Raw genomic sequence first — 144,179 nt, 5'->3', positions numbered from 1 at the left:
TGAGCCCACAATACAGCCATTGTCTCATTATTTTGTTCAGCATTCATATTGTTAGGTGTGGTCTTTCTTGACAGGAAAATATATCTGCAAATAAATTGGACATGTTGTGATTAATGTTTATATCTGCACATATGGTTTTTGTTGATTAATGTTTTCAAATGTAATTAAAATGATCCTATAATTTCTAGAAGGCCTAGATGTTTGCAAAATATGGATTTATAGACAATATATGTTAATTATTTGCAAAATGCCTCAAAGAGATGTCACAAGGTGAAAGTTACTTAGGTGCTAACAGCAGCATGCCTTGACTAATCCTAATAGCCATGAGTAATGTGATTAATGCATCAACTAATAAAGATGACTAAAAGATCGAAACATATTAGTGCTTCTTCTTGCTTGTATTGTGTAGGTTAACCCTCAATTTTATGCATTCAGGTGGATTACTTTGCTTTTCACACAAGAGTTTAGATTCCCTGATCTTCTAAGGATTTGGGACTCACTTCTAAGCAATCCTTATGGGCCTATGGTATGTTTCTATCTTCCATCTGAAAGAGAGAATCTTCTATTAATCATTTACACAAAGTTTCAATCAGAGTTTTACAAAAGCTATAAGTTGTCAAATACCCAAAAAACTAAATAAATATAATATGTGCTCTATTAATTTTCTTGATAATGAAATAAAAGATACTAGCATATTAGAGAGCTTGAATCGATGCTTCTGAGGTTTATCACATTTTTGCATAAAATTTTAGGCTATCTGGTGACTGGGCATTGCCTACTCTGTTACTACAGGACATATTACTCTGCATATGCTGTGTTATGCTAATGTGCGTAAGAAGCCGCTTGTTGGCTGGTGATTTTACATCAAATCTGAAGTTGCTTCAACATTATCCATTGATTGACATCAACCATCTCTTGCGTGTGGTAGATGAACTAAAAACAAAATCTTAGAAGTTTTACACTACTGATATTTGATCATTCAAAATGTAGCAAAAATTACTTGTCAATTTCAAATAGGTCTGAGATTCTTTTTATAGAGAGAATAGCCTAATCCAGAACAAAAATATGATCTAATAGAAAAATCATATGATTGTTTAATGAATAAACTTGTTTTTTTTTACCAAATGGCAAAGAAATTTCTTTTCTCGAGTTTCATCACTGACAAGGATCATAGGTCATGCATTTTACTCATCAAGGTTCAATTATCTAGTTTCCATGTAGCATGATGCTTAGAAAATAAACTCATGTGATTTTATGAAGATAAATCTTGTCCAATTGCATTGATTGAATACTTGAGGCATGTAATAGTCATTATTATATACAAAATTTATCAAAAGTTAGGTCATAAAAGAAGGCAATCTATGTAAGGTATTTTAGTAAAAGTTTAACTGATCTAAGAGGCTTAGATGTATCTTCCTTCAAATTTTGGCTTCTCCTTTGACCCTTATTGGGTTGTTTTAACAATTAATATATTACACATAAAATGCCAAAATATTACCAAGACCTCTCTACAAATTTATTTCGGATTGAGACCTCACATGTTTGAAAATTCCATAAATTGAGGAATGAAGCACATCGTGAATCTTGAATTCAATCCATCCCAAGATGGAATTAGGTTTTTGGACAACCCATGTTTGCTCCGTAGGGTGTAGTTTAATGTATACGAGAATATATAGGAAATGTAATAGATAGTAATGTCAGAGAACTCACAAATGCTTCTTTATTAATTCCATCAAGTGTTTAAAACATATGACATCAAAATGCAAGACAACAATTACCACAATGCCAAGTACATGACATATATAAGTGTCAAAGGGGTGCAAGCTCTAGTTATTTTGAGATTTTGATATCCCTTGAAGGAAAATTAATTCCTCATTCATTTTACCTAGAATTCCACTAGACAAATTATATCATTCAGTACAAAGCCCTAATCATGTGGGTACATGTCATGATTCCTATAGAGATTAGAAGCCTTCATATACATAGAAACTGTATGTTGATAGTGAATCCAATAAAAACTTAAGGGGAACTAATCTAGGTTGTCTTAGTATATAGAATTAGCATTGATCTTAATCAATTCTATTACTACACCATAGATAGTATTTCAAAGACAAAAAATTGGTATGCGGATGCAAAGGCTAGTGTACCCTCTTTGGTCTGACCTGAAATCATCACCAATGCATATCAATTTGTGCTACAAGTGTTGAGATCTCATGTAGTATCAAAATTGCCAAGCCTTGGTGATCCCATTTGTGTACATGTAGACTCAGAAGAATGGTTTTTTGGCATCTATGGGTATCTGAAGAGAAAAAAATTCCCTGACAGAGTTGATGAAAATGCTTATATTAGGATAAGAAAACTCTTTGGTTGCTATTTTGTCTTGTCAATTATCTTGTATTGGAGATCCTATAATCGTCTCCTCCAATGATACTTAACCAAGGGTGAGATACCACTCATTTTTTGAGAGGCTCATTCAGGCCCCACTAGAGGACATATAGGTGGTAAGGCCATAGTTCAAAAGGTAATTCGTGTGCAATACTATTAGAAAATGATGGAGAAAGACTCATTTTCATTTATCAAGAGTACTCACAATGCCAACAACATAGAAATTTGATTTAAGCTCTTGGACAAGCTCACTCAGCTCAAAACTCTCCATGGCCCTTCTAGACATGGGGTTTAGATATAATTGGAAAAATATCTCTGCCACTATTTAAAGGCCATATTTTTATCATCACGACCTCATAGTATTTTAGTAAGTGGGTGGAAGGGGGCCCATTAAGGTCTATCATCACTGAAATTACCAATCAATTCCTACTAGACAATATCTAATTTCATTTTGGTTTATCTTCCACTATTGTCTCAAATAATGGGACATATTTTTAAAATGAGGTAAAATAGTTACAAAAATATTTTGTGTCCTAGATCACTTCTCTATACCTTATTATTTTCAATCCAACAGTTAGGTAGAAGCCTCTCACAACACCATTGAGAAAATATTGCAAACATTTGTAACTAAGAATGGGAGAGATTGGCATACCCAATTAACCTATGTTAAGGCAATGATCAACATTTCTCATCTCAAAATAAAATAGAGAGCGTAGATTCTGAAGGGAATTTTTTGTTTGGATTTATCAAATGCCATTTTAAGAAGATGTGCTTTGTGATTTCCAAATATTTGATAAGGAATATATATAATGGATGAAATTCAACTTACTAAAATTTGTTTGACCTAAGAATAAATCCTTCTCAACTTCCAGGTAAAGATGTATGTTAATTACTAAGCAATTGATTTGATACGATTCCTCTACCACTAATATTACCTGATACACAGAGACACGCTAGAATCCAAATATCTAGATCTGAAATCTGTGCTAAATAATGATGATTCTGATAACTAGTTGTATAGCCAAATTTGGCATTACCTTTATATTTTGGACTTCAATTGAAGTTTTATTTTCAAGATTGGACTTCACTATTTCCTAAAGATGTAGCAATATTGAAGTTTTGAGATAGAATACAATGTGCTTCAAAAGTTTAGGGATGTACAACTATAAAATATAGGGGTTTGAAGTCTACAGAATAGTAGATTAGATATTTAGAATGTGCTCTATAATTCTAATATACCTACAATGCAAATGCAAATTGAACAAAAAACACATAATTCTGCCCAAATAAATTAGAGAAGGATAACTTATCAACAAAATCAAAATGTTGAATAGAAAATATCTACACAAAAAATATCCAGCAGTGTATCTACAAAAATCTTATTGCTATAATCTGATACATTTAAACCTAGAATATATTGACTATGATTGCATTCAAATTAGTGAAATGTTTCAATGCATCCTTGGTCTTTTGGTGAAGTTGAAAGTTGAAATCATCCATAACGTAAAAAAGAAAATAATAAGTGATTTCCTTCTTGTGATAAGTTTGAAGTACTCACATTTATTTTAGTTATCTCTAAAATCATTTATTTTCTAGAGATCTCCCTATGTTCAAATGATTTCATATGGAATGTGGGGATGTCGGTTGGCGGCCCTAAAATTCTATGGCGTTAGATATTATAGGCTCATATGATTAGCATTAAACATTAAACGATTAAGCAATAAATGATTGAGCAAAGCCATTGGATTAAACTAAAATGTTTGTGTTTGTAACGAAGAAAAGAAACATGCACCCACATGCTTGGACTAATTATGTACCAAAAAATGCTTTGGTAACTGAGCACTACCACATGTAATACAAAGGTGACATTATTTGTGATCTACTTGGTTTGTTCAAGGGATTTCAAATAGAGATGAAATATATGCATACAATACCTAGGTTAGTTGTGGAGAAGTATACAGATATAAATTGCTTTATGGTTGAAACTAATTTGGCATGCATGGAGGTTATTGATCCTAGAGAGATATTTATTCACCCTTCTTGGTTATGAGGTTAGCCAAGAATTTCTTGAAAAACATGCTGAGGTTATGTTGGTCTCGCCTAGAGATAAGGAAGCATAAATATGGAGGACTTATAACAAGAAATTTAGACAAGGCAATAATTATACAAATGATCTAGAAAAATGAAGGTAGAGAAATTTGTGGAAAATATTGGAAAAAAGGAGGGCATTATCAGATAATAATGGGAAGTGATGAAGAAGGAAAGCAAAGTTTCAATAAAGGTTCAATTGGGAAGCACAAGCATAAAACCAATCAAGGACATAATTACAAAGAGTGTAGAGGTGGTAGACATACCTGATATTTTGGCAATAAAAGTTGAGGTTACTCCTCAACCTCACAAGGTTACAACAAGGACTCCTCCTACTGCTAAGTTAGAAAAACTAGCTAAATAGGGACCTACAAGAGCTACAAGGAAGAAGGAAAAGGCATAATGATGCAGGGGCATCCAGAGATTCCAATTATTTTCAAGATCTGGGATTCTAATGCACTTTAAATGATTATTTTAATAATGTTGTGATGAGTCTTAGTTTTATATAGTTATTTTAATGATGTAATTGGGGGTTAGAAGTTAAGAGTTTTGAATAAACTCCAAGATACTTTACTAGTATCTTTAATATATTTAGAATTATAATGAGTCGGGTGTGGCAAGTTAAAAGTCAGTTTTAAGAATTAGTTATTGGGTTACCTTCTTTTGAATATCTTTAGATATATGTAATTAAAGAAACCCGAGAGGAATATATATAATTTTTTTGAATAATAGTAGTATGAGAAGATTTGAGAATCAAGGAAAGTGGAGAAACAATGTAATCAGGAATGGAATAATGGTAGAATTTAATTTTGTTTGGATCTTTTGTTTCTTCATTGTTCTTATGCACATTTCTATGTTCTTAAATTTTTGAATCATCATAGATGGAGTAAACAAATGTTATCGAACTATATGTATTCAAAACCTACACTAATTGCTATTTGGTTTGAAGATACTAAATCTATTTATAATTTCTCTATTCTTACCTTGGTGGCTGGTCACGATAAGTATGAAATGGTTTAACCATAGTTTAAAAGAGAGTTGTGATTGAAGTGATTACCAATTATAATACAATTTCAAAGATCTCAATTTTGTTTTGCTCCAAGTCAATTCTTGGTATCGGTTATTGGTTTCAAGAAGTTAAATGTTTGAATATGAAATTGGGGTATGCTTTATGATACTGGTTTCTTTTTCAAGATTTTTTTTTAGTTCTACATCGGATTTAAACAGTCCCAATTTGGGAACAACAGCAGTCTAGTGTGATACATGATCGGGTTTCTCTTTAAAATTGTTTAAGCAATGATTAAGTCTTAAACATTCTTATGCATTGAAACCCGAAACAGTTCCAGACAAATCAATTTGTGCATATTGGATTGAGTGTAGCCAGATAATGGAAGATGGTTAAACAGTTTGTGTTGAATGTTGCCGAGAGACTTGTTGCCACAGTCACAATTAAAAAGGGAACAAATATCATTTGTAATTTGTATGGATATTAGACTATATTGAATGGATTTTTAGATTGGTCACAATATGTAAATTGAATGTGTGTTTGTAATGGTAGTGACGCCATTTAGAGGGACCCGAGAGCAATCCATTTTGTAGAGGTATGTCATTGAAGAAGCCATGCCATTGAAAATCTTAATGGTTATACTATACTGATAGAATTACAGGACATAATGAATTTGAAATGGACTTTGCTGAAAGAGTTTATTGTTTGATGGGAAACAATTATAGAAAGATGTTCTAAGTAGTCAGTTTCATTACAATTTGTTTACTATCATTCAGTCCATTTAAAATTAGACTACTCGAAGTTCGAAATATTTTAAGTCTCAGTTCAACATTTGGAAAAGGAGTGAGACAATTAAGCTATTGTATTGTATTGGAAACATTATTTTCATCAGCAAATTAAAAGTTCTTGTGAATCTCTACTTGATTTTTGCAAGGAAGAATAATAAAACATGCAAATTTGAATCACTGAGTATATTCTCTGCATCACTTAAGGCCCAAGACCCAAGAAAGCTAAGGTCATAGAACAGAAGAAGATAGATAAAGGTAGGAAATTTTTACGTTAAAATATGAAAACGAGGAAGAAGAAGAAAAAACATCAAAACTCACACAAACTAACATTGAAGAGAAAAAAAAGAAATGGAAACTGGATTTGAAAAAGATCATTGCAAGGATTAAGAATGAACGAAAACTGGATCAAACCCCAAGATGTAACTAATGATGTTAATTAGTTCTATAACACTATTAGAAAACAAAACTTCTTTGTGATAGGAATTCCAATCACACTTGACACTACTCCTGAGGATAAAGAGCACAATCGAGACAACTTCATGGCCAATCAGGCTAGTAATTTAGAAATTTAAGATATTATGACAAAGGCAACCCATGAGGCTGAATAGATTGAAGATGATGTGTTGAACAACGAAAAGAAGGAGAAAGAAAAAGACAAAGTTATCACAGAGATATAACCTTACTATATCGGTGGAGGGTGCACTGAAGCTATCAAACGCTATTGGCACTGAAGCAGTAAAACACTGTTAGCACGTAATCTTCAAACCCTTCCTTTGCACGTAATCCTGGTGCCACAAAATGCAGTATACAAAAAACATTAACCGCACAACCTTTCTTCTGGTCGTGCAAGATTGAAATTAGGGCGGAACAAAGAGCTTCTTTTTTATTTTGACATAGTGTAAGTTCGTGTTGGTCAAAATTTTGACCAACACAGGCTTCTAGTTTAAAAAATTATATACGTTGCCTTCCATAAAACGACCAATTTGACCCCATTTTATCAGATGGTTGAAAATTTTGGTCTAAAAATGGGGTCAAATGTACTAGTGGTTAGGTAACCTTCTTAGATGCCTAACCAAGGAATATGGATAAACATGGGAGTTAATCATCCCACATATTGAATATGCCTACAATGATAGTGTGAATAGGACCATAGGAAAGAGTCCTTTAGAGATAGTCTATGGGATGCACCCAAGAGGAGTGTCTGAATTCAAAGATCTAGGAACCATGGAGTATAGAAGTGGACTTGCGAAAGATTTCTCATAAATAATGAAAGAGATACAAGAGCAAGTGAAGAAGAATATAATAGAGGCTAACCACAAGCTAAAGACTAAAGTGGATATGTTAAGGAGAGATACATAGTTTGAAGTGGGAGATGATGTTATGGTCCACCAAAAAAAGTCTAGATTGCATAAGGGAATGCCAACTAAGTTGCAGATGAAGAGAGTAGGACCATGCAAGGTATTAACCAAATATGGATAGAATGCATATAAGGTGGAACTCCCAGCAGAGATAAGTATTTCAACAGTGTTTAATGTGGTTGACTTAGTCAAATACAAATGACCATTGATAAATGTGAATCAAAATAGCCTTGAGATATCGGGGGATGTAAGTGCTAAAGTTTTCCCTCCCAAGGTTCAGCTACAAGCAAAGAAAATCTTGGAATCAAGGGTGAAGAAATCAACTAGACATAGGGTATATATGGAGCACCTAATATAGTGGAAGGAGCAACTAGAATCTAAAGCCACATGGATAGAGGAAGCTAACTTCAAGAAGCTAGGCATTGATTTGTCTCTGATTTTGCCTCATGTACCTTGAAAGTTGTGCAGAGGGGGAGAATGGTGCAAGAGCACCCAAGGATTGCTTGGTCAATCCAAGTTTTTGTTTTGTGTGTGTGTTCCTTTAGGGAATTGTGGAATTTTTTTGTATAAGGTCATGTGGACCATGGTAGGAGTACAATAGGGTTTTAATTGAAGAGTCTTAGGACACTTGTAAGTGCAATTAGGGATCAATAAGATGTAAAAGCCCCTAATTTGCACACAGTTGATGGTGATGTTAGCATGAGGTCAGTAGGGTCTAGGATGGGTTAGGATAATTTTTTTACCATGGTTGAGTTCTTTGGTCAAGTTTGGGAAGTATTGGAGTTCATTTGGCTAAGTTGGGAAAAACTTGCCAAAAAAAGATGTAAAAGTTGCATTGTGCAACTTTGCAATTTTGAAAAGTTGCTTGGACAACATTGTCAAAATATTGCAACTCGATGACAAAGAGTTCTAAGGGTAAAATAGATACCCAACCACCCTACATAATGCATGCCTTGACCAAGATGCAGAGTTGGACTACCATTGTACAAATGTAAGTTCTGAACATTAGAGTTTTGAAGTGCTTTCTGAGCATATTTGGTACATTTTTCATGACATTGGGTAGTTAGTGGATTGAAGTTGATATTTCAATACCTAGCGTGATTAGCTTAGATTTTTCTTAATTTTGTATGGTATTTGATATACATTTTGTGCACATTTATTTTCCTTTTGTAAATATTCTTGTTTGCACTATTACTGATCCTGTCTAGGCAGTTGGCATTTCAATACAGTGGGTAGTTAGTGGATTGAAGTTGATATTTCAATACCTAGTGTGATTAGCTTAGATTTTTCTTAATTTTGTATGGTATTTGATATACATTTTGTGCACATTTATTTTCCTTTTGTAAATATCCTTGTTTGCACTATTGTTGATCCTGTCTAGGCAGTTGGCAAAGATGGGGTTCTAACTCACTTTTCCATTATCTATTATGAATAGCTTCTTGGGAATAGTGAGTAGACTCTATTTATATTCAATGTATAGAAGCTTGGTCCCTCAAGTGTAGGGAAGACATTTTTAAAGTCTTTCCCTAGGCAAGCTTGTGGTGAGCTTGGCTAGGGAAGACCAAGGTACAAATAGTATAACTTGCAGAGGTGGATAGTTAGAGCCATAATTATACTTGGAGATTATAGATAGGAGTATTATCAAGGTATGGTGAAGAATATGTGGTCATACCAATCCATTTTATAGCCTTACACTTTCCAACTTGTAGAGCAACCAGTTAGAGCCCTAAAACCCCTAAATCCACTCAAATTAAGTTAGGGCACTGTACGAAAGGTGGTGACCCCAAGACCCAAAGATCCTTGAGAGGTTGCCACATGATCCAAGAATCCTAAGGAAATTTATAGGGTTTCCTTGGAAGGATTGGGAGAAAATCCCTATTTTCTTGCAATAGGAGACCTAATTGGGGCTAGTAACCTTTTAGACCTACTCTTGAAGAATTGATGAAATCAAGTGAGAAGTTGAAACAAGTGAGACTCCTAACACCCATAGTTGTTTGATTTGAAGTTTGTGGGAATACTTGCACAACTTTTCAAGGTTAAGCACAAGATTTGGAGATTAAGAGCCCTTATGAAGGTTTAAGGGCTATGGTGATTGAAGCAAGAATGCATCAAGTTGTAGCTTCATTGATGAATATTTCTTCGTAGTTAGGTTGGCTAGAGAGACCAATCAATCCTTAGACAACAAAGGTCCTATAGGTGACAAGTGGTGTGGTGAAGACACCCTAGAAGTCTTCCAAGAAGACTAAGAGCATGAACCTGTGATTGGTTCATCCAACCTCCCTATCAGTAGTTTGATCTCCTTTATTGAACTACTGACAATTAATGAGGGCTTGATCTTTGTATTTATCTTTGGATCTATCTTTAGACTACTAACACTCTAGGGGGTTCGATACTTTCTTTTGATCCCTCTTTAGATTATTGCCAAACTGTGTGGCATGATCATTCTTTGATCCTTCTTTAGACTATTGAAAACTTAGGAAGCCTGATCTTGTTTTTTATCCCTTAAGGAAACACACATTTTTATGCTTGGCTCATTTTTTAATTCTTCTTTTTGGTACATGGAGTTCCCTTGAATATGGATCTTTTGGATGGATTAACTAGCATGCCACACACACTACTAGACCATTCAATTCAACTTCGATAGGTTGACTACCATGCCACACACACTTGCTAGACCATTTCAATGCCATATCTTGTTTGTTGGTAAATAGATTGCCCTTTCAATTTAAGTCATAAATTTCCAAATTTGTGAACAACATCTGGTTACAACAGTTGGAAAATTGTTATGAAATGAATAACTTCCCTCGAAATTCTTAGGTATAGCTCCCTATTGCATAGTAATTTGCAATGAATTATTTTTGCTTCTAAATCTAAAATGGGGTGTGTTCTTAACCCGAGAACGGGAAAGGTAAACCAAGCTAGGCCTAAATAGGAACTAACTTAGGTAAGAGTTGGTGTTTTAAGATTAATTAAGTTTATAGATTCACACATCTTATAAACCTGTAAAGCTTAACGATTCAACAATGCATGTGAACTAAAACTAAACTGATACTAGCATGAACTAAATACAAATATTGAAAGACTAACTTGAAAGAAAACACAAAAGGGATTTCTCTTGAACCTATGATAACAATACTATTATCTTCAGTTTGTTGTTTTGGAACAGGGCAATAAAACTTCTTTCATTCCTTGATTAAATTCAGACAAAAGAGAAAACATAAAACTTAACATAAAGCAAAATGGAACAAAAAATAATTGACACAAAATACCATTCAATTGTCTCTGCAACATCAAGTATTTCACACCAAAAATTAGTTGACCTCTGATTGATCTTTCAATTTGGTACATATAGGATTCTAAGATGACCGTTAGAAAAAGGAACTTAAATTGGTTCATCTTCTCATAATTGACAAATGTCAAGGAGCCAATTTGTCCATTGCAATCATTACATCAAAATATGAAAGGGCTAGGATATGAATTGCTTCTCCTTCTTTCCCTTTTCTAGTTTTGCCTTATAGGCCTTGGCAGCAACAATGATTGGAATCAATTCTTCATGTCTATAAACATGTACATTAGTGTATCTCAAAAACCACTTGGAATACTCTCTGGCTAAATCTTTGATGACATTTAACTACTCTTGTATCTCCTCCATCACCACATGCACAGACCCACCAAGTTTTTGGAGCTCAGAAACTCTATTCTAGTGATCGGAAGATATCCTCATCAAACCATCTATATAACTAGAGAAGTTCTTTTGCATGGCATCTACTCCAATGATCCCTTTCCTTGTCCACTAGTCTAGGAATCTATATGTAGACCTCTTAAGAGTTCATAGTCTCTATCTTGATCCTTTTTCAGTTTGGCTTCTATTTCTTTAAGTCCTTCCTTTGCCGCCAAGATCATCTTAGACTTGAATTGCATGCTCTAAAGCCACTCAAATAAAGGCTCATCTCCCTTAGGCATAATCTTTGCTTCCATAACCTCCTTGACCTTCATATGGATAATCGTCTTTAGTAAAGAAACACAATCTTCACTTTGACTTTCTCTGCCACCAGGGTAGCTCTACTTGTTGAAATGTTGTCCTTCTCTATTTTGAACCTCAGTATTGCATTGCCGATCTATTCTATAATGGCGAGTCCTTCCAACTTGAGTTTCCCACTCCACTCTCTATTGATTTTCCTGAAATGTTTATCTTCTCAGAGCTGACAGATGAGTGCTAGGAAATCAATAGTAGTAGGATCACTAGTGATTGACATCCCAGAGATGCTTGCCAACAGGGTGACTAACTGCCTGATAAAGCCATTAAGTTCATGGATTTTCACTTTCATTCTCACTTTTGATAATTTAAGGTTTTCAAGTTGCCCCTCTATTACATCATGTGTTGACTTCCATAAGCCAACTTTAGTGTCATGTTTGGCTTCCCCGAGATCCACAGAATGAAGGGAAAAGTCATATGCACACATATCTTTGATTCTTCCTTCTTTAGTAGGTTTGGCAATTTCCATCATCAGATGCCTTGTGTCAGGATCTTGTCCAAGAATGGACAAGGTCTTCTACTTTTTGACTTTGCTCAGTGCTAATCTAGAGCAGATAGCCAGAGATAAAGTCTCTTTATTAGGAGCTCCTTCCTCTCTCCTCTTTTTTTTTCTATCCAAGGTGTCCTCCGACCATGAATTTGTGCCAATCACCTTGGATGTAGTCCCAAGTGTATCTATACTAAACATCTTTCTCTTGAAGAAGGTGAGTGTTTTCGTGGCCAAAGAGAAAGGATTTTTCACATCTTGTGAGATGAGCTTTGAAGATTTTGGGCCTTTCTCTACCTTTTTAGTCTTCTTTGTTGTCTCATCGGACTCAATAGTCTCACTCTCAAATCAACTACTTGCACTTGGGGTCTACTAGGAAGGAGTACTGAAACACTTACTGATCTGATGAACGGATCTAGACTAATTGCAATATTGAATGCTTAAATAAAATCAAATTAAATAAATCACAACTTAGCGGAAGTCTTAATTCATTTACTATCAATGAAATCAAAACTTAAGATGAGAAACAGAATTGAGAGAGAAGATAAGAAGATGCAAACAGAGTTTGATTTCGGAGTTCGCCACAAACGTGACTACGTCTCCGAGTCGGCTCCAATAGAGTACGACCGATCCGATTAATCTCCAAAATAAATTACAAATGCACCAAGATTATTCCCTTAAACAAATCAGCATAGCATGCCCTCGACGTGCAGAATAGTCTTCAAAAATCTCTTAAACATTCTCCTGTTCTCACCACCTGAATGCCTTTTCAAAAGGCCTAATACCCCCTTTTTTATACATAAAAATTAGCCTAAATAGGGCTATAACAAAATTTACAAAAATAAACCCTTTAATTAATTCCCCTCTCGGAATAACCTATTAGCCATTTTTAACAGATTTGGCTAATGTCAATTTTGGGACCAAAAAAATAACAAATAACCTTAATTTGCTAAGGTTGGCGGGTTTGTTCAAAGGATAAATATAAATAGGCGCAAAATAATTTCCAAGCGCACAAATAGCGCAACGGCCAAACCCATTTTACAGTGAGCCGCCGGTCGGCGGTTCCAACCCCGCCGGCAGGCTTCCTTTATTCAAGATTGGCGCTACTTACTGTTTGAATATCAACTCTTGCTTATATATTTTGAATGCATAGTTTGGTCTAGTGGTTAAATTAATAACTCTAAAGGAGATAAGTTGTGGGTTCGAATCCCACTCAAAAATTTTGCCACCTGCTGTCATGTCAGCTTGATGATGTCATGCTGACATCATCGCACTAATTTTTTTATCTGAATTTCAAATTGCAATATCTTTCACATACGGAGTCTTTTTTTGATGAAACAAACACTGTCGAAAAGCTCTCGATGAGCTCTTCATTTTGAAATCCATTGTTGACCACTTTTGAGATGGTCTGATTTTGCCTCCTATCTAGCCCTCTGGTTTGCTTGTTGACCAAAACTTTGACCGAGCATAACTTCTCCATTCAGACTCCGTTTTTGTCCGTTCAAGTTGCGTTGGAATCAAGACGCTGAGATCTTTCTCATGGTGTAGATTTTGGAGAGAAATGAGACACTTCAATTTTCACTAAAAATATCCATTGGATCACTTACAGATGGGATCAGACTGTTATGGGGTGAGAGAGCAAGAGTAACCACACCATCCTTTAATTCCTCTGCCTTCTTCTTCTTGGCCTCCGTAGGATTTTTGATCACTGATAGAGAGTCATCCTGACAAGTTCTAGCTAGGGAAATGCTTTTGTTGAGAGGTTGATCACCTCTATCTGATGGTTGTGTTGGTCCTTGGGTAATGGCCAAGGTTGCACCTGATGTGCCACCCTAGGAGGAAGAAGCCACCACAACCTTTGGGGAAGCTTGAGTGGATGTGCCTTTGCTCTAACTCCTTCTAGTTGTGGTCCATTTGACCCATTTTCCAGTCCTTTTGTAGATTTGAGCCATCATTATATCTAGCTCTTCCTCAGAATCTTCATAAGGTTATGAGCTTATTGGAGTGCCTCTTAGCTTGGTTAGATAAGTATTGCTATACATGTTCTATCCATCATCCTCTACTCCTACATCAATATTGACTTTGTACATTTTCACCTGATTGATTGTTAGTCTAGCGAAGGCTCGATCTTGGCTCTCGAATTCATTCTTGGAATCGGCCCAGTAATCTTCAATGGTGGTAATGTGCTTGATTATGCTTCCAATTTGCAAAACATCCTTCGCATACCCATTTGGGTCGAACATAGGCCTCAGGACTTTGTACATGTCCAATTTATACTTCATCTCAAACACCTTCAACATGTTATTCGCATTAGAGTGGGTGTCACAACTAAAGGCCTCCAAGTTCATGGGGAATTTATACCCTTTCTTCTTCAAGCTCTTGTTCAACACGTTCACTTGAATGGCCTATTGCATTATCTCAATCAACATGATCATGTCATTGGGATATCTTGGTTGCTTCAAGGGAAAACCATTGAAAGCTACAAGACGCAAATAAGAAAAGGATAAGAATTGGATGAAATAACTCCCAAATTGGCTTATGGTTACCATGGCTTCGGGACTAAATCTCCTTTCTGGACATCCCTATGTATGTATAAAATGTAGGCACACTTCTATGAGTCACTATATCCAAGATTGCTCAAGAATGAGGTCTCAAATGGTGGCTCGTAGCTCTCTATTCATGGAGTGCAAGAGTTTGTAATGGAGGCCCTCAATTTGACCTAGTTTGTGCCCATGCAAGAACACCATGAAATGAGAGATCCAAAGATCAAAATCTGCATGCAAATGGAGATGAAAACTAATCTATATGATAATAATGCAAAACAATGCAAGATTTAATCTATGAAAGCAAGATCTAATCTATCAATGCAAGATCTAAGCTAATATGAAAATGAAAGGATGGATCATGATGATGGAAGCCATGGATGCATGAGAGAAGAAGACAAGAAGATAGAAGTTCTCTACAAAAAGCTTTAGTATTCAAACTCCTTCAAAAATCGCTCTCCAAAACTGCAGCATAACAATAGCATAATAATGGATCTCAAAAATGAGGAGAGGGCTCTCCTTTATAAAGAAAAATGTAGAAGTGGGAAGCTTCTCACAACCAATATGGGATAATAGAGTTTGATCCATTTGAGACAAAATTTCACCAATGAGAAAAGAGGAGAAGAATTAAATGAGGGAAGGAAAAAGGAATTTATTTAATTTTTATTTCTTTCATTTCCTTTTTCACGTGGGATTTATTTAATTAAAAGGGAGAAAGTTCTTTTAATTAAATTAAAAGAGGGGTTTTTCTCTTAATTAATTAAATGTGGATGAATTTAATTAAGAGAGACGTTTTCTTTTAATTAAATGGGGACTTATTTGATTTAATTAAAAGAGAGATTTTCTTTTAATTAAACAAAACTTAAGATAAAATGATCAACCTTAGAAAAATAAATAATCAAATTTGATCAAAGAAATTGATTTAAATTGATTTAATAAAATAGTGCAAACCATTAATTTAGGAAATTGATAAATTGAATAATGGGGACCCATAGTCTAGGTGACCATTTTAGGGTGCATACACCCTGTAGCTCCTGTAGAACCAGAATCAGTATGCAAAGAACATTAACAAATGAAGTAAACATTCACAAACCAAAAACTAAATTCACATATATGCTTAGACTAAGAAAGAAAATAAGAAGTGCAAACCTCACAAGAGAAAACACTCCATGCTTTCTTGATTCTATAGATGTGTCCTTTTGCTGTGGATGTATGCTCAAGATGCTCAAAAGTTGCTTCAATGGAGATGGGTAATGGCAAATTGGTAGCTTTGTGAGCTCTCAATTTGGCATTATAAGGGTATGGTTGATGGCTTTGGTTCTCAAAATAGCATGGTAACTTTAGCTCAAAGATTGTTGATGAAATGGCTTGGGATGGGATTCAATTTATAGGCTAAGGGGTAGAGGGATGGAGGGCTTAGATGCAAGGATGGATGAAGGCTTAAGGAGGGCTAAGATGCACTCAAAGGGGAGCACATGGATTGTGCTTGTTTAGCACCAATGGGAAGGTGACACTTGTCACAAGGAGGATGAGTGTGAGAGGGTAGGGTTAAGGGTTGGTTAAGGGCATGATGAGTGGGGTTGAGTATGTAAGAGGGATGTAAGAGGAATGAGTGTGGAAGAGGGAAGAGTGTGGAAGATGGGTGTAAGAGTCATGAGTGGGCTTGTAAGAGTCTTTATGTTTTGTAAGAGCACTCATGACTTAGTGGTTGGTTTTTTTGAGGGGAGACTTTGTTTTGGATTAGGAAAGTCTTAAACTTGTTTAAGGAATGTGACAACATTAGGGGGTGGATTAGGCTTGGGTTTAGGATTAGATTAGAGATGTTAGAGATGTGCAAGTGGATGGCATTAATGAGGGTGGGTGAGTTAGTGGCTAAGCTTGGTTAGTATGGGTGGATGGGGTGGATTAGGCTAAATGGAGGATTAGAGATAGGTTAGGGGTTTTTGAATTTGAGGATTTCATTTATCAAATAGATTTATTTAATAAATGGGGATTTTTGGAATTAGATAGAAGAATAGGATTTAATTGATAAATAATAGATTATTTGATTTATCAATTAGGACTATAGATGATTAATTAAATTAATCAACTAGGGGATGACAAAGGATTAATTAAATAGAAATTTAATTAATAATGCCTTTTTAGATAACTAAATAGGATTACTAAAGCGATGTAATCAAATTTAGGTGTCTACATTTTGCCCCTCTTTGACATAGTGTTGAGACAACACTATTTCAAAGAAGTTCGAATGAAGACGACACGAGGAAGATGTTTTAGCAACGAGGTTGCCCCAATCTCAGATAAGAAGAGGAGAGACTAGACTTAGATGATGCCCCCTCAAGAAGGCGGCGGGGAGAGAAATGAGGCTCGACGACTTCTTGAAAAGTACAAGAAATTGAGATGAGCTGAGACGCTGGTTGGCGAAGAGAAGGGGCTGAATTAGCTCAAACTCTCACTACGGGAGAATGATAAAGGGAAATCAGAGGCACAATAGTAAAGCAAGCTTAAGACTTTCCAAGATTGGGGGGGGGGGAGATGGAGGAGCGGAGCGCTATAAAAGGAATCCATTGAAGCTTTTTGAGGGGGGGGATACTTCAAAGAGAAGTACCGCCATGTAGTTGAGCACTAGATTTTCTATAGGACTGTTGGTTAATTGCCAAGGTTACCAAGAACATCAAGGCCTTTTCACCAACCGTCCAGAGGACTGACGAACTGACTCAAAACAAACACACAAGGATTGCCCCAGTATCACACATGAATCCCAGAGGAGGCAGCGTGGAAATGACACTAGGTAACCCACAAGCAGAAAAAGAAAACAAGCAAAAGACCTGCTCAAGACCTTACGCTCTAATTGCCCCATTCGCAGCATACCATGATATGGAAGATCATGGCAACCTTGAGGAGGGAACAAGGAGATTGCTTGGAAAAGATATTTCAAGACCCAAAAGGGAAGATCCCAAATCAAAAGAAAGTGAAAATCCAAAAGAGAACTGTTTGCCAACGAGATGGGTAGGACGAGGTACTAACGGACCAAGATCAGACATGAGGAAAGCTATATCCTGCAAAAATCTATCAGAGAGCACCTAAGCTGATGGATCTGGATGAGTGATGCGTCTGGCAAGCTGAACTAAGAAGGATAACACTTTGGTGATAGGAGATCTAGCTAAAGGATGCATTGGAATATCTAACCAAGGTGTGCAATGTGTGCAAGATGTTGACCAAGGATGAACTAACATGAAAGCCGGATAGATACAATGATACTAAGCTAAAGAGGATGTATAAGCTGACAGACCAAGATATGTTACAAATGTACAAGTTTGTTCATGTTTTGGTTTTTTTGTGAGATGGAAATGTTTGTGAAGGATGGGGTGTCTATAATAGTTGATAGGTGGATAGGTAGATGGTTTGTGAAAAGCTTAAGGAAAATGGGATTCTGTGTGTGCATGTGATAGGATACAAGCTCGGATACAAGATCATTTACAAGATGGAATATGGTACAAGCTTTGGACAAGATTTGGATATATACAAGGTATGGTACAAGATTTACAAGGTATAATACAAGCTTTGGTACAAGATTTACAAGCTGTACAGGAGGTATTGACAAGCTCCATCAGATTTTGGATATTTGATTGGAACACCAAGGGAACAAGCAGGTGTTTTATGGGATGGTGGGTGGATGGATGAGGGATATGATAGTGATAGATAATGGATTAGTCTTTAGCACACAAGGCACCTGAATTACCAGGTTTTTACCAAGGTACCTATCCAAGGCGCTTGAATTGCCAAGTTTTCACCATTGGACGCTTATTTCTCTTTACTATTTTTTTTTTTTTTTTTTTTTTTTCAAAAGCTGGGTATACCAAGGATCTTCAAGCATAAAACTTCTTGAGATGAATGATGTTAGTGGGATCATTCAAGAGTTCACCTTCTGGTGTAGATAATTGATAGGCTTCGGAGCCAAAGGAGGCAGTAACCACATAGGGACCAAGCCATGTAGGTTCAAACTTGCCTTTCTTTTCTCGATCTGCTTGGACTTTCATATTTTCTTTGAGGACCATGTCACCTGGCTGAAAGTGTCGTGGGAGCACCTTCTTGTTGAAATTCCTTTTGAGACGAGTTTGATAGACTGTGAGATGGTCATAGGCTTGTTGTCTCTTCTCGTCTAAGAGATCTAGCTGGGTGAGTCGAGCTACTCTGTATTCTTCATCTGAGATTTGCCCTCGCAAAGATATGCGTAGTGAGGGAAGTTCAACTTCTATAGGTAATACCGCTTCGGCACCATAGACTAGGGAGTATGGAGTTGTGCCTGTGGATGTACGGAAGGAAGTTCAATAGGCCCATAGAGCCGGATTTATTTGAAGGTGCCAATCACGGCCGGAATCATTGACAACTTTCTTTAGGATTTTGAGGAGGGTTTTATTAGTTGCCTCTGCCTAACCGTTACCTTGTGGAAAATATGGGCTAGAAAAGCGGTGATGGATGCGGAGGGAAGTGCATAATTCTTCCATGTTGAGATTTTCAAAATTACCTCCGTGGTCAATGAAGATGGTGGATGGGATGCCGAAGCGGCAAACAATGTGGTACAAGATGAACTTGGAGACTTGAACTCCTGTAGCTGAGACTAGGGGGACTGCTTCCACCCACTTAGTGAAATAGTCTGTAGCTGTTATTATCCATTTATGTCCATCAGATGAGAGAGGGGTGATAGTTCCAACTAGATCAAGGCCCCAACAAGCGAAAGGCCAAGGTGGTGCAATAGGCTGTAGATCCTGTGCTGGAGCGTGCACAAGATTTGCATGCTGCTGACATGGGAGACACTTTCTGACAAAGTCACAAGAGTCTTCTTCAATGGTAGGCCAATAGTAGCCTGCTCTAAGGATTTGTCATGCTAGGACAATACCACTCGTGTGGGCACCGCAAAGTCCGGAATGTACTTCTTTTAATGCCATCGCGGCCTCATTTTCATCTAAACATCGAGAGAGAGTATCGTGATAACCCCGACGATATAGGGTATTGGCTATGATAACATAGCGGGATGATTTTCGGATGAGGTTCTGGCGTTGGGTACGTGTGAGGTGAGGGGATATGATACCATCGTTAAGGTAAGCATGAATTTCATGGTACCAAGGGGATTGGGGACCAACCAAGATACAAACACGGTTTGAATCCTCATTCGCATAGGCAGGTGTGAGGAGCTGCTCAACTAAAAACTCATACTGCATAGCTTCTTGGGGAATTTCCAAGAGCAAGCTGATAGTGGCCATGGCATCTGCTGCCTTGTTCTGCGTTCGAGGCACTTGTGTAAATTGAAGCTTTGTAAAATGCTGGGTCAGCTGATCAACTAGCTCTTTGTAGGGTAATAGCTTTTCATCTTTGGTTTGATATTCATTTAAGACTTGTTTGATGATGAGTTGGGAATCACCAAAGACTTGTAACTCAGTGATATTCCATTCTGCAGCTATTTTTAATCCTGCTACAAGAGCTTCATATTCTGCTATATTGTTGGTGCTAGGGAATTGTAGCTTGAAGGCTTTTGGAATATAATCTCCTTGAGGTGTAACTAATAATATTCCTGCCCCTGACCCATGAGAGGTGTATGAGCCATCAAAATAAAGCTTCCATGGGGGCTGTTCTTCAATTAGGCAAATATGCTCATCTGGAAATTCTGTGAGCAAAGGATATGCATCTACTAGAGGTGCATCAGCTAGGTGATCTGCTATAGCTTGCCCTTTGATTGCCTTTCTGTCCACATACTGGATGTCAAACTCACTTAGTAGCATAACCCATTTGGCCAAACGGCCTGTAAGTGTTGTTCTGGAGAGCATATACTTGAGAGGGTCAATCTTGGAGACTAGTTGGATGGTATGACTTAGCATGTAGTGGCGAAGCTTTTGAGTTGAGAAAACAACTGCCAAACAAGCTTTTTCCATAGGAGTGTAATTGATTTCATAACCAACTAGGGTTCTACTGATATAGTAGATGGCTCTCTCTCTGCTATAATCATCATGTTGTGCTAGAAGTGCCCCTAGAGCAGTAGGTGTTGCTGATATATACAAGATCAAGGGACGACCAGGAACTGGTGGAACCAAGATAGGGGGATTGGTGAGATACTGCTTGAGTTGATCGAAGCTGCGCTGACATAAAAGATCCCACTTGAAGTTCTCATTCTTCTTTAGCAAGTGTGAAAATGGTGTACACTTATCTGCAAGTTGGGAGATGAAGCGCCGAACAGATTGAAGTTTCCCCTAAAGAGAGTGAAGCTGTCGCAGTGTCTGGGGAGGAGGCATGTCTAAGATAGCCTTGACCTTTTTGGGGTCAATCTCTATACCTCGTTTAGAAACTATGAAGCCTAGAAGCTTGCCAGATGTGACCCCAAAGACACACTTCTTGGGATTTAGCATGAGATGATATTGGGCCAACCTATCAAAGACTTTTTCTAGGTCAGCAAGATGATCCATGAAGGTGTGAGATTTGACTAGGATATCGTCCACATAATCTTCCAAAATGCTATGGATAAGATCATGGAAAATGGTTGTCATAGCTCTTTGATAGGTAGCCCCAGCATTCTTTAGGCCAAAAGGCATCATGGTGTAGCAAAAGGTTCCCCAAGGGGTAGTGAATGTTGTCTTATGCTGGTCCTCTTCTGCAATCTTGATCTGATTATACCCAGAAAATCCATCCATAAGGGACAGAATTTCATGTCCAGCTGTGAGATCTACAATCATATCTATGTTGGGCAAGGGAAAATCATCCTTCGGACAAGCTTTGTTAAGATCTCTAAAATCAGTGCAGATTCTGATGTCACCGGAAGGCTTAGTGACAGGGACCATGTTGGAGATCCATTCTGAGTAGTCGATAGGTCGGATAACCTTAGCAGCTAACATTCTTTCTAGTTCAGCTTTGACTAGTAATGCCACCTTGGGGTGCATTTTTCTAAGCTTTTGTCTGACGGGCTTGATCTTTGGATCAACTGCAAGATGATGAACTACAAGCTTTGGATCAAGTCCTGGCATGTCCTGATATGACCATGCAAATCGGCCAATGTTCTCTTGTAAAACCTCAAAGAGAAGGTCAGCTTGGTCTTGTGATAGGGATGCAGCAATGTGAACAATTCTAGGGATCTCTGAAGAACCAATGTTGACTTCTCTAGTATCCTCTATTAGAATAGAAGACACCTCTGGTCGATTATCTTGAGGAGGCAATACTAAATCCTCATGTTCTGCTTGTGGCTCTGGATTTTCTTGCTGAGGGGTTCTCTTTGCTACCTTAGCTAGTCTTGGTTTTACCTTAGTTCCAGTTTTGGGTGTATCGAAACTAGGTTGGGGATTTTCTCCAAAATACCCCTTGGGATCTAGCTTGTAGATGTAGGCAAAATCTGGCTTTGTCTTGTTATGAGGAGTTTCAGCTCCCATGAATCTTAGAAGCGCTTCCTCTGATGCGAACTCATCAATATGTATGACACTTGGTTGGTCCCAATCTATGAGTTGTGGATGAGCAAGTGGTAGGTCAATGAGATGGATGGATAGTTCTCGGAGAACAGAGTCTCCTAGGAAGATTTGGTCTGGGATATCGTCGTAGGCTCTCTTTTCAACTTCCTCAGGAATGTCTTCGATTTCGACAAGGTCGCGGTGGATGTTCGAAAAAGCGTGACCATTCTCGTTGGTGCCCCCAGTTGTGGGTATGCCAAAGCCAAGACCTGACTTTATCTCCCAATCATGTGCTTCGATGGGACATTGCATGCCCCTTTCTTCTGGTCCTAGTCCACCTCCTTGATAGTTCCATTTTTCAGTGACAAGCTTATGTTGTTGGGGATACTTCTCGCTGAAGTGATCAAGGCGCGCTTGATTTCTTGGAGGTGCATCCTTATGTAGCCAATTGTTGATATCTGGAGTGAGCTCCTCATGAAGAGGGGTTTTTGAGGACACAAAGGTGGTTGGGCCAAACTGTTTGTATCGAGGAGGTGGAATCTCCTTAGCTTTGTGATATGTTGGCCGTCCATGGGTATGTGGATCAAGTGGGATTGCTCCGATAGCAAATGCATCTGATAGACTATATTCTCCACATCCTTTGTTGTTGATCTTTACAGTAGATAGGGTGGAGGCAAGGATGGTTTCTGCGTCATTACAAGTGTGGGATGAGCTGGCGATGGCTGTGCCGATGTCTATTCCAGGGCAATGGTTTGTATATGAAGCTTCAACCGCATTGCAGTAAGCAAAGGGTTCTGGATCGGCATGGATGGTTACCTCAGTGCCTTGATGTGGAAATTTGATGCACTGATGGTAGGTGGATGGAACGGCCTTCATAGCATGAATCCATGGGCGACCGAGGAGGATGTTAAATGGTAGGTTTAGATCAACAACATGGCAAACTGTCTCTTGAATGACTGGCCCAACCTTGATTGGTAGCAGAATAGTCCCTTCTGTGGTCCTTTCCAAGTTGTCATAAGCTTTGATGGTGATAACCTCACTGATCATATCTGCCTCAGTATACCCAGCTTGTTTTATGAATTTTAGGGTGCAAATGTTCAAGGCTGATCCATTATCTATCATTACTCTTTTCACGGCAAAATTGGATACCATGATGGCTATGCGAAGCGGAAGGGTGTGATCTGGCTCAACCGCGGGTATGTCGGTGGGTTTGAAGGATAGGGCACATGAGGATGAAAGGTGTCCAACAAGATTACGAAAATCAGTAGCATTGATATCAGAAGGGACACGGGATTCTATGAGAGCACTGTCAAGGATGTCTTTGTACATAGGACTAGTGCGGAGAAGGTCTAAAATGGATATTTGGGCTGGCATGTTCCCAAGGTGTTCCAAGATATTGTACCGGCTTTTTGATGGAGCTGATGGTGTTGATGAAACTGGTGGGCCTGCGATGTTAAATCGTGCTCTTCGAGTGGTGACCGCACACTCATTGTCTGGTCCTCGGATATTGATAACATTAACAGAAGGCTCTTTCTCAGATATACAACCTATAAGGCTACCATAGTCTATATAGGATGAAGTGTGGTCATTGTTCTTCCCATGCTGTTGGTTTGGCTGGCGGTTGTTGGTGTGGTTTTGGATAGGTGCTTTTCCAGGATTTTGGTTGTTGTGTGGAGGAAAAGCATTTTGATAAATCTGTAAGCCTGCATTGGGAGAGGTTTGGGCACCAACAGTGATTTCCTTCTGATCAATGAGGTCTTGCACATAGTCTTTCAATTTCATGCATCTGAGGGTGGTGTGACCGTTTACCCTATAGAACTTGCAATACTCATTGTCCTTGTACCATGCAGCTTTGGATTGGCTTGGATCAATTTGCTGGGTAGGAGGAAATTTGATGAGGTTTTCCTTAGCCAATTTCTCAAAAATAACATCCAATGGCTCACCAAGGGGTGTATAGTTTCTAGGTGCAGGTTGGAATCTGGGCTTTTGCCCTGCAGCTACATTGATGGCATTAGCTTGATTGTTAGACCCTTGAAAGTTGGGTCTTGTATTGTGGTTTTGATAGCTTTGGTTATTTCGTTGTCGGTAATTGGTAGCTTGTTGGTTGTTTGTTTGATATGGTGGGTTAGACTGGTTTTGAGAAGGACCAACGATATTCACATGTCTGGTGTCAGTAACCCCATCTGTTGCAACATGCTTGTTTTTGTTCCAATACCTAGACTTGTCATTGGAATGTGATTGATTTTGGTTGGCCTCTTTGTAAATCTTTACCACACCATCTTTGATGAGTCCTTGCTCAAGGATCATTCCTTTCTCTTTAATATCCTTATAGGTCTGCAAACAGTTCATGGTCATGTGGTGAGCCAAGCTGGGATGTGCATTATCAATAAACATTTTCACCACATGGCATTCTAGCAAGGTGCAGGATATGCGGGTGGTAAGGGTTTGCCATCTTTGCAGGTATTCGGCAAGGCTTTCTCCACCTTTTTGCTTGGTGTCGACAAGATCAACTATTGATAGCTCTGTTTCAACAAGATGGGCATATTGGGCTACAAATGCCTCAGATAATTCAGCAAAGTTTTTAATTGTGCCATAGGGGATTCTATAAAACCATTCAAGAGCTGGTCCAGCCAAGCTTTTGGGAAAAAGGCGCAAGAGGAAGACATCATTGTATGCCACGTCCTGGCAATGCATGTAAAATTCTTTGATATGTGTGACAGGGTCTCCTTTTCCTCTGAACTTGTCAAATTTAGGTACCTCAAAGTGTTTGGGAAATGGTGTCGTGGTAATGGCTCTGTCAAATGGGTAAGGACACACATTCTCAAACTTGAATGTCTTTGGATCATTCCCTTCTTGGATGGCTTTCAGAGCTGTCTTCATTTGCTCCCACTCTGAATTGATAGGTGATGGTTGGGGTGCCCCCAATGTAGGAGTGCCTTGAGGTAGGTATGTGCTGGATGGGGCCACTGAATATGGATGGCTGTGAGGGATTTGCTGATAGGGATTGTACATTGTTTGGGCAGCTGCATGGTGGATGACGGGTTGTTGAGGGGGAGGTGGCGCATATTGCTGCATGTGCTGCAAGGCTTGCTGTTGATATGGGATTTGAGGTTGGGATTGAGGAACATAAGCTGGCTGTGGGATAAATGGATTGCTTTGTGGAGGTAAGGTATAAGGTGGTTGTGAGGCTTGGGGAAAGGATCGGAGGGCTTGTGGGGTTTGACCAATGTATGTGGGTTGTGCCCCCATTTGGGATGGCATCTGCAAATAATTGGTGGTTGGCTGGGGTGGTGGATTACCTCCTAGAAGTGGCATTGAAAAGTAGTTGGTAATTGGAGGTAATGGATTAGTTGGTGGTGGAGGTGGTGGGAATTGAAAGCTTGGGAATGGAACTGATGGGGTTTGATAGCTTTGTGGCTGGATTTGGAAGTTTGGTAGAGGGGTGGTGGGAGCTAGGGTCACTTGGGAGCTTGGTAGAAGATTGGTAGTAGCTTGTGGGTTTTGATAGCTTTGTGGAGTGAAGGTAGTAGCTTGTGGATTTGTGGCTGGTGGTATTGAGCTCCCAAGACCTAATGGAAATGATGGGATTGTGCTTTGGGCTGTGGTGAACAAGCTGGGGGCGATGAAAGGTTGATTACTTGGCCCCATGGGTGGCATCCCTGTTGTATATTGCTGAGGTTGGCCAAAGATGCTAGCACTGATTTGGGAGATGGGTGGATTGGGAAGGCTAGGTTCGGAAGCAGCAGCAATAGTGAAGGGGGTGAATGGTGAGGTGTTTTGGGTAAAGGGGGTTTGGAGCGAAGAGGTATGAACCAAGGATGGAGTGGTGGTGGCTGGGTTGGCTTGCGGCATGGAGATTTCAACTTGGGTGGATGATGGTATGTTTGGGTCTGTTGGGTCATATGGATTGGCTGGAGGCTCTTCTTTTGGAATATATTGAAGATAATTTGGATCATAAGAGCCTATGGGTGGTGGCAGCTGCCCAAACAATGGGTGAGATGGATCTGATAATGGAGGGGGTCTTCCAAAGTCAAAGGTTCCTACATTGTCCCTTCGAAAATTAGCCATGATTGTCTCTTTGTTTTTGTCTATAATGGCGTTTACCAATACTGCATTTCCTAGTTGGTTCATGAAAGCTTCAATGTCAGTAGGTGATGGCATAGCTTGCTCTGGGCTGAAGGATGGCTGAGTGCTCAAGGGGGGTGAGGTTGTTCGATCCAAATGATAGGGCTCCATTATTTCTTTCTTCTTGGCTAAGCGAGTGACGGGTGGCATGAAAAATGCTCCTAGGGATGAGATGCAATAATGCTGATGGATGCAAAAGGGGGAAGGCTTTTCTATGCAAATGATTTCCTAGGTTGAGGCAAAGCTATATGACAAAACCTAAGGAGGATTGGGTTGGGGATTCTAACTTCTAAGATATGTTGTCAAAGTACAAAAGGTCTGCTTTCCTATGTGCAAGCTTGGTGGTGATTGTGTCAACTTAAGGATAGACTGATGATCCTTTAGGAAGAACACGAGATTGACCACTTGTGAATCCCAACCTTTAGCTCAAGGTGATGAGGGATAACAAGTGACAAAGCTAGATTACCCTAGACAAAGCTATGTCAAAGGGATAACCTTGGTGAGATTGGTGGATTTGGAAGATTTTAGGAATGGAAAACTTTTAGCAAGGTGACAACAATTTTGAAAGCTTAGATGTGCAGATTTTCGATTACTAGCTAGATGGTATGATTCTAAATGAGATGGATGAGCTAATAATGCTTAAGGGGATAAGCTAAGATGGCTGGCTTTTCTACAAAGATGACTCTAAAGTGAAGCTTATCCAAGAAGATGTGGAGAAACAAGGGTGTCTAATCATAGAAATCATGCCTAGTTGGTAAGGCATAAGCAGGATTAACTCCTGGATTTTGGCTAAATTTGATGGTGCGCTCTAACCAAGCCTCTTGAAGTGCTTCGTCAGTAGCTTTGTCCTCTGCTTTGTGGAGTTTGGAAATTCATGGGCTTGGTGTTATTGCTTTTCTCTTGGCTGAAAGTTCTTGGTATGCTAGAGATGGCTTGAGTTTGACCTTGTGAAACTTCTGTTTGGGTTTGGGTTTGGGTTGTTCTGACATAAATTCCTGAATCTGCTTGGCTTTGGAAAAAATCTTAGTTGTTTTGCTTCAACTTGTTCAACTTCCAAAATAGGCAGTGACTACGCTAAGTGTGCCCTAAGCTAGGATTGACCAAGTTTGGCAAACATTCATTCAACAAGTAAAATAAAAACAAGCAATAGATAGGAACACCCAGATAGAAGTTTGTGGTTCTCAGAATGTGGTACTTGCACCAAGGAGTGTGTATGTTCTACAAATGTTTCGATCAGTCACTCCAAACACATTAACATCCTAGATGGTTTTCTGCAAGGCAGACAATTGGTTTAGCTAGGGAGTCCTCGATATACGCAAGGTACGTGAGGCCCGAATCCGTAGATGAGACCAAAAGGATGTCACACAGCCGAGAGGAGCGGTAACCCACTTCTCCTCTTTCACTTCTCAAGGGTATAAAGTTCCTTGAGGCTTAGCCCGAATGACAAAATCTTGATCCCAAGAGAGGTGTCTTTCGATTCACCTCCCGATTCTTATACTCCGCCGGAACGCTGGAGTTGAGGTCGTCCAAGGGGTGATGAAATCCCCAAGCAGGCCTCCTAAAAAAGAAACAAGGTTTTGGATCCTAATCTTATGCACCCAAGATGGCCTCGAAAGACGAAAAGGGGAGAGAAGACTCGGATGACCTTGGGCTAAAAAACACGCTTGTTCTTTTACCAACTGACTCTTATGTGTGCTAATCTAGACTTTGCAAGCACTCATGTTTAAGAGACAATGTTCAATTCCAACTTGAAGCGCCAACAAAAGTAAATCGATCGAAGAATGCACACAATAAGAAGAGTTAGGGTCAACAAAAGCAAACTCGCGCGCCCGGAGGCCCTCCACGTCAAGTATCGATTAATTTTCTTTAAGGCATTCAACATTGAGTGTGAGTTTGTTTTAAGCCCAAAACAAAAGTGTGTGAGATTCGATTTCAAGCGCGCGCCCGGAGGCTCTCCACGTCAGTTGTTGTTCAATTTTAGTGCCCAAACTTGAAGTGTGATCGATTTAATCTAGAGTTTTGACCATTTAAGAATTTTGATAAAGTTAAAGCAAACGTTCAAAGACCAAGTGAGTGAGTTAGATTGTGGAACATTTAACACCTTTTTCAAGTAGACCCATCCCCATAAATGGCGCTGAGATTGCAACCAATGGTTAATATTTGATGGGTGATTAGAAAAGAGGTGAGTCCAAGGAACTACTCAAATTGATTTTTGTAAATTTGTATTTTAACTTAACAAAGTTTCTTAAATGTCCAAAAATCCAACTTTACCTAGATTGCATGTGAAAAAGAGATTTGTAATGGTTAATTGATCCTTGGCATTCAAGATTGAATTTTTTTGTTTTAAGCATGCATTCCAAAGAAAGTTGATTTTAATCCATGACATTCAAAAGTGTGTTTTTGAGCAACATTCATTCAATGAAAAATGTGTTTAACCATTCAAGTTCATCATTTTTTTTTTAGCAACATGCATTCAAAGACAAATGGTTAAACATTCAAGTTCATTTTTTTAGCAACATGAAAACCTGCAAGAAGCATGGTTAGTGGTTCCATGTGTGCTCCAACCTGCAATGAGACAAAAAAAAGCAATTTAGTTAGTTAGCCAAAATCTTCAAAAATGAGAGCTTAACTATGGGAAAAAAAATTTTAACTTTTTTTGTTGCTTTTTCTACGCGTAAAAATGCTTAAAATGGTCTAAATCCTACGGAACCACTAAAAGTCAAATTTTGATTTATACTCTTTTTTTTTTTTTTTTTTTTATAGCTACAAAGTGCAGAAATAATATAGCAGAAATGGAACATAAGCAAGCAGAGAACACAGTCTGCCAAAATACAAAGACGCTGAACTACAGAGGCGTCAAAATACGAAGAGGACAAAACAAAGATGTCGATTTTCGCAGACGCGGATTTTCGCAGACGTCGATTTTCGCAGACGCGGATTTTCGCAGACGCGGATTTGTGCAGACGCGGATTTTCGCAGATGTCGATTTTCGCAGACGCGGATTTTCGCAGAAGTCGATTTTCGCAGACAGAACAGGTTGCAGACACCAAAACTGCGCCAAAAAAAGTTGAAAATGCGAATTTTTTTTTTTTGTAGATGGTATTTCTTCTTCCTAAGTGCGTTCTTTAACCTGCAAAAACAAGCAAAACACCCTCACAACACACTCAAACAACAGCAAACATTAGATGGTTAGAAAAATGACATATAGATGAAAATAGATGATTAAATGACCCATAGTGGGGTCCCACCGGGCGTGCCAAAATGTAGAACCAGAATCAGTATGCAAAGAACATTAACAAATGAAGTAAACATTCACAAACCAAAAACTAAATTCACATATATGCTTAGACTAAGAAAGAAAATAAGAAGTGCAAACCTCACAAGAGAAAACACTCCATGCTTTCTTGATTCTATAGATGTGTCCTTTTGCTGTGGATGTATGCTCAAGATGCTCAAAATCTGCTTCAATGGAGATGGGTAATGGCAAATTGGTAGCTTTGTGAGCTCTCAATTTGGCATTATAAGGGTATGGTTGATGGCTTTGGTTCTCAAAATAGCATGGTAACTTTAGCTCAAAGATTGTTGATGAAATGGCTTGGGATGGGATTCAATTTATAGGCTAAGGGGTAGAGGGATGGAGGGCTTAGATGCAAGGATGGATGAAGGCTTAAGGAGGGCTAAGATGCACTCAAAGGGGAGCACATGGATTGTGCTTGTTTAGCACCAATGGGAAGGTGACACTTGTCACAAGGAGGATGAGTGTGAGAGGGTAGGGTTAAGGGTTGGTTAAGGGCATGATGAGTGGGGTTGAGTATGTAAGAGGGATGTAAGAGGAATGAGTGTGGAAGAGGGAAGAGTGTGGAAGATGGGTGTAAGAGTCATGAGTGGGCTTGTAAGAGTCTTTATGTTTTGTAAGAGCACTCATGACTTAGTGGTTGGTTTTTTTGAGGGGAGACTTTGTTTTGGATTAGGAAAGTCTTAAACTTGTTTAAGGAATGTGACAACATTAGGGGGTGGATTAGGCTTGGGTTTAGGATTAGATTAGAGATGTTAGAGATGTGCAAGTGGATGGCATTAATGAGGGTGGGTGAGTTAGTGGCTAAGCTTGGTTAGTATGGGTGGATGGGGTGGATTAGGCTAAATGGAGGATTAGAGATAGGTTAGGGGTTTTTGAATTTGAGGATTTCATTTATCAAATAGATTTATTTAATAAATGGGGATTTTTGGAATTAGATAGAAGAATAGGATTTAATTGATAAATAATAGATTATTTGATTTATCAATTAGGACTATAGATGATTAATTAAATTAATCAACTAGGGGATGACAAAGGATTAATTAAATAGAAATTTAATTAATAATGCCTTTTTAGATAACTAAATAGGATTACTAAAGCGATGTAATCAAATTTAGGTGTCTACAGCTCCTTGCAAATCCTCATAGTGAATGCATCATTAACTTTCACATACTCTGCATAGCTATTTTCCAACTGTAAGCATGGGTAAAACTCATAAGATTTCACATCATCAAGAAAACTTTCCACACTTGGGAGGCATGGCCATAATTGTAATGAGGCCAACATATAGATAAGGATAGAGGACATATAGAAAGTATTCTAAAATTTTGTAGCATGGAGAGCATTGGACAAAATTTTCTTACCTCATGGGCCCAATCAATATATTGGGTGTCAGAGCAAATGACTTACACTAAAAAGAAATACTGCTCAACAAAATTCAAAGCTTCTACCTCACCTTTCAATCTATGTAGGAGGACCAATATATTGATAATCTCAAGTTTGAGATTAGTCCAAAACAGGGTCTTAGGAACTTTACTCCTAGCACTCGATGGTTTCTGGAACCATGTTTGCATGATTTCTTTCCTCCAGATCATTTTCTTTGCAGAGAACTCACAAACAACTCCTTCGAAGGTCAAGTTTGAGAATTCCTCCCATTTTGGTCGATTGAAATCAACACCATGTCATTTGGTAGCATAATCTACCTTGTCTCTAGGTTGTAATGATGTATATATTCATAGATTAACTCTGGGGCCTAGATTGCAATTAAAAAACCAACTGGCTTGACCAACCCACATCCTCAAAGCTTCTTAGTAATGGGATGAATCCACTCAGACTTCACTCTCTTTTGAAAATCCTCCATGTCGTAGAAATGAAGAGAGGTATCTGTGAAATTCTACAATTGGGATTTGGTTCTATTCAAATCGACAAACCTAGTGGCCATAGTTTTGAGAGCGAAATTTGAATCAAGAAAATGAAAGGAATGGCTAATACAACAAATAATGGCTTTTTGAAAAATTTATGTACACTAACAAGAATAGCAGTTCAAAGAAAGAGTGGCAGTTTGTTCAACTATTTATGTTTCCATATATATGGGAGTCTTGATTCATCCGTTGACCTTTAGAGTTTGTGCCACATGAATGAATTGAAGGAGAGATACGTTGAAATAGTAAATGTGAGGGTTTAACAGGCATCTAAGGGTCTTTTCACTGTTATGTTGGTTCAACGGTAACTTTTTATCTCCCCACACCTTACTTCCCTATTTTCCTTTAAGTTTCAGGAAGTTACTAATAGAGTACTCTATGGTAAAAAGTCCACTAAGTTGGATTCTAATCATTAACTCCTTTCTGTAGCTGTTAAATTCCTTCTATTATCATTCTGAGATGTTTAATGCACGAATTGCGAATAAAACCTGATCATCAGCTTGATTTTCTTTGAGATTCAGGGAATTGTCTTCATGGGTTGAAAACCCACTGAGGAGAAGACAATTTCCGTTTCTCTGCCATCATTTCCTTTTTTAATTAAACTTTAGACCATTGCCCTTCTTGGAATTAGAAATGTCTAAGTAAGGTGTGAGGACCTTGTAGGAGACCACTTATCATCCCTTTTCATTCTAAACTGCCTTTTCGAAAAACCAACTTTATGGGTTCAAAACCCGCCAAGGAGAAGTTAGTTCTGAGTTTTCTGCCCAGGATGATTATGAGAGCCATGATGAATCTTAAACATTTTTTGAAGTCATAATTGCAAAGAGAACATGGATTCACCACATGATGCATTTTTATTTTCGTGTTTTTTAAATTTGTGTGCATCATTTAGTGTCTTTTACGAGAAATCATCTTCATGGGTAGGAAACCCACCGAGGAGAACATGATTTTTGATTTTTCACAAGCTTCTATTTTTTGAAATAGTGGTAGATCATAAGCGGATATAACTTGTAATTGATCATTGAATGAGTAACATGAATCTCCATCAAACTCAGCACTAACCTACCAGCAAGATCACTCAACAAAATTAAGAACCACCTGGCTCTGAATGAGGAGAGGGAGAAAAGGGAAAATCCATTGGAGACTCATCCAACCTAAGAGGGTTTAGACCTAGACTCAATCATGACTAAGAATTCACTCTTCTCACTATTACACAAGTATTCACTTTTGCTAATTAGTTAGAGAATGAAAAGTGGGCAACGTTGTTACAACACATCCTTTTTTCTTTCTTTTCATTTTTCTCTCGTGGTTCACTATAAGGCACACAAACCTTATTGAGAAAGTTGGCTACACTTTTTCTCATAAGTGGCATATCTCTTATTGTAATTTTGAATATCATAAGGACTTAAATCTCTCGGGGGCTTGAAAGTTTCTTTGTCTACTTAGTCATGATAAGATCAACTTTTTCTTTAGATATAATTTACCATGAGTGGTGCTGGGGCACATAGAAAATATCAAGTAGATTTGAGTTTAAAATCTAAAATTCCAAATGTTAGTGTATGCGTGTGAGTTTAATCTTTTATATTTATGAAATTTGTAAATTAGTCTGATTTCATTTTAGTATAGGCCAAAAATCTTTATTTTTGTGAGAGTGGCCTTTGTATGGAGGTTTTCTAAATATCCTTCAATGGTCTTTATTGACCATTGGAGGATCATCTTTAGTTGCATGTATTTCTTTGTTTATGTATTATTGTCTCATATCATGTTGCAGTAAAATCAAATGTTTACCCAGTTACTTAAACAACTACATGTTTGTCACAAAGTCTTTGCATGTTGAATCAGAGTAAAGTTTAGCAATTCTGGTTACCCAAACTACTCTGCATCATTTTTGGTATCAGAGTATAGTAAAAGATTTGGGATGAGAAAAAAATTTGTGATGGTGTGAGTGGTCTGAACAAAATTTTGAAAGAAATTACTACATGCATGTCATAGTGGCCAGGAAAAGGCAATTTCTCCAATTTTCATACCCATTTCATGATTTTGATTGTGTCTTGAAGCAAGATTATCTCTTGAATGTGTTTTGAGTGGGATTAGAATAGGTTGGTACTATTGGTAGTAACCAGAGTTCTTGGTTCTTTCTAAAACTTTTAAATATATATATTATCGTAAATTTTTTTTGAAGGAGTATTGAATATACTTTTGTTTGGTTCAAGTTTGACTCATTTTCATTAAGAAATGAGCAAGTTATGCACACTTCTATAAAACTAGTCTGTTCATATTTTAGTTTCCCAGATTTGCAGTCCAAAGCAAAAATTGTAAAAACCATGTACGATTTCATAAGGGCCTAAAAATTGGTGGGTAGATAGTTTACTATGTTTTGAACAACTTTCATTCTTTCTAGAAAAAAATTATCTTTTGATTTGAGGGGTGAAACAAACCCATTTCCAAAAAATGTCATGTTTACATGGTTTCCTATCACTATTGCTATAGGAAGGTAATAGAACATTCTCGTATGTGTATTTGTGAGATTTGTGACCATGCATGGTTTGGGAATAACCCATTTATCATTAAATTTTTCCCTCAAGGTGTCATATTGTGTAGGTTGAATACCCAAGTCAAGTTTAGGTTTGGATCTAATTGGGAGGATGTTGCACATATGGAGAGGAGTAAAATGATTTGAATGAGCATTGGAAAAGCATCAGAAATAAGTCTTAGTAAAGAGACTCTAAAATCATTATTGACCATTGGATCTTGCTAAGATTTCAGTATGTTGGAGAAAACCAAATTCCCCAAAACTTCACCAAAGTAATTGCTTGTTTTGATAGATTTTAAAAGAGTTTCATAGTAAATAAATTCCCAATTCTAAAATTAGTAGCATCAAGTTGGACAATTTATTTTGGCCATAGTAAGAATGGTTTTTTCTTTGATATTGGGGATGTATTGACTGAATTTGTAAATGGAAATTTCTTTTTGTATGAAGTAAGAAGTTGGTGGTTCATTCAAATAAAGAACTCATTCATTGTCACAAACCAAAAAGAAGCCTTCCTTAGTTCTATCTTCCTACAGACAAATGAAAAGTTTAAAGACCAAGTATCATTTGAATTGGCAGGTTTAAATTATGGTTTGTGTTCTTTAGTTGAGGGGATAAGTTTTTGACAAAATTCTTGTCACTGTGAAGACATGATTACTACTACTTGAAGGCAATAGGTGAAAGAACAAGACTGCAAATTTTTGTGGAAAAAGACTTGTCATATTTCTAATGTCCTACGTTTGAAGCATTCTATGTTCCTATAGTAGAAAGAAGACAAAAGTTTGAACTATTTTAATTCAAAAATAAGAGAAAAGCTTTTCCTTTGTACATGGTGTGCTATGTTTCAGAAACAGAACAGGAAGTAAATCAACACTAGTTTGATCATTAATAGTAAATGAAAGAGCAAGATTACAGTTTTTGAGCAGCATATTGGTTCTTTATTCCTGAAACATTCAATCCTCCTATAGCAAAGTTTGAAGTGAAAATTATAACAGATTATGTTTATGTCATATGTTCTTGTAGTAGAGTTGTTCCTATAGGAGAATACAATGTATAGATTATGAAGGTTTCTAGATTGATGAGTGTGAGCCTTCGAAGCAGGCCTTCAAGTTGAGTATATCCATGAAAGGTTTACAGAGTGCAAATATGCTTCATTATGGAAGAAGAAGTAGAAAGACAAAGCTACAACCAAAGACATTCTATATTCCAAACAAAGTACAAGTGCAAGAACAAGGTATGTAAAGTTATAGTTCATAGAGGTTCCTTTGAAAATATAATCTTAGTAGAAATGGTTGAGAAACTGAATATTCCAAGAGTGCCTCATGATTTACCTTATAGAGCATATGGATTAGGAGATGAACATTGGATTGATGTCTTTTATGTTTGCATCAATGAGTTTGAGGCAACTCATCATCCTACTAAATTGGGGGATAAATGTACCTTCTTAAAATAGAAGCACCCATCATTTAAGACCTTATAACACTCGTCCCATAGTGACTTCATGAAATATGGATGGATCTGTGCTCAATATTCTCATTCTCCTATTTATATTTTCTTTTTTAGATTCTGTCTGCACTCTCTCTAAGGCCTTCAAAACCTCTTTCCGGAGCCTTCCTTAGGAACATATCAACCTATTTTGGAATAGGTCAACCTAGGCCAACGTCATCCCCAAGAGAAAGATGGCTTGGGGTTTCCAATCATTTTCTTTTGATATCTAGTTGAATCGTATTATTTTCTCACACACAAACTAGTATAAAAGGAGGTTTGAGATCTTCATTTTGACATCAAATACATTCCATAATATTCCATAGAGACATCTACACATATTCAAGGCATTCAATAATTCAAGCAAGCAAGTTTCCATCAAGAATTCAAGGCACTCAAAGTTTAAAGGATGTTTTTTTACCATTTCCTCTTCAACATATATCATCTTGTTAGCTAACAAGGGAGGAGATCTACATTGAGGCATTCATTGTCTTCTTCATTGACACATATTTATATCCATGGCTACATGATGTGGTTTTCGTAGATCCATTAGAATTGCAGAGATATCCTACATTCTACATAGAAAATTCAACATCTACAACACACAAGCAACACAAATCCTTATTAACAAGGGTTTCTACAAGCAAGGTTAATACTAAAATTTATCCGGTTTCCTTCACATAGATTTACATTTCAATTTAAAGGTTGATTTCTCAATCTAGGGCTTGACCAAGGCAAACCCTTATCCACCCAAAAAAAAAAAAACTAGAGTTATTGTTCATAGGAACATAGCGAATTTGTGATTGTAGATCTGGAAATAACTCCTAGTGAGATTTTGGAAAAATTCAAGTTGACCTAGTTATAGGATCCTGGGAACATGGTGAATTTATGGAGCATAGTTCATGCACTTTTCCTCTAGGTCAACCTATTCCCCGAGCTTCGACAAGAAAAATCATTTCTAGGTTTTTATAGGTTTTATATTTTATTTTTGGGGATTCACAAATGAAATTTCATAATCAAGCCTAGATCCACACTTTTTTGAGTGAAAAGATACCTTCCTCTACATATTTCAAGGTGAACACTCTATTATTCATTTCAATTTAGTTTTAACATAATTCTACATCTTAATTGGGCTAATTGTATTCATCTACCACTTAGATCTACATTGCACATCATACAAAGTCAAGTTTTTCAATTGCATAATTACATTCATGCATCACACACATGACAAAGAGAATTTCCTTGCATTTCATTCCTTTTTGTAATTCTAATTTAGTATTGGCATCACTTCCTCTATTTGCTCTTACTAATCTAATTCAAATTCAAAAGGTATTATGATTCTAAATTTTCCTTCACCCCACACACATTTTTAATGCTTTTGAGTGAAAAGCAGAGGCCTATATCCTATTTCCCCACTTCTATTTTTCACCAAAATAAATAGTATAAATAAATGTGTTGCACCTCCTAATCAAAATCTGCAAATTTACACCAACCCTACACATTCAACAAATATCATTGATCAACCTTCTTCCCCTATAACTAATATTATCTACAATAACAAGGTTGAAGAATCTAATCATATGATTAATCACATTGAATCTCAACCTCAACCTTCAATTTTCCCTTCATTAGGACCTAATCTTTCTCTTTCTATCACCTTTAATCATTTTGATATGTTTAAAGCACTTAACGACCCTCTCTATATTACTATTAGGCTTTCTCATATCCCTTCCTGCGGTGTTTTGATTAATTCTTCTTCCTTTGTGAATGTCACCACCGAAGAACATCTTTTTAATACACGATTGCATAAGGATAGCTATGACACATTTGATGTTTGGGTTCAAACTTGTAATGATTCCTTTATCACCCACAAGTTCTATCAATCTTCTTGTGACCCTTTCTAGCAAGGTTGTGTGTACTACCTTTGTTGTCATTCCTACTTTCAATTAATTTCAAGTTAAGCTTGGTACTCTCTGGCTCTCTTCCATGCAAGCTATTGTATACACTAATATGTTAGCAAGAAACACTAATCTATTTAAAGAAACAAAGCATTAACTAACAAGATCAATATAACTTATATGAGAGACTAAAGAGGAACCCCTAGTTAGGAATGTGAGCCAAATGAATGGACTCTCCCAATAGGAATTAGCTCTTTGCTTGGTAGATGAGTCTAAGTAAAGGATTGGTATGTATGCTCAAAGGGCTTCAAATTTGCTTCAATGGATGTTGGGATTTGGATGTGGATGTATGTAAAAAGCATGGATTTTGGCTTCTCAAAATAACATTATAACTTTAGCTTAAGGATTGTGATGAAATGGTTTGGGAGGGGATTCAATTTATAGGCTAAGGGCTTAGGGGTTTGAGGGCTAAGATGCAAGGATGGAGAAAAGCTCATGGAGGGCTCAAATTGCATGAGAGGAGAGCACATGGATTGTGCTTCCTTACAGCCAATCAGGGAGTGACACATGTCACAGGGTGAAAGGATGGAGAAAAGGGCAAGGATGAGTCAACAAAAGAGGCTCAAGGGATAATATCTTCATAAAGACCCTTCATAATGGTTTGTAAGAGCAATGAATGAGTTTGTAAGAGTCTTTTATGGCTTTGTAAGAGCATTCATGGTTGGGTGGTTGGGATATTGTGGAGGGAGTTGAGATTGTTGACTTTGCTTGGTTTAGGAAAGTATTAAGCTTGCTTAGGGAATGTGACAAGGTTAGGGGGGGATTGGAGGTGATTTAGGATTTAGATTAGGGATGTTAGAGATATGCAAGTGGATGGCATTCAATGAGGGTGGGTGAGTTAGTAGCTAAGCTTGGTTAGTATGGGTGGATGGGGTGGATTAGGCTAAAATGGAGGTTTAGAGATAGGCTTAGGATGAGGATGAAGGCTTTCTAGAAGAGTCTAGAATTTCCTAGGATGAGGATAAATAAAGTTTATTTATCTTAAAGGTTTGGGTTGAGGAGATATTCATTAAAACATTTTTAATAAATATGAGGATTAATATTTAATCTTAATTAAATATTTTGAGTTGGGATTAGGGTAAGGAAATGATGGGATTAGCCTTTAATCGAAATTAAAGAAGGATTAGAAGATTTTAGAAGAGGTTAGTGGTCTTAAGGAAATTGGCCAAGTTTTGGGCAAAAAATAAATAAATTATTTATTTTGAAATTTTTGGTCAATTTATTAATTAAATAATTAATAAATAAGGAAATAATGTTTAAATAAGATTTAAACATTTTTGGGAGGGATTTCTTAATTTATTATTTTTAATTAAGATAAAGGGATTTAATGGCATAAAAATAAATTAAATAATTAAATAATTAATTAATTAATAAATGATGATGTCACCGGGGACTTTTTCAAAAAATAAAAATACTTTACTTTCTAAAGGATTTTTAGGTGTCTACTGCTATAACTTCTCCTTGTTACGTAAATGCATTAAATTTCCTCATAATGGAAAATTTGTCACTATTAATAATTATGTTTATAAACCTTCACATCCTCGAGATTATGCTTAGATTGAATTCTAATTGGATGTTTGTTCCTCAAAAACCACCTAGTTGTCCTGATCATCTTTGTCGGTCCTATCAGTAATACAAGGTAGACACGATTCTTGAGCTTAGGCTTCCTAAGGTTGATCCTCCTATAGCTATCCTACCTACTCCATCTATTCCTCTACATAACATTCCTCAACATGTACTTGTTCCCTCTTAAGAACCTATTTCAATTGATCCTAAACCTTTACATTTATCTCATAAAACCATTTGTAATCAATATGCTTATAACTGTCGAAAGTACTTTAAGAAGGTGTTGCTTTTAAAATAGTAGGGCCATCCCCTAAAATTATATGGCCCTACTATTCTATGGGTGGCTTCACCCTAAATTAGTTTTGGGAGATGAAGCTAAGATTGAGGCTCGTTCTCTTGCTTCTAAAACTGCATCCTCTTTTTAATCATTTCCTTCCTTCGATCAACCCCTGTTTGAGCTCTTAGAGGAATTTAATCATAGTAATAACATGCAAATGGAAAAACATAACAATTTTGTTCGTATCTTAGATTCTATTAATCTTGATGTAGAAGACACTCTTAATGATGATATTTGTTCTAATACACACATTAGTAATGATGAATATGAAAATATAGATATGGATTATATTTTTTACATGCTTTCTAAATAGTTAACACTTACTCTTTGATTTGATTACGATCTAGGCAATTATATACTAGTGAAAATTGCATCAAAGTGTACAGATACCCAATGTGCTAGTGCAGTGCATTAAAACACCGAGCTCTATTCCAATTTACTTAACCACTTCAGTTTAGTTCAATGTAGAATAAAGAACTTAAATGATAGCTAAGTGAAACTAATAGCACATACAAGCACAAGAAATAGAGAATGAGAGAGAGTGTTGGTCTTAGATAGTTTTGACATTTGAGTGTCAATACACTTAACCACTTTCTACATTGAAGCCGAGTACACTATGTATGCCAAGCCATAATATGTGTCGAGTCAGATTTTCAATAGGTGTCAAGTGACTTTAGGTGCCGAGAAATATATAAGTGCCGAGTGATATATAGGTGCCAAGTCACAATTAATGCTGAGCAATCCAGAACTAAACATGTGTCGAGCAATCCAGGATCTTACATGTGCCAATCAAGACAGAATGTAACAGGTGCCGAGCAATCTAGGATAGTATATGTGTCGAGCACCAGTAGTCTAGTATGTGTCAAGTAACATAGAATCAACATATGATTTTGTGCCTTCACAAACTCAGATGTAAACCATTTTTGGAGCCGGCATAGAAGGATTTCGAAGGAGAAAAAGGATAAGATTGAATCTTTTACATTTCCAATGCAATCAGCATGCAACCAATTAAAAAAATGGAGAAGGCATGCAACCAATGAGGAAAATGCAAGGAATGAGCTGGAACTTAAGATTCAATATGGATCGTAGATCCATACCTAACCCTAAGTCTTCACAATCTTTAAAAGCAGGACAAAAACCCCATTGCATGTGTGGATGAGAATAGTGTATGGTGAGATTATAGTGAAATTCAGTGTGAAGTGAGTAAGACTTAGAGGAACAAAGTAGCAATTATACATCCAGTTGATCAGAGCAGCACAAGGGATAAGAACAGAGTTCAGATCAAGCAAGGGTCACATCAGACAAAGCAGATCAAGTGCCTAAATCTAGCAATTAAAGATTGCATACTGTCAGGTTCATTGTTCTAATACTTTCATGCCATTGTATTAGGAGTTGAAAATCCTATATTGATAGGTTAGCTTAACAGCTAGATAGGAGAACCTTTGGAGAAGGTGATTGAAAATCCTATTGTATTAGGTGGGTTTAACAACCTATTGTAAATCCTTTAACAAGGTGACACTTCATGTAAAGTGTTTGTAAATCCTCTAATTAGGTTACTATTGACATAGTGTAAAGCCTTTAACATGGCAGACCTTTCACAGGGTAGACCATCAGAAGTGGTCAAACATTTATTGCTATAGTAATTTTTGTGGGTATCATCCCCACCCCAGTTTTACCTTCTTATTCTTGGAGGGTTTTTAGGTTACCAAATCTGGTGTTATGTGTTATTGCATGTGTTTACTTTATGTTCATTCATATGTTTACATGCATGCAGTTTACTTTTCAGTTATTTGATTTAAATTGTTAGAAAAGGTGAAAAGTGTGACACTTTTGATTCACCCCCCCCCCCCCACCTCTCAGAAGTACTCTTCCCATTTTGAACATTCCAACAGAGAGAACCAATTTGATTTTGGAGTTCACCCAGCTAAGCGAACTACGTCTCCAGGTTTAACTAAATTGAGTGACCGATGTATATACGATCCTCTGAAAGTTGATTTAAAACATGCTATAGTCCATCCACAAAATTGTTACACAAATCCCAACTCGAACCATCTTGTATGAAAGCCCACAAGGCGCAAGACCGATTATTGAAAAGTTGGGAAGACTTTGCTTGGAAAGGTTCGACTGTAGACTCAAAACATTGTTACATCACAGACTAGCTTATCAGAAAAATCTCCTCTTCAGAATGTCGCTCAAAAATTCTTCGGGCTTCTCTCCTCTGAAATGGCCTCCTCTGAATGGCCCATAAGAAAAGCCCCCTCTCTTTTTATACAAAAATTTAGCCTAAAATAGGCTATAACAAAAACATATAAAAAATAGGGCCTATTAATTAACCCCTATCTAAAATCCCCCTTTGGCCATTTTATAAATTTGGCTTGAAACCAAATTGGGGGTTTAAATCTTAACCATATAACAAAAAAAAACCTTATTTTATATGGTTCGGTGGCAGTTTTAAAAAGATATTTATAAACTAGCGCATCTCAAGGTTAAGCACTAAATATAGCGCAACCGGCCCAAAGTTTTGGTGGGGGGCTGACCGGTCGGGGGTTCCAACCCCACCGGCGGTCCACCCTTTTATTCCCCAATTTCCTGTCAGGTATCTTCAAATATAAAGCATGCCATATCAAACTGATTAATTGGATTAGAAATGTAGGAATGGAAAATCAGTTTATGCAAATACCCAAAATTTACCTCTGTCGATGTCTTAGTGGATGGTGGTCGGGGGTTCAATTCCCACCGACCCCATTTTCCATAGCGTTGTTGAAGACCTTGCCACATGGTATGCCACGTGTGTTGATGCGGAGACTCTGCCATGCATATTTTTTCTTTGCTGATGACCCTGCCACGTGGACATGAAACTGCCACATCACCATTTTATGCCACGCAATGACACATGTCAACTTTTGACTGGCCGTGTGTGCTGACTGTACTTGGCATGTCACTATTGATTGTACACTTACCATGTCACCATGTTGACATCATCGTACAAACATGTTGACTGTACCTTTGCTAATGTCATCATTTGAATGCAACTTTGACTGTCCATAACTCCTGCATACGAACTCCATTTTCGACAAAAGAAACATTTCCAAAAAGCTCTTGACAAGACCTTCACCTTGATGCCATTTTCAACCATTTTGGTGATGGTCAAAATTTCACGCCTATTTTTGGTCAACCCTTGATATGCTTGTTTGACCATGACTTTGACCAGGCATAACTTTTCCATCTGGGCTCCAATTTTGACGAAACGAACATCGTCGAAAAGCTCTCAATGAACCCTTCAGTTTGACACCAACTTTGACCAATTTCAGAGAGTTTCAAATTTTGCCTTTTTTTACGGCCTCTGGTCTAGAGTTTGACCCAACTTTGACTGGCCATAACTCGAGCCCACAGACTCCTTTTTCACCATTCAAGTTGCGTTGGGTCCAAAATTTTGAGGGCTTCAATCTGACGTTGATTGTTGGAGTTTTGGGAATACTTCAAATTTTGATGAAAATATCCCTCAGATCACTCTTAATAGCAATCACAATGACTCTAACCAGAGTCCTTGCTTGGATCTAGTTGCTACGACTTTAGATGTTATTCCTTTTGTGAGTTGCCCACCTTTCCCTAATGATATAGACCAATATGGGTGGGCAAGTCAAGCGACACACTTGAAGTGGACTTCTCTGGCATGGTAGTCTTGGTGTGCTTGTGTTGTGTTTCCCTCATGTTGTGCTCCTTATTATATGTTTTGCCTAAGATTTCTTTAGATGATTCATGTTGCTCTATTTGCGTAAGATGTAATTGAACAAGTCACACGCATTATTCTATTTGTATCTCTCTTTTATATACTATTCCATGTTATATTGTATATGTGTTATTGTTCATGCACGTTTCCTTGTGTAGTTTGCTAGGATGCTTGCGACATGGTAGCGCTGATTCATTTTAGTCTTTATATTGCCAATCCAAAAACACTATTCTCCATATATGTTTTCCTCCATTGTGTCATAGTTCTAATTCCTTTGGGGATTGATGATATTTCATAGTTTATATAATATTGTGCATTACCATATGATTAGACTAATTCAAAAGTTAGTAGGTCCCTTTTGTGCTCTCTTTTTGTCATGTGTTTATTTCCCTTAAGTGTTCTCTCTTGGGGACTTTCATAATGAAAACATTTCTAGTGGATGAATGTATGCCTCTATTAAATATATTTCTCCCAATTAAGGCGTTTGCAATTGCTTTAATGTGGGGGCATACACTCCACTCATTTGTGCACATACACACTTTGATAGTCTAGATTCTTCTATTGAACTATTAATAGTTTGGGGGGATTGATCCTTGTGGTTCTTTATGGATCCCTCTTCAAATTACTAATAGTTTGAGAGGCCTTATCCTTTCTTTTGACCCCTCTTTGGATTACTTATAGTCCAGGAAGCCTTATCAATGCTCTGTTCCTTCTTTGGGCTATTGATAGTCTGGGAAGCCTGATCTAGTTTTTGATCCCGTAAGGACAAACACATCCTTATGCCTGGGTAATTTTTTATTCTTTTGGGACATGAATTTCCCTTAAGGATGAATATATTTTATGGATTGACTAGTCTGCCACTCACACTTGGCAGACTATTCAATTCATCTTTGATGGCTTGACTAACATGCCACACACACTTGCTAGACCATTCAATTCATCTTTGATGGGTTGGCTAACATGCCACACACACTTTCTAGGCCATTAAATTCATATTCTATGAGTTGAATAGCATTCCACACACACTTTTTAGAGCATTCAACACCATCATTTGTTGCAACACATCTTTCTTGTATAGTTCACCATACGGAACACAAACCTTATTAGGCAACTTGTGACTGCACCATTTTCTCTCATCAATGATATTCATTTGATGTGATTTTGGATATGATGAAGACCCAAGTTTTTTGGGGGCTTGAATATAGTTTCTTTGTCTTCTTAGTCATGATGAGATCAACTCTTGCTTTTGATCTACTTTACTATAAGTATGAGGTAACTCATACTCTTGCTAAAGTAAAATAGAAGCACCCATCATTTAAGACCTTTTAGCTCCTACCCTTTAGTGACCTTATGCGCCATGGATGGATTTGTGGTTAATTAAATCTTTCTCCTATTTTGTCATGTTTCTTGTATTTTCATTTGCACAGTTTCTAAGACCTCGGGGCTAGCTCTTTTTGGGCCAATCTTGGAATAGGTCAACCCAAGTCAACCTATTCTTGAATAGGATAACCTAGGTTGACCTATTATAGAATAGGATGACCCAAGTCAACCTATTCTTTAGGGACTTTATGTCTCAGGGCCAAATTTTCTCAAGGTTGCAAATTTGGAAATTGGGTGACCCTGTCCACTTGCTTTGTTTTCACGCCAAAAAAACTAGTATACAAGGAAGCCTAGGAACCTAATTTTCATATCCATCATTTATTATAGAAATTACAAGAACTCAAGCGAGAAAATTTTCCAAAATACATCCATCATTCAACATCTTTAAGATTCAAGGATCCTTTGTGAGTGTTTCCTCTCCAAGATATATTTTATTGGCCATTAAGAGAGGATATCTACATTGTGACATTCATCATCCTCTTTATTGATGCATATTTACATCTATGGCTCCATGATGTGGTTTTGGTAGATCCATTGCATTTGTGGAGATTTTCTTCATCCTTCATTGCAAATTCAACATTGACAACACATAAGCATTGAAAAACCTTGACTGACAAGGGTTCTATCAAGCAAGGTGAATACTTACATTTGTCTTTCTTCCTTTCATTATTTACATTATATTTCATTCTGAGGTTGATTCCTCAATCTAGGGCTTGACCAAGGAAAGCCTTTTCTCAACAAATAAAACCAATTTTTCTTGTGTGTAGGAGTAGGATGTTCAAATTATGGTTACAAATATGAGAACTACTCATCGAGAGCTATCTAAATAAATTGGGTCAATTTTTCTGCAGTGCTCTAAGAATGTAAAGTTTCTGGACACTCTCCTACTAAGTTGACTTGTTCTTGGAGGTCTATGAAACATAAAAATTTTAGGATTTTTTGTTGTGGTTGCATATCCACTGTTAGAAACTTAGTCATAGTTTCAAATCTGTATTTTTTAAAGTAGAAAGACATCTTCTCTCACACATTTCAAGGTAACTCTCCATCATTCATTTCACCTTTTAGCACAACTTATTTTTATATTTTTATTGGGCTAATTGCATATATATCTATCTTACTCTTGTCATTAAATCAACTAGTTCAATTCGCATTCACATTGCATATCTTACTTCAATTTATATCCCATGAATGAGGACTTGCTTGCATACTTCCTTGATGTAATTTGGGTTTAATATTGACATCCCTTAATCCATTAGGTTTTTCCTGATATAATTTGGGTTATGTTGAGAGTTGTGTTTGGAAGCTCGTCTTTCTCTTGTATTTAATGTTTAATGTGTGAAATTGTTTTCTAGTGAATTTACCTCACATAGTTTACATCATTAAATTCATTAGCATCTACCTATTTTCATAGCTAAACAAGAACTATAAAAATGCATGTAATGGATTATCCTCAAATGATTTATATGGATGCTTGTTGAACTTAGGTCTAGGATGCTCTGTGATATCTACAATCTTGGGAGTGTCCATATCTGAAAGTGTTAGATTTCAAAATTCAGTTGGGTGGATTATTGGGAAACAAGATACTGAGGGGGGAGGGGGGTATGAATCAAGATCTTAAACTTTAAATTATAAAACCAAATTAATGAATTCACACCTAATTCATCTTCATATCATAGATCTAACATTAAAGCTATAATATTAAATAGTAAATGAAATGCATCACATCCATGAAAGATTCAACACATAACACAAATGATTTGGTAACTCACGAATACTTTAATGTGAAGGTAAAACTAGGGTGGGGATGAAACCCACAAATCTTCACTGTTGCAACAATAAAGTTAACCTGTTAAGGTTACAATGTTTGACCATAATATATGATCTACCCTGTGAGGGGTTTGCCCTGTTAAAAGCTTCAAGACCATTAAGTCCTACCTTGTTAAAGGATTTCATACTTACAATTAAGTAAGGACACTATTAGGAGATTTACATAGACATGTTAGGATCACTTGGTTAAGAGATTTTCCTGGATTTAAAATTGATTTAGTACCTAACCCTCGGTTAGGATTTACAAGTTAATTCTGGATCTCCTCTATACAATGTCTGATATGATCTTTCAATCTAATATCTCCTTTTAGTCCTTCATTGCTTCAATTGCCCTTGTTTGAACTAATTCCAGACTTAACCTTTCTTGCTCTATTTTGTCCTTGTTCGCTTCTTCTCATCACATACACGCTCGCATTCTCTCCTTCATACTCTTACTCTTACACACATGATTCTAGGGTTAGAATCCTCCTTAAATAGATGTTCTATGAAAGTTCTATATCTCAATCAATGGTTTACAATTCATCATCTTTTGTCATTTATATTTGATTTTTTGATTGGTTGATTATCATTCCTTGGGATCATTACCTTATGTAATGACAAGTAATCTCCATCTTAACTATCTCTACAAACATTAAATGTCATATGGAAGTTGACCAAAATGTTTTATATAACTGTTTGTGCAATTACAAACTCATATGACAAAATTGAACTACTTGGCATCTAAATGTGTTGACACTCGATCATCATTAACATTCACACTGGCACTCAACATCTATATGCATAAACTTCTCTGGTCACTTGGTAAAAATTGTCTTCTCAGTTTACTTGATCTCTACTAAAATAATTCATCTTACACATACGCTCGATCTCAATGGGGGTGCTAGGAAATCACTAACTTGTTCGACATACAATGCAAAATAAACAAGTCCTTTGTTATGCTCGACCTTTACTAAATGACTTGGTCATAGTGATGACTGTTCATCCTTGCCTAGGAAATGACTAAGTGTTTGGACACGAAGGGCCTGTTTGGTTGCTAGCATAGGAATTGAAAATTACAGTACAAAAATGGAATGGAATGAAAATGGAGAATGTGAATAGAAAAGGGCAATTCTACTCCTGTTTCGTTTTCCTGGAATTCGATTGGGAATATGTTCATCCATTGTTTGGTTGTACAAAAATGGAATAGGAATAAGGTTAAGTTTTGTATTTTTTAAAAATATTTCCCTTAAATTTTTTTGTTTTAATTTTTTGTTTTTTGGTTAATTTTTTCAATAATGGCAAAAAGGCTAATTTATTTTCATTTTCATTTTATTCATTGAAGTTAATGAGAAATATAATTTTAATTTTTTTTAATCAAATAGATACAATAAAAAAATGTTATAAAAAAAAAGATGTAAAAAAAAAACATGAACATAAACAAATAAAACTCATTAAACTAGTAAAATATGTTCATTTATATATGAAAACACACAAAAATTAGTCTCTATGATTATACTTGAAAAATTATGTGGGCGCAATCACAACTAATTTGAAAAAGTTATGTAATTTGAAAAAATCAGATTGGGAATATGAATGGCCTATTCTAATAACAAATATTTTTTGGCATGCATGCTCATTTTAGGGGCAAAATTGGAATATGTCTTCCTATTCCCAATTTTGATTGAGCATACCAAACATCGAATATAAAACATATTCTAATTTTCTCTTCCTATTCTAGTCCTATTCCAGCAACCAAATAGACCCTAATAGACAACATAGGCTTAGAGATCAACAAATTCATTGTAAAATACCTCTTTTTTATGAACTAGGGTTTGCATGATGTTTGCCTTCTTTCCTTTAAACACATGGCCAACTATGTCGATGAGAAGTTAATCAAAATATTTGAAATGGGAACACTGAAAGTACAAGAATCCTATTAGGAAGAAGAGCACTAGTTACCAAAATATGTGACACAAGAGTTGCAGAGAAGTACAATTGGCAACCAATAATGTTTGTCATGTTATGGGCCAATAAACGGAAGTGATGCCCCAACAAAAATTGAATATCCTCTGCGCAAATCTAACAACATATAGGGGGATCGACATACCCCAACTTGCAACACATACTAATTTTTTGACTCGCAATAAAAACTTTTACAAATGAAATACTAATTTTTTTTTAAAATCACAAAAAGAAAATATTTAAATAAAACAATTATACCATCATAGGTAGGTATGTCGTATGACTTCCTTGCTAATGTTTTTGCTACAAAATAAACTTCTGGGCAACATGGCCAAATCTATAGTTGTTTTTCATTAAAATAGCTACCTAGATGCAATGATGAGGTTAGATTTGACATTGTACACTCTTGAAGATACACTGGTCCACCTGATAAATCTACTCTTTTCAAATGCAAAAAAATCTCTCAAAAAATGACTATGCAATGGTGCTCCAAAGATTTTGATAACATGTAAGAATTAATTTAATGCATTTAATAATACCCCAAAACCTAGAAGAGAGAGAGAGAGAGAGAGAGAGAGAGAGAGAGAGAGAGAGAGAGAGAGAGAGAGAGAGAGAGAGAGAGAGTCTATTGACTACAATAGGTAGATAAATATGGGATGAACTAAATGCACTCATTAAATGTACAATGTAGATGTATCGACTTATATAGACACAACATGATAACTAGGAGACAAGCAAGAGACAACTTATCACACACACTAGGTAGAATTTCATGCCCACCATATGTGGATCATCCTTCATTGTACAATGAAGTATGTGCGAACATGTGCAATAATGTGATGATGATATTGTGATAAGTGCACTAAATGTAGATCTCACACACAAAGTGGATTACGATAACAACTAAATCACCACCTAAACCATAATTTCTCCTACACCATGTGTAAGAATAAGATGTAAACTCATAGGTGTTTAATATGCAAAATACTATGTATGCATTATCCTAAGTACACTTAAGTAAGGTGTAATTAAAGATATTTAATTACATGAATAAACATCAATGACAACACATATAACAATGATTGCAAATATTTATCTAGAATTTGACGCGAATTAAGAAAATTAAAGGACTTAAAAAAAAAAGGTTTGAGATCATAATGCTCTTAGGGCTAACATGGCTAGAGTCCATCAGATGAAGATCTGCCTTATCGTAATCCTTTGGATTATATAAATGAACAAGCTTAAAACTTAAACTTGTAAAATTCTAGGAAGTTTACAATCTTATGATTTTGTTATGTAATAGTTGACAGAATAAATTAGTAGATGCATAAAATATAATTAAAAAATCTTTTAAGTTTACTAGAGGAAATGTTATGTCTTATCTTAAAGACATTCTTTAGAATTGAAATACAAGATTCTATATGTCTAGTACCAACTTTTTCCCATTTCATTGATCCCCCATTCCAAAAAATAGACTATAGAAACTTCCTCTATAAAATTATTATATTGCCATACAAATTAGACTATATTTATTATCTTAAATTCAGAATAATTTTTTTTCCATTTTTCAATTAAATATAATATATAAAAATATATAAAAATAGAAATTGCCGCATTCTAGATTAGTTAATGTTGAAAATTTGAAATTCTCACTTGAAATGTGGTGGATTGTAGCATAGCTATATTTTTAATGCCACTCCAAATTAGCTTTCGTTCCTTTTAATTAGCAGGACACGTTTAGGAAGAACTCAGTGAAATGAATTGTCTCCACCGCCATTACCAGTGAAAAAAAAATCCAAGAAAAATTTCGGAGTGCAGCGGATATATTCTCACGCGAAAAAAATATTGTGTGTTGTAAGCTGAAGTCTAGGACAGAGAAATATACCGTCTGAAATCATGCTGGCGGAGGAAGTTCAATTGACGTTTTAGTTTATATTTTGCAAGGGTGAGTTATAGATTTCAGTTCGTAGCTGTCAAGCAGTTTGTGACAAAAAAAGAACTGATGTAGCTATGTAAAATGTTGCAAGAAACAAATCGCCGTAGCATAAGATAAATGGTTTCTGCTAACTTTGCTGGGTAGTAAATTCTATGTCTAATTAGCAAAATTAATGTTAATATGGCATCACAGGCTAGATGCCATGCAGCTAGCAGATAAAGTCTTTATCTTTTTAGGTTTTGAAGGCCACTTAGGAACGGTTATGCTTTGCAGGTGAGAAATAGGGTTTGAAGGGCATGGGTGCACCAAAACAAAAATGGACGAAGGAGGAGGAAGCCGCTCTTCGTGCCGGAATTGACAAATACGGTCCAGGAAAATGGTCAGCAATTCTTAAGGATCCTCTTTTAAGCACCTATTTGGCCTCGCGCTCCAATGTCGATCTCAAGGTAATCCTAATCCTAACCGTAAATTTCAATCTTTTGGGTTTTACAACTCACAATAATAAATATATAGTTTTTGGTCTTTAGGAAGTCTTTTTGAGCTTGCGAGTAGCCTTGGACGCCACTTTGTTGATATTTAAAACCAGATTCGTTGTTGAACTATAACCATGGATATTTCACCACTATCATTTCACATGCCCTTGTTACAAGAGGATTTATTTCGATTAACATCACGCTACATTATCTGTAAAATTATGGAGACTGAAATTCGGTAAGTAATAAATTACACCTCGACATGCAAGGAAGTTGGAATAAACATTTACAGAACGTAAGGCAACCGAAATTTACCTGTGAGAACCTGAATTTGGGAAGAGATCTCTAGCAAAATGTTAGACAAATTTATCACCATATGCAATGAGTTAACGATAGTATAATTTTTGGTCAATTGGGCGCACGACCAGCCCGAAGCTAAACTCAAATCAGTCTGTGGCGAACTCCCTAAACATCTCCCTTGCTCTGATTTTGTCTTAACACAGTCTATCATGGAACTATTAGTTGAGGAAATTGGAATGCCACGCGATGTCTGCAGTTGCAACGAAACCATCATTTCTCATAAGGGGTGATTATAAAACTGTTGCGTATCTGGATGAAACTGATCCGGTGATTATGAGAGCACCTCATACTGGAAACCGGTATTGTTGTCCAGAAGCCAGATTTTTTTTTGTCTCCTCAGTTTTCTCGACTGCCAAATCCTGCTTTGGATGTCTCATACAATCCTAAATATTCGCTTGCACCCAAGTATCTGTCTCTGTTGTAAAACATCCTTCCTTTATTATGGTTTTAGGACCTTTCAGTGCAGATTCCTGTGTAGGGGCAATCACTTCAATGGTACATGCTGGGAAATAATAAAACATATGGTCTTTATTGGAAAGTTGGAAACATTTAAAGAATCCGTTTCTTTTTATGGCAGGTTTTAAGAGGATGCTACAGAAGGGTAGGTTTAGGGTTGAGGCAGGAGGTTATATCTGAAAATGTTGTAGGCAATACCTGGGAGGGAGGTTGTGGGGAGGGGGTTGAATCAGTATTTCAGAACTTCTAAACTTTTACATCCATGAAACCACATGAAGCATAAAGAAAGCAACCATGAAAAATATTAACACCAAATTTCTTGTGGAAAACCCTTTTAGGTAAAAAAATCACGGCACATAATAACTTCAATTAAAAATTTGAGCACCAACCCAGATTACAAAAGTGAGCACCAACCTACAGAGAGCATCAACTTTCTTTGGAGCACCAACTTCAGTCGACTGAGGCACTGCCAATTTGAGTGCACCAATTCCCAGATAAAACTCAAAAATCAGAATAGCATCCTCTTCAAAAATCATTTCTTCAATCTGCACTCAAGAACTAATAATGTCACTCTTCTTCAAACTCTATCACATCATCAAATTCCCGCAGAATACATCCTTGACCTTCTTCTCCCACTCTTGTCCTTTTTGCAAGCTCATAACAATAAATTCTTTCACTCAGCATATGATAGCAAAAAAAAAAAAAGAACTCACAGAATCAGTCAACAACAGAAAATACAATCCATCTATTTCGTAAGCTCTACCTCCAAAGCCTTAATGCTACACAACTTGTTATGTACATGCTGCTGTTGGAAATATAGATGGAGTAACTGAGGGGGGGGGGGGTGAATCAGTTACCACAAAAATAAATCCACAGATCCCTTAGATGTCTGATAAAACTATTTACTGTTGTCACTCGGTAAACATACAAAAATTGCTGTAACTAGGTAAATACAGTGTATGTTAACTTTTAACAAATCTTAAACATTCACAATGATTAACATGTAAGCATAAAAGAAATAACATGAACACATGAGATACCAGATTTAATGTGGAAACCCAATATGGGAAAAACCACCAAGTAACTAGCTACTGATTTTCACTCTTCGGAAGTGAGTCCTGTTAGGAGCCAACCTAGTTAAAGATTACAAAACACACTGTTAAGTGTGACATTGTTAGAGGATTTAATCACCTTGTAAGGAGTGGCCTTGCAAGAGATCTTTAGAACAATTTAATAGAGCTGTCACCTTGTTAAAGGATTTACAAATGGCTGTTAAACCAACTCTGTTAAGAGATTTTGGAATCACTGCTACAATGATAAGAAAGTAACAATTAAATGATCTGAATGAGATGCAACTGAATTGTTGATACAAATTTCTGTTCTGTTTCACTAGATCCTTCCTGATCAAATAAAACTTTGTTGCTCCTTAAGGATATCTGACCATCCTTCAAAGTTCGCTCACACTTTCCTCTTCAAACAATCAATACACTTGCATACTTGTTCATACACTTTAGAATTCTCAATTTGACCTTTCATATATACCTTACAAATTGTCAAGTCGGCTCATTTACAACTTACAATCACCAATGATCATTACCTCAGTCGGCTAGAATCATTATTTGAAACAATTAAACTTTATTTCTCAAATTAACAAAATCCTTCATTGGTTGACCCTACTCGGTAAACACTGTTCTTGAAAAGATTTCCTGTGTTAACCAATAGAAGCTTGGTTAACACTGCGAACCTGCACAAATCCGTTGGCAACCAAGTGAACTCGGTAAACACTAACTTTCCTTCGTTAACCATGAGAGCTCGATTAACACTACATCTTGCCAAATTTTCCTTTGACTCTCGAGTTAGCTCGGTAGACACTGTCTACGTAGAGTAATTTCCAAGAATGCTCGGTAGACATAGAAAATTGCTTTGCTGACCAATTGAGCTTGGTAAGTACTGTTTGTCAATTGATATGACATTTGTGTAACATCAAAGACAACACACAATTAGACAATTGTATCCAACAATCTCTCTCTTTGGCATTGATGGCAACACAACATATCATAACACAATGAAATTTGAAAACAAGACAAAATTTTTTCTCTTTTTTAGATTTTATGCCACAAACTTCTCTAATGCAGTAGTCTCCCTCTGTGAAGGAATTACATAGCTTCTTCTTCAAACAACAAACTCTCCCTCAAACAAATTTCAGAACGATATGACAGTAAACTCTCCCTCTTTGACAACACATGTCAAAGACAACACATACCAAACGAGTATCAATGTACCTTGAGTATTGATTCATATGCAATGTTCCCCTGACTATGCTGCATCAACTGATAGATCTTCAACTTGGTTCCTATTGATGCATCACTAAAACTTTATTTTAGTGAGCTTCAGATAGGGGAATGACCCCTAACTTACCTCTTAGATACAAGAATGCATCTTTAGATAATGACTTGGTGAATATGTCTACAATCTGTTCTTTTGTATGGACATATTCCAATTTGATTTCCTTGTCCTGCACCAATTCTTTGGCAAAGTGGTATTTTATAGCAATGTGCTTGGTTTTGGAATGCATCACTGGATTCTTTGATATGTTAATTGTAGTTGTATTATCACAAAACATGACAACTGGTTCTTTGATCTCAACCTTCATGCCTTCCAACAACTGTTTAAACCAAACAATATTAAAACAGTTCACTGCTGATGCAACATATTCTGCTTCTGCTGTAGATTGGGATGTGCAATTTTGCCCTTTGCTTGTCCAAGATATCAATTTTTTTCCAAGAAAGAATGCTCAACCACTTGTACTCTTTCTGTCATCAATGTTTCCTACCCAATCAACATCAGTAAACACTTTTATTTCCAGATTTCCTCCAAGTTTATATCACAATCCATAATCTTCAGTGCCTTTCAAGTATCTCAAGTTTCTTTTGATTGCCATCATATGATTTTCTCTAGGTTTTGCCGAAAATTTTGCCACTATACCAATTGCAAGAGCAATATCAGGCCTTGTAAGAATTACATACTGCAATTTTCCAATCATTGATTTATATAAGGTCTAATCTACTTCTTTTGAATCATCATCTTTGGTAAGCTTTAGTCTAGTGCACATGGGAGTTCCAACTGGTTTTGAATCTTCCATGCCAAACTTCTTGAGTATCTCCTTGATGTACTTAGACTGAGTGATGTAGATACCATTCTTGCTTTGCTATATCTGAAGACCAACAAAGAACTTAATTTCTCCAAACATAGACATTTCAAATTCTTTGTTCATTTGCTCTGAAAATTCTTTGCATAGATCATCATTCCTTGTCAAAAAAGTATCATCCACAAATATTTCTGCCAAAACAATTTTGCTATCTGGTCCCTCCTTGATTTACAAGCTACTGTTACCATTAGTTCTCTAGAAACCAATCTAAATAAGGTAGTTATGCAATCTCTCATACCATGCTCTAGGGGCTTTTTTCAGACCATACAATGCTTTGTGTAATTTGCAGACCATGTCCTTTTTGTCTGGATCAACAAAACCTTCAGATTGTTCAATGTAGACTTCTTCATCAAGAATACCATTGAGAAATGTAGATTTGACCTCTATCTGATATATCTTAAATCCTTTATGTGCTGCATATGCAAGCAAGGTCCTGACACCTTCCAATCTTGCAACAGGAGCAAAAGTTTCACCATAATCAATTCCTTCTTTTTGAGAGTAGTCTTTACATACCAATCTAGCTTTGTTTCTTGATACCTTACCATCTTCATTCAACTTATTCATATACCCATTTTGTTCCGATCACATTTTTGTTTTTGGGCCTAGGTACAAGAGTCTAGGTTTTGTTCTTTTCTATTTGCTCTATCTCTTCATTCATAGCCTCAATCCAACTTTCATTTTCCAATGCATCTTTGACATTTCTAGGTTCAAAATCAGCAAGTAAACATGTACTTTTTAACTTACTTCTTGTCATAGTACCTTCTGATTTCTCTCCAATAATCTGATTTGGTGCATGATGTCTCCTAACATACTTAGCCAATACAGGTTCCTTGCCTCTTGAATTTCAACTTCAGGTTCTGGCTGCTCAGACTCAATAGGCATTGGCTTGGTAGCTTCAGAATGTGACTTGGGTCCTTGTGACTCGGTTTGAACTTCTTGCAACTCGGTGACTGAGGAAGACTCGGGAGTAGAAGTCTCCTGATTGATAGATGTGTCAGGCAATGTATCAGGTTCAATGAAAACAAATCTCTTGTAATCTTTTGGTTTCTTTCTACTTTCTTCTTTGGTCCTTTCTGCAAACTCATCAACTTTCACATGTGCACTTTTTATTGATTTTGTGAATAGACAAATTCAAACATTTATATGCCTTACTCTTGCAAGAATATCCCAAGAATATACCTTCATCACCCTTCACATCAAATTTGCCTTTTCTAGATTCTTTCAAGATATAACATTTACTTGCAAATTCTTTCAGGTAACTTACATTGGGTTTATAGCCATACCATAACTCATAGGGGGTTTTGAATGAGTCCTTCAACTGTACTCGGTTTAAGGTATGAACTGTAGTGCTAATAGCTTCCTTCCAGTATTTGATAGCAATGTTCTTTTCAATCATTAGAATCCTTGCACAATCCATGATAGACCTGTTCCTCCTTTCAGCTATTTCATTCTGCTCAGGAGTTCCAGGGGTTGATACCTGTCTTTTGATTCCTCTTTCAATGCAAAAGTTATTGAATTCATTGGAGATGAATTCACCACCTTTGTCTGATCTCAAGCATTTCAATCTTTTCCCTGTTTCTTTCTCTACTCTGGCCAAATACCATTTGCACTTCTCAAATGTTTTTGACTTCTCTCTTAGATACATAACAGTCATCATTTTAGAGTAGTCATCAACAAAAATAATAAAGAATTTTTCTCCAGTATAGCTCTCAATTCTAATGGGTTCACATAAGTCAATATGCACAATTTCCAAAATCTCTTCAGACTGATAGTTTTTACTTTTAAAGCTAGTCTTTCCCATTTTACCAATCTGACAATTCTTGCATAAACCAATATCAGGTTTCTTTAAACTAGGAATGCCTCTTACTTTCCTGAATTTGCTTATTTTTACCATGTTATCAAAATTTACATTACATAACTTTCTGTGCCATAACCAACTTTTTTCAACTTGAGCAATAAAACATGAGCACTCACTAAGATCAAGATAAAACAAGTTGCCTTTTGTTTGCTTGCTTGATCTAATCAACTTTCCTTTGTCATCTAGCAGTCTTGCCTTTCCATGCATGAATTCCACCTTGAATCCAATATTGATTAGCTGTGCCACACTCAACAGATTATGTTTTAGTCCTTTAACCCAATAGGCATTATCACATATAAGTTCTTTGGTTAATGAGATTTGACCTCTTCCTTTTATGCAACAAGGTTCATTGTTTCCAAACCTTACACTGCCATTATCATAGTTTTCAAAGTGTTCAAACTTTGTTTTGTCACTAGTCATATGATGTGAACATCCACTGTCTATGATCCATGTATCATTTTTGCTCACATGAGAGATAAGTGCCATCTTATCTTCTTCATCATTATCAGATTCATCTTTTACAACAATGTAAACAATTTCGTCTTCACTATTATCAGAATCCTTAGAGTCCTTAGCCATAAAACATGTTTTCTTATCTTTGTCCTTGAATGATTTGAAATCTTTCCTGCCATTGCACTTGTGACCTTTCTTCTCATCCTTGCTTTGCTTGTTTGGGCACCTGGCTGCAATATGACCAATTTCGTCACATGAAAAACAGATTAAGGGAACTTTACCTTTGTATTTTCCTCTAGCTCTAGAATGTTTTCTTGCAAGTAGAGCTTCAATAACTTCAAGATCACTGTCAGAACTTTATTCGGATTCTTCTTCACTTTCTGATTGAGAGTCCTTTATTTTCTTGCCTTTTTCCTTAAGTGAAAGCTTGGCTTCAAGTGCTGATTCAATATTCTTGGAAGTTGGAACATAATTGTCATAGTTATCTAGCTCAAAGGCTATCAATCTTCCTACTATGGCATCCAAAGTTATCTTATGATTTGTTTCAAATCTTCTTTCTTGAATTGTAGATAGTCTAATTGCATAAATGGGAAGCAATGTTCTAAAAACTTTACTTACAATTGTTTCCTCCTTGATATCTCCTCCAGAAGCTTTGATTGCACTGACACTTGCTTTGATCCTTTCAACATATTTGGCAATGTTTTCATCCTCTCTCATTCTCATCTGATTAAATTGTCCTCTTAGGCTTTTTGCTTTGGCTCTCCTCACATTGTCATCAACACCATAGATATCTTTTAGCTTGTTTCACATTTCAAAGGCAGTTTTGCAATCCTTGATATCATCAAATTCTTCATAGTTTAAAGTAGATGCAATGTCTATCATCATGGTGTTATGAGTCTTCTTCTCAGCAATGTTATTAGCAAATAATGTATTAGAAGGAGTAGTATATTCTTCATCAAGGTATTTCAATCCTGTATCACCAGTGGAAGCCAGATGAAGTCTCATGAGACCCTGCCATGCTGAAAAGTTATCCCTGTTAAGCTTTGGAATTTCTCTCTTGTAAGACATCTTGATCTTTAACTTAGGTTCTTGAAACCCTTCCTGCAAGCACCGAAAGCTTTGATACCAATTGTTGGAAATATAGATGGAGTAACTGAGAGGGGGGGTGAATTAGTTACCACAAAAATAAATCCATAGATCCCTTAGAGATTTGATAAAACTATTTACTGCTGTCACTCGGTAAACATATAGAAATTGCTGTGACTCAGTAAATGCAGTGTATACTTTTAACAAATCTTAAACATTCACAGTGAGTAACATGTAAGCATAAAGGAAATAACATGAACACATGAGACATCAGATTTAACGTGGAAACTCAATATGAGAAAAACCACCAAGTAACTAGCTATTGATTTTCACTCTTATGAAGTGAGTCTTGTTAGGAGCCAACCTGGTTAAAGGTTACAAAACACACTGTTAGGTGTGACCTTGTCAGAGGATTTAATCACCCTGTAAGGAGTGGCCTTGCAAGAGGTCTTTAGAACAATTCAATGGAACTGTCACCTTGTTATAGGATTTACAAATGGTTGTTAAACCAACTCTATTAAGAGATTTTGGAATCACTGCTACAAAGGTAAGAAAATAACAATGAAATGACCTGAATGAGATGCAACTGAATGCTGATACAGATCTTTGTTCTGCTTTACTAGATCCTTTCTGATCAAATAAAACTTTGTTGCTCCTCAAAAATATCTGACCATCCTTCAAAATTCGCTCACACTTTCCTCTTCAAACAATCAATACACTTGCATACTCGCTCATACACTTAAAAATTCTCAATTTGACCTTTCATATATACCTTACAAATTGTCAAGTCAGCTCATTTACAATTTACAATCACCAATGATCATTACCTTAGTCGGCTAGAATCATTACTTGAAACAATTAAACTTTATTTCTCAAAGTAACAAAATCCTTTATTGGCCGACCCTGCTCGGTAAACACTGTTCTTGAAAAGATTTCCTGTGTTAACCAACAGAAGCTCGGTTAACACTGTGAACCTGCAAAAATCCTCTGGCAACCGAGTGAACTCTGTAAACACTAACTTTCCTTCGTTAACCATGAGAGCTCAGTTAACACTACATCCTGCCACATTTTCCTTCGATGCCCGAGTTAGCTCAGTAGACACTATTTATGTAGAGTAATTTCCAAGAATGCTCGGTAGGCACAGAAAATTACTTTGTTGACCAATTGAGCTCGGCAAACACTGTTTGTCAACTGATATGACATTTGTGTAACATCAAAGACAACACACAATTAGACAATTGTATCCAATAGCTGCTCTGTCCTTCCATAAGACTTCTCATTTGAATCACTATCTTAAACATATAGATAGTCCAAGACTTTATACATAGAAACAAAATATACTTTAGATGAATAAATAATTCCTTGCTCAGCTCCTTCAGCAATGTCAATTTTCTTATATCATTAAAATCTGAAGCCCACAATTGTCTCTACAAATCTCCATGATTTCGTCAACAGTTTCCTTGATTCCTTCGCTTGCTATCTTCACAACACTGCCCGAACTATCAATAGAAAGGCGTATTCACACACAGAATGCAAAATGACAACTGTAGAAACAAAAACTTTACATTTCAGAAAACCATTTTATTCCATCCCCTCTTGTTAATAACAAATCACTGTTCCCACACACAACTTTACCAGGCTCAACATCATTTTAAAATGATACATATGCACTTCTGAAATTTTGCCTAGACTAATAATATCAATGTGCGGCTGCAATTAAATTGCACGACCTTCAAAAATGCCTAGCATGACTTCATCATGCCTTTCTTTCCTCTATCATGCGTGATTCCCTTCATTAAAAAAGTTCCCCACTCATATGTAACACATCTTGAAATATAATGCTACACGGACAAGAAAATAATGACTCAACATATACAAGACAAAAATGGAATATTCTCTGCTCCACATGCATGATTTCAAGCATTTATATGATCCTGCCAAAAACAAATTACCCCAAATTTATCATTATGCTGTCTCAAAAGAAAGAGTCTTACATATGCCACACACAAATCGACACTCAAATGTGGCATTGTGGTGGGATGATGGAAAATGGGTTTCAAAACCTGATTAACATTTTATGTGTTGTGCATAAAAAACAAAAATGAAAGTGTGTTGTTCGGGTTTTGAAATCTGAACATCAAACTTACTGTGACTGGAGGATACAAGAGATATGTTAGGAATAACAATCTTCACAACACAACTGAGAGCGTGGGTGAATCAGTTGTGTGCAATATTCATGAACTTTAAACTCTTCAACCAAATCACCAATGAAAGATATAAAGAATGCAAAACAGTATGAACAAGATATAAGCCAACACTATAAGACACAAGATTTTTGTTCTCGAGGAAAACCCTGTTAAGTTAAAAATCCTGGTGGGATAATACCCACAAGATCATGCACTAATATGAAAATGTCCCTGTTAAGAGACCTGACCCTGTTAGGATTCAATACAAAGCATTTAGTACAAGTCCCTGTTAAAGGACAAGTCCTTGTTAAAGGACATAACCCCTGTTAAAAAATTTACAACCTTGTTAAGAGTTGACAGAGAACAAAAGGCTCACTGCTTGAAGGGTGAAGGTTAAAGCCACTTTCAAAAAGATTCGCTATTCGAAATGGTAAAGGCTAAATCCACCTTTCATGAACTGACTGAATAACAGCTCAATCGCCTTTACACTTCCAATGAAATACACAAGGAATGATCTCAGATTCCACTCATACCTCTATCAAAGAATCTGACCAATCTTCATCTCAGCTCTGATATCCAACATCAAGGCTCATGTGCATAATCAAATTCCCATACCATACAATCAAGGAAAAGTATTTTCCCTTATACAAGTTACAAAAAAGCAATTAGGTCGGCCTGTTAGGACTTATCCAATGCACTATGGTTATTTATCCAATGCTAAGTCACATGCGGTATCTATTACAATTACAAATATCAAAATGCATGCCAAGATCCACAATCAACACTTGATAATCTAAACAACATGCTGCACCATCCAGTCGGCTCCCAAATGCAATTATCCAAATGCTACACACAAGCAAGCAACACAATAACAACCAAATGAACCACAAATCCCAAAGCATGCACTAGACAAAGTCTTCTTCCATTCCTTATGCTCGCATACCATGAGTCCTACTCACCAACAACTTATACTTAAAACTCAATAACTGGCATAATTCCCTGTCACCGTTTGCAACCAGTCTTCACCAAAACATTTGCAACTTCATTAGCTTGTAACATACAAAATCACAATCTGTCTAACTCATCTGTGAAATACCTGAACATATGTTGACATCAATGACAAAACTTGCATGTCAACAACCATATAACAACAATTCCAACTACCAGTATCAACAATCTGCTCCAATACTCAACAAGGGAATGGAAAAAAGAAATCAAGATGGAGTTTAAAATCCTTGTGCTATCTTAGAAAACATCATGAGCTGATGGGACAAAACCCTAGGACATCTTGCTAAAGCTAGCTGAGAACACATAAAAACATAAAAGAAAATCTCATTACGAAGAAAATGGAGGCAAAACTAATCAGCATACCTGCTATAAACAATGAAGAGGAAGACCAAATAGCTAGAAACAGATGACCAAGGTGGTAGGAGCGAAAAATAGAGAAAAAAGGCAAAAAACAAGGTTTAAAATGATCTTAAAAAGGGTTTAGAAGCCTATTAGTATATGCCACTTAATGGCATTAATTACACACGAACTTTGGTTAGTCATGCAATTCAGTTTGCAAAAAACAAGGTTTAAAATGAGCTTAAAAAGGGTTTAGAAGCCCATTAGTATATGCCACTTAATGACAATAATTACACACGAACTTTGGTTAGCCATGCAATTCAGGTCTAACAACCTGAACTGCATGTTTGAGTGAAGAGCATGTGTACTTGCAGAGAAAAACTCTTGCACCTGCACTTAGGAGAGAAATAATCTCTGTTGCAAAATTTCCTCACTCCATCAGAATTTTGCCAGTTCCTTGTCTTTTTTGAGCTTAAAGATGTCGTTCAAGTTATTTCTCAAGCTGTTCAGAGTTTTTGGTCGCTTCTTGAACAGCTGTTTGGCTCTAACAGGCCACTTAGAACCATGGAAAGGAAGAAAAGAAAATAAATTGCAAGTTTGAAAAAGAAGTGACATAATTTCCTAGTTCGGAAATAGGCATTGGAACTTGATAGCTTAATAAGAAGCAAAAGCATTGGCATCTCAAGGGAGTCAGTCATCTAAAGCGGGTTAAATTTAGAGCCGTAGAATTCTGCATGGTTCTGGAGAATAGTCAGAACTTGATGGGGAAATGGAACTAGTGAAAATTCAAGAAAAAGCTTCTTACCCAAAGCTTTAAGGTTGTAATACTTATAATAAGAAGGCAAAGATGAAGTTTGGTTACAAACTCATTTCAGAAGCCAACATGTAATTTGGAACTCGGAAAAGTTAATGGAAAAAGTATGTCCTTGGCTTTTTCATGTTGTTCTAAAACGGGTTTCAGAACTCGGTGGAAGTTATGGAACCTCCTTTTAGAGTTGATATGATCATATTGAAGGGCACCATCATAGTTGATTTGTTCCAACAAAGATATTGAGATCTGACAAGCTATATGGAGTTGTGAAAAAAGTGAGTTTGAGGGAAGCTCATTAGTTCTAAAAGAAGCAATGGAGGTCGATGTGAGTTCTAGAAGCACGATCAACACTTCACAAGGTACCAAGAACAATCTCCAAGTTCTAGATAAAGTCTCAGGATTTGACTAACTTTTAAATAAATTGTATAAACTTATGCGTTTATAATGAAGTTGGGGTATCCATGATGGTCTATGGAACATCCCAAATGCCTTGAACTATTGTAAGCTTATATTTGATAATAGTAAGAAGTCATAACCATTCGGCCAACAACATCCGTCGCTAGTTTTTGTGTTTTCTTCAAGTATCGAGTTTGGTATTAGAGCCAGCCAAAGGTCTAGGTCTTCCCGAGTACACAAATCTATCAATTTCTAGTCACAAGTTTGAGTTATTTGCTAAGCGTGAAGAGTATATCTCTCAGTCTTGAATTGTTATATTTAGTATTCTCTCCTGTAATACCCCTGTAAGTGTTTTAGCTCATCTCATATCCCACTTGTAAAAAAAATGGCTGCGTTCTAACAGCTTGCTACTCAAGAAGGCATTGAGAGATTCAATGAAGCTTGTATGGAAGGCTTATACGAGGTTCCTCCTGTACAACCAATCTGAAGATCTCATCATAGATGAAGATATTCCAGATATTCAAACAGAGGATAAGACTCTGGCTAGACAAGTAACTATGTACCTCCTCAGTTGAAGCCTGATGGTGTATATAAAAAGAGTGCTTATAGGCCCAGTCCATTGAAGATACTTTTGTCCAAGTCCACTTTCAAGCATTTTGTTATTGCTTGAATGAAGGTTGTAGAGCTCACTTTAGAATATGACCCTAAACAGACTTTCCAAACCAGAATGGTACCCATCTTCCCTCCTGAAGAAATAGAATATATTCGAAGTCATAGGGATGTAAATTTGGTTCATTTTGGTGCTATACAAGTAACTATGGGGTCATTAATAACAAACAATATTAGCCATGTGTGCTATTTGGCTCTCTGTGATAGATGTCAATTCGACCACAACCATGCTTGTCAGTTGTCAAGCTTATCTAGAATGTCAAAAAATTCTACATGTTTCACATATTATCCAAATCTTACAGTTGCTGCAAGAGAAAAGTCTAGCACTGAAGTAAAGTATGGATCTTTAAATTACTGGGGTGTGTTCAACTTACTTTATGGATTAAAATGTTTCAACCATTTAGGTATGCCTCAGTCCAGATCCAGGTACCTCATAGCATGACTAATACCAATAATCCTGCCATATTTGACAACCTGCTGTATTCTAAAACACTGAATGGAGAAGTACAGTTACAAAAGGGACATGCCAACACTATTGACATCTCAAAGATGGAGACTTAATTGGATGCAACATGCTGCTCCCAAACTCCTAGAGGTTACCAACACTGTCCACCATGCCTCTCAAAACTACATAGACATTTTACCTGAGTCCCTTTCTCCCACAACATTGAATCCTTTTGTTGAACAATTCCATTATGCTCGTTCTTCTTTTAGCTCTTCTGGTAGTACCAGTAGAAGGCACAGAAAAGCCCACTTGGTAGTAGAAGTTCAAGAGGATGCACCTATAAACACTGGTCATAATCTACCTGAACCTGTCCAAGACACAAGAAGAAAGGGTAGAGAAAAGGCCAAAGACCACCCTTTTTGTCACTTGATAAATCCTTTGCCTAGGACAGAAACTTTAAAATGGTATAAGGAACAAGAAAATACTTATTATCAGAATGGATGGCCACCTCTGAAGAGACAACTCAAAACAGAAGATGGTGTTGTCTCTACATTCCAATATGCTTTCCACCCCAAGACAACTGAATAAAAGGGGCCTTCTAGTGAATTCAAACAAAGGAATTAGATCTCTAGAGTTTGTGAACTCCTGCAACAATATGTAGATGATATTTTGTCTCTTAAGTAGTTAGTTCCAACCATCTATACAATCGTAAAGAAAATAGGAAGTATAGTTGTGGAAAACCATACTGGTATTACTGAAAATTGAAATCGAAGATTTTGTGGGTAAATTAAAATTACATTTTGAGCAAATACTAAACAATCTGCAGAAAAATGGAGATGATATACATACAGTTATAAATCATGTTGAGCATACAAATCAACATCATAGTGCTCTCACACAAAGATTCGACACTGTAGATCATTCCCTGCAAGAACTCTCCACTTCTTTAGACTGGCTAGTTAATCAAGAAAAACAGCTAGAACAAACAGCTTCAGTAATCCTTATGTCTCTCCAATCATCTGAGAAGAAAGCAAAAAGAAGTGATAGGTTATTGATGATGAGAACAAGTTGTAATATTCAGCCTTGGTACATAGATATTGATACGGATGAAGATCCTAAACAAAAAATTGAAGGTTGGTTAAATACTTTTATTATTTGTACTTTGTTTGGAACAAATGAAGAGAACACTTGTAAACTTGCTGTAAATTATTTATGGGGAATTGCTAGAGCTTGGTGGAATGGAAAAGCAATTAAAAAATTTACTACTCAATCTATGGTTGATCCACATACTGGCCAAACTGTAGAGCAACAAGTTCAATTAGTTCCAATTAATTGTTTGACGAATGAATTAGTCAATGAATTTTGCGTTGAGTTAGTCAATAGAAAGGAGAGAACTATCAAGAACAGTTTGCAAATAGAATGTTCTGATTTGAAATATTTCTCCGCTTACAAGATTTTCGAAAACTTCTGTACCAGCTCACCAATCCACAACAAATCAATATGGCTAAACAAAGTATTTAGAGGGATTACCATATAATACAGCTGATAAAGTTATGGCATATCTAGATCTGAGAAGTCTGACATTAGAAGAATACCCAATCTCTGATCTGGTTCAATTTGCTAAAGATCAGATATTTTGAAATTTATTGATGATTGCAAATACCAACAAAAGTTCACCAAACATGAAGCGCAGAGAATTGTCCCTCCAATGTCCCCTTTTTTTGGGACATTATAATTCGGTGTTGGCGGCTCACTTCGGCTTGGTTTCAGGGGCGAAAAAGTTCTTTTTAGGGGTTCAGTTCAAGATTTGGCCTAGACATTTCTAGTTTCAGACCCATCAGAGCAATTTTGGCAGGTTGTCCGGATGCTTACTATTTTTAGTAAGTAAACAGAGCTCAATATTCTTGACATCTCAGTGTTGGTTTGGAAGCGTCTCACCAAGAGCTTTCCAATGAGCTATTGCACGTGCTTATCCGAGTTCATTTGGTCAGTTATTTTAATGCCTGATGATTATATGGTTTATTGACTAAGTGACTTTTAAAGTTCATTTAACTTGTCACTTTATTTAAAAAAAGTACTATGTTTAGTTAAGTGACTAAAGGACAAAAAATGTGCTTTATCCCACATTGCTTAAAAAAGCATGCATCACATTGGGAAAAGTGATAAAGGTACAACAAGCTCCACCTGGGAAGTTATGAAGAATATAATATTTAAAACAAATATTAATTTGGGAGTTGGAAACAGTTACTGGTTATCTCTTCGAGGACGCAAACCCTTGAAGAAGCTTTTGGAGGTTGGACGCAAACTTAGCCGTCTTACAGGTTTTATCTACATTTGCCACTCTGACTGTTATTTCTATTTGTAAGATTGGATTATTTGGATTATTGCATGTTATTGTATTGCTGTTATATAATACTAAACGTCTTTGGCAGATATCTAGTTAACTCCTAGTTTATATATGTACTTTCTAAATGTCGGAGGAATAAAACAAGCTTTTCTGAGTTTTCTTGTATGTAAATCTGCTGGTTAGAAATCGATTAAAGTTCTGAAATTTATATTGAATATTGGTTTTCTGTTCGGGTTTAAATCTACACTTTTATATCCCGATTTTTTGGTAAAATATCTAGAAAGGGATATTTCAGTGGTATCAGAGCCATGCATCCTGCCAGCCTGTGAAAATTATATCAGCAATTAAATAGCAGAAGGAATTAACCAAGAATTTGTGAACTCAATATCCAGAATATTGGTTGCTTAAATGTGACTGAGTTATCTCGAGGATGAAAACCCTTGGGAGCTAGAAGCTAGACGTAGCCCCAATCTTCTTATTTGAAGTCTATATTCGAGTTATCAAAAGTTTTGTTGGATAGCATCATATTTCGTGGAAGGTTTTCAATCTTGTCCAGTATATTCAGGCTGGACGATTTACATTCCTCATATATTTCAGTTAGATTTCCAGTCATAGGGAAGTGGGTCAATTGGGAGTCTGACGTTGAACTTTATAAGGCAAATACACAGATTGTTATCTTGGCATGGGAGTTAATACATTCTGGCTGCAGAAGTGCCTTAACTGCAGCATGAGAGAGGTCTCCTGATGGCTCAAGGAAGGGGGTCAACTCAGCTACAGGTCGAGATTTGTTTGGTCACGTAGACACCAGTAATTTTTGTGGGTGGGCTAGGAGCCATTCGTGGCATTATCTTCTCATAAACGGGCCAGTCTGATGCACGGGAAGGGCAGTGATTTTAATCAGCTCGGGTCACGACTGGAAAGCACCCTCATCAACGGGTATAGACCACACCATATCACCCCATACATAGAGCAATTCGACTAATGGTCGGCCACGTGATTGGAACTAGCAAACAATAAACTCGACTCCAGACCAATTCAGGAAAGACATTCAATAAATCGGGAACCCGATGAGGACTATGCCCACATCATAGTGAATATGATAGTTTTTTCCCAAGGGTTGAAGTACAACACAGAACACAGAGGCAAGGAAAGAGAATTTTGCAATTGACAGGAAGCGCTGGCTGGGGATTAGCCGAATAATGTTTCAAATAGCCGGATTGGAAGTTGACTGACATAAACACCGACGGATGCACAGGTCCTTCGTAGCTTATGGAGCAACCACATATAGAGGTTATCCTGTCATTACACGGGTTGTTGGGAAGCAGTGTTACCACAATCCAAGTCGCAAGGTATCCATTCTTGCACGGGTCGATTGCATCCCCTATCTCAATCAAGGTAACCGCCCACGACACAACATACAATTGAAAAGAGAGTAACAACACTAACTGTGTGGAACATGTAGGTTCCAACCGCGAGCTCTCTCTCTTCCGTATAACCTCAACTTGGGTCATCAACTAGTTATTAATAGACTATGTTAGTTCAGATTGATTTCTTTCCGGGTGAATCTTCGATATATTGTCATTGGTTAATTATATCCATTACTGGTGTTTAAATTCCAAACAGTGACTCAGTTACTTCCAAAATAGTAATACATTGAAGAGATTAAGTTTACACAACAAGTATTTGGTAAAATGTCTCAATCTCAGAACTGAATTTTGTGGTTAGTTTTTGTTTAGTGGTATATTCCAAGAAAGGAATACGTTGAGTTGGAAAGTTATTAAACTTATAGACGCCAGTGTGGTGTGTCTTCGCTTCCGCCCAACTCTATTTTGCCACTCCTGCCATGGAAATACAGTGATTAATGGGTTAACCAGCATAACAGTCGGGCAGTATTAGTTGAAGTACAGGAAGCTTATGACTAGAATGAGAGTTGGGAAGTTGTTATGGAGTTGCACCAGTCACACATTTGAAACGGATTACAGCTAAGAGGGACTAGAATTATTACAGCTCATTATAGACTTTGGGAACCTCACTACATCCTGCGCAAAATTTATGAAGTCTCCGCTGAAGACAAATTTGGAGAAATAAAATATTTGCAGGTCATTTGAGGCTACTTGGAAGCTTTCTCATATGTAAAGAAAGAACCCAGTTAGGCATGGGAAAGGTTCAGGGGTCATTGTTTAGATTGTGCTGTGTGTTGTTGTTTGTTCAGCATGGGTAATACTGGTCCTTCCTACATCCAAGGCTGCTATATTTGGAAGAGTCCTTTTATGGATTGAAGCTAAGATTAAGTAGTTTGAGGGTTATTTCCTTCCTCTATCAATCTAGTTCATTCTTGTGTCTGGGCTGTAGTCATCAGGTAGTCAAATTTGCAAATGGGAAAATATATGGCTAAAAACAAAAAGAGTCAATAAAGACATTGTTAAATCGCAACAGCAGTTGGTCCAAAATTTCCAATCCAATATGAGGACTGAAATAATGAGCATATATGATGAGTACAACAAATTCCCTCCACAGATCTAGAAAGAACTACCCTTCATGGAATATGTGGATCTTCAGCTAGAGTTGCAAAACAAGACAGATATGATAAGAAACAAATGCTATGATTTGGCTCAAGATCTCCTTGTAGAGGACAGTTACAGAAATTTGCATAGGGAAGGTATCAATCAACTTGATAATAGTTCTAAAAACGAAGAGCAACCTTCGCATGATAATATGCAAAATACTAATAATGACACAAGTATACTAATAGGTAATTGGGAGACAGAAGTATCTTATGGAACTGTTTACACTAGTCCTTCTGATGAGCATATTGATGGCCTAGGTAGAAGAGTTGACCAAACCGCCAACGTTGGCAACTACTCATCTTGTTTAGATATGGAAAACACCAGCATCTTATTTGGTGATAGAAATTAACTTGGGTAAATTTTATGGTGATACTAGGCTGGAAATGATGTCAAATTTTGAGGAGGAGCAAATGGACCGCAATGTTGGCAGGATAGATGATATAGCATGCGATGAGTTAAAGGACATATCTAAAAATGTTGTTCTCCTAGGTGATGAAAAATTAGAAAATTCTATGGAAAGCGGCCCACTTGTTTTCAAAGGGGATGGTCAAAAACTATTATTGCTCCTTGACTTATTGGATATGCTTTTGGTCAAAGAGGATAAGATTGTCCAAGTGTTGACAAGGATGGATGATTCTTCCAAATTGGTTGAGGATCTCATGCGAAAAATTGTGATAGAAGAGAGACATGGTAGTGTATGTGGTGTCACAAGTCCTCTCTTACATTCTATTTTTGAAAGTTTGAAAATGATAAAATATGATTACTTGCAATTATTAATGGATAGAGATCTAGCCATAAAATTTGGAAAGGACAAGGAGAGTGAGGTAGATGAGCTATGCCTTCAATTGAGCTTAACACATTATTCCATCCACAAAGCTGAAAACCAAGTGAGTGGGGCAGCCACTCATGAAGAAGATAACCGGGGTTTAAGGGCATAAGAAATCACACAAATCATTGAAGGCATTCATAAAGCGGGTAGATGTGAAGGCAAAAAATGTGATTCAATCGCGTGTTTTCCATTTGAGACTTTTTATGATGAGCTATGCCTTCAATTGAGCTTAACACATTACTCCATCCACAAAGCTGAAAACCAAGTGAGTGGGGCAGCCACTCATGAAGAAGATAACCGGGGTTTAAGGGCACAAGAAATCACGCAAATCATTGAAGGCATTCATAAAGCGGGTAGATTTGAAGGCAAAAAAGTGTGATTCAATCACGTGTTCCTCGTTTGAGACTTTCTATGATGAGAAAAATTCTATGGATCAGCAAGTTGACGAGTCTGAAAATTCTGATTTTTATGACAGCAGTTGTACATTTTCACAAGAGCACATGGTTAGTGATACAACAAGTGAGGATAATTCAGAGATTTCAATTAATGGTGAACCTTCCTTTTATGAACACTTGGAGATAAGCGAGGGTACTTATGGTGGAGTAGGAAGTTCAGATTTATCCTTAGCATGCTCTGAGGGATTTTTCAACTTAACTAAAGATTTATCACCCAACTCTTATGAGATGGCCACGGCCTACTTGTTGATTGGTGATCTTACTTGTTGGTATATTCCAGTTATCAATGATTGGCCTGTCTATGTTAGTAATATTTTCACTGATTCTATTTGGCCATCAAGGGTCAATGAGTTATTTGTGGATGAGTGGGGGGGACATACACTACCCTATGTTCCAGATGAGGTGTCTACATTTTTATCCAGCAGTATACTGAAGACAGTGTGAGCATTCATGATATTGGTGATTCACCAACCACTCTTTCCTTTATCCAGGATCATGTTGATTGGGTGATTGGGAATCCAGGTGTTAATAGTATCTTACATCTAGTGGATTATGGTGTGTTGTCATGCGGTCACAGGATTATGATCTGTGTGTTTCAGCCTTCTAACACATTAGAGTTCCAGAGATTAGGATTACATCACTTTCATCAGGGTGACATAGTGGTTGAGACGGATTGGCCGGATTTGTCATTGTTATTGGTACAGATATTACATGAGTGGTATAGTGGTACAGTGGTATAGATATTACAGGAGCTAGTTAGTGGCATCTCAGACAGCAAATGAGTTCTCACTTGGGATCCAGGGGGAGCATCTCTATATATTGCCTTTTTATCGGGGATTTAGGAGGAGAGTTTGGTTGTTATCATCTTGGGGTGGATATTGGTATATTGCTGAGCTCCCATCTTCACTTGACAATAGAGACTCACAGGGTCACTCATGGAGTGAGGCATTCTTTTTGATTGAGGGTATTGGTACACAGGGCAGCAACACATGGCAGTTGGTGTCCCTTAGTGGTGAGCCTTGGGATCCTAGCATTTAGTTATTTGGCACATTGATTCCTATTGTACTGTTTCACCATTCTGAGTTTGGGAAGATGCATGCCGAGGTACATTGGTTGAGGTGTAGAACCTCTTTCTCAAGGCGAGTATGGGATCTTGGCATTTGGTTTCTGCAGGTATGAGTGGATTGCTTGAGGGCAAGCAATTTTTGAGAAGGGAGGCTTTGTAATGTCCCCTTTTTTTGGGACATTACAATTCGGTGTTGTCGGCTCACTTCGCTTTGGTTTCGGGGGCGAAAAAGTTCTTTTCGAGGTTCGGTTCGAGATTTGGCCTAGACATTTCTAGTTTTAGACTCATCAGAGCAGTTTTGACATGTTGTCTGGATGCTTACTATTTTTAGTAAGTAAACAGAGCTCAGTATTCTTGACATCGCAGTGTTGGTTTGGAAGCATCTCGCCGAGAGCTTTCTAATGAGCTATTGCATGTGCTTTTCCGAGTTCGTTTGGTCAATTATTTTAATGCCTGATGATTATATGGTTTACTGACTAAGTGACTTTTAAAGTTCATTTAACTTGTCATTTTATTTAAAAAAGGTACTATGTTTAGTTAAGTGACTAAAGGACAAAAAATGTGTTTTAGCCTACATTGCTTAAAAGAGCATGCACCACATTGGGAAAAGTGATAAAGGTACAACAAGCTCCACCTGGGAAGTTATAAAGAATATAATATTTAAAACAAATATTAATCTGGGAGTTGGAAACAGTTATTGGTTATCTCTTCGAGGACGCAAACCCTTGAATAAGCTTTTGGAGGTTGGAGGCAAACCTGGCCTTCTTATAGGTTTTATCTACATTTGCCAATCTAACTGTTATTTCTATTTATAAGATTGGATTATTTGGATTATTGTACGTTATTGTATTGCTGTTATATAATACAGAACGTCTTTGGCGGATATCTGAGTTAACTCCTAGTTTATATATGTACTTTCTGAATATTGGAGGAATAAAACAAGCTTTTCTGAGTTTTCTTGTATGTAAATCTGCTGGTTAGAAATCGATTAAAGTTCTGAAATTTATATTGAATATTGGTTTTCTGTTCAGGTTTAAATCTGCACTTTTATATCCTGGTTTTTTGGTAAAATATCTAGAAAGGGATATTTCATTCCCTTCTTTCCTTGACAGTTATGGCTGTAATCCTTTAACCAAAACTCAGTGCAAATTACACAAAAGACACAAGAAGCACAAAAAGTGCATTGCAGCCTTGCACATTTCCTTGCCGCCATTCTAATGCTCCAAAAAATTGCTATCTTCATAAATGTTCCCATTCGCGTCCTCAATCTCAACGAATCATCTACTATATTTGCAACAAGCGCCAAATGTTTACCGTAAGGGTAAATGAATTAATGCACACAGACAATAGACAAGAACAACAATACTCTTTTATTTGCATATGCCAAAGAGATTACATAATGCTTATCATGATGATTATAATGATCTCGGATGGGGTACATATACTTTCCGCATAACCTTCTCGAAGGGGTTTGTCAGCTACATGACAATGCTAATCTACCGGTCGGCTACACAATATTTACCGACGATATCAACCCGTCGGCTACACAATGTCTATCGACGATACCCCTGATTGCTCCTGTCACAATAAAGCCATTAAAGCTGTTTACAATGATCCTATTGCAGCAGTGTGGTGGGATATAGATGAAGAAGAAGATTCATACATGCAAGATAACATTGTTGAAGCTGTCATTAAAGAAGAAGAAGTGTCTGAAGAAGATGATGCTCTTCTTGATGATCTTGCAGCCACCTAGAAGAGACAGAGTGACAATTTGAACAAGATGATGAAGATATGTCTACCCTGATGATGAATTATACCCTCAGAGGGAGAGGATGACATATTTGACTGAATACAAGAGGAAGAGGTAGAAGTTCCTTTGAACACATGTAGCCTTCTCGACCCCCTGTAATATCTCACCTGCCACCATTTCAACAAGATCTAGAATTTGAGGAATTTTCACAAGAATTTACACCTATGTCAAAGATCCCTGGTATTTACACCTGTTACTAGTGAACAGAAAGATAGGAAATTCGTTAAACCTCAAAAGGAAGTGGTTACTAATTCTATTGTTCATGCTCTTTCCCAATATGACATATATCCTAAACCTTCTCGATTTGTGAGATCCAGAGCATCCATTTTGATACAAGAAGCCACCGAACCATCAACTTCCTATTCTACCATGAGTTGCCAGCAATTTGCCCAAGATTGAAGAGGAATATAGTGATGAAGAGGGGACCATTTCCCCTAGTATTCTAGGTCCTAATAATGTAAGAATGGTTATATCTGTCTTACCTGAAGCAACACCCAAGTTAGAACCACATTACATAGTCCATAAACTCACTAGAAAATTTTCTCATATGTCAGTGTGATTAGTAATGGCAAGCAATACGATGCTCAAATAGATACCAGAGCTTCTCTCTCCTTCAGTAAACAAAGTCTAAGATAATTGGTAACAGTTGACAAAAAACTATTTATATTTTGCTTCTGATGTCTAAGGAAATGAATTCTAGTGTGATAAATACAATCATCAGCAGATAGTATAGTTAGAGGGAAGAAACTTTAAGTGTGACTTTTTTGCCATGCAACAACTGCGAGTAGATGTGTTACTTGGAGGTAATTTTATAGATAAATATACTCCTTATGTGTGTACAAAGAAAAGCATTATGTTCACATTGCAAGGAGAAAACATTAGTACTCCCAGATTTGTATATACCTCGGAAAAGTTCCCAGCCATTAACAGGATATAAACTGTTGAGTCGCTTACAAAATTAAAGGCTGCTATATCCAAGATGTCCGTTTTGAAGATCCACATAAATTTTGGGATGAGGAGATGCCAGAGATGGAGATAAGACTACGACCAAGTGCAAAAATGAAAAGTGGCAAAAAGATTCCAAGACTAGCTCATGACCATGCAGATATGCAGGAAGCCAATGAGGAGCTCAAAAAAAGGAAGTACTGATGCAAGAGCATCGAGCTCGGATTTTGTGGACCTATGGTTTGTGCTGTTGGGGATGTGTTCAAGGTAGATTGGGGAACCTTCTCCTAAGTGTGCATAAAGATTGGAGTTATCGTGTTGAAGTTAGAGCCATTTTGGTGGCTGCTGGTAGCGTGTTCCTGATTTCCTGGATAGACTTTGGAGATTGTTTTTGCGATCTTCATTCAAGAGAGCTGGCTCATGCGCTCTTGGATTTGGATTGTTGGATGGCACAAGGACCTATGCATAAGGGCACATACTTTTATGTTGCCATATGAGTTAGTTATGCAATAGTAAATTTGGGGCTTGTCCTAAGTATTTAGTTATTTCATGTATTTAATGTTTGTTGCTAAGCCGACTTGTGGCTTGAGTGTTAATTTAATGTAACTTGCTAAGCCGACTTGTGGCTTGGTTTAGTATAAGTTGAGGGTCTTGTGAAGTCTAAATGAAGGAGTTTAACATGAAGTTCAGCATGGAGTTGTTGAGAGAAGCGAAGTTTAGCAGAGCTAGTAGCTAAGTGTGGGCTTGGGAAACAAGAAGGTTGCTCGATGGCTTGCGAGCACAAGTTTAGATTCTTCTTGGGGTTTCTACCAGATTGTGGGTCTGGGCTAGCTGGTGTTTGGATCTTGCAAGGTCTTGCATAATTGTTATTGTAATTGCTTTGTATTTGGCCATAACCTAAAAGGCCTTACAGCGGGCCATGTTGAATGAAAATTTTATGATTATATTATGAGAATTAACATTGTTTTGAATCTTAATCTCTGTGTTATTGTTATACTTTTGTTGTGTGGTTAATTGTTGGGGGCTAGGACATATCCTTTAGGGATCTCTTGTCTTGCACGACATCAAATGGTATAAGAGTTGGTTGATCTTGTGGTGCTGGCTGATCTTGTGGAGCATAATTTGATCTTGTGCTAGTTGTGTGGAGGATTGATTATCGGCGGAACCCTAGATCTCTTTGTTGTGAGGTGACAGATCTTGGTTTTGACTTGCAATTGTAGAGGACTTGCAGATGAATCTTTTTGGTTGTGAAGAAACCTTGATGTGAGAAGATGGAGTTTTCCTTGAGTGAATAGATCGCCAAGTTGAGGCAGGTTGGGAAGATGGAAAGTAGACCGCCGAGTGGGAGGCAGCTGGAGTCTTGCAATCAAATTGTTGATGTGAGGCAGTTTCACTTTGAGAGGAATCCATCTTGGATTGAAATTGTTGAGAGGATACTGAAGCTTGGTTTGAGTTGGAGTCTACTGATTAGGAAGAAGGTTGTATAGCTTGTTAGAAGGATTGTTTAGAGAAGAAGACACTTTTCTATTGAGGAAGTGGTAAAGGATGACTTTGTTGAAGTTGAAGAGGTATGTGTGGTTGGCTTTGTTGATTAGTTTGTGGAGTCTAATATGAAACCTACAAAGAAACTTGTGGTTTTTGCTGAGATACTTGAGCTTACCGAAGAGGTTCCTAACCTTGTTGAGATTGGAAAGGAGATTTGTTTTCATGATTAGTCGGTTGTGTTTGATATGGAAATTTTAGAGCATCTTGTTGTGAGAAATGAGATTGTTGATTATGAGGATTTACATATGGATGAGGATTTGTATATGGTTGCTAGTATGGATTTGAATTCATATGTTGCTATTGAGATGGTTGAGGATGTACTAGTTACTACTGATATGGTTGATCTAGATTTCTATATTGTTGCTTATGTGGATATTGTTTTGGATTCACATGTTGCTAGAGATTCTATTGTTGATATGGATGTTACTAATCCTGGTTGTGATAAGTTGCATGAATTATTGGTGAAGCATTAGGTTTAGTTTGTTCCGAGGAGTGAGCATGGTGATATGGTTGTTGAGATTCTTTTGATTTTGATGTTTGAATGGATGAAGCAGAGATGGTTGATGTGCACATTTGTGCTTTTGTTTGAGATGAATTGGAAGCCTTTGGTGAAGATGAAGTTGGTTGCAAAAATTTCTTTGGCATTAAAGTATGGGACATACTTTTCCATCTACTTGGGGAGTTTGATGCAAGAGCATTGAGCTTGGATTTTGTGGACCTATGGTTTGCACAGTTGGGGATGTGTTTGAGGAACATTGTCCTAAGTGTGCATAAAGATTGGAGTTATTGTGTTGGAGTTAGAGCCATTTTGGTGGCTATTGGTAGCGTGTTCTTGATTTCCTGGATAGAGTTTGGAGATTGTTTTCACGAGCTTCGATTCGAAGGAGTTGGCTCACGCGCTCTTGGATTTGGATTGTTGGATGGCACAAGGACCTATGCATAAGGGCGCATACTTTTATGTTGCCATATGAGTTAGTTATGCATTGTACACTTGGGGCTTGTCCTAAGTAGTTGCTATTTCATGTATTTAATGTTTGTTGCCAAGCCGACTTGTGGCTTGAGTGCTTATTTAATGTAACTTGCTAGGTCGACTTGTGGCTTGGTTTAGTATAAGTAGAGTGTCTTGTGAAGTCTAGATGAAGGAATTCAGCATTAAGTTCAACATGTAGTAGCTGGGAGGAGCGAAGTTTAGTAGAGTTAGTAGCCAAGTGTGGGCTTGGGAAACAAGAAGGTTGCTTGCTGGCTTGCGAGCACAAGTTTAGATTCTTCTTGGGATTTCTACTAGATTGTGGGTTTGGGCTAGCTGGTGTTTGGATCTTGCGAGGTCTTGTAGAACTGTTATTCTAATTGCTTTGTATTTGGCCATAATCTAGAGGGCCTTATAGCCGGGCATTTTGAATGAAAATCTTATGATTCTATTATGAGAATTGGAATTGTTTTGGATCTTAGGAGCGAAGTTTAGTAGAGCTAGTAGCCAAGTGTGGGCTTGGGAAACAAAAAGGTTGTTTGGTGGCTTGCGAGCGCAAGTTTAAATTCCTCTTGAGATTTCTACCAGATTGTGGGTTTGGGCTAGTTGGTGTTTGGATCTTGCGAGGTCTTGCAAAACTGTTATTGTAATTGCTTTCTATTATGAGAATTGGAATTGTTTTGGATCTTAATCTCTGTGTTATTGTTATACTTTCGTTGTGTGGTTGAGTGTTGGGGGCTAGGGAATCTCCTTTGGGGATACTCCCGCCTTGCACTGCATCAAGTACATTGTCCACTCCCTATCCGATTTCAATTGTTATGCATTTATGGTAAATACAAAGTTTAAAAAGAGAAGGAAAAATAAAAGAATGGTCTTAAATTACAGATAAATTCACATAAAATATGTTAACTCAGCATAACATGATTCACCATATTTACTTCATAAGCATATAAAAATTAAATTCATGTAATCACACAAATTTTACCATGCGTACTTGCAGAGGGTGATCCACCATACATACTTGTAGAGGGTGTCACGAGGGCTTTCACATTAAACTTCTCCTAGAGAAGAATTTTCACCATGCCTACTCGTAGAGGGTGGAATGAGAGATTTCACCTCAAACTTCTCCCAGAGAAGAATGCATTTACATCGTGCCTACTTATAGAGGGTGGTCCACCATACCTACTTGTAGAGGGGTGGACAAGGGCATTGATCTCAAACTTCTCCCTAAGAAGAATGCATCAATCACTGAGATTTTCTCTTAACAGAGACTCCCTCTCAATAAGGATAATTTTTAAACACCATAAAATGGAAGTTGATTCTGAGTGTTTTTTACCATCACATAAGCTTTGCAAAGGGTTGGACATCTCCCTCTGTCATGCAACCTCCCTTTGAAGTTGAATAGTCTGTTTTTAAACACGATCTTCCTCTTTTAATGAAGATAATGTGCCACCAATTTAGTATTAAGACTGCAATCAATGTTGCAAAAGCTCCCACTATCCCGTTGTACCCTGAATCCAAGAGAGATTTATAATAACTCATAAGATATACTCTCTTTCCAGTTAGATACAAAAATCATAGAATACTTCTCTTTGAAGTAGATCTCAACACACATATAGAAAATGCAGCCCAACATTTATATTAACAAAATATGTTACTCAATAAGGATGTTACCATAAATGAAAATGAGAATTGGGATCTTCCAGAATAATGCACCAGTCTAATCACAAGCTTTTGCACAAATTCAAGTTAGTGTTCACATGACGCAATCATGACTGACGACTTTGAACATTAAATTCTCTTACGAATGATTGTTCATTCAACCGATCATCAACATCTTGCAATATTATTATCTCACAAAACTTACCATAGCCCCTAATGATGAAGCCAACTTAGTCCATTATTTCAATAAATCTCTACACACAAAGTGTATTTCCGCATGCATACAATGATTGAAAAACCCTCTCAACAAAGACTTCCTCTCAACAGGGATGGCTTTGATTGACAAAAAAGAAAGTTGATGTAACCTCCCTCTGAGGCGGAACATCTCACTGTGAAGATGAAAAATCTCCACTTGTACATGATCTTCCCACTTCTACGAAGATACCAAATCAGTCCAAGACTGTAACCAACATCATATCATTTTATCCTGATGCGTCCTGATCAAGAGAGATTCATCAAATATAACACTTACTCCATTGAAGTGACAAATACAAAATATTGACTGCTTAAAAGTTAAAATATTGAAGTTTGAGTGTAAGAAATCAAACTCCCTTTCATAGCTCTAATCATCTCAACATATTCTTGAATATGCTCTAGAGTGAGTCTTTTGGTCAAATGTTATAGGTGTAGATCTCAACAATCCACACTAGTTCAACACATGACCATGACCTCAATCCTTGTGTTAGCCAGGATCCTGAATGCATGTTTTTCTGCAATGAACAACTTCACCTTAGTTATCCCATAGTCTTTGAACAACCATACCACTTGGTCTAGCGGCAATGTGTTTGACATTTGCATCCCTCAATTAACTCTTGACGCTGGGGATATAGGAATTCAACACGTAAGAAAACATTTACTCTAGATGCTCCAAGCAATGTAGAGAAATGGAAACAGGTAAGCAAAACAAAAAAAAATAAAAAAATCTAGAAGTCCTTTTTAGTGAACAAATGCCTCATATGACGAGACGACATAAAGTCATGAACAAAACAAAATTATGAAAACACTGTTGAATAATTCAATGTAACCAGCAAGATGGAAATACTGACTCAACAGACACTTCTGATAGTATAAGGTAACTCGTAATAAGTAAATCTTCTTCGTCAAGGTCAAAGAAAATATATCTTTGCAAAACTCTATTAGACAACAAGAGTAAATGAAAAGTAAAATGTATCTGTTCATAGTGATGGCACTTTCTCGACTGGAAATTACCGGGATCGTCTTGTCTTCACAGAGGTTTTTATGCGTAAGGTAATGCTTTTGATCTTGACATAATTCCTGCGCTGTGATGAAAGCTTCCCCTAGATGCCAATTTCCCCGAACCCCAATTTTCTCGACTGCCTTTGACTCAATGACAAGATTGGAAGCCCTTTGTTAGCTTATGATATCCTCATTGCTTACAATGCTAACGACGAATTCATTGCCAAGAGTACAAGCTTGTCATTGCAATCGTCATAATGCAGTAAGTCAACACAATCACCCATGATGCGCTTCTTTTTCATTTGCTTCAAAAAGGGGATGAAAGCTTCAGAGGCCAGATTTACTCCCAACAATGCTTCAAGTGATTAATAATGTTTGGCATAATTGTTCTACTATATCGCATATAATGAATCGTACAGCTTCCCGAACAACATCTTTAACGTCCATGCTCTCTATTAAACTTCATCAAATTGCAGGCACAAAAATAATGCCTCCATGTCTAAAAACCACAATACAAGACCATCGGACAAGATCCTTGAATATGATCTACATCACTCATACTTTTGCTTAAAAGAGACAAAGAATAGATCACCGCCTTCTTTTACATTTCGGAACCCTTCGCCATTTTCACTCAGTCAAATTCACTGCTACGATTCTCCCCGATAATAAATATAACCAAAAAATATGTCCTCGACGATGATTAAACTTTCCTAGGTATGTCCTGCATTGATAAGGGAGCAAACAAGATAGAGAAGGGACTTAAATCTATAATTGAAACTTGAGGATGATGAGCATGACATGACAAAAGAATCCTAAAACATGTCAACAGAAAGGCGATGGGATGATTCACCTTCCAGAGCCATTATACTAAAAAATCAAAAGATAGCCATCAATGACACTTGACACATCCTCACTGCGATCTTGAAAGCATAGATGACAAATAAATCTTTGATTACTAATCACATTAACATGACAAAGAGCACGATAGAAAAAACCTTAAGGATCAATGAACCGCTAAGGATTAAATATACATGCTTGAGAAGAATTGACAGAAGCTATCTTTAAAGAACTGACATAAGAACAAAAGACCACTACCTAGGAACAAATTAGCGGCTCATTTGGATGCAAGAAGGATGGCACAATCGAGCTGTTGGCAATATGGCTAAGTAAGATGAGTAAGAGTTATCATTTATGGCAACATATTATTTTGGAATAGAAGGCAAACTGTACAACTAAAGATTCTATGATCAAAGACAAAAAAATGTCAAAGTATCAAACAATTGAATATCAGTACAGAGGTAATTTTGATATTGCGAAGTCTACAGTGAGAATTGACACGTGCGCAATTAAGGACAGGTAGACCAGAGTGTCATGATGATGTACCTAAGTGCGCAAATCAGTACAGACGAAGTTATAGGTAAAACACTAGTAAAGGCAGAGAACAAGACACAACAAAATATATCAGAAAAGGGTTAATAGCAGGTTAAGGAATTATTTCGGCCACGAAATAATTACTTAATTATTTAGCGATGACATCCTAGATGTTTACCCTAAGTTAGCATTGGCTAATTTTGTATATAGCCAAATGTGTGAAAGCATTAGACTGACTGGACAAAGTTTTGTAAAAGAAAAGGGTATAAGTAAGAAATCACTACTTGTGAAGTATGTGAATGCGAATGCGAAGTTTATGGTGTATATGCGAATTAAGTATGTGAGATGCAAACTTATGTGAGAGATCTTTGATGCGAATTCTAATGTAAGATCAAGGATATACAAACTACAACAATCAGCAAATAGGAGGTTATTGTATCTATCTTGTTTTGTTTAAAGCACTGAATTGTATAATTGCATGTTTGGGCAGTGGACTCTTCTTGCATACATATGTAATTGTAATACCAACTCCTAACAAGGTTGAGGCTTTTAACAGGGCCAAGTCCTCTAACAAGGACCGAGACACTATATGTACTTCATAGACTCCTAATAGGGTCAATATACTTAACCAAATTTTTTTGTTTAGTGAATCATTTTGTGGGTACCATCCCCACCGGGGTTTTCTCTTGGCCAACGTTTCCCTAGTTAACAAAATATAGTGTTATGAGTTCTCTTTGTGTTTGGATTTATTTATTGTTCAGCATTGTTGGTTTACTTTCATATGCATATTGTAAAGTAATTAACAATATCGAGTTGTGGGCAAAAGTTTGTAGAATACTGATTCACCCCCCCTCTCAGTATTATCTATTTCTAACACGAGCCATATTGAAAAAACTCACATACATCCACGAAGAAAAAAAAATATGGTGCCATGACATGACATAGCCGACTTGAAAATCATTTCAAAATGAAAGAACCAAGTGGTTATTTCATTACTTGAATGAACCTGGAAAATAAATAACATATTTATCGAATAAATAAAATATAAGAGACATCCTTCGTTGCTGTAATCAACCTGACTCTGATACCATGTTAATGTTTTAGCCTATAAATAGAGATAAATCCCAATAAAAGAGCCTTAACAATACAAAAAACACTCAATACATTTATCTTGGGAAAACCATTCCACTGGAAGGGACAAAACCCAACCACACTTGCAAAAATGTCTTTTTATTGATCATAAAATATTCAAGTACATGGCTTTCCACTTGATTGATTTACAATATACCAAACGATCACATAAATAGATTGCATAAGCCTCTTCATCTTTCACACGGAGGTCTCTGAGTCCCCAAAATAAGATTCTTCATATTTCCACACATACAACACTTCACATTTCCACATGCATGCCTCTTCGCATGATGTATGACACATGTCTGTTTGCTCAATATTAACGTAAATATAATCACGAATATCTTTCAGCTGAAGATGACCATAACAGTCATAACAAACATATTTCTATTTCATAAAATCAGAGATAAAGATCTCAATCTCAGCTATAAACTTCAATAGAATGCAAATTAGGATTTTACTAGATACGGGTGAAGAAAGAAGACCGGCTACAAACTTCAACAGACATTTTGAATGGACGGTCATGCCCTTTGGACTCATGATCTCATGAACGCTCCCTCATACTTCCAAGAAAGAAAAGATAAAATCTTCTGTTGTTGTGAAGATTTCTTATGTGTTTACATTGATGACATTTTAGTTTTTGGTAAGGACATTGATGAGCATAAATCTTATCTAGAAACTTTTTATAGGTTATGTTTATATTTTGGGATTGTTCTTTCCTTGTCTAAGATTCAGTGGTGTTCAGACTTTAGTAAGGTTTTAAGCATGATTGTGAACTTTGGGAAACTTGAGGTTCAACATGACATTAAGACTAAAATCCTTGAATTTTAGCCTCTGTAATGTCCCCTTTTTCTGTGACATTATAATTCTATGTGGCCAGTTCACTTCGCCTAGGTTCAACGGCGGAAAGGTTTTTTATGGGGTTCAATTCGAGATTTGGCTTAGACATTTCTAGTTCCAGACCCATCAGTGCAGTTTTGGCAGGTTGTGCAGATGCTTACTATTTTTAGTAAGTAATCAGAGCACAGTATTTTCGGTACCTCAGTGTTGGTTCGGAAGCATCTCGCCGAGAGCTTTCCAACGAGCTATTGCATGAGATTATTTGAGTTCATTTGGTCAGCGATTTTAATGCCTGATGATTATATGGTTTCCTAACTAAGTGACTATTAAAGTCATTTAACTTGTCACTTTATTTTAAAAAGTTACTATGTGAACCAAAGCATCTCGCCGAGAGCTTTCCAACGAGCTATTGCATGAGATTATCTGAGTTCATTTGGTCAGCGATTTTAATGCCTGATGATTATATGGTTTCCTGACTAAGTGATTATTAAAGTCATTTAACTTCTCACTTTATTTTAAAAAGTTACTATGTTCACTTAAGTGACTAAAGGACAAAAAAGGTGTTTTATCCCACATTGCTTAAAAAAGCGTGCATCACATTGGGAAAAAGCATAAAGGTACAACGAACTCCACATGGGAGGATATGAAGATCATAATATTGAAGACAATATTAATCTGGGAGCTGGAAACAGTTGTTGGTTATTTCTTCTAGGATGCAAACCTTTGAAGAAACATTGAAAGGTTGGACGCAAACCTTTGAAGAAACATTCAAAGGTTGGACACAAACCTTTGAAGAAACATTTGAAGGTTGGATGCAAACCTAGCCTTCTTTAGGTTTTATCTATATTGCCAATCTGACTATTATTTCTGTTTGTAAGATTGGATATTTTGAATTGTTGCATGTTATTGTATTGTTGATATATAATACAATAATGTTGTTTGGCAACTACTTGTGTTAATTGCTGGTTTAAATGTGTACTTTTGAACATTGGAGGAAATAAACATATTTTTTTGGGTTTTCTCGTATGCATATCTACTGTTTATAAATCAATTAAAGTTCTGAAATTTGTATCACATATTGCTTTACTGTTTGGATTTAAATTTGCAAATATATATCACAGTTGTTGGTAAAATATCCGAAAAGGGATATTACAGTGGTATCAGAGCCAAGAATCCTGCCATCCTGTGAAATTAGTCAACACAAGAATATTGATATGAATTGCTCAGATAATCTACTGGTTGCTTGAATGTGACTAGAGTATCTTAAGGACAAAAACCCTTAAGAAAAATGGTGGAACTGGACGTAGCCCCAGTGATTCACCTTTTGAAGAAAAACTTTGTAGTGAGAACCGAGGGCAGGGAAATCAGTATGCTCGACTGAAAGAAGGATGAAGTTCCAGCCGTTAATATGAATGGTCGGGATTGTTTTTGCAAGAGAAACAAGTTGTGATCTTCCCGTCAAGCAGGCAGTAAAGGGGGACATCGTCGGCTCAAGTGGACAGTTTAGAAGCAATACATTCACAGGGTCAAGCTGCAAACTGGGCGCGTACACTTAGGGCATGGTCATGACAGTGTGAAGGAATTGGAAACGACAGCAAAAATGACGACATTAATCACATGACTTGGAATGTCGGTAGTGGTAAACACGGGTAGAAGTTTGCGACTGTAATAAGCCTATGAATTACTCACGGTAACAGGTGAAAGGAGCACGGAGGGCAAAGTTTCTAGTGGGTCGGGAGTGTGCATATCTAGTTGATGACAACAACATAGGAACTACCTCCGGTTGCCGTGAGCAAGGTCGCAACCCCCGCACTCCAGGTGCTATTCTCCTTTACTCTGGTTTGAACTGTAATTTCCAGCCTGTGATTTAGTTTTCAGGTGTATTTGGGACTGTGTATTAGCATTTGGACATGATATTAAACCTCAAAGGCAGAGTTTGAATGCGACCCAAACTACGTGTTGGAATAACATGAGACTTCTTTGCACTTGCATACGAACCGTTTGACCAAATGTTCTGTAGCCAAAGCCTGACTATTCTGCAATAAATAATAGTGAATTTCTGAGAAAACATTGGAGTCGGTTTATGAACAAATACTTTTGTTAATTGCATGCCTCCAGTTGTGGCCTCTTATTACACCTGTCAATCCCGCAAGTACATCCCTGGGATGATTATAATAGATATATTTTGGACAAGCAAACAAATGAGAAAAAGTTTGGGTGGTAAAGAAAGGCATCAAGCAACATATTCAAGCTCAAGAGATTCGCATTGGTGACATAGTATGGCTTCGTGAAAATGATGAAGTGACATGTGATTGGGTTCTTCTGGGAACTTCTGAATCACAGGGCACATGTTTTGTAGAAACTGTAGCACTAGATGGTGAAACCGAGTTGAAGACAAGATACATACCTCCTCCTTGTTCTGGTCTCACTCCAGATCTGTTGCATAAAATAAAGGGTGTCATTGAGTGTCCAGGTCTAGATAAAGATATAAGGAGATTTGATGCAAATTTAAGACTTTTTCCACCATTTATTGATAATGATGTATGCCCTTTAACTATTAATAACACATTGCTACAGTCCTGTTATCTGAGGAACACAGAATGGGCATGTGGAGTAGCTGTTTACACTGGTAATGAAACAAAATTGGGCATGAGCAGAGGTCTACTAGAACCTAAGCTTACAGCTATAGACACAATGATTGACAAGCTGACTGGCGCAATTTTTGTTCCAATTAGTTGTTGTTATCATTCTCGATGTTGCTGGAAATGCTTGGAAGGCTTCTGAAGCATGGAAGAAATGGTATGTGACTGTCAATGCAGTCTTATCAAACCTATAAACAAACTTCATGAGTGATCATACAAAATTCTTAATGACAGAGCAGAATTGTTGAAACCATTTTGAATAGAGGATTACTACAATATATTACCACAGAAGACAAGTTGGTACTTATTATGAGTTCTGTTTTTTCGATTGGATGTGACAATTGGCCAGGCATTGAACTTACATCAGACAGTGTATCCTTTTCAGTAGTTCCCAAAAGGGAAACTTCAATTGTAATGAAAAAACAGTGGCTTGGAGCTGCGCGTAATACAGAAGATGATGCACACAATTAAGGGCAAATTACTGAGAATCCATTTGATTCAAGTGAATTTGTTGGATATGAGGAGACAAAAAGTGTTCCTCCAAGCACCACAGAAGGTAGATCATCAAAATTTATTCAAGAAGATGCTGAAGGCCTTGGAATATTGAAACCAAAAGAGATGAATTGCATGTGTGATCCCATTAAAACTGAAGTAAGGAGATTGTACGAAAATTATAACAAATTCCCATCAAAGCTTCAAAAAGAATTTCCTTTCATTGATTATGTGGACTTTCAGCCAGGGCTGCAAAACAAGACGGATATGATAAGAAATAAATGCTATGATTTGGCTCGAGATCTCCTTGCAGAGAATAGGTACATAAATTTACATAAGGAAGCCGTTGATCAACTTGATAATATTACTAAAAAGAAAGAGGAACAAGAGGTCCCTGTAGTATCTAGAAGCCTCTATGATGAATTCCCAGCAGTTAGTGACCATCATACAACTGACCTTACGTAGGGCAAAAATCAGACCTTAGAAAACGAATCTGAAATTCATTTGATGACAATGAATCCCAAGATTATGATGTGGAGGGACACGCAGCCACCTTGGAAGTGGAAGTGTGAAGATATTTTTATATCAGCGGCTTCTACCTTGTTAGTTGAGCCATCCTATGAGGTTCATAGCAACAAAACCCTAGATATTGAGGAGTGCCTAGATGATAGCATACACGATACTGCTTATCATATGGTGAGTGACTTTGATTCAGCCTCATATCATAGTTCGGATGACAAATTGGAAGATTTGTGTGGAATTGTTTCGTCACAAGGGAATCATCATTTAGCAAGCCAATTGAAGGTTAATGACAGGATGGTTGCCACAACCGTTAAGCATTTTGATGTTGCTCGTCAAATGTTGGCCACCTATGGTTGGAGTAATCCTTTGACAGATGAGCATGGTGATAGTGTTTTTTCTCTTGTAGAGATACATGCACTCCGAGAAGTGATTGGAATGATGAAACAAAATTGCCTACAACTACTTGCAGATAGAGATTTTATTCTCGAGTGGGATCGCATTTGTTATGTTGCATTGTAGGGAAACGAGGAGAAGGTTGATAAGCTCACTCATGAGCTTGAGGTGACTATGGACTCTTTGTAGAGTACCCAGTTGGCCCTTCAAGAGTCACAATTACAGATTGAGAAGCTTACAGAGGAGTTGAGTTTGGCATAGTCTCCATCAACTGCAGATATAGTACAATTACATATAGAGGCAGTTGATAAGAATTTTATATCCATGGGTTGTAGTAGGGATGCGGTTACATCTATCACATATATTTCAGCTGGGACAAGTACCTTGGTGGAGAACAGTAGAGAACCGCTAGTTGTATCGTGTTCTCTTGAGGTTAGTGCCGTGACAATTGATACAGGACAATTTATTGGTAGCTCTTGTGTCACAATGGTGGATTCTCCTAAGAGTTGTATGGTAGTACACGACGCTACTCCGTCATCCACATAGGGTATGCGTAGAGTGTCATCCAGTTGGGAGTATAGCTCTCATGTTGATTTGTTTCCATCTCTTGGAAGCAACTCTGTCACTTCATTCCATGCAGCTGATTTTGGATGCCGGCTTGTTGATTTTTAGAGTCAGAGGGATTAGCTGTTTGATTCAAGTGTTTTTAGTGATGAGCCATTGATAGAGGTTGGGGCATTTTACCACAAATACACAGTGAGGAGTGCTCATCATTTTTCTTTTGACCCATGTACAAAGGACTTGATGATGCATCGGTGCGAGTTGGTTCTAGAATTATATCATCCTTTGTGGGATGGGTATACACCATCTTCGGAAGGTGGGATTAGCGGATGCAAGCATCCAACTCAGCTGTTTATGGGGAATTACTTGCAAGGAAAGCTGTCGGTTATACATCATGCTAATATGTATCCAACATGGTTTGCTACTTCTATGTCACAAAATTCTCTTATGGGTACATGGTTACAGGATGACTATGGTGTCAGTTGGCATGATGGTTTGGTTAGTTATCACATCCATGGGAGTTTCGCGGGAGCTGTAGAGAGATGTTGTGTTATAGACACTACCAGGTATTTTTACCTCTATATGGCGAATGGATGTGGGGTTCGATTGTTTTGGGATCTAGGTGGCGACAGGGTTTGACACGATGTATTGGTTGATCGGGGATCCAAGTGTTAATAGTACCTTACATCTAGTGGATTATGCTGTGACAATGATCTGTGTGTTACAGCCTTCTGACACATCAAAGTTCCAGAGGTTAGGATTACTCCGTTTCCACCAGGGTGATATAGTGGTGGAGTCAGATTGGTTGGATCTACCATTGTCATTGGTATGGATATTGCTAGAGTGGTACAGTGGTATAGTGGTGCAGATACTACAGGAGCTGGTCAGCGGTATCTCAGTCAGTGCACAAGTTCTCATTTGGGATCCAGGGGGAGCATCCCTATGCACATTATCATCTTGGGGTGGATATTGGTATATTGCCGAGATCCCATCATCACTTGACAGTAGAGACTCGTAGGGGCACTCATGGAGTGAGGCATTCATCTTGACTGAGGGTAGTGGCACATGGGGCAATAGCACATGGCCATTGGTGTCCCTTTATGGTGAGACTTGGTATCCTAACTTTCAATTATCAGGCACATTGATTCCTATTGTACTGTTTCACCATTCTGAGTTCGGAAAGATGCATGTTGGGATACATCGGCTAAGGAGTAAAACAACATTCTCGAGGCGAGTATGGGATCTTGGCATTTGGTTTCTACAGGTATGAGCGGATTGCTTGAGGGCAAGCAATCTTTGAGAGGGGAGGCTTTGTAATGTCCCCTTTTTCTGGGACATTATAATTCTGTGTGGCCAGCTCACTTCGCCTAGGTTCGGGGGTGGAAAGGTTTTTTATGGGGTTCAGTTTGAGATTTGGCCTAGACATTTCCAGTTCCAAACCCATCAATGCAGTTTTGGCAGGTTATCCAGATGCTTACTATTTTTAGTAAGTAATTAGAGCACAGTATTTTCGGTACCTTAGTGTTGGTTTGGAAGCGTCTCGCCGAGAGCTTTCCAACGAGCTATTGCATGAGATTATCTGAGTTCATTTGGTCAGCTATTTTAATGCCTGATGATTATATGGTTTCTTGACTAAGTGACTATTAAAGTCATTTAACTTGTCACTTTATTTTAAAAGGTTACTATGTTCACTTAAGTGACTAAAGGACAAAAAAGGTGCTTTATCCGACATTTCCTAAAAGAGCATGCATCACATTGGGAAAAGGCATAAAGGTACAATGGACTCCACATGGGAGGATATGAAGATTATAATATTGAAGACAATATTAATCTGGGAGCTGGAAACAGTTGCTGGTTATTTCTTCTAGGACGCAAACCCTTGAAGAAACATTCGAAGGTTGGATGCAAACCTAGCTTTCTTAAGGTTTTATCTATATTGCCAATCTAACTGTTATTTCTGTTTGTAAGATTGGATATTCTGAATTGTTGCATGTTATTGTATTGCTGATATATAATACAGTAATGTTATTTGGCAACTATTTGTGTTAATTGCTGGTTTAAATGTGTACCTTTGAACATTGGAGGAAATAAACATATTTTTTTGGATTTTCTCCTATGCATATCTGCTGGTTATAAATCAGTTAAAGTTCTGAAATTTGTATCACATATTGGTTTACTATTCATATTTAAATCTGCAAATATATATCACAGTTTTTGGTAAAATATCCGGAAAGGGATATTACAGCCTCTTCTTAATTCAAAGGAGCTGCAAGGTTTCTTAGGAAAAATAAATTATGTAAATAATTTTTATCTAGGTGTATGTTTTGACTGAGAACCATTACAAAAACTTTTGACAAAAAGAGCCTCACTGGATTTCAATTCATGATGAAGCTGTCAAAAAAATCCAGCAAAAGATCTACGATCTTCCTACTTTGTACGTACCGACAACAGAAGATTTTATCTTGTCTACAAATGCTTCTAATAATGCACAGGAGGACATTTATGTTTTCTCAAAGGAGCTAAAGAGAGTATATTGCTGAATATGCTAGTGGAGTCTGATGGAGACTTAGTTTTAGTCTCCATTTTTTATTGCAAAGAGTGAGCAAAGATAGAAAGTTAGTATGAACATCTGAAACCTAGCAGCAATATTGTACCACTAAAAATAATATACAAGATGGGGAATCGACAAAAGAAAACTCCTATATGAAAGCTTGCAAGCAAGTTGAAAATGATAAATGGAGCAATATCAAGATGAACATATTCGAAGGATCATGATAAGAAAAAGACTTCTCCATTTCATCACAAATTCAAAGAGCATCATGAAGGATGAAAATCAAGTCTAAAACCGTGGGCATGGACTGGGCATATACAGTCTTATACAAGAGTTATCTGAGCCACTTTCTGATGAATAAAATAAAGAAGGCCCAGTTCGTAGCATTGGTTATAGAGATGAAATGGAGCTGGGAAAACCTGTTACTGATGAAAATGCTCAATTTACAAAATCTTCTGGTAGTCAGCATTATTCAGATGCTGTTGCAGCTCTACATAAAGAGAAAAGATGGACGTTCATGTTAATTATTCTTTGGATTATTTATCAAAGAATAGATTCAAATTGTAGGTTGGATGCATACTGTACTTGCCTCTATTTGGTGCTGAAGCAAAAGTGTTGGAAGTCAATTAAGATAGAAATAAAGTTCTTGTTCAATCTGGAAATTTAAAAGATACATTAGGTTTTGTGAGAAGCAAGCTACAGGTCAGGAGAACACCACCGTGGTGAAATGCAAAATGCCAACCTGTTGTCTACTTAGCCTTCAAAATACAATTTTGACTTCTTCTCGAGGTACTCCCATTTGAAAACACTATCTATGATGAATATGGACCATGGGCTGGAAACGTTACTGCAAGAGACCATGGCTTATGGGTAGAGTTTGACACAGGAACTACTCCTACATATGCGTTAATGAGTTCTCAAGGAAAGCAGAGGCATATCCATTATCGTGAATCAGGATTAATATTTCTGCTGCGAGGTTCCTTGGGAGGGGGTGCCAAATTGGCCATGATTTGTGTAATTTCTCCAACAAGCAGTTGCAGGTGTGAGACTTTAAGCACATTGGAAATTGCAAAGAGATGCTGCGAAAGTCATTCACAATAAGCAGACTGGACAACTCAGACGACTACGGTTTTCTGAAGCTTTGTTTCCTGTGCGTCTACAGAAAGAGTATTGCAAACTCTTAATCAAAGAAACCTAATTTCAAAAGAAAATTCATAAAATTTGCTCAACCAGAGACGGGGAGTTCAGGAACATAGCACATCGGTTTTCAATTGTTCAAAGAGCAAATATTGTCACACTTGTGTGGTATTCATCTTATGCTTAGACCCACCATGAAGTTCCGCTTCTTCACCTCCATTTGCCTTGCAAAATCATTGTTTTCTTTTTGTAAAGTTCCGCTCAAATCTGCCACACCATATAGAACAGAGGACAATGAGTCAAGCAAAAGAATGATTGGATGAACACTCATGCCTTCCTGCAACATTAGAACTAGACTTTCATAAAGAGGAAGTTTAATAACTATCGTAAGTATAAAACTATCCACATAATGAAGGTGCAATTAATGAAGATTATTTAAATAAGGATTGAGATTAATATCCGAACAAGATACGATAAATAAAGTAAAGGAGGGTGTTAATTGAAGATTAAGCTATAAAATAAATAATGTTTGGAAAAGAAAAGTCATACTCTTTCAATAAAGAGGTACTTTATTTGGTTCTTTAAGATATAAATATGTAAACAAATATTCGATAAGAAGATATATTTGACATTCAAAAGAAGAAATATTCATATATTTGTTTGTACGAAGGGATAAGGAGTTTTTAAAGATGGCTTTGTAATATGAATTCAAATATTTTATTTTAATAATAAAATAAAAGGCTCTTTGTTTATTTTTATTAAAGGCATGGAGATTTAAACTGCAATTGATTCATCCTTTATAATCATCTTTATAATTCCATAAGCAATTTAAATGTTAGATAAGTGGACAGGGTCATTTATGGCATTTTAAACTCGATAATTATAGATATGGTGAAATATTGAATTGTTTCCGTGTCTATATCCAATTTGTCTCCTCACCTTAGGAGTCAAAGTGCAATTCGGACTAGTTTAAAATTGCATATACATACTTGATCCGTCGCGTATATATTAAATTGTTTATAGTTCAAGTGCATAGAACTTTATAAAGTTGTACGTGATAATCTTCATTGTAGTTGACTTTGTTGCTCGGATGAGCAGAGGCATTGGTCTTTTTATAATTGAAGTTAGAAAATCTATATCTTCCTTCTTACAAGCATCAAATCCATTATTGACAAACATCATACAAAACATTTAATCAATTCAAATATTCAGTATTCAACCATTTTAAGCACTTAGCATTCAGTTTCATTTTGATCGAGTTTGAGGACCTTGGCAACTAGAGAACTCGTAAAGTTTAAATTCTCTCTATAAAAGCCTTGAACTGGGTGGTCAGGTTCTAGGTGAAGGTCTACCTACCTAGGTGTAGCGAAGCCTGAAGCGCAAGGAAATTGAAGTCATTCCTGTTTGTTGGCCATAATTGATTGTGGAATCTTGTTGGAGAATTGGCAAGCTCTTGGATTTCCAATTTGTGGTTTTAGGAATCAACAGTCTTCCCATAAGAAGTGAAAAAATGGATTTCTTCTGATAAAGAGATTTATGCTATCATCAAATGCTTGAAAAAATTTGCCCTAAAATTGATGAATCTTCCAAAATTATCTTTCTTACTGATTGCACAAGGTTCCTTACTTTCAAGGTAAAGGATCATGGAAGAAAGGATGGAAGAGGTAAGTATGTTCAATGGCAAGAATACTTGAACCAGTACAATTATGAAGCCCAACATATTCTAGGGAAACAAAATAGTGTTGTTGATTACCTGAGTAGACAACTTCTTCGAGTATTCATGTTGAATCGAGTTAATCCTCTTCCTGATCCAAAATTCTATCTTTCCAAGGAATTTAATGTTTATTTTCTAACATTAAGTGAACTTTCCCAAAGAGATTCCCTTCTTAATGGAGTCAATCATAAATTCTAACACTGTGCAACATATGCTACTAACACATTGTCTAACTTGGGATGCATCACTGAACTTGTAATTACCAATGATGCCTACAAAGAGTTCATTCTTTTCAGGATAAAGACCGATCACCAATATTTTTTGTTACTTGATCTAATCATGAGACCTTTTTTCACAGAGCTCGTGACATGTGCTACCCTACACATAGGACAGATTGTGGATTTCTTTAGATATGCTGGCCTAGATAAAGTGAACCCAAATCATGAGCGTAATAGACAAATATGTGTACGCATCATCACAAAGCTACGACTTAAGTGGGAGTCATACTTTTTTCCATAGATTGTGGATTTCTTTAGAAATGCTGGCCTAGATAAAATGAACCTAGATCATGAGCATAATAGACAAATATGTGTACGCATTATCACAAAGCTATGACTTAAGTGGGAGTCATACTTTTTTCCACAATTGGTGTGTGATGATGATCGACAAGACTGGAATATTCGTCATTGATTCAATTTATTAGTGTGGTGGAGACCACTCACATGGGAGGATGTATTTGATCATGATGAATTGGCTCCTATCCCGTCACCAACATCTAGTTTATCATCTGCCAGCACGAGGAGTCACTAAAGGGACTAAAGGGGAATCTTTGTACAAGGCCATCATTGTCAATAATTGATATCTGATATACCTCCTTTAATTGATTCTACTTGGGAACCTGTTCTCCAATCTCTTTTAATTGCTAAATTACTATAAATAAGCCTATGCAAAAGCATTGTGGGCATCAAGTTTTCAAGTCATAGGGTCTTTGTAAGGTTTGAGTCTTTAGAGTTTTGCCATTTTGTGTATGCTCTCTAGATAAGCGGTTTGTGCGCTCTTCCTTGTAGACCAAAAACAAAGTGGTATAGAGTATGAGTTTGAACTATTGTAAGCTTATCTTTGATAAGAGTAAGAAGTAGTAAACATTTGGCCAACAACCTTCGTCGCCTGTTTTTGTGTTTTCCTCAAGTCAAAATGTAGATTTACTTTGACAAAGTTATTGTCGATGAAGCATTCATCTAGCTTTTCCAATGAACAATCCAATAGAGTTTTGGTGGCTTATAGCTAATCTTTTGATAACATTCATCAATAAGCTTTTGTTGATATAACCCTTGTTCAGTCTTGGCGTTGGATTGTTTTCCATAGAGTGTGAGCGGTTTGTAAAAGGTATTTTGTGTCTTATTAAAGTTGTGGTCTTCTTCGATTTGCAATATTGATGGATTATCTAATTGGTCTTTGTTGATGAGGACTTCGATAAAGGTTTAACGTTCTATGTATGACCTTATGGGTTTCATCAAAGAGCCTTCTTTCCTTGACACTGGTTTCAATGAAGCCCCTATTTTTTCTCATTGACATGATGTTTACCGTACTGGGTAAATGAATCAATGCACACAAACAATAGATAAGAATAGCAAAACTCCTATTATTCGCATATGCCAAGATATTACATAATGCTTATCATGATTTACAATGACCTGAGGGTGTATAAATATTTTTCGAAGAACCTTCTCGAAGGAGTTTGTCGGCTATATGAAAATTACCGAAGGGAACGTCGGCTACATAAAAAGAACCTTCCCAAAGTGACCCATCGGCTGATACACAAATTTACTGACGACATCATCCTCCCAAAAAGAACAGTCGTCTCCGGATGACAATACAACAAAACTCAAAATAACAAATAACCCAAGTACATCAATACGTAAATACTAAACAACAGGATGGGTCCTTGGCGTAGTGGTCCGCGCTCTCAACTCGTTTAGCTCTGCCCGCAGCTTGTAGACTTGTTCTTTCCTAACCTTCAACTTGGCCTCCGCTTCCATTTGAAGCTCTAGAGCTGATTGCATCATCTCTCCAACTTCTCCTAGCTCTTTCTCCTTCTTTGCTGCCGCTTGCTCCATTTTTGCTGCCAACTGCTCCTTCCCTACTACCGACTCTGTCGGACTAACAGGGCTTCCCTCTCGGATTCCTGGGTTGCCCTCTTTGAAGCTAACCTAACAACTAACTCCTCCTGAGCTCTCTCAGCTGCTACCTAATCTGCCTGACTCCTCTGAAGAGTGTAGTATGCCTCCCTATGTAACTTCACTATCTCATGAATTAGAACCTCCACACGGCTCTCCACACCAAAATTTGTCGTGGCGGCGTAGTCCTGACGCATCTCATTAGTCTCCACATCCGACCATCCCCGCTCCTCAAAACAAACTGCGAAGGTAGCTGGGCAACCCAATCACATAAACGAGATGACTCCCTCCAGCTCCTTCACGACTAAGTCCAATGCCCGAGTCTTCGTCGAATCCAACACCTGGCGAGCGCGAGATGCTAGAGCTGCAAAATCAACAAGAAATGCCTCTCTCATTCCTGTCTCCCGCGCTAGTGGGTGTTCCTGCTGCACACCCATAACTATCTCCACAACATCGGCCATACGCTCAATGGTATTGTGCGATGGTCCAATGCCTTGAATTGGCTCTGCTACCTGCGCCCGCTGAGTGTCTACCTCCAGAATATCATCTTGCGTAGGAGTCTGCACATAGGCCATCCGGGGAGCCAGAGTACGATGGAATCGCGTACTCAGTTAAGTACTCACCCTTCGAGCTCTACTCTCCCTATCCCGCTCCGGTGATGCTAAAAGTGTTGTATCCATCATAACCACTGCATCAAACCCTATGACATCCAAGTGCACACAAGGCATACTCTAACTCTCTACTATCTTTGGTACGGGAAGGTCGGGTACATCCATGGCAGTCTCCTCTCCACCTTTTGGTACGCTCCCTACTGTAGGTGCCTCAACTGCTGCTACTGGTTGTGCCTTGGCAACTCCTGGTGCTAGTTGTGCTTCGACAACTCTTGCTGGCTGTGCCCCAGATTCTACTACGGGAAGTGCATCGGCAGGAGCTGGCATACGCTCTCGGTTGATGGGTGTTGCCACTCGTGCAAACCCTAGGGCAAACCCAACTCTTGGTCAAATTGGAGGGGGCCTCACCCCATGCTGCTACTGTAACTGCCTGTTGGGGTGCTGTAGTCATCCCTATTGGCTGCCGTGTCTATCCAAACCCTGGTATGTGAGCCACGTGCAGACCTGCTGGGACCAAACAGGGAGTGGTAGATAGTGTAGTGCGGGGAAATAACAAGGGGGTGGCTGTGACAATCTGAACCTCCTCGTCATCTTCCTCCTCTTCTTCATCCCCCACACTGTTCTCCTCAGAAGATGTTTCCTGTCGCCCGCTGTCCGTATCACCTCCTATATCCATCCGAGGTCTCTTGTGTCTTGTAGGACCCTTCTGCACAATGGCTGAGTCTAAGTGTCTCCATTGCATGATAGGGGGGTTCTCCGGGAGCTAATGGCCTAGGTTTTGCCCCCAACGCATCCTCTAAAATCATCCGTGCTGTAGCATCGAGGAACAGTCCTATGGCATAATGTGGCATATAAAATGTCTAATGTTGGAGGGTCATAAATTTGTGCATACGTTCGGCCAGCACAGATGCCCAATCATACACCTTTCCATTCATTATGCCATTCATCATAGATACCTGCGGAAAGGAGATATTGGATGCTCTAGATGATCCCGTAAGCCTGCTCTTGACTAAGCCCATTAGGCATCGCCAAGGTCCCTCTCGGATGTCTGTTTTCTTCAACCCCCTTCCTTTTGATGTCTCAGCCAATGCTTCTTGCTTCGCTTCAGTCATGTCTCCGCATACCAGCCTAATCAAAAATAGTTTTAGCTCCTTAGAAATTTTCTTAGGCTGAACCTTCTTACCCTGCAGCCTTGGTATGTCGAACACTCGTGTGAAATTTGCTGCCTTGAATGAAACGACCACGTCTTTGTCCAAGTACCGAAATGTGCTCTTCCGAGAGCCCCTACCAGAAGTCTCGATCATGGCGCAAGAAACCCTCGTAATCTCGAATGCAAAAAACAGGCATCCGAATCGCCCATTCCACTTGTGCCCTTCTAATGCTGGCTTTTACTGCAAACAATCTATTCCACTCAACCCTTCAAATCCTATAGGCTGTGGTGTGATCTTAGTGGTTGCTAGTGCTTGAGCCTTTCGTTTTTGCTTGTTGGTGCCCTCACTCTAGTTACCTGTAGTTGCCATTATCTTACCTTTTCTAGCTATAGATTGTTCCAATTGTTTTTTCCACTTCCTCTTGCCTGCAGACTCCATTATTCTTAGGTCAGTTATTCAGTTATTTCTCTAAAGACAGCAATTCATTTCCTCCCTGGAAGCGTACGGCCCTTTCTCTGAATGCTTTCTGAATGGCGCTAAATGTTTACCGTACTGGGTAAATGAATCAATGCACACAGACAATAGATAAGAACAACATAACTCCTATTGTTCGCATATGCCAAGATATTACATAATGCTTATCATAATTTACAATGACCCAAGAGGGTGTATAAATACTTTCCGAAGAATCTTCCCGAAGGGACCCGTCGGCTAATACACAAATTTACCGAGGACACATGATATTTTTGGGAAAACTTTGAAGATCTAGGAAACTCCAAAATGGTTTAGTGGTCTTGGCGATATCAATTCCTACCTTGACAAGGACTTTGGTATAACTCCTATCTTGTCTTAGCAATATCGGAGATCATACAATGCATCTTGTAGAAATGAATGTTTGGTCTAAGTTACAAGTGTGAATGTATACTGAAGAATAAACTGTCGGAAGAGGCCAAAGAAGTAATCAATCTAATAATGCAAAATTTATGTTTTTACGTATGATTTGAAAACAAAGTATCTATAGTGCCCTTTGCAGCTTGAGACCTTCTTGTATTGCTTTGTTTGGAAGAAATTGTGAAACAAAAAACACTTAATTGGCATGCAAGCACATAAGGCATCGTAGTCGAATTTTCTGTCTTCCTTTGAAGAAATAGACTTGGCAACATTTTACACACTTAGAAACACAGCTGTTGAAATCTCTCTAATTATCTTCTGCTTATTCTGAATTTCTTGCTGCATTCAGTGGAAGTCATTGCCACGCAAATTGAAGATGAAGTTAGGTAAGTTGATATACATGAAGCATGTGTGATGAAGAGGTGGTTACATGAAACAAAAGGTCTTTATGATTAGACTTTCGAGATTCAGTTGCAGGAGCAAAAACTGAAAGTTCTTTTTGTAAAATCTATAAATATGTAAACAAATGATGTAGTTTCACATTCTTTAAGGCATGAGTGTGATTCGATCAGAGTCTAGGACATTTTTGATTTTAGCTTTTCTAGAAGAGGGTATTTTCTATTTCCAGACATGATTTTTGTACAGGGGCTGAATGATGCTTGAACCTTTTGTTTGGCATTTAAAGAAAGGAAGGAACATATGTTAAATCTTTGAGTTCAAATGTGTTTCTTTTTATTTTAGTTAATCTTTGAGTTATCACAATTGTTCTTTAATGCTTTCTTGTCCAATTTAATCATGCATATGTTTGTCCCAAGATCTTTGAGTTTTGGTCGCTAATATATTTGAAAGGGCAAATATCAAATCTTTGTCTTGTTTGTCTGAGGGGGAATTGAATAAATGGTCTTTGTATTACTTGTTTGTGTTTTCCTTTATCTTTCAATATAAGGTTGCATTTGTATCATGATGATGTGCAGATGCTAGTTTTCCTTTGCTGCTTTTTGGTTAAAAGCATATCTTGAAAACCAATAATTATAGATGTTACGAGGAAGCTTATTAGCCCTTATCCTTGGGCATTCTATGCCATTTCCTATATTTTCTTTGAAGGACCAATCTGTTAACCAACACTCCTTGGAATGTAGGATTTTGCAAAAAAAAATGGGAAGACATGAAAGCGATTTGGTTGAAAGGATCTTTTGAGTGATTGAGTGATTGTGTAATATCCCCATTTTCACGAGCATCCGAGTTTAAGGGATTAACATATTATTCTGACCCTTGTCGGCTAATAATTGTGGATAGAGGGTCTTATGAGGACGAGGCTTGGTTAATGGAGGTTCTTGTTTGGTCCTCGTTTGACTCAGAGTGGACATTGTTTGGGCTCAGTTTCATATACTTTTTATATTAAGTTTTGAGATGCTTAGAGATGGACCCCTGCTATTTTTAGAAATAAGGTATGGTTGTAGCAGTATGTGACTTGATCATATCATTTCCCAGTTCAGACGACGTTCAAAGGTAATGAGTGATAATGGAGACATTAATATTTATTTGGTTAATTTGAGCTGATATTATTAAGTTACAATATTATCTTATATTATAACTTAAGTGACTTAGGTGAAGGTTCAAGTTATCATAGATGGGGCCAAGTGAACAATTAATTTTAAAAGAATTATTTGTGCACCAACTATAGAGTTTTTGAAAAAATTAAGTGGGAATTTATCTTTTTTCCCACATTGACTAGGAAAGTTTTTGAGCTCTCATAAGAATAGAATAAAAGGTACTTAAGTGCGCATTCTCATTATTATGATTTTGATTGCTATTTGCATCTTTTATTGAATTTCTTTCTCTGTGGGAAGAGGCCAGGGGTTTCTTAATGGAGGTTCTTGTTTCGTCCTCGTTTGGCTCAGAGTGGACATTGTTTGAGCTCAATTTCATATACTTCTTATATTAAGTTTTGAGAGGCTCAGAGATGGACCCCTGCTATTTTTAGAAATAGGGTATAGTTGTAGCAGTATGTGACTTGATCATATCATTTCCCAGTTCAGACGACATGCAGAGGTAATGAGCGATAATGTAGACATTAATATTCATTTGGTTAATTTGAGCTGATATTATTAAGTTACAATATTATCTTATAACTTAAGCGACTTAAGTGAAGGTTCGAGTTATCATAGATGGGGCCAAGCGAACAATTAATTTTAAAAGAATTATTTGTGCACCAACTATAGAGTTTTATGTGAAAAAATTAAAAGTGGGAATTTATCTTTTTTCCCACATTGACTAGGAAAGTTTTTGAGCTCTCATAAGAATAGAATAAAAGGTACTTAAGTGCTCATTCTCATTATTATGATTTTGATTGCTATTTTGCATCTTTTATTGAATTTCTTTCTCTGTGGGAAGAGGCCAGGGGTTTCTGCCTGCAGTCAGCTATTGAAGAGCGCCAATTCTTCAGTGTTGCAACCATTTGAGGTGGTGAAATATCCATTGAATTTGGCATCCAGGATGAGATTCATACAAAGGTTCTATTTGTGCTAATTTATAAATGAAATACCAAGAGTGCAAGAGTTTGATGAATATCTATTTGCAGATCAGAATATTAAAAGATCAGTCATCTGCATATTATAATTTGTATGAGCTGCTACAATACTCTGAACAATAAACTCTACAGTAAATTGCTTATTATTTTGGTATGCACAAGGGTTCTTCAAGGGTTTTATTTCTACACCATATCAAATAATTTGCTGCATAAATGTCATTGAATTTCTGGGCATAATGACACTGTTTTCAAGGCCAATTAAACTCCAAGAAAAAATCTGGAAGCATTGGTAGTGGTCTATGAGGCTGGTCGCTACCTGTTTGAGGGTAAATTTATTTAGCTCAGGGGAATCAAATCAATTTGTCCAGGCAGTCACAGTTATTACATTTCAATTTGTTTGGCACTTGATCAGCATTTGAAGCATTGTAATTATCAGTCATTTGTAGTTGCATTGACTTAGTTTAGTTGCTGCTGTAGTAAAACTTTCTCCATTGGGCTTGGTCTAGCATTAAGCTACTAAAGTAAGCCAAGAGTCTTGGCATATCTTCATTGTCATATTCTTGGGATTGCATTCATGTAATGGAGTCATAAGTTGCATGCCTCATGTTGTTGTAATGCACCAAATGATAAGTATATAGCTTGTCTACTAAGTGTTTGTGAAAATGACATTTAGCTTTAGGTGCACATTTTACATGTAGAATTTCTTCTCTATGCATTTGAAAAGACCAAAACACGTTGCATTTGCACCTAGTTTCTTGCTAAGACATTATAGTGTTATTTGCAAGCATTTGAACATCATTTGAAACCATTTGAAGCGATCAAAAGTGAATCTGAAAACAAATACCTTCATGACAATTGTTTGACAATATTCCTCGAGTCTGACAGCAAGTTAAGGGTAGCTTAGCGAGGGATATTACAGATTGAACTACGTGTGAGGGCATTTGGAAAATGCCGTTATGCATGCTAACAAACAATTTTCGGAAGGGTTATCCCACAATTTGAGTGAGCTAAAATCGAGGATAACATGACTTGAGGCATTTTTTGGTCTTGTACATTGGCTCAATGAATTTAGATTGTCGATTTGATCTAAGTTGTGGGGATGTTAAGCCTTTCTATTTCGTTATGTGGAATTGCATAGATCACATGTTTGAGGATCTATTGATCATGCACAATGGACCACAACTATTGATTTTTTCAAGATGCAAGTTAATTAAGTTGACTTTGATCTCCATTGTGTGTGATTGCATAGTATGCAATTTGAAGGGTATTTTGATCTTGTGCATTTGTGCAATGAATGATAGCCATAGGTTTCTTAGAATCTGCATGAAAGAAATGTCAGTTATAAAAGCTTTGGGTGAGTGCTGGGAGCTAGCAAGTCAAATATGAAGTTGCATACTTGTGCAATCATTCACAGTTGTTGATCTAATAGCAACTAATTTGTCTATTCAAATTTAGGTTTGAAATTTGTTCAATTTTTTCTGGGGTGGGTTTAGATTTGTTTTGGGTCCGTTTGTACAAAATATATGTTTTTCTAATACACACACATATATATGTATGCAGCAACAAAGAAGTTCATATACCTCTTGTCATCGGTAGAAATTGTGTAGTTGACGAGTTCATGTTGTCAGTAAGGATTTTGTAGCCGACAGGTAGATTAGTATTGTTATGTAGCCAACGGACCCCTTCGGGAAGGTTCGGCGGAAAGTATTTATACCCCGTCTGGGATCATTGTAAATCATCTTATCATCAGTTATGTAATCTCTTGGCATATGCGAATAATGAAAAGAGTACTGTTGTTGTTGTTCATTGTTTGTGTGCATTAATTCGTTTACTTCATGCGGTAAACATTTGGCGCTGTTGCCCGATGGACCTGGAACAAAGGCTGGAATGACGACTAATGCCGAATTAGTGAAACAAAAATAAGAATAAGTTGAAGGACAAAGATGAAATCCGCACAGCTCAAGAAAATTAATTTTGGCACAGCAAGCCGAACGCAGACGGAGGTTTCAAAAGATTGCCAACGGACATCGAAGCGCTGAGGAATTGTTGGAGGAGACTCGATAGCGGGTGGAATTGGTGGAAGAAGCAAGGGAGGAATTTTTGAACCTGTATTCGCCGAGGGAAAAGAATCTAGATAGAAGAGAATTAACTCGCACGACTCGGAGTGTTGAGGGAGTGGAGTGAACTCTTCGTCCGCGATACACTTCCAGAATGAGAAGACCCTTCTTCACCAGAGAACACAGTCGTTGGAGATAAGACAATTGTTGGAGAGAGCGCCGGTGTAGGAGTGCAGATCGCCGGTGTGGGAGTGCAGATTGTCGGTGTGGGAGTGCAAAGTGCTGGTGTGGGAGTGAACAATGCCAGTGTTGCAGGAAATCCAGTAGTGATGGCGGGACCAAAGGAAAAGCTGCCAAAGTTTGATGGCGATGGTATGGCCGATCCGATCCGACATTGTAAAACATGCAAAACGATTTGGAGGGCAAATGGTATAACAAATACAAATGAATGGGTTCGACAATTTTCAGCAACCCTACGGGGTGTCGCAATTGATTGGTTTGCTGATACAGATCCCCAAAAGTTAACTTGTTGGGACAACATTAAGGAGTTTATCACAGAATTTCAACTATTGCGTGACGACATGAGATTGTGGTGGAGATATACAATACAAAGCAGGGGAAGAATGAAATTGTTCAAGTATATGCCAGGAAATTAAAAGACTTAATAAATAAAATGGAAAATAAGCCAGCAGATGGGCTGCAAAAAAGATGGTTTGTTGAAGGCCTACATCCGAAATTGCGGAAGAAGATGAAGATTGTGCCGCCGTCGTCATACATTGAAGTATACAATCGAGCAATGAACTTAGAAAGTGAGCAGAAGACAAAAAAGAAAAAAAAAGTAGTTCATCCGATTCAGATGATGACGCATCTTTGGGAGAAGATAGCAGCAATGATGAAAACAGCAGCAAGAAGGTCTGAGCTCTCCAGAAGGACATGATCCATATGATGAGGGAATTTAAGAACATGCAAAAAGAAACGAAGGGAAGCAACCTATGGTGCACGGAATGTAAGAGAGAAGGCCACACCAAAGGGTCTTGTCCAAAGAACCAGTTCCGCAACATTTGCCAGATCATGGGACACTCCACAAAAGAATGCCCCTTCAATATGAAAACCAGAGGACCTCAACAAGTATTCCTAACACAAGAGGCTTTTGCATCCGGAGGGAGTGGAAACACAAGTACGGAGGGTGCTACGTCGGGAGGATATAGAAATAATAGATGAGGGCAAAACAACAACAATGCCAACAATAACAATGGAAGCCGCAGTTGAGTTCAGTACAATGCGAATGAATGGCCGATGGTTTAATGCCAAGCATGCAATTTGTGGGGCCACTTTGCCCGAGACTTTACAACGACAAGTACACCAAAGTTGTTATGCAGATGGTGCGGTCTTGGAGACCATGAAGATGCCAAGTGCCTGAAGTTTGGAATGAATCCGATCAGACGAAGAGGAGGTGCTGGCAATCACGCAAAAACAAGCAAAACTATACCCCGACCCAACAAAAGAAAAGAAGAGGCTAGAGGAAGTACGGAAGGAAATTGAGAAAGTGACACAAGCGGAAAATGCACACTTGAGGGACACCACAGGTGCCTCAACAAGGAACTGCACATAACAGACCATTGTATGGAAGGTACTACAAACGGAGGTACCTGTCAAAATCAACGATTTGTTGATCACAATGCCTCAGCTCCGATCGACACTCACAAATATCGCGCCAATTGCTAAGTTACTGGGAGAACCAGGAAGAGGGATGGAAATCGCCACAGGTGGAGAAGACCCAATGCTGGTAGCTCTCACATCCGGACGGCATCTGTCGGTTGTCAAAATGGGGATTCTCAGAAATGTGCTGACAGACACAATCGTCGATGGAGGGTCCAGCGTGAATGTCTTACCCGAGGATACTTGGAAGAGGTTGGGACAGCCGACGTTGTGGCTACCTATATTCCAGTTGTTGACAGAGAACCAACACGACATTAAACCTCTCGGAGTCTTGATGGCACAACTGGTGACAATTGGCACACAACCGTTCCTACTCGACTTTGTCGTGATCCTGCTGAAGAGAAAAGGATACGACACCATTCTGGGCCACGGATGGCTTATTCAAGCCAAAGTTAAACACGACTGGAAGAAAAACACTTTATCACTTGAGAGCAAAGGACGGAAATTCGTCATTGATTTACACACCCAAATGGTGGAGGAAGAAGCTGTCATCTGATCTTCAAGAAGAAGATGAAGGGAGGTAGCGTATGGAACCAGATCAGGAGGGAGTCTTGCGATTGGAAGGAGGATCAATGAACAATGATTTGGATTTTGTCAACGGTCTTTACCACTGGCAGATAGAGGACTACGAACTCTTTCTGAGCTGTAATATGTTAAGGGTGGACGAAGGTGAGAAAGAAGAGGAAAATGAATGTTTGGAGGAATACAAAGAAGCGGAAGAAGGAAAGGTGGTTACGGTTGAAGCTGAGGGGAAGAACATACTATATGAACGTAGAAAAAAGAAAGATTCCATCGTTGGATACACGGTGAACAGACTGCACAGAACGAAAAGAATACACTGCACCATAAAATTAGTTGAAGGGTGCCAACAACAAGGAAATAATTTGGATGAGCAACGACCGCAGACACAATGGGCTTTTGAGGTGACAGAACAGATGCAAAGTGTTGCGTGATAAGCACCTGAAACTGAACAGGTTTCAGCTAGGGCAGTTGGTGTTGAAGTATGATTGACGAAATAAACCAGGCAAGTTTAAGGCCAGGTGGGTTGGGCCATACCAGATCCAGGAGGTAGGTGACAATGGAGCAATAAAACTGTGGACTCTGAATGGACAAAAAGTGCCTCAGGCAGTGAACTGGTCGAAGCTGAAGATGTACTATGCCAAGACGACTCGTCCTCACAGAATGGTGAAGTCTCGAGGGAAAATTGAGTTTGTTGTATTTTTTATAAAAATAACAAAAAAAATAATAATAATATAAAAAAAAAGAAGAATTTAAATAAAGGAATGTTGTGGAGGGGACTCGCGGGCTGTTTCGTGGGCACTTGCCTCGCGGACTGCGTGTTCTGCGGGATTCCTTTGTTTCCCTGCGCCTTTTCTTGTTTTTCCGCGGTGTTTTTTAATTCACAGGAGTTGCTTTATGTTCTGCAGGCTTCCTTTTATATCCCCGCGGGTTGCCTATTTGCGTTGCTTCTAACTCATTCTCTCCGTGGGGGGACTCACTCTTCTCCGCAGTGTTCTTTTATTTCCCGCGGCTAGTTCATGTCCCTGTGCCTTTGTTTTTCCTCTTCTTCAGAAGGTTTTATTAATAGGTTACCTTATATCCGCGTCGGTTGCAACACTTTGTTTTTCTTCCGTCGGTGGTTTCATTGTTGTATCCTGCAACCTCAGACTCCTTTCCTTTCGTGGGTGTGGCATTGCGATTGGTTTTTATTTCCGTAGATCCTTTTTGCTTTCTTCGCGGCAACGACGCCAAATGTTTACCGCATGAAGTAAATAGATTAATGCACTCAAACAATGAACAACAACAACAATACTCTTCATTATTCGCATATGCCAAAGACATTACATTATGCTTATGATGATGATTTATAATGATCTCCGATAGGGTATATATACTACCCACCGCACCTTCCCGAAGGGGTCCGTTGGCTACATGACAATGCTAATCTAACCGTCGGCTACAAATCTTTACCGACGACAACACCCTGTCGGCTACACAATATTTACTGACAACACCTCTATGCTAATATTAAAGCAATATAACAAAATACACCATTATATCAATTGTTCAGTTCAAAAATAATAATGTTAACACTAACAATCAGCCATCACTAATCATATATCATAAAAAATTATCAAATATGTCGTCATAATCCTACTGTTGCAGATTAGAAGCACAAATAGTGCTACTGAAATTGGTACTAGCAATGTCAACCTCAGGATTAATGGCAACCAAACAAGAAAGTTCTGCAATGGAGGCAAGAAGTTTCTGAACTCTAAAGTCAAGTGGTCTGAACTCTAAAGTAAATTAAAACTAGCAAATTGTCTTTGTAAAACTATAAGAAAATACAAGTGTCAAGTACAAGATCAAAATAGGCTACATCTTCCTCTTCCCCTTCCCAACAACTCTAGTAAAAATTATTGAAGTGGGAGAGAGTCTAGCCCTAGAGGATTGATGTGATTGTGGTTGGTCATCTATCTTGGATGTAGATGGTGCTAATATTGGCAATGCCTACTCATCATCTATATCCTCACTCTTAGCGTCCTCTCCTCCTCAATGTCCTCATCAATATTATCCAATCCCACTATGAATCCACCCTCCTCTATAGCCTACCTCTCCAAATAACATATCTCATCGTCTGTGAACAATGGAGGCTGCTCTTGTGATGTTTAATCGTAGTGGGGATCTATGTCCTCCAAATCAAGTGGACCAGTTGCTACTAACTTTACCTTTCTTATGCGCAACTTAAGGTTATAATGCACATAAACAAGGTCATTGAGGCGTTTCAATGCTAACTTGTTCCTCTTTTTCATGTGAATGACCTCGAATAAACTCTAGTTAAGCTCACAATTGGATGAGCTACATGATTGACATAAGATTGTAGGGCAAGTTTTTGCAGATTTGGAACATTTCCATCCCAATTTCGCCACCAAGCATCTGCAAGATAAATAGTAAAGAGTTAGAAAACAAGGTGAAACCATATTTTAGTAACTTAGTTTTTATCTACTTATCATGCATGTGAAAGACACCAAAAAGTTTTTATCTACTTATCATGCATGTGAAAGACACCAAAAGTCCAAATATTGTACCTTAGGTTTGAGTGTTCCTTCCTCTTCTTGGCAAGTTTGAGGAAAGTAACTTTCTTGTTGCATTCAGATACACTTCCATCTCAGCAATAATGAAGTCTCTCATCTCAACATCAGGTGTCGTCCTCTTCATGCAATCACTGAAGCCATTCATGACCTAATAGAGAAAGTGAAAAGAAGGGTTAAGGAAGTATCCCACTGCATTGAATGGGTTGGTGGAGTTGATTGTTCCACCTTCTATCAATAAATTCCCATGTGGGGTCAAATTTGAGCCTACCCCCTTGTAATTTTTTACATACTTTTTGGTCCTATCCATGGCCTAATAAAGATACCCCATTAGGGTTCATTCCTCATCTACCAAGTGGAGAACTCTAACCAAGGACTCTGTCACCTACAATTGAAAAGTAGAAAACGATTATCATTAATTAGAGACTCGACTTAGAAATTAATAATGGAAGTCTTGATTATTGAATACAATAGAATACAAAAAAATCAATTATTCAACTTTTGAACCTTCGAATTACATTCACAATTTCTGTAGCACCACTGAGAAAGTGTGTCAAAAACAATGCATGCAACACTCTGTCCATCAGGCTTCTTTGAATAGCTTGAGTTTAGCTATTCTGGACGCGCAAACAATTGCTTCAAAGGATTCAAAGAACTAATAAGACTTTGCAACGTTAAGAAAATCATTGCTAACCTTGTGGCAGCAAGTCTAATAAACTCCTTCCATGGGTGACTTCTCTCATCAAGTAGAGAATGCAAGAGTGGTTGTAGATGTATTTTGTTTTCTTTCTTTCATCCCCTACAACTAGTCTCACCCATCCAATTTTTCCTATGTCCTCCAAAAGAAGGTCAAGGACATGCACTACACAAGGAGACCAATAAAGTGTGTTGTGCTTATCTTATAGGATTCTACCCACTGCTACAAATGCTGCTGCATTGTTTGCTATTATTTGTATCACATTAGCAACCCCCTCCTCCATCACAACTTCCTCCGGCATTAGAGCCAAAGTTTCGGTTGTTTTTATCTTATTCAAGGCATCCAAGGATTTCAAAAAGACCACTTGATCCTTGCAAGAAACCAGAAAATTGATGATGGTACAGTTTCTTGCACTTGTCTATCCATATGAGAGTATGGTGCAATTGAACTATTTTCATTGCAATCTTTGACCATCAATCTGATCTTTGGCCCTAGAAACATCTTTGCAACCTACTAGTGCGAAGTCAAGTTGACATTAAGTACACAACTTTGATTTAAAAAAAAACTTATATTAAACAAGAATAATTAAATTGTAAAACTGTAAAATATTTTAAAAATAAAACAAGTCAACTAACCTCACACTCAAATGTTTAGGAGTAGGCACCTTGTAACCTTTTTCCGACATAGTAAGTCTTGTGACAAAATTCAGCCAATAGGAACTAGCTGCAACATTGAATGGTATTTTGTTAAAAAACCAAAAATTGGCACATTGAATGTCAACTTGCCAATACACATTGCTGTTCTACACACCATAGATTAAAAACTCTGCGATATATCGCAGGAGTCATTGGTAAACGAAATAAACGCAACAGAACACGGCTACGTGTTTTTGAAAAAATTGCAACGTGTTTTTTCTATTTATATCGCCATAAAACGTTAAATCTGGCAGTTAAAATCGGTGATAATGTCAAACACAGACTACCAAAAACAATTTCGTTCCACGTCATTGCCTTATGAGGGACGGATTTTAGGTTATATTGTTTCGTCGTTAACACAAATTGCCAAAAAACTTTTGTGTTCCTGCCATCGTCTCTCTTGCACCCATTTCCTACCTCTCACACACATTTCCAGCTATCGTGCTCATCAGACTTGGTGTGTCTGCGTTTTAGGGTTTTATTGAATATTAAATCAACAAAAGCAGTAGACATTTCCTCATATATTAATACACAATAAATTAATTATCATTAGTATTACTATATTTGATTCATCAAATAAATTTAAATTTTATGTAGATAAATGTATTTACTAATTATATGTATATAAAATACAAATAAAAAACAAATTGATTGATTTAAGATAAAATAAAATACTAATAATAAATTTAACTCAAAACCTTGATTAACATATGATGAAAATCTCAATTAGTATATGTTCTACAAATTTGGTGTTATATGTTTGTGGTTTCTAAGAATATTTTTAGAAATTATATATTTTCAAATGTTCGATAAAGGTGTCGATTTATTGCCGAATTTTTGCTGATTTTGAGTTTTTCAAAAATTTTGGGCCGATCGAGATATTGCCGATATCGAGTTTTTAAACTATGCTACACACTACCCTCCAGTGATGGTTGTGCTCCATGAGTGTTTCTGTGCCCAAAAAAACCCATCTATAGAAGATGTGTGCGATGGTGGTCTACTAGAACCAATGGAAGCCATGGGAATGGTAGATATGCAAATCTGTGGGCCACGCTATGAGCCCACCATGTCCTGAAGTGCTTCTTCTTCCTCAAGGTTTGTCGGGATACCTAGTCACAACCCACATTATTATATTATGAAATGAATAATGATCATTGTTTTAGCAAAACCTAGATTCTAAACAAATGATGGTGATTGTAAACTAATAAATGATTCTTAAAAAGGAGATAGTGTGTCTTGAGATACCTTGTGATTCAGAAATGGTTGCCCTCATGGCCAATTTTGCCATTTTCCTTTGCAACTTTTCTCTTCTTCAGCACATAGCAAGGCATTCATCTCTCTTTATTTTAAGCATGGTGTTGTCACAAACCCTTGTGTTACACTTTGTGATCCTTCCAAGTTGGTATTTCAAACGAGATATGCCTCCACTAATAGCTTTTTCACATTTTATGCATATCACACTATTAAACCCAGTGCGTACAGGTAAAATGGAATCAATCACCCTAACACATTTAAAAGGGGGAAGACCAAGATCCACCCCTTTGATTAGGTTTGATTGACACAAAAGGAAGTATCAATGTGTAACCTAATGCAAAAGGAGTGAATAACTTGGATTTATGTAATGTCCCCTTTTTGGGACATTAGAAATATTGAAGGCATATTATATATAACCTTAGAATTGACTTGGAGAGTTTGAACTCAAAATATAAAGGGTCAATTTAATATTACAAAGTGGACAAAAGGACAAGGAGAGATAAGAGGAAATGCCAGGAGGGAAGTCGAAGAGCCATAACTATGGGGTTAAAAGGAGAATAAACTCTTTTATTTGGACATGCTTGATTTATGATTCGATTTCAATTTTCTCCCTTGTGAGAGTTATTCTCAAAGCTTCAGCTTTCAGCTAGTGTGAAGACGTAGCCCCTCGTGTTGGCAGGCAGTGGATGCAAACCCATTGTCCAGAAGACATCAATTCAGGTGTTTTATACGCGCTTACAGGTTCTTATTCTAGTATTCCAATCTAACTGTTAATCTGTATTTAAGATTGGATTTCTTAGTGCTGGTTATTAATAATGTTGTTTAAGGAGTTTATGAGAGTTTTTTCCAGTTTTATATTGTGGGTCTGTAATGCATTTTATATGCTTGAAATCTTGAATATTTTTCTAAAAAGACGGGTTTATATTTATTGGAGAATCTACTGGTTTCTATTGTTGTTCGTAATACATATGCCTATGATTTAAGTTTTGAATATCAGTTTTGAGGAAATAACCAGGAAAATAACTTGGGAATATTTCCTAGGTTTATAATCACTGGTTTTACAATGCAACTTCACATTTTTATGTTTTGAATGTTATTCAGAGAAAGGGAAAGCTCGAGCAAATATCTGGTTAGGGATATTTCAATTTATTTCCTTTTCACCTCCACCTTAAGAGGATTTAAGAAAGTAGATATGGAATATAAAGCTTAAATATAGAGTATTATGAGATGATAATTTTTTTTCAAATGAAAAAGGGGAAGATGATATACCTTATGAAATACAAATCTGAAAATGGGCTGTCAAACAACCTTTGAAAGAGCTGAATATTGTGATCTAAGCCAAATATTGCGAGACAGATGAAACCTAGAAACCGTTTAGTGATGTACCGGGGCTAAATTGGATGACTAGGGGTGACTTGATCGACCCTAACATGACAAGAGTGACCCATGATGGAGCCCTAATTTTTGCAGAAAAAGGGCCTCCATTCAAGCATCATCCCCTAGATTTTTACTGACTAACTTATATAATAATGTTAGGGATCCATATTATATTTTTTTGATAATTGTAACATAAGGTTCAATACATGAACATTTAGGATAGGGATGTTATAAATGTTTTTTGAGCTCTCCAAGATTAGGGAATTTGGTGAATGGGTTCAATACTTTGTTCTTGATTCAGTTTCTAAATGTATAAATGAATCAAAGAACCATTTCTTATTTTGTGGGTTCAATGATCCATCATACGTGAAGAATTTGAAACTTGAGATAAATACAACTATAGCAAATGAGATTATTATGCACCAGATTGTGATAAAGCTCAGTGAGTGTGCTGCAAATATTGATTACATGAAAATCTATTTGTGCAATTGGAAAAATCACATCGTAGCAGTATGATGTAAAATCTATTCATCCACTCCAGCTTGTAGAGATTAAGGATTATGTAGTTACAGAAATATGGTACTTAAAGGATTTTCTAAGGAAGTGTACTTGGTGGAGATGCCTCATGTAAATTGACAATAACATAATATAGACATGCTAGGAGCATAATAATTATGAAACTAGTTTTTATTATCAAAAAACATTTGTCAATACAAATTAGTTCATACAGCAAGCTCTTATTAGAAACATGCAAATATATGTCAAGGCAATCACAGTGAATCCCAATGAAACATAAGGCGATACCCTAGTGCAACATGGTAGTCTCGTAAGAGTAAGGTGGCTAGAGGCTTAGATAAGCTTACACTGGACAGGTTGTGTGATGATGCAATGACATGGTATGCTGTATATGGTGCACAAGAGGGCCCGATAACATGAAGATTTCCAAGTATGATATTAGTAGAAATATATATATGAAAAGTCACATCGTTCTTTGGAAATGATTAACAACAGAAAGCTTGGATACCCACGGCAAGTTCAAACGTCAAATTATAACTGGGCGGCAATAGGGACATCTATAGTCAAAGAAACATTCATATCAATGCCATCAGAGTTTGGAATGGTGCAATTAATGTTCATGCGATAAAGATTCTATTGCTAAAACAATAAAGTAATGCCAAGTGGTTATTGTAATATCCCAAACTGGATATTTGTTGGTTTCTCTTATAAACAAAATAATTAGAACTAAAACCTTGCAAATGAATTCTTGCACCAATGAATCTAGGACAATAGCTGACAGATGTTTAACCGGCTTATAATATTCAACTCAGATATAGGCAAATGGAATACAATATGATGCTTAAACTAGGAGATTCTTCAAATATTAATAACTAGTTCCTTTCAGAATAATATTCAGGATTTCAGGCATATAGAAATGCATTACAGACTCATAATGTTAAAACTAGAAACTTCCATAGAACTCTGCAAATACGTTATTGTATTAGACAACATCAATACAATAAACAGTACAAAAACCCAATCCTAAATACAGATTTAATAGTCAGATTGGAATGCTAGAATAAGAACCTATAAGCGCGAATGAAACACCTGAAATGATATTTTCGAGGACAATGGGTTTGCATCCACTGTCTGCTAGCACGAGAGGCTACGTCCTCAAACTATCTAAAAGCTGAGGCTTTTTTAAAACTCTCAAAGAGAGAAAACTAAATTGAGTCATAAAATCAAGCATGCTCAGCAATGAGACTTTTTCCCCTTTAAATACACAAACCAAGACTCTTATGCTCCTCTCTGGCTTTCGTCTTATTCCCTTGTTTCTCTTCAACTTCCTTAAGGCATTTCATCTTGTTCCTCCTTGACCCTTGCCCTTGTATAACATCAAATTGACCTTTTAATATTTTTGAGTCAATGTCTCAGAGTCAATTTTAATATTATATAGAATAAGACTTCAATTTTTCTAATGTCTCAAAAAGGGTACATTACAAATCTCCCCTCCTTAGATTGCTTGTCCCCAAGCAATCAGTACCAGGATCCCATACGAGTCTGCAGGCAGCCCTGTAGTCCAAACTAAAAACAATTCTGGCCACACTTCGAAACTAGATGACTCTCTGGAATCTATCTCTCAACTAGATCCCTGGATCCAATTTAACTCTTTGCAAAAACTCAACACTTGTAAACTAATTAACACTGATCATCACCATATTCAACCTCAAACTTATAGGACACAATAAAATTCTCGTCCAACCATAGATACCATTTGCTAACACCTGGATCCCAAACTTTGTTACGCTGCCTCGCTGCTATGATGAGATAGAAATATATCCAGGGTCCATGTATAATCTAGTACAATGTGAAGACCTAACCTAAATGGATGATGTAAGAAATGAGCTGCTCAAAAGCTGAAACCACCATCCCAGGGACATCAAATTTCATACTGTCGGCATAAACTTGGAGAACTCCCAAGCGCATAGGTGCTATGAATATGAAGGATGCTGAGAATCTAACCACAAACCTCACATAAATACTCCACTGAGAACTATTCAAACGCTGATGAAGAAAATTCACCCAACTCCTGAATGGGGTGAAATCTAAAAATATGTTGGGGCTGATCAAATGATAAGCAACAGAAGTTGATTCATCATTCCCATGCTAAGATCCAGATTCATTGTTAGGATTTGAGCCAAGATCTCAAAGTCTGAAATCAAACTCTTCCTTTTCATGGTAAACAAGAGATGATCCCTCATTTAACACAAAGAGGATTGTCGGACGTCCAATCAGCAACAACTTAAACAAAGAGTTGTCAACAAGCTGAAAGTGTTCTAAAGTTTTGCTACTTAATTGTTTGGGGGCAGCTATCCAAGTCATACATCTGCTGAATGCTCTCAAGTTTGTCAATGACTTTCTGGAAGAACTTTTGCCTCATTCTATTCTCCTGTTCCCAAGAGTGTTCCATGAGCTTGATTTGATTTTCTGCTCTCTGTAGAGAAAATTGAGTTTCACTTAGTGCCTTTCGAACATACTTAAGCATCCTGTTGAGATCCTCAATCTCATCCTTTTCCTTATTTGACTATGCTGCATAAATCTCAGCAACCTTAAGAATATAATCCTTGTCGGACAATAGATATAATTAATCTGATTTCATAGTCTCGAGGGTTGTTTTGACCTTTTGTAAATCGGCCACATGCTCGTCACCTTCCCCTTCTCTTGGGACCTTCTTGTAGAGCTCCTCAACCAGCTTGTGGGTATTGTCATACTGCACCAAGGATGCCACAACCATATCTTCACTAACCTTCAATTGATTCTATAAGACATGTATTTCATTATCTTCCTGCTGAAACTATTCATTGTCTTGCAGTGTCAACTTAGGTTGTTCCTCTAAATTCATGTTTTGAATATCACAAATATATGGTTCATGATACCAAGGTCCCAAACTGTTATTACCTTGTGTGCAATCTACTTCATTATTTTGCTTGACAAAGCTCACCTCCAAGTCACCAACGAAGAAACCTGCACCTTGTGTAACATCTTCTACGTGATCGCGAGAAGGTTGCAAATCACCAGAAGTTATTTGCTCTTCTATTTCAAGACCATCTAAATGGTAATTCTAGTTTATCGGAAAATCTTCGTACACCCCTGTGTGCTGTTCGTTTGCAAGGAGATCCTAGACCAACTCTAGATGCCTTCTTTTTGCCATACTGGTCCTGTTCTGTTGCTCGAGATAAAAATCCATATAATCACTGAATGATAGATCATTCTAAATTCGGTTAGGGAATCTTTTGTACTCTCTATAAATGTTTGAGTGTTGCTGCTCTTATATCGGATTCAGAATTCTGAACTAATTGCTCATATGGCTTCATCGTAACCTCCCTGATTTTATCCAAATCTTTTCCCACTGCTGAAAGTTGTTATCCTGTTACTGTGAGACTGATAAACAACTATATTTTGTTCTATTCATCGTATATGAACTCTACAAATTAGAGTTACAGTGACCCTTATGAAATCCCAACACTTACTGACCACACAACATCACCTCATGGGCTTTGCATGTTGAAAGTCTTCCAAGTGGAGGAAATATAATCTGATTCAAATTACATAAAATAACACTTTCCTGTATGACGTTATAAACCTTAAGTACAAACAGACCTGTTAATTTCTGCCACAGGAGTTTCAATTGGCTTCATAGTTTCACATTTTCACTAATTCTGGTTTCCGATAAAAGATACACTTGAAGGTCTTTAAAATTCCACGGATTTCTTTCTACGGCCTTTCTATATTCCTTCCTTCCAATACAATTCAGCAGCATTCCAAGGGCCACATCACTTGCAATTCCTTGATATGTGAGAGCACTGTAATATTCCTTGCCTAATCCAATCAGAAAATCAATGCTCATGCTGATAGTATTTTGTCAAACAGTTGGAAGGTAACCTGTGTCTTATGCTGAATTTATTGCAGTCATCCCACTGTACTGATCATAACACGAAGGCTATGAAATAATTGCATTACACTAAGAAAATCATGCCTTTCAGCAAGCAGCTAAGATGATGATTCGAAAAACACAAATTACAATACTGATTTTTTGACCATGATAATAGACCAACAGCAGATGTACAAAATGTCTGACGGCAGACTTCCAACTTCAAACTAAAATGAACATACCCGAAATTAATTGCAGATTGACAAGTGGACCATACAACCTCGTTACTAATGTGAATGCTCCATATAGTATCCAACTGTGCTCTGTATGTTCTACAACGTCCACTCCAGTTTGCTAGTCTTAAGTACCAATGTCACCTGTGAGCATATTCCCTACCTATCTCTAGATTCGCCTCTTTCTGTGTATGATGTCGTGTGACCCTGCAGAATTTGGGAGAAAGGGATTCCCCAACACCGAGCTGCTATTTCCAAGTCAATGCCAAGGATCTTTACATTCTTACAGACTTCTTCCTCCTAGCGCCTATAGCATCTGTCAGCCCGTTGAAGGTAAACGTTGCTCTGTGACTCTGACGATACACCAACTTTAATAGACTCTGAACAATTTTGTAGAATGGCAGAGGATTATTCCTTTGTTTGGTGACAATAATTAAAGATTTCCTTTTGTAGGCACTGTGATAGATCCAGAGAATGTAACGACCATTATTTGTAATTATACACTGCAGACAATGTATGATTCCCTGCCAAGAAGCATATAAAGTTAACGAGTGCCAATAATAGAATTAAACCCATCCTCTAAATTCAGAACTCTAAGACATGTTTATATTTCTCTGCCTCCACTCTCAGGATTGAATCTGTTTTGACAAGATTCTTTGATTTTAGAAGTCAGGGTGGAAACATTCATTCTCTAGGCTTGGACTTACTTGTACACCAATAGCTCTCGTTGCCTACTAACTCAATAGTGTTGTTTGTAACTGAAGCCGACAAACACACAACACTGGTCTTCTTGCATTTGATCAATGAAACTGGAAATGTGCCACATTGCCCAGTAAATATGAAATGGATCTCCCCAGCATAGTTACAGCAAGAACATCTCATAATATATTTGCCTGCTCTTGGACCCCACTCAACAACCACTCAGATTGGAACTCCCGATTAAAGAAGTGATTGAGACCTCATTTCTGACGGCAAATCTCGAATAAACTTTGCATGATGATTTTTTCTGTTTAATCGGTAATGGCCCCACCTTTGTTATTCCTTAATCTGCGACAATCTGACACTGAACAAAAAAAAACCCCAAGAATGCTCCTGTAATGATATAATCCTTATTCTGAACCCAAGTCATCTGATATTGCCTTCAGAATTTGGAGAGACACCCGAACAATCAGAACTGCATTCGAAAGCCAACCTCTTTCCTAGAGCTACGATTTGCAAGCATGTAAACGCTTGATGAGTACTCTCTATATTATTTACAGCTCCAAAATTAGTACTAGCATGCTAAAGTTTTCTTCATGGAAAGACTATTGTTCTCCCCTGCGTGGTGCCCAAAATAAAGAATGCAAACTTAGATTTTGTAGAAACCTCCATTCCACCAAAGCTGGTGTTCTATGTCGTGATGTTTGATCGGGAACTCCTGTTCTGATCTTTGCTCCGAGAATTAAAGTAACGCTTGTACGTAGTTCCCTCTGAAAGGAGTATCTGACTGTCCCAGTTCTGCCATACTCCAAAACGTTGCTCCTATGCACAAGCAATGTATACGCAAGCAGAATAAATCCAGACTTCAAGGATGCTGCTCACGAGTGTCTTACCTCGGCTTAGAATGGAGAACCTTCCTCTCTGTGTTCTACTGAGTATTCTCCTTACATCCCACAACTCAATGCCTTAGGGATTTCGTCCTTTGACAATCCAGTCACAAATCACCACTCGGAATTTTATATTATCATATATTCGCTGTCTAAAAAACTCCTGTAGCAACCTTCTAGATCAGTTTCCCCCTTTGGATCATTGCTCTTCCTCTCTGTCTATCATGCCTATAATAACCGAGTGTATATGTAGAGGCGTACAAACTTCACAATATTTAGTTTTTGTAAGAGATGATAACCTCATCAAAATAATCTTTTTTAGAATTCAGAAAAGAATATCATTGTTTCAATGTAACCCTTCAGACTGGCAGAATAACTAGGCTCTGTTATAGCTTCATAGGTTGGTAGGAAAACCGGCTCTGATACCATTGTAATATCCTGAACCGGATATTCGCTAGTTTCTCTTATAAACAAATTAATTAGAACTAAAACCTTGCAAATGAATTCCAACACCAATGAATCCAATACAATAGCCGACAGATGTTTAACCAACTTATAATATTCAACTCAAATATAGGCAAATGGAATACAAACCTGGAGATTCTTCACAAATTAATAACTAGTTCCTTTCAGAATAATATTCAAGATTTCAGGCATATAGAAATGCATTACAGACTTATAATGTTAAAACCAAAAACTTCCATACAACTCGGCAATTACGTTATTGTATTATACAACAGCAATACAATAACCAGTATAAAAACCCAATCCAAAATATAGATTTAACAGTCAGATTGGAATGCTAGAATAATAACTTGTAAGCGTGAATGAAACACCTAAAATGATGTTTCCTAGGACAATGGGTTTGCATCCACTGTCTAGTTTCTCTTATAAACAAATTAATTAGAACTAAAACCTTGCAAATGAATTCCAACACCAATGAATCCAATACGATAGCCGACAGATATTTAACCAACTTATAATATTCAACTCAGATATAGGCAAATGGAATACAAACCAGGAGATTCTTCACAAATTAATAACCAATTCCTTTCAGAATAATATTCAAGATTTCAGGCATATAGAAATGCATTACAGACTTATAATGTTAAAACCAAAAACTTCCATACAACTCCGCAAATACGTTATTGTATTATACAACAGCAATACAATAACCAGTATAAAAATTCAATCCAAAATACAGATTTAACAGTCAGATTGGAATGCTAGAATAATAACTTGTAAGCACGAATGAAACACCTAAAATGATGTTTCCTAGGACAATGGGTTTGCGTCCACTGTCTGCCAAAACGAGGGGCTACGTCCCCAAACTAGCTGAAAGTTGAGGCTTTCTAAAAACTCTCAAAGAGAGAAAACTAAATTGAATCATAAAATCAAGCATGCCAAACAATGAGCCTCTTCCCCCTTATAATACAAAAACCAAGACTCTTCGGCTCCTCTCTAGCGTTTGTCTTATTCCCTTGTGGCTCTTCAACTTCCTCAAGGCATTTCATCTTGTTCCTCCTTGATCATTGTCCTTGTATAACATTAAATTGACCTTTTAATATTTTTGAGTCTATTTCTCAGAGTCAATTTTACTATTATATAGAATAAGACTTCAATTTTTCTAATGTTTCAAAAAGGGAACATTACAATTATTTTGGAAACCAGAGGATGTAATAATAGAAACCACGAGCCAATTCCAAAATGGCAAAAATCTCCATATAATGGCCATCACCAATAAATAGCCAAGTGTATTAGGATCGTGAAGGATGATATAGTTGTGTTAGTAAGAGAATTCAAGTCGTGCCTCCATCTGAAAAATAGAGCATTAAGCACTAAATAACAAGGTCAATCGATGACTTGTGCAAATATGCAAATGATGGCCTTGTCACAAACAAAAGTAATAAGTAGAAAGAGGGTAATAGTTTACAAAGAAAAAACAATGATACATGCGCAGTCAAAGAACAAAGTCATCATCAGGAGTTGGTTGTGTACGTAGAGCAAGTGGTTAGGTTCCAACGTTTGATGCGGATATAATGCTCACAATAATATTTGGGAACAAAGAAAGCAATGAACACTCATCCTATGCCCATAGCAAAAAGCCAATATATCAGAGACAATCAAAGACCATACAAATTTCAATCCGCATAATTCAATATTTGTAATTCAGAATTCAAGGCCACACAGATGTTTATGGATTCCAGCACAACCCATTCCGAAATGACTATTCTTTAGAGATTTAAACATGTTGAGAAGTCTTCCTACACCACACAGCTAAGAAGGGCTCGATTGATATAATCACTGTGTAGCTCTCTAAAGTCTTACAAGGAATAAAGGTCATCAATCTCAAATTAAAAGATTTTTTAGCCGATAATTGTGTTGAGATTTAATTATACAAATATAATTAAATAAAATAGTATGTAAATGAAGGATATAACTTTTCATTTTGAAAAGTTGCATCTACTTGCTAATGAGATATAGATAGGAGAAGTTAGGGATATAAGAAGACATTTGGAAAAGACATTGGACAACAAGAAGTATCCAGCAATTTCTCTTGAAATCCGCCTTATGAATGAATCTAGATGAATGTAAATCTTGAGAGGATGAATGTAGAAGATGCAACAAAGGATCTTGAATGTATGAAGGGAGATCTTGAACGTTGAAAGTGCAATAAGAGATCTAGCATAAACTCCTTCAATGGCTTGAATGTCTAAATCCTTGATCTTCAATGGAGAAATTGCTTGAATGCCTTGAATGCTTGAAGAAATGCTTGAGAACTTGAGAGCTTGAGCATGAGTGCTTGATCATGAACTTGATGGATTGTGGATGGGTCATATGAGATGAGATACCAAATGGAGGAAACATAAAGGTTTATAAAGGGCTCAGAATTGACTAACTCCTGCAGGCCGACCTGCGTAGAAATTAACACCTTGAGGTTAACCGAGCATGAGATCCAAGCAAAGGACCCAAAAGAGGGCCCGACCAGAATCTTGAAAACTTACTTGTGATTCCGATTTTGCTTGGAAAAACTCTTCCAATACGCTCCAAATCCACTACAAATCGATGTAGATGGCTGCAAACAATGACCTTTCCCCTTCAAAAGCGTTTTGCCCTCTCAAAAAATGCTCTAGCAATAAAAAAAATCAAATGTGTGCTAGCTGGGTCAACATAGGCCAATATACTGACACAGGCGATAAGTTGTTTCCAACTGCGATAAATTGATCATTTATTGTCGATATATCTGCGACAAGTTCATGTTTATGGCCGGCAATAAGTTGGATTAGTTTATTGATTGGCCAGATTTATCGGGATAAGTTCACTTTTTCCCTATATATTGGCGATAAGTTGAACTATTGTTGGAATCATTTGTTGTTGCACCAAAAGCTCAAACTGTCAATGCCCCATACAAATGCTTGATTTAACCAGACCCAAAGGGGGAGGTTAAGCCATGTCACTAATCTCCAAGGAGATGTTGACCACCAAGTTAACAATTGCTTTTAACTTGGTTCCAATCTAGTTTGTTTTTCAAGCAAGCAGTAGTCTGCACTTTCTCTTTCAATTGACAATGTCTTTTTGTCTCTCTATTTAAGGGGGCTATCCTTCTTATGGGGGTCCTCCTTTTGGGAGAGATCCCAATGTACACATGTACCTAATATGGACTTTTTCTGGGACCCATCTTTTCACCCTCCTAAGCTATGCTTAAGGGGGGTGTTAGTGTAGGTTTTTTATTCTCCTTGGTATTTAGTTTTCCTACACATAATTAAGCTTGCTTAGTGTACTAGAGGTGGTTAATATTAGGACACATGACAAAATATATCCATTTCATGTGTTACTCTCTTCCACACATGGGCAATTGAGTTGCACACCCTCTTTTGGCTTGTTGTGCCACCTCTCATAACCATGAATTTGTCCTTAAATGAGTTGGTTATGGGTGCTGGTTTACGAGGACTGATCGGGCAAGCACTTTACACTCGCCATTTATCGTGGGGTTTGGCCCTGAATATTTGTTTGGGTTAACTCACCAAACATTTTCAGGTTGACTCGTGAACCTCTCATAACCCACAGTGGTAAACCACCTAAAGGGATATAATCAATAAATAAGCCACAGTGTAATGTAAAATGTATCAGACTGTAATTTGCTTCACTAGGTACTAAGATTGGACACTCTATTGGGTGGATGTAGCCCAAGATTGGGGGAACCATGTTAAATCTTTGTGTTTTATATTATACGTATATGTGCTTTATTCCTTTGCATTATTTGTAATATTTGCATGTAACTGTTAAATATCTTTCTTCTAATGCTAACAATGTAGTGGTTGGGCTTCTCACCCACTTTTGGCTTTATGTGCCACCTTTCATAACTCCCTTTCCATAGTTAGTCAAGGACTTTATACCACATGTTTTGGCATTTACTAAATAGGTAAGGCCTGCCGCCTTTTATGAGTAGGTGCTAATGCACCTCTTAGATGTATCTGCCCTTATTTTTCTATATATACAACTCGCTTCTCACCTTCACTAGTACAGTGATAACTCAGTGAGAGTATCAAGTTTTGAAATCTCTCTTGCATTGTCTATTTTTCACTCTTTTGAGATTTCTTTTCTTACTGCTATTTTGATCTTCAATCATCTGTTGAGTGGAGTTGCATGTGATCTACGACTGACACCAGATCTTGACTTGGTTCTCACTTTTTGCAGAATCTAACATCTATGGGAATATTACAAGAGAATTATAGAGTAATTTGAAGTAGGAACAGCTTGTTACTCTACCATACATCACATTCAAATTTTCAATTCTCCTCTTATAATGCCCGGGGAGTGTCCTATCACACATAACAAAAATCTTACAAATGAATAAACATGGTTGCTCAATTTTTACAGTGACTCTACAGATTCCTCTATTGAAAATAATAAAATACTGTGTTGGGCAGACCTGTAATTGTGTTTTCACCACTATTTGGTTTGAAACTGCTGCATGTGTTACCTGACAGTTTTGTCACATAAAATCAACAACTTTTGTAAAGGCAGGTTTTTAAACTACCCCTTCTGGTAGCCAGCAGTTACGTAATCATCACCTGTTGGAGCTTGGGGGGGGGGTGTTTAACTTTTATCATCATGCAAGGAATGCCCTGTTCCAAACGCCACTTCTTGCTTACTTCTTTGTATCTTTGCAAATCAATGACAGATCAAGAGGTTATCCAAAAAATTTAATTGGTTTTTCTTACTTTAATTAATTTTGGTAGGCACAGTCTGAAGAGGCAAAATGTTTTTCTCCAAGATATTAGACTGATATAAAAAATGATAAATTATTCTGCATCAACGTGCAAGTGCTAAGAGGATGCAAGGACTTGATGTGTTGTCTTCTTTGTCTAATCTGTAAAGGTGCTTGCAAGAAGATGATGTAGGCTGTCACGATGAATAGGATTCTGCCACAGGCTTGCATTTTTTTGTTTGGTTGGGCGAGAATTACTATCTTCAAATTTATTTATTCATGTGCTAGTTCTTTGTCTATGACATATATTGAGTGATAAACGGAGGGTAGCCTAATCTCATTGATATTTTGATCTTTAGTATTCTACATTACTACATTTCAGTTCTCAATTAGTTTCATACATGTATTTGGCAATGCTGTGTAACTAGCAATGCTAGGTTGTTACTTTTTCCTTCTGTTGCACACTTTTAGTAGATTATCTGCCTACAAATCAAATTTCTAGCTGAGACTAAACTGAGTTCTTTTCTCTTTTAGAGTTGAAATTGACTTTGAATGCCAGAAGGGATACCTTACCCCACAAAGAGCCATTTTAACATTTCACTATAGTTTTGCTGGATATTCCGTGTGCCATTGGCATTCCAGCGGGTGGCCTGTAGCTTATGGGAGAAATTTATTGGTGTTGATGAGAAGATTCTCATTTGTTTGCATGTTGTTTCGTAGTTTTAACAAGGTGTTGGAGCATGCATTCTATTTTGTCCATGGAACTTTCATGCTTATATGAAACCACATTACAGATTACCTTGATCAATTTTTTTGTTGGTGGAAATTGCTAGGATACATTTAGCTTTGCATTCCCCAGGATGCTATCCCTTGGAAGGTGCTTCAGGATCTATTTATATAGAATGTGAGGTCCCATGGGATGATTAAATATTTGCCACAGGATTAATTGGAATCTTACCCTTCAAAATAGGAACTCCTACTTTTTTGTTCTCAAATTCCTCGTGACGTCTTTGGAATGGAGCTGAAAATCAACCGATCAGCTTAGGATATTTTTTTGCCACACATGTATTGCTAATAAATAATTAAACTATTTTTATAGCTATAGCTGTTGCAACAAAAATAAATAATGAGATCACCAGCTTCCTGAAATTTATGAGCATAAAGTTTCAAGCTTGCCCATTATATATCCATGGGACCACCTGCTTGTGATATGCTCCTAAAAATTCAATAGCACCAGCTGAAATATTTTAGAAAGCCCCCTCTATGTGATTTCTGTCTAAATCAAATGTATACTCAAATTAGATCATGATTTTTTAATATCCTTTCTGAATGTTGTCATGATAAGCACCACCACCATTAGTTGTATGATTCCCGATCCTCACAGTAGATTACATTATGCATCTCTTTCTTGGGAGTTCTCTCTGTATATTGATGATATTCATGTATATTAAAAATAAATTTTTGATCTATATCTAAAAATAAAATTCTTCCTTGACTTGATCTACACCATCAAATTGTAGAAGTTTCTAAAGCTCAAGGTGTTACTGTTTGATCAGTTTAATGGTAATCAACATTTGAGTAGCACTATGTTGGATTGAGAAGGCAAATCTCTCAAGCAATGCCATTTTGTTTTAATTTTATTCAGTGCATTTGGCATTGTAGTTATGACTCTAGCTATCTGGCAGGATAAATGGCGTAATATCAATGTTACTGCAAATGGATGGGGATCCAGGGAGAAGGCAAGACTGGCATTCAAAAAGAGCTCACAACTGGCAAAGCAATCTGGCAGGCACCTTCTATTGGGTCCAATAACAAATGGCAGATCTAATGATGGAGACGATGATAAACAACTGGTGGTTGCAGCCCCATCTTTACATAGCACAGACTCTATGCGATCTTTTGCGAGGTAACAATTTGTTTGTGGTATTCATTATGCCATCAGTGTTGTCATGCCAATTTTGATCTATATGCTTTGATTGCCATGGGTTTTGAGAAGGGTGAGTGAAAGTATATTGATATTTTCTTATATGATTATTTCAATATGTTTATTCAGTTTATCAAACAGTTGTATTTGACATCCAAGTTATTCTTCTTATCGATCTTTGAACTGTTGATCTGTATAATTGTAACTGTATTAAAGAGCCTTTTTGTATCATATTAAAATTGCAGATATGTTTTCTGAACCTCGTGGATCTGTGAACCATATACCAATGTTCTTATTCTATTGTTTGCAGGGTAGATACTCTCATTCTGGATGCTATTGCCAGCTTGAAGGAACCTAGAGGTTCTAGCAAATCTACGATATTCTCATATATCGAGGTAGATTTTTCTTGAAATCCAAATTTTGCATCTTATTTAATTAAATAGAGTACAATATAATTGCATGGAAATTGGTGATTGGAAACCCTCTCACCCAAAAACAATGAAAGCAGGCATCTCTCTTTTCAGTATGCATCTAAGTGGCAGGAATCAATATTGCTTTCCCTTTTCTCTTTCACATCAATTTGAAATTTCAGTTTCTTATTTGTTAAATTATAGGACAACATGGTCCTTGTTTTTTTCTGGAGAGAACGAGCCTTACTTGATGATCTGTAAGTGAGTCAGTCAAGTTGATTAAGTAGGCTAGCTTATTCAATTACGTTCTGAATTGTCTGATTGAAATTGACCCTTATTCGTAGCATAGTTTGTAGGTTCATTTTGAGAACAGTGGCAATAAGCTGCATGGTAAAGTTTTTTTTGTTATTGAGAAAACATGGAGCAAGAAGTAATTAAATAATCTGACTGCACAGGAGTTTAACCTTTTAGAGGAAAAAATAGAATTGATAGGGTAGACTGCGTTCAAACATGTCTTACTAGTTTGATGACGGTAAAAAACTATCCCTGCTAGATACTGGACGAGCAAAGCATGTTTGAGTGTGATTGAAGGCATCACAGAAGCAACAGAGGCAAGCTTTGCAGGATCTGAGAGCGCTCCAAATGATTCCATTCAGTTCCTATGATGCTTGAACTTCTTTTGACCTGTTCATAACTCTTATTATTATAATAAAGACATAAATGCATTCCATATGTCACTCGTAGATGAATTTGATTGGATGACCTTGGACATGTGAATCTGGAATCCTTCAATTGCATGAGCAGTCACAGCCAACACAGTTAACGTGAATATGTTAAAACCTCACAGGTCTGGGAGCATGGCCTTCTCTGATACTAGATGGTTGTGTCAATCTGCTAAGAAGCATGACCTGCTCTGATATCAGATCCCTGATCTGGTGTTCGGATGGCAACACTGCTCTGATACCATGTTAAATTTACCTATCTGATTGTTCTGATTTTATTTACTTGAAATTTGCAGCAAGTATTCTTAAACAGACTTGAATAACATGAACAGAGAGATATTTGGACAATATAATACTCAAATGAATAAGCTGATTTCTCACAACAATCCAAAGCTTCTTTCAGATTAATCTCTGTACTCTGTATTTGATAGACAAATTTTATTCTTTGACTGAGCATGAATGCCCAAACTCTTCCTTATAATTGATATGCAGAAGACTGTAGGAGTTATGTGTTTGATGATGTCAATTATAGGAGGTGGATTGTGTATTATAAATTTATATGTGACTGAGGGTCACGTACGATAGGTAGGACTCATAGAGGAATCACGACCTATCAGGCGTGGCTCCCAGTAATGGTGAAATGTTGACAAAGCACAAACAAACAAGTAAACTGCCAAACATGAATTAAGTTGACCACTTAATGACATAGGTTTATCGGCCTTGTTTAATATTAATACACAAATTATATATTATTTAAGTTCGAGTCTTATATAAATAAGTAAATTACTATATCAATATATATTATATATATCTCATTTAATTTGACGTGCAATAATAATATTAAGATATAATAATAGAAATATATTACATAAATATATTTTCAATATTATTATAATTATCCGACTAAGCTATACATTAACACAGATGAATGATTTGAATCTTCTATCCCTAGAACTTCATTTTGATTGATCTACATCAAGCATCCTCTGAAAAAACTTAATTCTGATTTCAGTCCCTATCCTGATTTAAATTCTGTTTACTACTTGGGACCTAAGTTACAGATGCTGATGTGGGTGCGGGGTGCTGATGTGCGAATTTTTTTTTGGGATTTTGGATGCGTGTGTGTGTATATATATATATGTATATATATATATATATATATATATATAGGCTGTTCAATATATAAGGTATTGTCTTCATCAAGCACCCAGAATTGACAGATTGCTGCTCATTAAGGTCAGACAATTAATTGTAGATTTATATCTGTGTTTAGCTCTGCGAATCAGTAGTGAAGTCATCTATTAAATAGATAAAGGTTGCTTCAGAATTCTTATACATAGCTATTTTGGATGCGTTTGGGTGCGTGTGTGTATATATAGGCTGTTCAATATATAAGGTATTGTCTTCATCAAGCACCCAGAATTGACAGTTTTCTGCTCGTTAAGGTCAGACAATTAATTGTAGATTTATCTGTGTTTAGCTCTGCGAATCAGTAGTGAAGTGATCTATTAAATAGATAAAGGTTGCTTCAGAATTTTTATACATAGCTATTTTGTTATGGATAAACTGCCATCAATTCGAAAGAAACATTATAGATTTTGTTATACAGATGCTCTCCAGATGTGCCCGGATACTGTTTGGGTTCTCTCCCAGGCGAATCCTGTGCGCATCCTCAGGTGCTGGAAGAGCTTTCTGTGCGTATCGGTGCAGCACCCAAATGCATCCGCGCATCCTTAAGCACTCGCACCAGCATCCAAGGAATTCCTAACGCACCAGTATCTAAGCTTGAGACATGCTATGAATTGCTTTTAACTCAGTTGGAATTTTGTCATTGCATAGCTCATTGAAATCCAAACCTGCTGGAAACTTGCGAAATCTGGATTAGCAATTTCTAGTTTAATGGGATTTTCTTACAAGTCTTCTTGATCTCACATTTAGACCCCCTTGCTTAGATGATAATTGTCTTGATTGTGATTCAAATCTACCTCCCTATGAAATTTCGCCCCTTAAGAAGTCTGCTCTTCGGCTTGTTATTTGGTATTACTTTGAGGTGTCATTCAATCTTTCCATTTATACGCGTTCAAACTCTAAGGGCCTGACCCTTATTAGGTTGACTTGTTTAGGTACTAGTGCATTTGCAAATTGTCTTTCTCATGGCCAATCATTCCCAAGGAGTTTACTGAGTTTGCAACTGTTTCCAAGTGTCTTCATGTGTAGGGTGGAAATCTGATGGATGTTGGTCATGATGTCCAAGGTAAAGTTGGTATCTGACCTACTCTTGGACACCACTGTCCAAGGTAAGGTCAGATTCCAACCAACCCTTAGACCACCCTTCAAGCTCTCAAAAAGTTGTTGCAACGTGGACCTTCATTGCTTTGATTCCCCCATATTCTGGCATGGTTTCTTAGAATCTCATACTTGGATTAATCTCAGATTTGATTTCAACTTTATGTACTTACCAACTTTACCAACACTACCTGAAACCTAATCTCCTCAAGCATTTAATCAATCCCTCATCCTGTTTAGCAACACAACTGCCTTGTCTTAATGGAGGGCAGAAAATAGAGAATCATTGGACAAGATGTCCAAGGCGAGGTTGGATTCCGACCTATATTTAGATAGACAGCACTATCGAAGGTAAGGTTGGGTTCTGACCTACCCTTGGACACGACTTAAGCTCTCCAAACAAAAGTCTTGCAGTTTAGATTGAAACTTGGATTTTGTGCCTTCATTTGGTGTGCAAATTGAATTTTGCCTTAGAGCAGAATGGACTGCAAGGATTCAATTTTGTTTCAACAGCCTTCAAATTTTTTGAAACATCTGTCCAAGTCTAGGTCTGGATCTGACTTCGGTTTGGATAGTATTATCTTTGGTTTTGAATAAGTGTTAAGTCTTTGCATTTTTCCATGAAAGTTTATTTTTTTGCTCTTTGTTCTTAAAATTCATATCAGATTTCAGTCTTGCTCAATCTTGCCTTAAGGTGTTCAATTTAAATGCACTATCTCCCAATCACACAGGCTTGCTGTGAAGTCTTCCATTTGTCGAATTTCCCATGTTCTTTCCCTCAGATGCATCTTACATGTTCACTCTTTTTCTCACATGTCTCAATCTCTTGATGTTTTGCAAAGTCACTCAAGTTTGTGTCTTGTTCATGTTCAAAATGATCAAGAATGGTTCCTACGGCATTCTGTGCTTGAGTTTCATCCATCGAAAGAGTGAATTTCACTCTTGTGTGCCAATTTTTTAACTTTTTCTAACAACTTTATGACACTTACACAAATTCAGAGTTAGACCATGTTCACATGACCAATTTGAAAATTGAAAAGAAAACATAAGGTCATGCAACAAAACTTGAGGACATTAAAACATGGAGATAACATTTTTCTTTCAAAAGCATGGTTAGAAGGTACCTATGTCATGCAAATGTAAGTGAATTGATCATACCAGTGTAGTCTCTTTCCTACTTTGCAAAAGGTTTTTACCTTGATTCCCAATGGGTTGGAAAAGCATCGTCTTCTTGATCAACAACTCGATTGGTGACACACATCGAGCATTCTATTGACGATGGCTTCTTCACTTTTTGAAGCTTTTTCACATTCCTGGTCGTGTCATCCCTTTTGTCCAATATATTAACTATTCCCTGGAAGACATTGCCTGATTTGTGCAGGGCAGCAGAGAGCCATGTGTATAATTAATATAATTAATAGTAATATTAATATAATTGTAATAATATAATTGCAGGGCAGCAGAGAGCATGGGTTAAGTGGTTGTATTTAGGGGAATATTGTTACAACACCACCTACCATATGTCCATTCGGATGACTCCTTTCCGTGCCCTTTATGGTTATGAGGCCCTTTCTTTTATTGATTTGGCATTACAGGACAGCCGGGCACCACTGGCCAAAGATTGGATTATGGACCAGCAGGATATTCTCCGAGCTCTTAGGGATAATATTCAGCAGGCCCAGAATCAGCAGAAGTTATACACTGATTGACATTGCACTGAGCGGAGTTTTGAGGTGGGTGATAGAGTTTTTCTTCGTCTACAGCCTTATAGGCAAAGCTCCTTGAAGAAAAGCGGGTCCGAGAAACTTAAGCCTATATTTTACGGAGCTTATTGTATCACTAGGAGGATAGGGGAGGTCACGTATGAGTTGGAGCTACCTGGTGACAGCCGGATCCACAACGTCTTTCATGTTTCGTGCCTCAAGAAGGCAGTGGGTCAGCAGATTGTGCCTTCAGAGAGTTTGCCTCCGCTTGATGAAGTGGGTAAACTTATTTTGGTACTAGAGGAGGTGATTGAGACCAGGGAGAGGAAGTTGCGTAATAGAACCGTCAAGGAATAACTGATCCGATGGAAAGACTTGCCATATGAGGATGCCACTTGGGAAGGTGAGTTTATATTGCAGCACCCAGCATTGAGATTGCTTGAGGGCAAGCAATCCTAGGAAGGGAGGACTATCATGTCCCCTTCTCAATTCTAGTACCTGGCAACAGGATTAATCTATCTTCACATCCGGATAGATTAATGGCATGAATTAATAGATGTCTAACAGTCACGTCAGAGGATTATTTCATTTATTCCAGTATTTTATTAAAGTTACTTTATGATTATTAAGTCATTTACTTTATAAAGTGACTTAAGTGACTACAGGACGAAAATGTGTTTAATCCCACGTTCCTTGTACGTAGTGTTTAGGACGAAATTCGAGGTTATAAAAAGGGAGTTGCATTGGGATTTACAACACACAAGAAGTTTATGAATTCAAAAACACTTCACATTCTGGTTGCTCATTGTAACTGGTCTGAACTGAGAGGACGAAACCCATCCAGTTTACTTTCAGAAGAGGTTGGACGATACCCCAGCCCTTCATGCTCTTACTAAGGAGTCATATCAGGTTTACATCAACAGGAAATCAATGTACAGGTGAAGGCGTCATCACAAGAAAGTCATTAAAATGGGCAGTATACAGAAGTAGTTTGGGTGGTGACTGGAAGTTATGCAAAGAGGTAAGTTTTAATGCATGATTCAGTATAGCCAACAGGGGTACTGTTAGAAGATAAGTCTATTCTGAGTACTGGGCACGAATGATCATGGAGGTCGGGTCTGTTTCTCACTGAATCACATATGGCATATTTGGGCACGTCCAAGGTTGCAGATAAACACCGTAGGGAAACTCTTGGTAGCAAACGTAGGAAGCCAGTATTCTGCACCAAGGGAGGTCATATGTGTGGCTGAGACATCTCACAAACTGGGTGCCACTACATTGTGAATGCGTAAGTTGACATCAAACTGTTATCAGTCAGCCCAAGTGGAAGTGAGGTTATGGCGTGGTCGGATGCATACACGAGCAGGAACAGCTAACGTGTTTAGGAAGGAGTATGAACCAGCGTCTGAGAAGAGTATGAACCAGCATTTGAAAGGGACGTGAATATACTGCATTCGCCATCAGTCGTGTAACAGAGACTGCACACAAATCCGCATGCCCAGACGGTTTAAAGGGGTCACGCCAGTATTATTTGTAAGGACGGCTGGTATTGTTCTCCAGGTCTGTAACAAACACATCTGTGTCATCTTAGAACTATAGTATTTGGAAATTGATCCCTTGTTCTTATTCATTTTTAAATTACTAAGCAATAACATTAGCTTAACTCTGAATGTATCTATTTGGAAGGGATCAAGGAGATTACTGGATGTGTTTATTGTTTAATATTTTACATACCTCTTGAAAGGGACAGTGGTTATGAAGTCAAAGTAAATACTGAAGTGACTGGGTTTAATTTATGCCAGTTGTTTGCTAGAATATCTTAATTAGTCCTTAGAGGCAAAGAGGCAATCTAGTGAAATTTATTCTCAGAGCATATAAAGGCTGTTTATGAACTGTTTGATTTAATGCCAAATACTAAATGTTCAGCATTTCTGAGAAAAAAATTAAGTGCAGAATATTACATATATACACACAACTCTAATTAAGTTTACTATTATATTAATTATATTAATGAATAGACATTATGGGACATGTCTCTTCTCGGAGTATTCCTCATACAAATTCAAATAGATCGATGCATTTGGAAAATACATACCAAGAATATGGCAGTGCTTAGTACATTTGCAGTGATCCTCGGAAACTCAACATTGTATTGGAGTCTGGTTGCAAATGTAAGAAGGAAGAGGAAGCATCAACAATGATGATATAGAAAGTTGCAACTTAAAGGATTAAATAACATAATTATGGAGGAGAAGACTATCATGTGTGGTAAACATCATCGATGAACAAATGCTAAGCAAACATGCGAATGACAATATATTCAATTTTTATAAATTTGGGGAACTAAACTATCTGAACATATCTTCGACATAACCTATTTTGCAGATGTGCAACGTTCGTCGGTGTTTTTTTTAACGCAATGATATAGGGTGCTTGGTCGCTGTCCAATGAGGATTTGTAAGACGATTAAAAATTATGCTACGCGAACATTTTTGCTGACCTGCTGTATGCAGAGGTATTCGGATGGTTTCCCTTCCATTTTGCGATGATAGATAGTAGTTAGTGGATGGGTGAAAGATGTGACTTTCGTGAACAAGTGGACTATGCAATGTTATCCAAAGAAAAGGAGCTCTTTCTCGTGCTGAATATCCGTGTGGATAATAGGTGGAGCTATGCTGCAAATGAACACAACCCCTCTATGCCACAAACAATATGAAGAAGATTGCAAGATCAATGTTGGGCCCTGACTGAGAACAAGGGAAGAACTCACTACTTGCTGCGTTGACCAAGTCAGATCATGTGCATGTTGCTGAAGCAATGTGGGCAATTGATTGGCTGTGAAGTCATTGAAGGGAGCTAGGTGTCCAAATTGAATTAGAGTAATATATCAATGGAAGATAGATGGGAAGTTAGTAATATATGGGAGAAATCGACAAAGGTAATAAATGTTAGGCAGCGAAGATTTAAGGACATTATGATAAGAGACATTAAAATTGACAATGGCAAATAACAAGAGGTGATGAGTAAAACACTAAACTGATGAAGATCATCTATTAAGAGTATTGATAAAAATAACTAAATTAGAATGTTGACTAAATATTTTATAAACTGAATTGTTCTAATGCAAGAGTTTATGAGTCTCATCATGAGGTGTCAGATCGAGAGGTGGAGATATATGTAACAATGCAACCATCATTTAGGGATGATTATTCACTCATTTTGTCATTCTTGATTCATTGAAATGAATATCTTGGATGATTGTGACTATCCTTTTATATCAAGAGAGAGCCTAATTAGAGAAAACCTTGGACAAATAGGCATGAGCATATTGAGTACTAAGAAGAATGTCTAAGGAAGTACAATGAACAGTGAATGAATGGGTGTGTTAAATGAGATAAGTATTTTCTGAATATTTTTTTGTTGTGGATTTCTTATTTATATTTTTGTATGTATTATAAGAGCTATTTGTCTTGATCCTTTCTTTTCTCTCCGAGAATGTTCTTGCAGGAAAAAGAGGGAGATTGAGATTTAGGAGGCTAACATTTTAGGCAACCTTGAAAGAGAGGGAGCAGATAGAGGATATGATTTAGTCAACCTTTGGTGATCTCAGTCATATTGATTTAGAGAGAGTAAACCATGTCGAGATGGATTCTCTAGTAATCAATAAATTGTAGCAGTCAAGAGAACTGTAACTCATGAATATATCTTGCGACTCTGTGACGGGCCTACCCCTTGTGTAAATCGTGAAGAAATGACGACTTCCAAATGATCATCACATGAAAATATAGAAGCTATTGAAAGGTGATGATCTTACAATAACTTAATTTTCTATCATGATGGATATCTTACGATGTCTATGTAGATCATGATAGATTATACTTTGTTTAGTAGATGTTTATATGGTAAGCATTATGAGAATGCATGTGCACATACCTTATAAACATTTTTGAGTAGATTGTGAATGTTATTGATATTTTGAAAGGCCATTACATAGAGTACTTGGTGAATATCATGCGTCTTGATGTTCTAGAAGGCCATTACTTACAGAGTACTTGGTGAATATCACCTGTCCTGATGTTTTGGGAGGCCTTGACTCACAATATTTGGTGAATATCTTGCATTCTGGAAGGCCATGACTCAAAGAGTATTTGGTGAATATCATGCGTCTTGATGTTCTAGAAGGCCATTACTTACAGAATACTCAGTGAATATCATGCGTCCTGATGTTTTGGGAGGCCATCACTCAGTATTTGGTGAATATCATTGATATTCTAGGAGGCAATACTCATAATATCATATGTGATATCGAAACTTTTGAGTACTTGGTGAATATGGAATGTCAATATTCTGGGAGACCAAGACTCATGATATCAAATGTGATATCAAAATGTTGAATATCTTTTGATCAAAGATATTTGTATATTACATTGAGTTAATATATCATCATATATTTATCCTCCCTAACTAATAGGGAGTGTTAATGTTTTGGTAGCTTTAGTAGGATAAACCTGTGAGATCTGAGAGAAGTTAATATAATTGTAATGATACACACACACACACAACTCTTATTAAGTTTGCTGTTATATTAATGAATAGACATGTCCCATGAAGAGACATGTCTCTTCATGGTTTATTCCTCATACAAATTCAAAGAGATCGATGCATTTGGAAAATACATACCAAGAGTATGGCAGTGCTTAGTACATTTGCAGTGATTCTCGGAAAGTCAACAGTGCTCTCAACTCATTTGCTTTGTTGATGAAATCTTGAATTGTATCAAAGTTCTTAGGATCCAATTTGAGAAGCTCTGCTTGAATTGTGAATCCTATATCTTCATCCACTTTACCATACTAACTTTCAAGTTTTTCCCAAGCTTCCTTGGCACTATTCAAGGGTGTAATGTGAAACAGAAGATCTTTGGTGATCACCTCTCTAATAAATCTGAAAGCCAGAGTCTCTAGTTTTCCACTCAAATATTTCCTTAGTATCTACATTAAAACCAGAGGGAATTAGAATTGTTCCGTTCACAAAGAGAATCAAGCTTTTCGTCATTAACTTGCTCCATACATTTTCTTTCCATGGTGCATAGTTATATGGAGTTAATTTTGGAAATGAAGAACCCATGATGCAAAATTGAAAGAATGCAAGAAAAAGTGAAGCACAATCAAACAAGACACCCCCCAAATTCACTGAATCAAAAAACCCCCCCAAAAGAGATGATTTTGGCACTTTATACTTATGCGTGTACATTTGCCACTTGTAACAATGGACCAAAGTGGACTTTTGATTTTGATGATTGCTCAAAAAATATGAAGCTATAGAAGACTCAACAACATAAGACACTAGATCACTCAAGGATCTAACCAATTACAAGTGCCAAAATAGGCCAAAAATGACCAAATGATGAAAGTACTATGTCCACTTCCAATTTCTCCAAAGTGATATTAGATATGGAATCTAGACAAAAAATCATGCACTTTCAAAACAAATTGCATCTGAAAATGTGTGTATGAACCTGAACGATGTCTCTGAAGTTGCAAAACCTAGGATTGGATAGCTACAGTCACCAAAATCTACAAATTCTGAAAAATATGTCCACCAAAACTAAAAAATAGCTACAGCACTGAAAACTTTAGGAAATTTAAGCCAAAATAAAAAAATTGCACTCAATTTGGATCCTAGATAACCAAGCCATGGCCTCTTGAAGATGGACTTCCAAATCGAAACTTAATATGGTGAGGGGTCAATATTCAAGCACCTTTGATGGCAGCAACTCTGAGCCCAAATTTGACAGTCGGAAGGCTGTCACTACAAGGTAAAAACATCTAGGTCTGAAATTTAGATGACCATCAAATTTGAGACATGGCATGGATGCTGCCAATACTAAATTAAGAGTGACAAGTAGTTGGCCAACAAAACAAAAGGAAAAGTAAGCCCAGTGACACCTATACAGATGTCAAATTTAAGCCCATGAAAAAATTTGTCAAATGAAAATAAATAAATTAAAATAACAGATAGCCTTCTGGAGTTGCGCCATGTGTCCTTTAGCATTGCTGACTAGAAGATTGGTCAATAAGGAACTGCCATGTGTCTCAAGCTTGCCTACACAGGAATTGCTGGCTTGAGTTGAATTGTTTGACCCTGTGCAATGAATAGAGTCGTGTGGATTGCTTGGCAATAGGAGGGGTCACTGCTAAGTGTCTCAAAACCGACAGATTGCTGAGAGAATGTACCAAGCCACCCCAGTTCGGTAGGTTTAAATTGGGTGCAATTCTCGCTGACTTGCAATGCTGTGTATGTGCAACAATGAGAGGATGATAATTTGACAAGAACACAAGTTGGATCTTACCGTGGTGTGAGACAACAACTAAGTGCAAATGGATTTCTTCTACACCATGTGCTAAAATAAAGTGCAAACTTCTAGGTGTCCACATGACAACTAATATGGAAATGCATTATCCTAAGTAAACTTAAGCAAAGTGTAATTAGTGATGTTTAATTACGCCAACAAAGACTGCTTGCAGTATTTGAGAACTATGAGTGAAATCCCAGAAAATGACCAAGGCTTAAATTTTCTACTCTATCACATATCAACTTTAAGAAAATCCCAGAATAGTATGTGTCAATGGTGACATTCTGACTGCACTATATTATGTTAGCTTAAACATATAGTAGACTTTAAAGCAACATGATAGTCTTCACTTTATTGATAGCTAGGTATTTGCATGATAAAATCAAATAGAAAGGGGTAGCTAGGAAATAATAAATAATGCAGCATACTGCTGAGAGGGTCACGGTTCTCTTCATCTTTAGAATTCCTCATTTAGAGATTTCTACACCAATCATTTATAAACTTCATTTACTTTAGCGTGGAACAATTATTGTTATTTTATGAACAATTTGTGTATTAATTTGGTTTACGACATCGATTAGTTTTCTCTGATACATTTGTGAAGACATGTATGTGTGTCGTCTTCTATATGTTTGTGAAGACATATATGCATATACATATACGTATATACACATACACATTTATGTATATAGTACATACATAAGTATCTTACATTGTATATGGCCTGTTTGTAAGAACCCCCAAAATCTAAATCAAATTCATTTATAAAATCAAACATACATGTTGATGATGTTAAATTTTGAATCAGAATACAAGTAATGCAATATTCAGAAACTCAAAAATTCACAAGAACAGATGACAAAATTCATCCTGGGAAAACCCTCCAGTAGAGGGAGAAAAACCCAACCACACAAAAGTTTGATCTTTTATTGAAGAACTCAAACTGTATACAAAGTTCTCAAGCTTAATCAAGGGATAATCTAGACAGGATTGTTAACAGTTAACAATAAACAATAGAACCTTCAACAGTTCAAGTATAGCTTGCATCACATCTAGAAAAGAGCAATGTAAAATGTATCTCTCAGATTACAATATGTTTCTTCCAGATCATGATATGTATCACTGATCATAGACTGAATCTAATACGATAATTAGCAAAATCAATAGAGTCTGAGTAGACACGATGTCAAGAGCCACTGTTTTAAAACTTGAGAAAGGCACGATAATTGTTCTGTTTCGCCGAGGATAATGTTTTCATATGCTCTTCATTGAATGATCATAGAAACATACTAGTCAGCTCGAGCTTGAAATCAGCAGAAGACAAGAGGTCGCCACTTGGGGAACACTAAACACTCGACGGCAGTTATGAATGAGATGATCAATGTCAATGGTAACACACACTCTGACTTTTAATGAACCTTTAATATGGAACAATGAAAGCGGATGAAAACAAATGTTCACAACATAATCGCTACCACCACACACAGTTGTCTACATGGAACTTAAAGCCTAATGCCAAACCATAGAAGATAGAGACAGTAAGATGAGAGTCATTAAACATTTGGTGCTACAAGAATAGGAACCTCTTCATAATCACAATCAATCATAATCAACTGCTTCAACCTAAACTTATGAAGACAACTACGCACGGAAAGGTAAGATAAGATAAATTTATTAATGTCCAACAAAAAACCAACCAAAGGGTCCAAAAGATTGCTTGAAAGAAAGCAATAAGACTGCATACAACAGGAGCACAAAATGATGTTTGGGGAAAAAGACAGAACAAAAGCAAAGAACTAAAGAAAGTAGAAACTGCCAAACCAAGCAACCTAGCTAGTTGTTATGAGAAATCGAGAGAAAGCCCAGAATTGACAGATAAGTTGTAGGACAAGAGATCCCATACAGTCTCCCAGGACCCCCAGAAACACTAGAAGGAGGTCGTTGCTGCCTGAAGGACCTGCGAGGTCTCACATCCTTGGGGATCCAGCCTGCTTGATACATCGTGTGGGGGGACCACAGTAAATAATGAGGTGATGAGCTGGCCGGAGTGCAATTTATGGGGGAAAAATCACTGCTGAGTGAGGTCCTTGGGCCTTCTCGCCTCCTAAAGATAGAGCGCAAGGCACCTCTGTTCAGTATATCTGAAAAAGGCTAAAAGAGACTGAATCTTCCTGGATAAACATTAGAGTCTCCCTTTGATCTCGTAGTAGACAGGGCAGCGAAAGATGAATTGAGTCCCCATCTCAGGCTCTCTCAGGCCACAAAGCTCACAGATCCTATCCTCACCGGCAAAATGGTGGTCCATCCAGATGTGGAGCCTATGTGAGGCCATTTTAATGAACCAAAGAGAGATATGAAGTGCATGAGACCAGCCATGAGACAAATATGAGGGGCAAACAATGATCCCATCTTGTAACTCGAGAAAGTGCTCTGCGTAGAATCCCATTCTCGGGTGTATCCCCCTGGGAGGACTAGCCCAAGTAGTAAGAATATACTGTTTGTAGATGTCTGTCCTGATGTGCATGTTCATCTCTTGCCGGGATGACACAAGATGAGAAGGGGCATCTACAGAATAATGGAAAGGAGGAAGGAAATCGATATCAATCTTGATCAAACCAAGAAGAGTTGAGGCCTGAGTGAACCAATGGTGAGCTTGGTCTGTGGAGTCCAAGTGTGTAAAATAGTCTCTGAGGAACAATAGGCCAGGTATGAATGTGATGTCCCTCAAGGGAGTCCATGAAGCACTGCAAGCAATGTAAGAACCAAACCAAATCAAAGACAGTACTATGTCTGAAAGGATGGGCCCCGAACTCAGCAAGGACAACACTGTGCTGAGTAGACTGTCTACATTTGATAGAACGCTGAAGAAAAAGAGTTTGGACCTGCTCCTTTGAAGCGTAGTCCAACATAAGAAAGGACGACCCCCAAACAACAAAACCATACAGTACAGCCGGTCTAATCAGCGTGTACAAAAGAGGCAGCTTGGTCTTGGTGTCTTGGAAGTGATGTTTGAAGCACCGTCTCTCAACAAGTGCTAGAGAGCCATAACTCTTGTTGATGCAAGGCTGAATTGCCGGTCTCTGGCTGAAGGGAGGGCCAGAAAACTTGACCTCCAGATATATGTATGAAGAAGCAATCTCAATCTCCTCATCTTGGAAGAGAAGTGGAGGTGAGAGGTCTTGAGACAATTGAAGCCCACCAGCTTGGTCTTACCAGGTTCATCGTCAACTGCCATAAATTGCAAAAAGAATATTAGCTTGACACACTAACTGAAAAAAAGAATTACTGCAAGGTATAGCAAATGGAGGAACAGAAGAATGAATGAAAGGTTCAACAAAGTCGAACTGAGAAAGCTTGAGAAAAGGTAATCATCAATAAAGAGTTTGCACAAACATCGCAGGTAAACATTGCAGGTTTAGAAGTAGCATATGGTTAAATACTTTTGTAATGTACACATTTCATGAGCCTAGTTCAATCATCTGAGGCAATCTCACTTGGCTAGTTATGCATATTAATGGCTGTCTCTTAATTTGACAAACCATCGAATCCAGATATGCTAAATTAATTTATTTTTAACTATTTAAATATCACATATAATCAGTTTAGGAATTAATTAAGAAATCAAATAACTAATTGCTGTATAAGTTCAAGTTCCTGTACTTGTAATGATTTTCCCTCGAATGTTGTCTTCACAAGAGGTTCCACAATGAGGAGTCCTTTTGACCTTTCTTCTTGCACCCACCACATTCTCCAAATCTGTTTTTCTTTTGAGGAGATTGCTGGCAAGACAGCTTTTCATTTTTCAGATTCTTGTGTTGAATGAGAATCTCTTTCTTACATTGCCTTTTCAAAGTGTTGCATCCCATTTGTTGGTGTTCTATTGATTCTGCCGAAGTTTGCTATCTACCTATAGCTGCAGTTCCCGAGGAGAGACTTGTGCCTTTGCCCTTTACCAAGAAAAGTTCTGGGGTAAATAAAGTGATCACATGAGAGAGCTTGCAGTGGAAAAAGCTGTGCCATTTTTCTGGACCAGTGACATCTGAAATCAGGTCTCTTTTGTGTCCTAGCAACATCCCTCCTGCAAGGTCAATAGGCACTGCTGGTAGGAGGTTAAATAGTCTCTGAGATATACATGAACCATCTTCATTTCTTCATAAAAATGAGAAACTTACAGAACTGGGAGCTTAGATTGTAGTTTCAAAAGCTACAGGAAATTTTTTAAAAAATCCTTAAATGCAGAAACATGATACTGGAGTCTTTGAGTGCAGATGATGCTAGGGATCCTTTTGAGACATAAGGTGAAATGTATGTGGGCTTGCCAATGAATATGCATTCAGCTATCATGCTCTCAACTTGGTTTTCGACCCCAGCAGAACTATGCCTTTTCATGGTGCGTAGCATCTGTAGATAATTGAACAGCACAGCTGGAATGACAAGCAGTGAAGGCATAAGAGAGGATAATCTATATAATCTTAAAATTCATCTCGTCATCCTCTCTAACATCCCGTTGATGGATCATGGATTGTGATCTGCAACACTGATGTAAAAGTCTCATGCAATCAAAATTCAGAAGCAGCAGTGTTAATCTCATGGATATTGGAAATCTAATAACATTATTGGAAATCTAATAACATTAATCTGAAATAAGATTATAGGCAGTTGTGCAGGATCCAGTTCAAGCTCAAGTAACAGGTTTAACTTGATGATTGTAATAGTGGTTTCATGTGTTTAGCTTTAGTCCTTATAGAAGCAAAATCTATATGGTAAGATAATTAATGCAAGGGAACTGTTATTATTTTGAGGCTCTTTTATAAGTCATGGGGTTCTTTTCTTGCTTTTTTCGTGAATAATATTTATTATTATATCTTAATAGAGTTCTTATTAATCTGTCTATGAATTTAGTGTTTTAGAATAAATATTGAATTTACTGTCTTCAAACAGGACAATAACTTCCCAATGCCAAACTTGAAAAAAATGTTATCTTCCAAGCTGAACTCTTTAACAGCCTGTGGTAAGCTGGTGAAGGTAAGCATTTGCCATTGGTAGCTGTAGACTTGTAGTAGGTGAAGATGATTTTATCAAAGATAAATCCTGACCATTTTCATCATTCATTCTTGATTTACTGCAGATGGGACAAAATTATATGCTCAATAGAAGTTTCCTCCATGGTGATAAAGGAACAAAAATTACCCATTTGCTACAAGAAGAGCTTGAGGGGAAACACATTCCGGACTCTTACAAAAATCCCTTGAAGAGACTCAGAGATGAAATACGACTCCCAACAAATTCTGAAATTGAGGCTGAACTGTCGAAGATGACAATGATGAGTGCAGAGGAATCTGCTAAATTTGCTGCTGAGACAGTGGCTGAGGCGGAACTTCTTATGGCTGAAGCAGAAGAAGCAGGAAGGGAAGCTGATGCTGCAGAAGCTGATGCAGAAGCTGCTCAGGCTTTTGCAGAAGCAGCAATGATGAATCTTAGAAATTCTAAAAATTGTTAGTAAAGTTTTCACATATGCATCCTTTACCATAATAGGCAACAAAATTATATCCAAAGTTCAGTAAACGAGTCGTATTGAATATTTTAATTTTGAGAGACTGAATTTCATTTCTGCATGTTGTGTACAGCTGCTAGAAGCTGGAGATGATTGGGATGCTGTGCTGTGAGAAATGCTTTGCTGTTCATGGGGCACTATTAAACAGGAAAACAAGAAGTGCAATTTTGTTCTACACAGTTTGCAAACTCTGGGTTTTAGATCTGTGTTTTTTAACCATAGTGATTACCAGAAAATTCAGTTTATTGTCCTCTTCTTGGTGCTGGCTTGAAACTCATTATACCTGTGGGAGCTGCATCAACTGTACAAATTGTTTCTTTCTGATGAAACTATTAAGATGAGCAGGTTTTGTGAATTAGTATCACCAATCTGTAATATTAGATTTTCAAACCATTTTCTGTTATGAAAGTTGTAATAATACTACTTTCAATCCTATAGGTTGCTCTTGTTATCTGTTTGATTACTGTTCTTCTAAACGAGGCATTTCAAAATCACTCACATATTTAGGAGATAAACTTATAGTGGGGCACTTTATTGGGAATGTACATTAAGCCACCATTATCCTTGTTTTTTGGAAGCCTGAAGACTCGGTTTCTTTTTGCATCCAACACATTGTAATGCACAGATGAGCATGTTCTATTTGAGATTAAGCAACAGGTTTTCAAACTTTTCATGCAACAGCTATCTGATTTTCAAACCCTCTACTTTCCCCTATAACCATGTTGGCCTACATTCTTTGTGATGGTAGATAGTGTGTGTGTGTGTGTGTGTGTGTGTGTAATATGGCTTTATGATGCAAAGGTGTACATTCTGTGTTAGAAGGCGTACAACATCACTGATGGCAGAATCATCAATGTTACATTGCCTTGCAAAATCAGTAAACTGAGTTTTAACTACTTGTTGGGATGCATTATGTGTAACTCATATCGTGGCTTTATGCTGTAATTATGGGTAACAAGACTTTTGTTTGTAAATGTGCCTAACGAGATCATGTATCTCAGGTTTCAACTACAATAACTACTTAAGAGATTGATACTAAAAACAATTGCATTGATTTCTCTTCTATCAATTGAGAGACTTACATGCACATTTTTTATATTATTGGTTCTTGGAGTTCATATGGGGCCGTATGTTTCTCTTCTATCAATTCAAAATTCAGAGGAATTACATGGGCTTATGTTATTTTATTGATTCTTGGAGTACAATAATTACTTAGAGAATTAATACAAAAACATTTGCATTGATTTCCTATCAATTGAAATTGAGAGGAATTACATGCACATATATTATTTTACTGGTTCTTGGAGTTCATCAGGGGCCGTATCATATGTTATGTTATTGGGTTTTATACGTGTAGAACACTACATTGTTTCTATCATTGTTCCTGTAGGCCTTAAAATATCAAATATCTTGGGTTTTAACTACAATAATTACTTAGACAATTAATACTAAATGTTAAAACAATTGCATTTGTTTTTCTTCTATCAATTGAAAATTGAGAGGAATTACATGCACATACATTAGTTTTGGTTCTTGGAGTTCAGCAGGAGTATCTATTGAAATCATATTTGGTTAAAAGTAATTGCATCCTTAAGCTTCTTTAGGTGTGATCAAGAGATGAACCACCTCAACTGTACATATAGATTACTGCAAAAAGTGATGTAGAATGCTGGCAGCAAATAAGTTGCTGTGTAGGCAGTGCTTGGTTCCCATGTGGAAGGTGGCATTTATTAGTCATGCAGCCTTTGGTGACCTAGAAGTCTGTTAGATTTAATCGAAATTATCTAACTAGATATTTTTATGTACAAAGGTGAAACATTTTTCTTTTGAGAATGATTCCTTGTTTTCAGCGCCAGATTTTAATTTGAAATCATAATTTTCTTTTTGAGCAAAAATTTGAGAGCTGTTTTCTTTTCCATCTTCGAATTGAATATGGAATTTTTTTTTATGCAGCATGAGCTCTTCATAACATTCAAAATTTTATTTATATTACTGATGGAATCATATAGCTGTAGCATTGCCTTTACTGCAACCTGCACAGGAATCTCCATCGATGTAGCCAGAGTGTGTTGTGTTTATGGGTCAAAATAATCCTACAGATAAATTTCATGGCCACCAGTGTGCTAGCCTTTTTTTGTAGTATGTAAGCTGGAGCTTGGTGCTGCTGAAAATATATTAAAAAAAATCAAAATATATCTTTTGGGTATTCCCATCACAAAATGGAGGTCATTGTAACCTGAGGATTTTCAATCTGCGTTAATGCCAATACAGCCACATTTGGCTCTTCCAGATCAAGCAAAGTCACCACAAATGTCATGCGCCAGCTATGTTAAGAAAATTGGCGGCATTATTAACTTTCAATTATTGCGCTGAATAGAATACGACAGTGATACTTGCAGAAATAATGGACCATTGAGTAATCTAAATGCTTCCTTACTATGTTGCGGCGGATTCATATGGTAGTCCAGTCCATTTTGAATTCAGGAGAAACAGATTGTGCATAGGAAGGATGATCAACTTTCTGGGTTCATACTCGTATCAAGTACGTCACCTACAGGTGGAATGCACCACCAGCCTTCCATGCTCATTGATGGACCAGAAATTGTTTTCTGCTCCCATAAGGTGAACTGGGGATGGAAGGCAACTGAACTTCCATTTCAGTGTTGTGATTGCAGTTTTCACATCTTTCATACAAATTCCCAATGAGACTATTTTAGGAATACATTTAGGATTGGCTATTATCTTAATTCAGTTTCTGAATGAATAATGTCTGTGACATCAAGATGCCTTCTAATGTTTAGTTAAAAATAGATGA

The 144,179-nt window shown here is 37.3% G+C and overlaps 1 protein-coding gene across 2 annotated transcripts; it reads left to right on the top strand.

Annotated features, from left to right (window-relative positions):
- Positions 1 to 49,964: 49,964 nt before the first annotated feature.
- Positions 49,965 to 142,042, top strand: LOC149532281 (telomere repeat-binding factor 1-like). Of its 2 annotated transcripts, XM_089807808.1 has the most exons (7): positions 49,965 to 50,159; positions 50,424 to 50,596; positions 124,099 to 124,319; positions 124,648 to 124,732; positions 140,752 to 140,835; positions 140,939 to 141,305; positions 141,438 to 142,042. In XM_089807808.1, the coding sequence occupies exons 2-7, from the start codon at positions 50,447 to 50,449 to the stop codon at positions 141,455 to 141,457; spliced, it is 927 nt and encodes a 308-aa protein (XP_089663934.1). In that variant the 5' UTR covers positions 49,965 to 50,159; positions 50,424 to 50,446; the 3' UTR covers positions 141,458 to 142,042. The 2 variants fall into 2 exon arrangements, with proteins under 2 accessions (XP_089663934.1, XP_089663935.1); XM_089807809.1 differs by lacking the exon at positions 140,752 to 140,835.
- Positions 142,043 to 144,179: the final 2,137 nt, after the last annotated feature.

The sequence above is a fragment of the Cupressus sempervirens genome, chromosome 10 (genome assembly GCF_028749045.1).
Source record: "Cupressus sempervirens isolate cs-2001-9-10 chromosome 10, ASM2874904v1, whole genome shotgun sequence".
In the NCBI taxonomy this organism is placed as follows: domain Eukaryota; kingdom Viridiplantae; phylum Streptophyta; class Pinopsida; order Cupressales; family Cupressaceae; genus Cupressus; species Cupressus sempervirens.
Note: the sequence above shows the minus strand (reverse complement) of the source record. Positions and strands in the feature narration are given on the sequence as shown.

Bases quoted from the DNA above. Each gene is read 5' to 3' on its own strand.
- LOC149532281 (XM_089807808.1), top strand. From the start codon at position 50,447: ATGGGTGCACCAAAACAAAAATGGACGAAGGAGGAGGAAGCCGCTCTT. The intron at 50,597-124,098 runs GTAATCCTAATC...GCTATCTGGCAG, and splicing joins GCTCCAATGTCGATCTCAAG to GATAAATGGCGTAATATCAA. The intron at 141,306-141,437 runs GTTAGTAAAGTT...TGTTGTGTACAG, and splicing joins TCTTAGAAATTCTAAAAATT to CTGCTAGAAGCTGGAGATGA.